Genomic DNA, 136,266 nt, shown 5'->3' with positions numbered 1-136,266 from the left:
TGGGTAGCAGGGTGGTTCTCAGTGTGGGGGACTAAGCCTGACCCACGGAGAAGGCCCCTTGTCGCCCTCAATCCGGTTTTTCTCCGGCTAACTAGCAGTGCCTCATCTCCCCCAAAGGGAAGGGATGATTGGGCAGCCGAGCGCATGACATCTTAGAGCTTCTCAGGGAAGTCGTGGTCACTCAGATCCCAACCAGTTCTCTCATACCAAGTGTGGTCTCATATACAAATGACAGAGGCAGTTTAAGTTTTACAGATTGATTTAATAAAACGACTGTATTTTAGATAACAAGGCGTGAGCCGCAATAACCAGAACCATACAACACAGTAGGATTGAAATAGTGACGAGGAGAGTGAAACATAGAAATAACGCTATCATAGTGTTACTAGATTACGTTCTCTCTTCTAAGTTCTATTTTGAGCACAGCATGTTAAGCTCTAAGCTTGCCTTTCAGGTTCCCCGGGAGGACATCAACCCTCATACCTGAGCAAAGGCCTGTGATCTGGATCAGCATCTGCAACAGGGCAGTCATCGTCTAGTTGTGGTTCCCTGGTCGGAATCTCCCTCTTACGTGTACCAGGACTAGGAAGTGTTTTTATAAATAACACGCCGGTGTTCTAAGAAACGTCCCTACGTAAGAATGTGTACTTTCTACGAATCCTAAAGACTAAACTCCTACCACGTCTATCGGCAATGTACCAGACTGTATCCTTGACTGAAGCACAGAGCGAGCAAGAATGTATTGTTTGAGAACTCCGGTGCTGAAGTAAACTAAACAGTGTGATAAAAGAAAATAAAACAAGACCGTGAAACTGGTTATTGAAAAATAACAGTGCAAGGCTGAATAAAATGCATCTAGGACAAAGTGCACAGAGGCCTACTGCTTTAAGCAAACGCGCAAAGGCTATATTAAAAATGGCTACACTACACCACTTAGTAGGGTCCAGCATTCTAAGAGAGAGAGTCACATACCATGAGTGAGACAGAAAAGCACTTTCTGAAAACAGGAGACCAGAAACCCAATGGAGGAAACTCTCACATTTAGTGTGCAATGGTTAGAGGGAGTTTACAAACAGCACATGGAGAGAGACATACTCTAAGAGAAAGTGTGGGTAGTGTACTGGGGAGTTGGAAGCCTTTCATTACCCTTAGGAGAGAGGAAGGGGTTGGCGTACCTGGAGACATAATAGCACCACCTCAACAGAAGAGCAGTACCTTAGTGAGCAGATATATGGACCACACTGAGGACAAATCCTTTAAATTATATATAGAGTAGGTCATTGGAAAAGGTATATTGGAGGCCTTCGGTCTAATCTTTGTATTCTGAACATTTCTGACAAAATGCAGTCGCCTGACATGTACTGTGAAAATGATATGTTAAAGCCAATAGGCCTCTAAGGATGGGTGGATTAAGGATGGATTGTTATCACACTTTGTTAAAGTGCTTATAGACATGTACTGCGTTACATGGATTCTTACAGATTACTGTCACAGGCAAGGGCTCTGGTGTTGGCTGCCCCCTTTGACAAACACCACAAGTAGATTTATACTTTAATTATCCTTATTAAACCTTGCAGGTCGGAGTTTAATATTGTATTGTGAATATTTATACTTTTCTGACTTTATGCCTTAAGGTTCCATTATGAGAACTTTTATGAGGAATTCAGTAGGCCTAAGTAAGTCATGGTGACAAGCTAATGATAAAGGCTATATGCCTTATTGGTTCATTGGGAACATTTATGTTAGATGCCATATTTCTGATTTGGTGATTTCGAAAGTTATGACAAAAGGAGTAGCCCTGCCAAAGTTATTGTAAAAAGGGGTTGATGACACCAATAGACATTTAAGAGTGGGTTGTCTTTTTGGGTTCATTAAAGTCTATAAACAGATGTTTAGTTAAATGTAATCTAAAAGGTTATTTTAGTAATCAAGGTTTTCAGCATTGGTAATCTCCTCTGACATTAGAAACATTTCAAAAAAGGCCCAGCCAAAAGAATTACCACAGAATGGACAAGGAAAAAAGGAGCAATCCTTCATCAAAAACAGAAAAGTAGTCTCTGGTACTCTCAGATATTATAATTATTACAACAAACTAAAGGGAATTCCCTTTTCTGCTTCCCCAAGCCATTTAAGTGCCCCAAGGACCTCATTGCCATAACAGGCACTCTCAAGGGATGCCTATCCTTAAGGCCCTCGCGTACCTCTCTTCATTCCACGGGAGGCCACCATTTTGAAAAGTTAGCGGTCCAGTGCTGCGTGTCGCAGCACCCCGAGAAACGAAGACTGCAGTTCATTAAACTCGGCTCCGATGTGAGCCATTGAGATTCAGACCCCGGGGAGGTGAGCATTAGGTATTGAGCGAGAGTGTCGCTTTGAGGAAGTAAGTGCCATTTAAATATTTTTACATTGCATTACGGACAGTGAAAAATAAGATGAGCCTAAAACTTTGCGTAATCTTTACAGTGTGACTACAAGCACACATCCCTCCCGGAGGATTTATGATACAAGAGTCCAAATACCATCGAGTAGGTCACACATGCACCACATGTGCGTTGTTTGTGTGCTTTACGTGTTTTAAATGTAGTATGTCTTGTAATGTCTATTATGAGAATGCATTGGTCTCTCATTTCTGATAATCACGAGTGTCTTTTCCCACGAGTGGGGTGGAGTTTGCAGATAGGTGGCACAACACCCACAAGCTATATATATAGCAGCCCAATATGAATGAGGGCTATGATAACTATGTTCCTTTATATTTTCACAGGTATTAATGACAGACATCACAAATGATAACTGTCATCTTAAGACACCACATTAGTTGGGTGAATTGCACCATATCATAGAGCATGTATTATTAATGCTTTCATTAGTGGCAGTCAAAACAAGGAGTGGCACCAGTTAGTCAACCTTGGTCCTGAAGAGGAGCCTAGGGGTAAGGCTCCGAAACATGTAGACCAGGAAGTAAGGTACATGACATACCCCACCTCCGTAGCCCCTTATTAATCATACCGCCTCCCGGAGATCTATTAAACCATTGGAACCACTAGGAGGCAGGTATTTTTAACTTCTCCAAGACCCCACCACTCCTATCCCTCGTGTGATTCACATTGATGAGACTACATCAGTGCCCCCACGTATCCCGTTGGTCGTAGCACGCCCGCTCTATAGCGGAACGGGAAGAAACCCAATGATGAAGCATGCCCCCAAGGGGTAACTGTAAGGAAATGCCTCCTTGGCATGGTTTCACCCTGACTTTTTGCCTTTGCTGATACCAAGTTATGATTTGAAAGTGTGCTGAGGCCTGCTGACCAGGCCCCAGCACCAGTGTTCTTTCCCTAACCTGTACTTTTGTTTCCACAATTGGCACACCCTGGCATTCAGGTAAGTCCCTTGTAACTGGTACCCCTGGTACCAAGGGCCCTGATGCCAGGGAAGGTCTCTAAGGGCTGCAGCATATCTTATGCCACCCTGGGGACTCCTCACTCAGCACAGACACACTGCTTGCCAGCTTGTGTGTGCAGGTGGGGAGAAAATGACTAAGTCGACATGGCACTCCCCTCAGGGTGCCATGCCAACCTCACACTGCCTATAGGTATAAATAAGTCACCCCTCTAGCAGGCCTTACAGCCCTAAGGCAGGGTGCACTATACCATAGGTGACGGCATAAGTGCACGAGCACTATGCCCCTACAGTGTCTAAGCAAAACCTTAGACATTGTAAGTGCAGGGTAGCTATAAGAGTATATGGTCTGGGAGTCTGTCATGAACGAACTCCACAGCACCATAATGGCTACACTGAAAACTGTGAAGTTTGGTATCAAACTTCTCAGCACAATAAATGCACACTGATGCCAGTGAACATTTTATTGTAACATACACCCCAGAGGGCACCTTAGAGGTGCCCCCTGAAACCTTAACCGACTACCAGTAGGCTGACTAGTTTTAGCAGCCTGCCACACACCAGACATGTTGCTGGCCACATGGGGAGAGTGCCTTTGTCACTCTGTGGCTAGTAACAAAGCCTGTACTGAGTGGAGGTGCTTCTCACCTCCCCCTGCAGGAACTGTAACACCTGGCGGTGAGCCTCAAAGGCTCACCCCCTTTGTTACAGCACTCCAGGGCACTCCAGCTAGTGGAGTTGCCTACCCCCTCCGGCCACAGCCCCACTTTTGGCAGCAAGGCCGGAGGAGATAATGAGAAAAACAAGGAGGAGTCACTGGCCAGTCAGGACAGCCCCTAAGGTGTCCTGAGCTGAGGTGACTGACTTTTAGAAATCCTCCATCTTGCAGATGGAGGATTCCCCCAATAGGGATAGGGATGTGCCCCCCTCCCCTCAGGGAGGAGGCACAAAGAGGGTGTAGCCACCCACAGGGCTAGTAGCCATTAGCTACTAACCCCCCAGACCTAAACACACCCCTAAATTGAGTATTTAGGGACTCCCAGAACACAGCAAGATAGATTCCTGCAACCTAAGACAAAGAAGGACTGCTGAGCTGAAAACCTGCAGAGAAGACGGAGACACCAACTGCTTTGGCCCCAGCTCTACCGGGCTGTCTCCCCACTTCTAAAGACACCGCTCCAGCGACGCGTTCCAAAGGGTCCAGCGACCTCTGAAGCCTCAGAGGACTACCCTGCATCTAGAAGGACCAAGAACTCCCGAGGACAGCGGCTCTGCGCCACAAAGACTGCAACTTTGCAACAAAGAAGCAACTTTGAAAGAACACACGTTTCCCGTTGGAAGTGTGAGACTTTGCACTCTGCACCCGACGCCCCCGGCTCGACTTGTGGAGAACAAACACTACAGGGAGGACTCCCCAGCGACTGCGAGATCGTGAGTAGCCAGAGTTGACCCCCCACAGCGACGCCTGCAGAGGGAATCCCGAAGCTCCCCCTGACCGCGACTGCCTGCTTCAAAGACCCGACGCCTGGTAAAGACACTGCACCCGCAGCCCCCAGGACCTGAAGGATCTAACCTCCAGTGCAGGAGCGACCCCCAGGTGGCCCTCTCCCTTGCCCAGGTGGTGGCTACCCCGAGGAGCCCCCCCTTGCCTGCCTGCATTGCTGAAGAGACCCCTTGGTCTCCCATTGAAACCTATTGCGAACTCGACGCCTGTTTGTGCATTGCACCCGGCCGCCCCCGTGCCGCTGAGGGTGTACTATTTGTGCTGATTTGTGTCCCCCCCCGGTTCCCTACAAAACCCCCCTGGTCTGCCCTTGGAAGACGCAGGTACTTACCTGTTGGCAGACTGGAACCGGGGCACCCCATTCTCCATTGAAGCCTATACGTTTTGGGCACCACTTTGACCTCTGCACCTGACCGGCCCTGAGCTGCTGGTGTGGTAACTTTGGAGTTGCCCTAAACCCCCAACGGTGGGCTACCTTGGACCCAACTTTGAACCCTGTAGGTGGCTTACTTACCTTCAAAACTAACAAACACTTACCTCCCCAGGAACTGTTGAAAATTGCACAGTGTCCAGTTTTAAAATAGCTATTTGCCATTTGTGTGAAAACTGTAAATGATATTTTGCTAATACAAATTTCCTAAAATTCCTAAGTGAAATACCTTTCATTTAAAATATTGTTTGTAAATCTTGAACCTGTGGTTCTTAAAATAAACTAAGAAAATATATTTTTCTATATAAAAACATATTGGCCTGGAATTGTCTTTGAGTGTGTGTTCCTCATTTATTGCCTGTGGGTGTACAACAAATGCTTAACACTACCCTCTGATAAGCCTGCTGCTCGACCACACTACCACAAAATAGAGCATTAGAATTATCTCTTTTTGCCACTATCTTACCTCTAAGGGGAACCCTTGGACTCTGTGCATGCTATTTCTTACTTTGAAATAGTACATACAGAGCCAACTTCCTACATTGGTGGATCAGCGGTGGGGTACAAGACTTCGCATTTGCTGGACTACTCAGCCAATACCTGATCACACGACTAAATTCCCAAAATTGTCATTAGAAACTGATTTTTGAAATTTGAGCTATTTTTCTAAATTTTTAAAAGTCCTGCTAGGGCCTTGTGTTAGTCCTTGTTAGCATTTCTTTTAGAGTTTAAAAGTTTTGTAAAAGTTTGAATTAAGTTCTAGAGATAGTTTTAGATTCTTAAAAAGTATTCCAACTTTTAGAAACATAGGGGGTTATTCCAACTTTGGAGGAGGTGTTATTCCGTCCCAAAAGTGACGGAAAAGTGACGGATTTACCACCAGCCGTATTACGAGTCCATTATATCCTATGGAACTCGTAATACGGCTGGTGGTATATCCGTCACTTTACCGTCACTTTTGGGACGGATTAACACCTCCTCCAAAGTTGGAATAACCCCCATAATGTCTAATGCAGAAGAGAGTGTGATGGAACTCAACGTCACCCCTCACCTGCATGTTAGGATGTCAGAGTTAAGGTCTCTATGCAAAACCAAAAAGATTAAAACTGGTTCAAACCCTACCAAAGCACAGCCTTAGGAGCTTTTGGCAGAGTTTGCTAAGAACAACCCCTCTGAGGATAACCTCCCAGAGGGGGAAGCTAGTGATGTGGAGGAATTCCCACCTCCAGTCCTAGTTAGGGAGAACAGGGTCCCTCAAACCCTGTCTCCACAAGTGATAGCCAGAGATGCTGCTTCTCTCACAGGAGAGTCCAGCACCTCTGGAATCATTGAGGATAGCCTCAATGAAGAGGACCTCCTGCTAGCCAGGATGACCAAAAGATTGGCTTTAGAGAGACAGCTCCTAGCCATAGAAAGGGAAAGACAAGAGATGGGTTTTGGTCCCATCAATGGTGGCAGCAACATAAATAGGGTCAGAGATTCTCCTGACATGTTGAAAATCCCAAAAGGGATTGTAACTAAATATGAAGATGGTGATGACATCACCAAATGGTTCACAGCTTTTGAGAGGGCTTGTGCAATCAGAAAAGTAAACAGATATCACTGGGGTGCTCTCCTTTGGGAAATGTTCACTGGAAAGTGTAGGGATAGACTCCTCACACTCTCTGGAAAAGATGCAGAATCCTATGACCTCATGAAGGGTACCCTGATTGAGGGCTTTGGATTCTCCACTGAGGAGTATAGAATTAGGTTCAGGGGGGCTTGAGCCAGACCAGGGTTGATTTTGTTGACTACTCAGTAAAAACACTGGATGGTTGGATTCATGGCAGTGGTGTAAATGATTGATGGACTGTACAATGTATTTGTGAAAGAACACCTGTTAAGTAATTGTTTCAATGATAAACTGCATCAGCATCTGGTAGACCTAGGACCAATTCCTTCCCAAGAATTGGGAAAGAAGGCGGACCATTGGGTCAAGACTAGGGGGACCAAGACTTCCACAGGGGGTGATCAAAAGAAAGGGGTCACAAAGACTCCCCAGGGGAAGAGTGTTGAGACATCCAAAGGGAAAAGTAAAGAGTCTTCTATAGGGCCCCAAAAACCTGCTCAGGAGGGAGGGCCCAGAGCCTCTTCATAATCCAATTGTGGGTACAAGGGTAAAAACTTTGATCCCAAAAAGGCCTGGTGTCGTAGCTGTAATCAGCAAGGACACCAAACTGGAGACAAGGGCAGTCTCCAAGTGGGATCAACAGTGCGCCCAGAGCAAATCAGGGTTCACACTGAAGCTACACTAGTCTCTGAGGGTGGGGTGGATGTAGCCACACTGGCTGCCTGGTCCCCCTAATATGCAAAAATACAGGCAGCAACTCTTAATTAATGGGCAAAGTGTAGAAGGCCTGAGGGATACAGGTGCCAGTGTCACCATGGTTTCCCCTGGTCAATACCTGGCTCAAATATCCCTGTAGACAGTTTGCTTGGAAATGACCTGGAGTCCTCAGCATGGGCTGAGGTAGAACTCAAAACCCATGCAGCCATGCTGGGTATCCCTGAACTGGTGTGTGTCAAGACAAGGGCACAGTGCAAGGCTCAGGGTGAAAAAGTGGTGTTGGAGCCTGGAAAAAGGGCCCAACCCTCCAAGACAAAGGAAAGAAAACTGGGGAACCAGTTTCAACACAACAAGAAAAAGAGAGCCTCTCTTCCCAGGAAGAAGTTCTGCCCTCTGAGGGAACTGAGCCCCTGGAGTTAGAACCTTATCAGGCTGAGTTCCTAGGCCCAGGGGGACCCTCAAGGGAACAGTTGTGTAAGGGGCAAGAAACCTGTCCCTCTCTAGAAGGCCTTAGGCAGCAAGCTGCTGAAGAGTCTAATGGAAAAATGACAGGAACACATAGGGCCAGATGTAGGTAGCCTTTTGCGCCTCGCAAACTGCAAAAAACGCCATTTGCGAGGCGCAAAAGGCCTCACGCGATGCAAAATCACTTTTTGTGAGTCTGTACCAACTCGCAAAATGTGATTCCGACTCGCAAATAGGAAGGGGTGTTCCCTTCCTATTTGCGACTCGCACCGCCATGTAGAGTTGATTTGTGACCGCGAAAGCGGTCGCAAATCAACTCGCAGTTACCATCCACTTGAAGTGGATGGTAACTCATTCGCAAACAGGAAGGGGTCCCCATGGGACCCCTTCCCTTTTGTGAATGCTCACAAAAATATTTTTTCAGAGCAGGCAGTTGTCCTATGGACCACTGCCTACTCTGGAAAAAAACCGAAAGAAAAAGGTTTCGGTATTTTTTCTATTTGCAGCTCGTTTTCCTTTAAGGAAAACGGGCTGCAAAGAGAAAAAAAAACTGCTTTATTTAAAAGCAGTCACGGACATGGTGGTCTGCTGTCTCCAGCAGGCCACCATCCCCGTGAGTGCCTAGACTCGCTATGGGGTCGCAAACTGCGACCTCATAAATATTTATGAGGTGGGTCTTTGAGACCCCATAGCGAGTCGCAGATGGTGTCTGAGACACCTTTCTGCATCTCCTTTTGCGAGTTGCAAATTGCGAGTCACTGGGACTCGCAATTTGCAACTCGCAAAAGGAAACCTACCTACATCTGGCCCATAGAGTCTATTGGGAAGATGGACTCCTTTACACTGAGGCAAGAGATCCCAAACCTGGTGCCACTAGGAGAGTGGTAGTGCCTCAGGAGATTAGGGAGTTCATTCTGACCTTAGCTCATGATGTTCCTCTTACTGGGCATTTGGGACAGACCAAGACGTGGGAGAGACTAGTCAACCACTTCTATTGGCCCAACATGTCCCAGAAGGTCAAGGAGTTTTGTGTCTCCTGTGCCACCTGTCAAGCCAGTGGTAAGACAGGTGGACACCCAAAGGCCCCCCTCATTCCACTTCCAGTGGTGGGGGTTCCCTTTGAAAGAGTGGGTGTGGACATAGTGGGTCCACTTGAACCTCCCACAGCCTCAGGGAACCAATACATACTAGTAGTAGTGGATCATGCTACTAGATACCCTGAAGCAATTCCCCTTAGGTCGACTACTGCCCCTGCAGTAGCCAAAGCACTCATTGGTATTTTTACCAGAGTGGGATTTCCTAAGGAGGTGGTGTCTGACAGAGGTACCAACTTCATGTCAGCATACCTGAAACACATATGGAATGAGTGTGGAGTGACCTACAAATTCACCACACTATACCATCCACAAATCAATGGTCTTGTTGAAGGATTTAACAAGACATTGAAAGGCATGATCATGGGGCTCCCTGAAAAACTCAAAAGGAGATGGGATGTCCTCTTGCCATGTCTGCTTTTCGCCTACAGAGAGGTGCCTCAGAAGGGAGTAGGGTTTTCCCCCTTTGAACTTCTGTTTGGCCATCCTGTAAGGGGACCACTATTTCTTGTAAAAGAAGGCTCGGAGAGACCTCTTCATGAGCCTAAACAAGATATAGTGGACTATGTACTAGGCCTACGTTCAAGGATGGCAGAGTATATGGAAATGGCAAGCAAAAACCTTGAGGCCAGCCAACAACTCCAGAAGTTTTGGTATGACCAAAAGGCTGCTATGGTTGAGTTCCAGCCAGGGCAGAAAGTCTGGGTTCTGGAGCCTGTGGTTCCCAGGGCACTTCAGGACAGATGGAGTGGCCCTTACCCAGTGCTAGAAAGGAAGAGTAAGGTCACCTACCTGGTAGACCTAGGCACTAGCAGGACCCCCAAAAGGGTGATCCATGTGAACCGCCTCAAACTCTTCCATGACAGGGCAGATGTGAATCTGTTGATCGTAACAGATGAGGACCAGGAAGCTGAGAGTGAACCTCTCCCTGATCTCCTCTCCACAGACCCTAAAGATGGTTCAGTAGGTGGAGTGATCTATTCAGACACCCTCTCTGGCCAACAGCAATCTGACTGTAGGAAGGTCCTGCAACAGTTTGCTGAGCTCTTTTCCCTAACCCCTGGTCAGACACACCTGTGTACCCATGATGTGGACACAGGAGACAGCATGCCTGTCAAAAACAAAAATTTTAGACAGTCTGACCAAGTTAAGGAAAGTATCAAGGTGGAAGTCCACAGGATGCTGGAAATGGGAGTCATTGAGCACTCTGACAGCCCATGGGCTAGCCCAGTGGTCTTAGTCCCCAAACCTCACACCAAAGATGGAAAGAGAGAGATGAGGTTTTGTGTGGACTACAGAGGACTCAATTCTGTCACCAAGACAGATGCCCATCCCATTCCAAGGGCAGATGAATTGATAGACAAACTAGGTGCTGCCCAATACTTAAGTACCTTTGACTTGACAGCAGGGTACTGGCAAATCAAAATGGCACCAGGAGCAAAAGAAAAGACAGCATTCTCCACACCTGATGGGCATTATCCGTTTACTGTTATGCCCTTTGGTTTAAAGAATGCCCCTGCCACCTTCCAAAGGTTGGTGAATTAAGTCCTTGCTGGCTTGGAGTCCTTTAGTGCAGCTTATCTTGACGATATTGCTGTCTTTAGCTCCAGCTGGCAGGATCACCTGGTCCACCTGAAGAAGGTTTTGAAGGCTCTGCAAGCAGCAGGCCTCTCTATCAAGGCATCCAAATGCCAGATAGGGCAGGGAACTGTGGTTTACTTGGGACACCTTGTAGGTGGAGGCCAAGTTCAGCCACTCCAGCCTAAGATCCAGACTATTCTGGACTGGGCAGCTCCAAAAACCCAGACTCAAGTCAGGGCATTCCTTGGCTTGACTGGGTACTACAGGAGGTTTGTGAAGGGGTATGGATCTATAGTGACAACCCTCACAGAACTTACCTCCAAGAAAATGCCCAAGAAGGTAAACTAGACTGTAGAATGGCAACAGGCCTTTGACACCCTGAAACAAGCAATGTGCACAGCACCAGTTCTCAAAGCTCCAGATTACTCCAAGCTGTTCATTGTGCCGACTGATGCCTCTGAACATGGGATAGGGGCAGTTTTGTCCCAAACAAATGATGATGGCCTTGACCAGCCTGTTGCTTTCATTAGCAGGAGGTTACTCCTCAGGGAGCAGCGTTGGAGTGCCATTGAGAGGGAGGCCTTTGCTGTGGTTTGGTCCCTGAAGAAGCTGAGACCATACCTCTTTGGTACTCCCTTTGTAGTTCAAACTGACCACAGACCTCTCCGGTGGCTAATGCAAATGAAAGGTGAAAATCCAAAACTGTTAAGGTGGTCCATCTCCCTACAGGGAATGGACTTTATAGTGGAACACAGACCTGGGACTGCCCATGACAATGCAGATGGCCTTTCCAGGTTCTTCCACTTAGAAAATGAAGACTCTCTTGGGAAAGGTTAGTCTCATCCTCTTTCGTTTGGGGGGGGTTGTGTAAGGAAATACCTCCTTGGCATGGCTACCCCCTGACTTTTTGCCTTTGCTGATGCCAAGTTTTGATTTGAAAGTGTGCTGAGGCCTGCTAATCAGGCCCCAGCACCAGTGTTCTTTCCCTAACCTGTACTTTTGTTTCCAAAATTGGCACACCCTGGCATTCAGGTAAGTCCCTTGTAACTGGTACCCCTGGTACCAAGGGCCCTGATGCCAGGGAAGGTCTCTAAGGGCTGCAGCATATCTTATGCCACCCTGGGGACCCCTCACTCAGCACAGACACACTGCTTGCCAGCTTGTGTGTGCTAGTAGGGATAAAATGACTAAGTCGACATGGCACTCCCCTCAGGGTGCCATGCCAACCTCACACTGCCTATAGGTATAGATAAGTCACCCCTCTAGCAGGCCTTACAGCCCTAAGGCAGGGTGCACTATACCATAGGTGAGGGCATAAGTGCATGAGCACTATGCCCCTACAGTGTCTAAGCAAAGCCTTAGACATTGTAAGTGCAGGGTAGCTATAAGAGTATATGGTCTGGGAGTCTGTCATGCACGAACTCCACAGCACCATAATGGCTACACTGAAAACTGTGAAGTTTGGTATCAAACTTCTCAGCACAATAAATGCACACTGATGCCAGTGAACATTTTATTGTAACATACACCCCAGAGGGCACCTTAGAGGTGCCCCCTGAAACCTTAACCGACTACCAGTAGGCTGACTAGTTTTAGCAGCCTGCCACACACCAGACATGTTGCTGGCCACATGGGGAGAGTGCCTTTGTCACTCTGTGGCTAGTAACAAAGCCTGTACTGAGTGGAGGTGCTTCTCACCTCCCCCTGCAGGAACTGTAACACCTGGCGGTGAGCCTCAAAGGCTCACCCCCTTTGTTACAGCACTCCAGGGCACTCCAGCTAGTGGAGTTGCCTACCCCCTCTGGCCACGGCCCCACTTTTGGCAGCAAGGCCAAAGGAGATAATGAGAAAACCAAGGAGGAGTCACTGGCCAGTCAGGACAGCCCCTAAGGTGTCCTGAGCTGAGGTGACTGACTTTTAGAAATCCTCCATCTTGCAGATGGAGGATTCCCCCAATAGGGATAGGGATGTGCCCCCCTCCCCTCAGGGAGGAGGCACAAAGAGGGTGTAGCCACCCACAGGGCTAGTAACCATTAGCTACTAACCCCCCAGACCTAAACACACCCCTAAATTGAGTATTTAGGGGCTCCCAGAACACAGCAAGATAGATTCCTGCAACCTAAGACAAAGAAGGACTGCTGAGCTGAAAACCTGCAGAGAAGACAGACACCAACTGCTTTGGCCCCAGCTCTACCGGCCTGTCTCCCCACTTCTAAAGACACCGCTCCAGCGACGCGTTCCAAAGGGTCCAGCGACCTCTGAAGCCTCAGAGGACTACCCTGCATCTAGAAGGACCAAGAACTCCCGAGGACAGCGGCTCTGCTCCACAAAGACTGCAACTTTGCAACAAAGAAGCAACTTTGAAAGAACACACGTTTCCCGTTGGAAGCGTGAGACTTTGCACTCTGCAACCGACGCCCCCGGCTCGACTTGTGGAGAACAAACACTACAGGGAGGACTCCCCAGCGACTGCGAGATCGTGAGTAGCCAGAGTTGACACCCCACAGCGACGCCTGCAGAGGGAATCCAGAGGCTCCCCTTGACCGCGACTGCCTGCTTCACTGACACCTGGTAAAGACACTGCACCCGCAGCCCCCAGGACCTGACGGATCCCACCTCCAGACCAGAAGCGACCCCCAGGTGGCCCTCACCCTTTCCCAGGTGGTGGCTACCCCGAGGATCCTCCCCCTTGCCTGCCTGCTTCGTTGAAGAGACCCCTGGGTCTCCCATTGAACTCAACTGCAAACCCGATGCCTGTTTGCACTCTGCACCCGGCCGCCCCCGTGCCGCTGAGGGTGTACTTTTTGTGCTGACTTGTGTCCCCCCCGGTCCCCCACAAAACCCCCCTGGTCTGCCCTCCAAAGTCACGGGTACTTACCTGCTGGCAGACTGGAACCAGGGCACCCCCTTCTCCATTGAAGCCTATGCGTTTTGGGCACCACTTTGACCTCTGCACCTGACCGGCCCTGAGCTGCTGGTGTGGTAACTTTGGGGTTGCCCTGAACCCCCAACGGTGGGCTACCTTGGACCCAACTTTGAACCCTGTAGGTGGATTACTTACCTGCAAAACTAACAAATACTTACCTCCCCCAGGAACTGTTGAAATTTGCACTGTGTCTAGTTTTAAAATAGCTTATTGCCATTTTTGCCAAAACTGTACATGCTGTTTTGCTGATTCAAAGTTCCTATGATACCTAAGTGAAGCACCTTTCATTTGAAGTATTGATTGTAAACCTTGAACCTGTGGTTCTTAAAATAAACTAAGAAAATATATTTTTCGATATAAAAACCTATTGGCCTGGAATTATCTTTGAGTGTGTGTTCCTCATTTATTTCCTGTGTGTGTACAACAAATGCTTAACACTACACTCTGATAAACCTACTGCTTGACCACACTACCACAAAATAGAGCATTAGAATTATCTCTTTTTGCCACTTTCTTACCTCTAAGGGGAACCCTTGGACTCTGTGCATGCTATTTTTTACTTTGAAATAGTACATACAGAGCCAACTTCCTACAGTTTACCCCTCTGTCAAATCCTGGCAGTAGAACATTTGAACTGTCACAATCCCTGCCAGGCCCTTTTGGGATAGGTTGAATATTGTAGTAACTTTTCTAAATTTGTATATTTTCTTACTTTTGCAACTTTGTGCCTGATAATTGCTTTCTGGGAAAGCTTTTGCTTAATGCTTTAGACCTGAGTTGGTTATGATGAGAAACTAGTGATAAAGGCTATAGGCTTGACTGTTGCAATGAGTAATGATCTGGTCTGATTTGTTTATTAAGTTACAATAAAGACAGTGGGCCTCATTATCAATCAATCAAACATTTTTATAGAACGCGCTACTCACCCGTGAGGATCTCAAGGGGGCTTGGCTTTGTTGTAGATGCGATGTGGACAGGGGACGGAGGGGGATCAGGAGTGGATGGAGTTCATGGTTTTTTCGGTTTCTTCATGTGTGGTGGGGTCCCAGGTGGTGAGTGTGGTGGGGGGGTCATGAGTGGGGATTGAGTTGGGTGAGTGAGGGGTGTGTGTGGTGGGTGTGTGTGGTGGGTGTGTGTGGTATGAAGCTGTTGTGACCCTTCTGTTGACCATCAGGGCTTACGTGGCGGTCTGACTGCCGCCAAAGTGGTGGTCGGACCACTTTCGTCGCAGTCAGACCACCAGATTATGACCGTGGTGGTTCGGCCGCGGTTGGACCACCAGCACCGCCAGTTCCCTCTACTGGAGGGACTGGCGGTGCTGGCGGTCTCAATCCGCCAGGGCAGCACTGAATGCGGTGCCACACTGGGGATTATGAGCCCCCTCTCCTCCACCTTTTATATGGCAGTTGCACTGCTATGGAAAAGCTGGCGGAGATGTGGTGCAGGGGGCCCCTGCATTGCCCATGCACTTGGCATGGGCAGTGCAGTGGCCCCTATGAACAGCCCTGTCGAGCTTTTCACTGTCTGCTAAGCAGACAGCGAAAAGCGAGATGGGTGCTATCGCACCCTACTCACCGCAACATTGCCGCTGGCTCCATTAGGAGCCGGCGTCAATATTTTGGGCTGTTCCCCACTAGGTGCTGAGCCAGCGGGAACTCCTAATGGTGCCCGCAGGAAGGTGGCCGCAATGGCGGCAACCTGATCACAGGAGTTTGGCAGGCGGGCGTTTGTGCCCGCCAAACTCTAAATGACCCCCAGTATGTCTGACTTAATTATTGTAAAAAGCATAGGTTACATTTATTGCAAAAGAAGAAGATCTGACTTACCTATTGTTAATTTTGTTATTAAATAATTTTTTATCAAAGCAAATACGCCTTTGGGGTGTAGCTGTTATTGTACTGTGTTGAAGACTGCAGAACGGAATTTTGTTACATGAACCCCACAGGTTACCTTAGTATGCAAGGGTTTTGATATTGGTTTCCCTCATGTTTATCTGCTGGGGTAGAAGATTTGCACTGGGATAATCCTTGTTAGTCCTTCCTAAGAGGAGTTTTGTCAACATTCATTTTATAGGGATTGGTGACTTTGCTGACTCTTTCCCTGATGGCTGCCTTTTAAGAAGGCCAATGATAAAGGTGATAGGCTTGATTGGTTCATTAAGAAAAAATAGTGCCCAATGCGATTGGTTCAGTCTGTTTATTATAAAAAAAATTACAAGAGATGCAATAGGCCTCACTTACTGTGAGTATCATATGTTAAAGCCAATAGATGTCTACGGGTAGATTCTTATTACACTGCGTTGAAGCCTCTACACAGGTTATTTTTTACACAGAATCTCCAGATTACTGTAATTGACAGGTACTGTGGTGTCCTACAGGGCTGCTCACCTCAATTATATTTTTTCAATGTATTCTGCCTTTGCTTGCTGAGCTTGTGACTGTTTTATTGCAGAGGGGTAAGTGGGTAAATGCAAGAATGACTCCGCGGTGGATGAATGGATGCATTCTCACTCAGATTGGCAATGTGTGTGCCCCTCCGCTCCCCGATTGCTTGGCATGTTAGCTCCGCCCCATCCCTAGGTGTGTTAGCCCCGCCCTACTGCTAGGTGTGTTAGCCCTCCCCGAAGTTCAGTCTAGTTGCGTCCCACAACAAATGTCCGGGCCCTGCGGGGATTCTTGTTGCAGCCACTCTGTGTAGCCCAGTGTCCAGCCGCAGCCCCCGGGCCCAGGAGGACAAGGCCGATCACCCCCTGTGCCTGCTTGTGCGGTCGGTGCGCAGGGCCTGCTCGGGCTGTGCAGGTCATTTGGGCTGCAGCGCCGGACCACCCCATGTGCAGCGTTAATGGCACCGTGCCAGTCGTGTGGCCCACCCTTATCAGAGCTGTGGGCAGTGTCAATCTTCAGGCCTCCGGGTGGGGGGTGGGGGGGAGCCCCACAACTAATGTCCTGGCACTGATGGGTTCTTGTTGCAGCCACTCCGTGTGGCCCTGCGTCCAGGCACAGCTTTGGGCCCCGGGGCCCAGGAAGGGAAGGCTGGTGACCACCTGCTCGAGCCAGCTGGAGCAGAAATGCACATCGGGGGAGCGGGATTCATGGAGCCCCTTCTTTCACTGAGCATCCGTCCCGTCCGACATCTTGGCCTCGCCCCCTGTATATGTTGTGTCCACTCACTGTTGCTGCTTGCTATTCCTCATTGATGAGACTTAAGTAGGTCGAAAGTGATCTTGGGTTGCTAGTGATAGTGCCTAGAGGAGACCTTGATTGGCAGTCCTGGACTGTTCCAATTGCAGAAGGATCAGGATTGATTTGCATATGGCAGGTCTTGGAGTGGCTTTGTGGGTAAACAATTATGGGTTGGAAAGCGACCCCAAGAGATCACCAGCGCCCGAGATAAATTCAGGCATTCCTTCCAACACCTGCAGTGAGTATGCCCAGACGTGGGTTTCATTCTCACCATGCCACAGGACTCAAGCTATACTTCACTGATGAGACCTAAGTAAGTTGGAAATGTTTTTTTTGTTGTTTTTTTTGTGATCCCATCTGAAGAGGACGTAGTCTAGTATTTTGAGCTACACTGCCTCTATTGGACCAAGCTCATGTGCATATGGTCGGTCTGTGTCTGGAGTTGCATGGTGGGTGAAAAAAGATGTCCGGAATGCGGCCTGAGGAATCACCGAGGCGGATTTTAATTCTGGCAGAATTGGCACGCTGCTCATCTCGCACACTGTGCCAGTCCCCACCATGTATTCCATCTCTTTGAGCTTTACGGCATTTTCATGCCTCCCAGAAACAGAGGGGAGCACAAAAATCCTGTCTCTTGCCATACTTCTAGGACTCAGTGTATTTCCATGCTTCCTCTCGAAAATAGGAGGGGGAGGGCTGGAAATACTGAAGAATTATATATTTATGCATGCAGGTATTTCTTTGTTGAACGCAAAAGCGAAGTTGATGCAAAAATACTGCTACCTGCCATATTTTTTGTAATCCCTGTATTTCCATGTCTCCCCTTGTAAGTGTGAGGTGTAGACATACTGCAGAATGCTATATTTTTGTACATACGTAAAAAGCAATGAGGCAAACCCAGTAACCCCAGGATCCCGGTATATAAATTTATAAGAGAAATAAGTGGCCCCTTAGATGACAGCAAAAGGATTCAAAATAACCACATTATTATTGAACCGGAATTTTAATACAAAAGAATTCCGCTTTAATAATAATGTGGTTATTTTGAATTCTTTTACTAACTGCAATATTCAGGATGTCATCTACGCCATCTGGTGTTCCTGTGATTTGATGTTTATAGAGAAAACAACCCAAAAAGTAAAATGTAGGATTTTGCAACCTAAGAGCAGAATTAAATGCAAAATCGCAGGAGCGCAACTTGTGGAAGATTACACAAATCAGAGTCACAACAGCGAGGAACTAAGAGAGCAAGTTGTTGAGCAAGTCAAGGTGGGACCCGCGGAGGTGACAAGGAGAAGCTACTCTCCGAACGTGAACTTTATGGGATGGAGAGATGCGGGACAGTGTCAAAAGGACTGAACAGCCTGGAGGACTGGCGACGATCAGCATCCTTCCAGGCGAGACTACACGGACTATGGGTAATCAGCCTGAATGTGATCTTTTTGACTATTAAACATGTATGATGTGAGTCTAGCGTGAACAATTTAATGAGAACCACATTTATGGCCATATAATGTGAATGATCATTCACGATGGATCATGATTTGCTAGTGTGCATACATGCAAAAAGTTTATTGTACATGGTGAATTTTCGATGTGGATCTTTCTCACTTGGTGGTCTCATCCAGAGAGTGGTTAGTCAATATATATTTTCAAAGTAATAGATAGCTATCTATTACGACTTACAATAAACAAATGTAAGTAATTATTTGTGGTCATAGTTCTTTATCTTTAGGGCCTCGTGTGTATATTTTCAACTGAAGCATTTAGGTATAATCATCCTCTTGGCTTTTCCCGGTAGGCATCATACGTGGGTCTGTTAGCGATTATCTATCGGAGAACGATATGATTTTCGATACAGGTTTGTGTGAGGCCTTATGCCGAAGGCTGACACGAGAGGGCGCTCCAAACCCACCACTGTTTAGTAGAGTTAATTTCACGGGCGGGACATTGGCTAGTTTGGCCGAGGCCCCCGTGATACAAGCAGCAAGTGTCCCGGTCGCTTGTGTCTGCTACATATACTGCAGTTTGTTATCATGAAACTAGGATTTTTTAGGCAGCACTACCTACCAATTTATAACACAGACTACGATATAGTTTATTTTTGCAACGTATAGAGTTTAGTTATCCTGACGAGGGACATGTAACATATCGGGATTTTTCATGAGAGTACATTTTTCATTGTTGTTCTGGTTTGAAAAGGTTTATGACTAGGAATAAGGTTTTGCAGCTTTGAACGATAATTCTGTAACGCCGATGTATTCGGCTTTTGTTATTATTTAAAGGGAGTAGTTCCCACGCCCTCTGCCTACACGAATGAGGTTGTAATTTGATAACTCGGCTTCAGTTATTTAGCAAGGATTGTTTCATTACGATATACTCGGGCGGAGTGATGTTTTCAAAAGATATATGTAGGATATGTTTTAATTGAATGGTTACACCCTAGTGACTTTTTCCCCCACATTTTAAGGGAATGTATACTTGTCCTTCGATATAAGGGTCGTTCATTTCATGACATTAGTAAATACTCTTGTTCCTTTTAGGCGAATGAAGAGTTGTTTTTGAAAATTGTACAACAATTCAGCCGTTGTGGTGGAATATACCCAAAAACATTCATACCGCAATCATCCTCCGCGAGGGAGAATGACAGTCAATCTATTACCACAGGTGAGTAGATATAAAACAAAATTGGCTCTTTATTTTGTCTTCTTCTGTGTATGATCACTAATAGATTGGATCGATAGGAATTCAAACAGACTATTGTATGTCCTAATTGTAGAGGAATCATTGTTTGTGAGTTGCACACATTACAAAGAACATCCTTGACTATGGTTATAATATTGAGATATTCTTGATTGTTCGCTTTCGTATGGTTCTGTTGAGTGAGAAATCTGATCTAAATTTATTATTCATTTTTACTTTTAGGTGCTACCTCTAAGAATATAATTTTTGTCCTGATAATGACCCTCTAATGATTGATTCTTGTTCTGGGTCAAAACGTCGACATACATTTCTTTGTGGATTATTCCAGAAGTTAATGGGTGACTTCTAGACACCTGGACTAAAGGGGTCTTTTAGAAGTTCATTCCTTTTGTTATTGATTTTTAACCACAAACTGTATATATTGTAAATAACTCTTGACACTTTAACATTTCACTTTATTCACATTTCACTGCGCCGTTATTTGTGGAGAACCTAACTATACCAATTCTAATAAGTGATGTTAATTTTTATACTTTTGTAAGTACTTTTAACTTTAGGTTTAAAAGGTTCCTTGGTGTAGAATAAGGAGTTTAAACTGTGCTGTGGGAGTCAAGGGCTACACTTCCCCCTGGGGGGCCACATATTTTTATACATAGGCGTATGTCTGTGCTGTCTCTCAAAAGCAGAGGGGTGGAGCGTAAATCCTGCCACATGCTTGACTTTAACGACTCACTTTAGAATACTAAGGGGCAGATTTAAGAAAAGTGTTGTTGCACCCAGTGCAGCGCCACTTTCCTTGCGCCCCTTAGCACCCCGTACCGCCACCATGTGTGCACAGTATTTAAAATATGGCGCGGGGGGATTTTGGCGCTAACCCCGAACAGTACATAAAGGCCCATTGTAACCAATGGTGTGCCTCCTTTTAACGCATGCTCTGAGCAGGTGTTAAAAGTAGCCGCTAAAAATGCAGCAAATAAATCTTTTAGATTTCTTTGCACCATTTTTTCACCCCTCCTAATGGGGGAACGCCCCGTTTTGCATACATCATGCATGGTGCGTGTATAATGTGGCGCAAAGGGTTACAAAGTGGCGCAATGCATGCTTTGCGCCACTCTGTAAATATGGCGCAGCGATTTTTGAAGCCTAACGCCACATTAGCATTAAAAAATGACACTAATGTGGCGCTAGAGCTTCTTAAATCTGGGCCTATATGTCTATGTATAGGCATATTTCTGTGCTTTCTCTCAAAGGCAGCGGGTATGGTCAGGAATCCTGTCACATGCCATAAATTTAGGACTCGCTGCATTTCCATGTCTCTCCTTGAAAGCAGAGGGAGGACTAGAAATACTCAGGAATGCTATAGTTTTATGTATAGGCAGATTTATGTGCCTTTCCTCTAAAGCAAAGGAGAGACACAAACCTCCTGCAGCATGCCTTAACTTTAGGATTCACTGTAGAATGGCATATGTTTATACATAGGCATAGTTCTGGGCTTTCCCTTAAAAACAAGGGGAGATGCCGAAATTCTATGTCTGGCAAAGGTGGCTGTATATTCATCTCTTATTTTGAAAGCAAAAGGGAGGCACTGCTTTCACTTGTTTGTGTTTTTTTCCGAGCGCCTTACATTATGAGGACAGGGTGTAGCCACAAGGAGAAAGGAAAAAAGGAAATTAAAAGTTCATCATCACAAAGTACAAGGGCGTGGATACATACCACCTAACCAGTCTCTTCAAAAGGCCTGTTGTAAGCTGAAGCAACTATTCGTTGCTTCCACCAAATATACATGTGCTGCTTCTCATACTGGCAAGGTCACATTTTTTCTCAAAGTTGGCATGGCTATTGCTTTTAATTGAGAGGATACTGTCATGCGACTAACATTTGCTCCGCATAGTTTACACTTCTGTACTTTCCTCCCCTGTCAGTTCTTGCCTGGGCACTTGGGTACATTGAGGTAGGGTCACTTTAGAGGGCATTCTGTTTGGAAAGGATGGGTTTTTGTCAGTTTTATTCCCTCCATGTCTCAGTCAGGGAGCAAGTTTGCAGGATTATTTAGAAGAAGCAGATAGATGGGACGTCTGGTCCCGGGCGGGATGTGGTCCCTCTGTATCTTGGGCACTGACCCTGTAAACGTTTGGAGAAGGGTTTGATACCCGTTGAACGTAGGGATTTCAAGTGGAAGGTTTGGTTTGCTTCTGGAGTCCAGCGGTGCCCCCAGGGTTGTACATTTTTTGTGCCAGGTATTCTGGAGGTTTTTGGGGTAAGTGCCTTTATGGGTAATGGGAGAGTTCTCAGTATGCACTGAGTTTTAGCAGAAGACCAGCCTAAGGATCTGAGGACTGAATAAGGTACTCATATTTCTGGATGTTATATATTTGTTGTGATGCTGAGTTTAAGGATGACCACAGATTGGTTAGTCTGGCTTTAGGATTTTGTGAGCTGGGTTGCATGTTCAATTCTAGACAGATTGTGACTGAAATAGTGGTCATCAGTTTTACTCTGGTATCAATCATTTGATGCTTCTAAGTGTGCATATTTGCCACAGGGCTTTGTTAGCAGAGTTGTGGGTCTTTCATTTCACAGTGAGCTTAAGGTCTAGGATATGGCGTCATTTACTAATTGCAGTGACACCACAAGTGGATGGAGACTTGCAATCCCCTTTTTTGGGCCTGTGCCTTCTTGAGGTGGGAAAGAATTAACTTTTAAAGGAATAGAGCGTTAGGGAGGGGCTGGCCAGTAATTTCTATTTTTTTCGGTCATGTATCCTGTCACTGTGTGGTCAATCCAAGTGGTATGATCAGAATCAAGTTTAGGACATTGCTTTCTAGCTCCATCATCTTCTGCTTGGTGCTGATTGGTTTCAGTGGTCAACTGTACCAAAGATGCTTTAAGATTGACCAGCACAAGGGTATAGGAATCTTCATCACCTAAGGGTCTGATGACATCTGGGCCACAGACAGGGTGCAAGCTTCTCTAAACCCAAACGTGTGTTGCTTCCAAATAGTTTGTCATGTCACTGTGGACTTTCAGTTGAAACTTGACCAAGCTCTAAAGTACGACTATTATTGATAGTATGCCTGCTGAGATCCCAAAGAGTGATGAGTTTTGCGCATGTACCCCCGTATGCACGTGTGAGAAGCAAAATAACTTGGCCATTAAAAGAAGCACAGCTTTGACACACAGAACACCGGCACTCTGACCACTCACAGCCTGCCAAGCGTGCAACCTGCAGGTGACAGCACTGTCTATGATGCACCACCTACTGGCAGACACGGTAAGTGCCGCCTAGGGCCGTGGCGACAGCTGCCAAAAAACCATCTCCGCTGCTAACATCCGTCTGCCAAATTATGACCACAGCCGGATTTCCGCCACAAGAAGGGCGGAAATTCGGCTGTGGCCATACTGGCGGATGGTGTTAAGGTGGCACTGCTACCACCAGCAGTGCCACGCCAGTAGACCGCTGCCAGCCGTATTATGAGAAATAATATGGCCTGGTGGTGTTCTGCTGGCGGTAGCAGCGCTCCGTCCCATCCCCTGCCGGAAGACCTCCTGCATGCAGGTAAGTTGGGTTTCCGACAGGGGAGGGGGGTGTTGTGTGTGTGGGAGAGTGTGCATGAATGTGAGTGTGTGCGTGAATGCGAATGGGTGTGTAGTGTTTGCATGCGTGTATGCATGTGTGAGAATGCATGTATGAATGGAAATGTGAATGCGTGTCTGCGTGTCAGTGTGAATGTGGTACGGATGTGTGCGTGAATGAATGGATGGATGTGTGTATCAATGCGTGTATGCCTGTGTAAGTATGCGTGGTTCGTGTCTGGGAGTGTGCGTGTATGGGGGGTGGGGGACTGGAAGGGGGGAGCGTGGATGGAGGGGGAGTGGGGGGCATCCTATCAGTGACAGGGAAGGAATTCCCTGTCACTGGTAGGGCCTACCGCCTTTGTTTTTGTGGTGATACGAACACCACGAAAACCATGGCGGTAGGCAGGGTCAAAATGCCTGCGGCGGTACATTAGCAACCGCCGGGCTGAAGATTCTTATCTCGGGCTTGGGGGCTGCTGTCGTGATGGTGGTCAGTGTGGCATATTGGCGGTATGTACCGCCAGCCTATTGGCGGTACTACCGCCACATTATCACTGACCGCCGGGGTCATAATGACCCTCTAAGTATGTAGCCAATAATGGGTTTATGTTGCGTATGCACACCTCTCCTGTTCTGTCCATCTCTGGTGGTTGGTCCTCATGAGGATCGACAGTTATTTTATTTGTCCACCAGACTCCTTGTCACATATCAGGGACATGCTCATCTTAAACTAAGGAATTCCAGCTTCAGTGAATGCCTGGAAGTTGATTATGGGCAGTGTCAGTTTATAAGAAAATTAATGTATTATTTAGGGAGGCTATCTAATAACCCAAAGGGTCAATATTTCCAAGATTAAAGGAGGGGGGATGAGAAATTGTTTTGGTAGGTGTGGCTGGAAGTCATTCCTAAAATACCATCTGTGAGAAAAGTGGAGTCTTAGTTAGGGTGGTTGTGAGACCTCTCCAAATAATAATGTCACTATTGCTATCATATCCAGTTGGGCAGCTTCAAGTTAAACTTTAGCTCAGGCTCAAACCAAAGGAAACAAGCGTAAAGCATTTATCAGCACCAAAACAGTCAATAAATAGGGAAAACAAAGCAATAAAAAACCCACTTACATTTTTAAAAATAGTATACATTTTAATCTTCGAATAGACAGAGAAACAACAAAAAATCTGATCAAGGGAACTGAAGTGATGATTTTTTTTAAAGGATTGCAAAATCATTGAAATTCACTCAAAAACAACTTGTGGGGATAGTCTATAAGCCTCGAATAAGGAAGGCCGGGTTAAAGTCAAAGTTTCAGGCTGATTATGATGGAGCACTGGTGGGATGCAGGTGCTATGTTGGTCCCAGTTAATCTTTAACCTTTGCAGTTTGAAACTTTCCTAGTACTTTTTCTCACATCGGGCTAGTTGGTGGGGTCCTCTCAGTGGCGTAGCGTGGGTTGTCAGCACCCGGGGCAAGGCAAGTAATTTGCGCCCCCTAACCCGGGGCAAGGCAAGTAATTTGCGCCCCCTAACCCATGGATTTTAGCACTCGAGTCTCTTCCAAGATGTTGCGCCCGGTGCGGCCACCCCCCCTGCACCCCCCACGCTACGCCACTGGGTTCTCTGCAGTCTGATGTTGGCATTGAGCTCAACGTCAACAGACTGGCAAAGTCCAGCAGTCCAGTGGAAGCCTTAGTTCTCGACAGTTTTCGAGGCTACCTACAAACCAGCGATTAGGGGTAGTGCATGAGCCTCGGAGTCTGTGCTAAAAAGTTATCTTTTAGCTTTAGATTTACAAGTTACAGTTCTAAGGAGAGAAACAGTACCCTCTAGCACAAGCCTAGGGTCCAGGACCCAAGGGGACCTCTGGGGTCTAGGACTCGATCTCACGGGCTAGACCATCAGAGTCCAGGGCAAGTCTAGTGGTACCTGGTCAGCTGGGCACTGTGCAGGTGCAGGGAGTCTTTGGCTTGTGTGTCCCTTAAGCTTTAATAGGAGACTAGTTAATTAGCCCTTGGAGTCCGCACACTGGTCCTTGGCACACGTGGGAGCATGTCCAGTCCTTGGGTCCTCACCAGGGGTTCCACAGCAGGACCAGTCCTCTCTTTCTGAAGTCCTGTCTTGCTTCAGCAGGTACAGTCTTTCTTGGTGTAGCCTTTCTTTCTGAGGTCCACAAGTTAGGCAGGTGCAGCCCATCTTCTGTTCCTTCAGAGTCTAGGAATGTTCTGAGGCTGGTAGCCAGGGGTGCCACGTTTATGCCAATTTTGAGTTTGTGGGTAGGAAGGACTTCCTAACCAATGAGACAAAAAATGCCATGGCGTAACCCTACATCCCTTCCTGGGGAGCTGGTACTTAACAATGCCACAGTGCATCTCTCTGCTCAAATCCAAAATGTCGGGACCCTACTTCCTTGAGTCAGAGCTAGAGACACATCCCTAAGTTGTGTCCATAATAATGAGCAACTCCCCCTAGAAAATGGTTCATCAGCAGGTTTTCCCTCTCTGGGGGGAGATGCTAACCTGTCTACCTCAAGGAAAAAGGGCAGCTACAGTGTGACTTGCGTTTGCCTTCCAGAGGTGGTTGCCTCATTGACGTTGGGCCATCTGTGGCACCTTCAGGCCATCCTGTCAGGAGGAGGTCAACCTAAAGGCCTTTAATTCTCTATTCCTGGGAGTGTAGCAGTCTGTCTCAGGTGACAACTGTTGATCAAAAATTACTACTAGAATTTGGGGCAAGAAAGTGGTGACTTTCTAAAGTTACCTCAATATTAAAAGTTTCTTTGAATACTACTTCCACAATAAGTCGGGTTAGTCGTAACAGTTCATTTGATACCTGGAGGTACTACAGTTGGTGGCCCCAAAGTTAGTTATTAGGTTGGGCTAGTAAAAGCCCATGGGAGCCAGTGGGACTACCAGTACCCGCTACAGTAAAAACAACAATGGGGCGGTTTTACTGTCAGGGCAGTTAAAACACGAAAGAAACGCATCTTTCTTTTTAATATTCTGCACCCTGCCTCATAGGCTTTTAAGGTCCGCGCAAGTGGTGACTTACAAATATTAAAAAGGATGATTTGGCTTGGCGAAAGGGTTTATTTTGCCATTTAACTTACAAGCCCTGGGTACACTTTGTGCCATATACTAGGCACATATACATTTCTTAATTATGCCACTCAGGTATTAGTCAACTGCATTTACACTTTGAGGGGTCAGAGCGCATGCTGTGAGTGGGGCCCAGTGTGCTTCAGAGTTGAAAAGCCAGCAGGACCAGTCCAAAATTTGGCGGGTGATCATACAAAAGAGGCATTTCTATAAACCATCATAAACAGAAAAAACTTTAGATGTTTTTATTTTTATTTAACTACAAAATGACATATATAAAACAGGTTAGAAACAGTGCATACGTATGGAGGGCTGTTTTGACACCTGTCCCGGGGGAGGGGAGTTGGGGAAGTAACAATTAATAGTTATTACGCTGCCCGCCTGCTGTCATGCCCAATTAATTGCTAAGGGAAAGAAAGATACTAAGGTGTACCAGCCTCAGGAGACGCGTACGCATGTAAAAAGATCAGAATGCTTGATTGGACATGGATGACATGAGAAAATATAATGTGCTCTCCTGGAACATAAGGGGAATGGATACTATGGCTAAGCGTTTTAAAGTTTACTCAAATTGACAGAGGAGAGATGTACACATAGCAATGCTACAAGAGACGCACTTGACAGCAGCGGAGGGGAAGGCACTGCAGAGAAGGTGGATGGGCCAGGCATATTACACAGCATATTCAGCCTATGCACGAGGTACCCTAATCTGGATACGAGCAAGAGTACAGTTCTAAATGACGAGCTCATTAATGGACCTAGAGGGTCATTTTGTGGTAGGCCGCTTGTCGGGACGAGACATAGCGCTTATAAATATCTACGCACCAAACGTTGATCAAAGCGCATTCGTAGACCTCCTCTCACGTACACTGGCCCCCCACCTCCTACAGACAGCACTGATAGAGGGGGACTTTAATCGTGTGGCAAGCCCTGAATTAATAGATCCCACCCACCGCTGCGGGACTCGCCAGTCAACACATTAGCCAAAAAATTTCAGGGTTGGCAGGCAGAATGGCATTTGCTTGACTCCTTAACCCAAGCACTAGGGAATACTCCTTCTACTCAGCAGTACATGATTTACACGTCCGACTGGACACCTTTTTCTGCACACCCAATATGCAGGCCCAGATTAGTGAGGTGGAGTACCTGGGACACACAGTATCGGATCACAACCCTATCTTACTAACACTGGCATGGGAAAAGGTGACCTCGAGCATACCTACCTGGCGCCTGAAGACAGACTCCCTAGAGGACCCGGTGTACCGGACTCAAATACAGGAACACATTACATATTATTTCAGTGGCAATGAGGAGCTGGCCCCCTCCTCCCAGACATTGTGGGAAGCATTCAAGGTAGTGATCAGGGGCCGATGCATTGCTGCATCTATGGGGATTAGGAAGACACTGGTAAAAGAGAGAGAGACGGCGGAAACTGACTTGTGAATGCAAGATAAAATGAGTCCGGAACATCCTGAGATGCGGGAAGAAGTGGCTGAGGCCAGGGAGAGGGTTGCAATCCACACAGAGAGGCTCCGATGCTCTGATTATAAAAACTATATGATAAAGGCACATGCAGAAAGGGATAAGGCGGGGGCACTATTGGCATGGCTGGCCAACCCCGCGAAGCGAGGAAACCCCATATTAGAGATCAAGACCCCTCAGAAACCTGTCTGAGGGGTTGGCAGCAGCTGCAGTGAAACCCCAGGAAAGGTAGTTTGGCAGTACCCGGGTCTGTGCTAGAGACTCGGAAGATCATGGAATTGTCTCCCCAATGCCAGAATGGCATTGGGGTGACAATTCCATGATCTTAGACATGTTACATGGCCATGTTCGGAGTTACCATTGTGACGCTATACATAGGTAGTGACCTATGTATAGTGCACGCGTGTAATGGTGTCCCCGCACTCACAAAGTCCTGGGAATTTGCCCTGAACAATGTGGGGGCACCTTGGCTAGTGCCAGGGTGCCCACACACTAAGTAACTTAGCACCCAACCTTTACCAGGTAAAGGTTAGACATATAGGTGACTTATAAGTTACTTAAGTGCAGTGGTAAATGGCTGTGAAATAACGTGGATGTTATTTCACTCAGGCTGCAGTGGCAGGCCTGTGTAAGAATTGTCAGAGCTCCCTATGGGTGGCAAAAGAAATGCTGCAGCCCATAGGGATCTCCTGGAACCCCAATACCCTGGGTACCTCAGTACCATATACTAGGGAATTATAACGGTGTTCCAGTATGCCAATGTCAATTGGTGAAATTGGTCACTAGCCTGTTAGTGACAATTTGGAAAGCAAAGAGAGAGCATAACCACTGAGGTTCTGGTTAGCAGAGCCTCAGTGAGACAGTTAGTCATCACACAGGGAACACATACAGGGCACACTTATGAGCACTGGGGCCCTGGCTGGCAGGGTCCCAGTGACACATACAACTAAAACAACATATATACAGTGAAATATGGGGGTAACATGCCAGGCAAGATGGTACTTTCCTACAGGCGCCCAATGTCATAAAGGCTTGGGTGCAGCCGGACACACTGGCACAGGGCTAGGAGCGGGGGCGGAGAGGGGGCGAGGGAGCAAGGAGGTTGAGATGGGGCTGAATGGAACTAAAAAGCTATGACCTTAGTTTGCTGAACAGAGTTATGTGCGCACTACTGTTAACTTCGAGCATGTTTATGATAAGACTAGGATGTACTGAGAAGGATGTGCAATAGCAGATTGTCCTGTCCCCGGGCCTGTGGATATGGACTAGCAGAAAAGCAGAAACTATTCAAGAAATACTGTATAAATAAGCATTTGTGTACCCCAGCGGGGGAGTTGTAGACTTGTAAAACTAATAAAATATGTTTACAAAAGAAAAGAAACAGTGCATATGTTTTGGTATGGAAAATACATCTGTTCTCAAATTATTAGGGTCCCTAAGTCATGAAATATCACAAATCCTGAATGTGGACAATGGTAGCATCTGGAATAATATGTTAAGTGCACAGTCTCTTCTCTAATATTCAATAATTTCAGAGAAAACCCATTTCTTTCACAGATAGTCAAATGCTCTCAAAAGACAGATTTGTCAACGTTTCAGGACTTGTAAGTATTTTCAGTCTCCTTCATCAGGGCTATCCCATTAATTTATGAGGGAAATCAATTTAAATAATGCACAATTACATCCCATCAACGCTGCCTTCAATCCTTATTGGTTGAACTGCCCAAGAGGAAACTCCTTGAGTGTTTTTTGCAAAATTATCAGAATTATTGCTGTTGACCGTCTGCTGAACAGTAGATGTTCTTAATTCATGAGATGGAGCACACTGCTGTTATATTATATTGTAATATCTGCTTAAGGGTCACCCAGTATCCCTCGGAACGTGGGTGCCATATACAGTACATTCAACGTTCGTTTTACAGATCTACTTATTACAATACTTATTATTATCTTTTCAGGAGCTAAATCAGTCCTGCTAGGATGATAAATCATTACAAACAACCAGCTCTTTGCCCAAAGGGGATCTTAAACAGTAAAAACTTAATTTATGAATAACAGCAAACAACATACAATTAAGGTACTTCATAAAAAGTGAAAAATAAATGATATAGAGCCTTAGAGATTTAGAGATAGACAAAGGTATAGTTCAGGATTTGTCACCAATGTATAATGGAAATTCAGTCTCTATTGTCCAAATTCACTTGTTTCATTGACGTTTCAACCCCTAGGCACATCATTTGTGAGACTGGGCCTTCATCAGGGCTGAATAAAAGGATGCACCTTCCCACAGGTGGAAATGCATGCCATTGTACCTGAGGATTGCTAAAAGAGCAAAGGGTCCATTTCATATGATGAAATGCAGTCTGGGGTCAAACCATCCCCAAGACATCTAGCGTCCGATCTTGTCCAATATGAAGCGGACTGCATTTCATTATCTGCCTTCTCACAACTCATGTGCACCGCATTTTAGCATTTCTTTTTCTCCTTTCTATGGCGCATCTTAATTTTATACTATTTGTTTTTATCCATAAATGATGTTTTGACTGTTTAAGATCCCGTCTGGGCTAAGAGTTAGTTGTTTGTAATGATTTAGCATAATGTGAGGACTGATTCAACCTTCAAAAAGATAAGTGGGTCCGAAAGAACCTTTGTTGTACATACTGTTCTTGGAGGCGGAGCTCTCCTCTAACAGTGGCTCTGATTGTCAAGACGTGTTACCTTTTCACAGGAGTGAAATGGACACGACGTAATTCCCTACTTCCCTGCAAACCAAACGGACTCGTTTGACCCGCCAAGACGAAGGGATGAAGCTTGACTGAGTCCAAACCTGATTTGCATCTGATGACTTCGGGTAGGTATTTCAGCTTCTACAATATAAATAACACAAGTTAGTGCTTAGAATATTTACAGTGAGTTTTCTACCCAAACACTGTTACCCTTCTCCCCTTTTTAAGAGGCATGTTCCTCATAAGCTGGAATTTACTGTGCGCTAAATCTAGAAAGCAAGCTTAAAAACATTAGCGAGAAAATACAACTATATATATATGTATACAAAATAGGTCAGTAATCTCCACCACCACTTACCAATAATGTCTAAAGTCTGGGTTAGAATAGATGAGAAACAACAGTTCTTTCTGACAAATAACTAAAGTTCAAAACTTTAAATCAGCGTTCATCTCACGGAGCATAAATGTTCATCACTGGAATTACCTTCACTAGATATTCCTCACGCAGTCAATGAATGTCAGTTCATTAACTCGTTGAGCAAATCATAATTATAATGATAATACATGACTTAAATATACATAGCTTCTCTTATAATTAATGTTGTCAGTTCAACTAAACCTCGTGCAAAAACATATATCTCCTTCCCTTTATAGCCAACAAACTGTCATGATCATCGGTCACTTCCACAATACTCCATAAAATAAGCATTTCCTTGTATAAACCAATATTCTCCATTGTTTACCGATCTGAAGCGATTGCCGCTTTAACAATGTTTTTTTCTGTAGGTAGTCAGGAGTTTTACAACTGAAGCAACAAGAAACTCGACGAACCAGATGCCGAGGGCGAACTTGAAGCGACCCAGGGATGCGGACACCACGTGCCGATGACGTCAGGGATCGGATGCTGGGACGCAACCTGCCCCTCCAGGCTGTTTAAGAAGAATGACAACAGCATTTTCTCACTAAGGATCTTGGGCCAGATGTAGGAAGCACTTTGCGAGTCGCAAACGGCAAAATTTGCCGTTTGCGACTCGCAAATGCGTGTTTCCTATGCAGAAATGCATTTTGCGAGTCGTTACCGACTCGCAAAATGCATTTCCGAATCGCAAATAGGAAGGGGTGTTCCCTTCCTATTTGCGATTCGCAATGGTATGCAATTCCATTTGTGACCGCGTATGCGGTCGCAAATGGAGTCGCAGTTACCATCCACTTTAAGTGGATGGTAACCCATTCGCAAACGGGAAGGGGTCCCCATGGGACCCCTTCCCCTTTGTGAATGGACCCCAAAACATTTTTTCAGGGCAGGTAGTGGTCCAAGGGACCACTACCTGCCCTGAAAAAAAACCGAAACAAAAGGTTTCGGATTTTTTTTTAAGTGCAGCTCGTTTTCCTTTAAGGAAAACGGGCTACACTTAAAAAAAAAAAAAAACTGCTTTATTTAAAAGCAGTCACGAACATGGAGGTCTGCTGACGACAGCAGGCCTCCATGTTTGCGAGTGCCTAGACTCGGTATGGGGCCGCAATTTGCGACCCACCTCATTAATATTAATGAGGTGGGTCTTTGCGACCCCATACCGACTCGCAGACGGTGTCTGAGACACCTTTCTGCATAACATTTTGCGAGTTGCAAATTGCGAGTCGCTAGTACTCGCAATTAGCAAGTCGCAAAATGTTATAATGCTACATCTGGCCCCCTGTTCGGAGAGCCGGGCTGTAATGCAAATGTAGGCGAGGCGGCTTCACCGCCCCTTCGTTACCTAATATTCCAGAAGTAACCTCTGCTAAATGTAAAGGAAATGCCCGAAAAGAAGAATAGGTCCCAGGACCAGCACAATCCCAATTTGTCTAATAATAATGAAAAGCAAAAAAGTCACAGCAAAGGAAAAAGAAAAGGAAATTAGAAAAATAAGAAGAATAAGTGAAAAAAGATCTAGGAAAATCTAATTTGAAGTAATCAATGGTCCTTCTAGTAGAGCGGCTTTAATGCTCACGAATAAAGCTAATCACGCTTTGTCACAAGCTGCCACAGGCCCATAGACTATTAATTTTGATCAAACATTGTAGAATTCACAGAAAATGAGGGGCTGTTACAGAGACACTAAACCCCTGGCAAGTGTGTTTCACCCTCCAGGTGAAATCACTTAAACCCCTTCTGCGCTGAGGACGGCACAGTGTCGTCCTCACCCTGGGTGGGCGTGTGCTGAGGATGGCACAGCACATCCTCACACCCATCCACGGGGAAAGTGCTGGCGCTTCCCGCCCCCTGGCTGCCCTTTTAAACCCCCTCACCAGGGATGGCAGCGGAAGCACATCCGCTGCCACCCCAGGCCCCCCTCAGCATCTAATGACGTCAGCACGCGCATGGCGCGCCAACACCATCAGAAGCTGCCGGGGGCACACTGCCATTTGGCTTTCAGCATTTTTGGAGAGAGGACATCCTTTAGGTAAGACCTTCTCTTTTTAAAATAGGCATTTCCCCCCATGCCTGTTTGGGGTGGATATCTGCTCCACGATTGCGGTGAGGGCCACGATCATGCGGCAGGAATCCAACCACTGGACCACCAGAGATTTCGTTTGTGTTGGGGGAGTGACCCCTTTGGCAATGGTCATACAAATCCATGTTTGGGCCCCCCTGGGGGGGAACATCAGATTTTTTTTCAGCTGGTCTCCCCGAGGGGGCCGAAACCTACTAGATCACAAGGGATTTTTTTTGGCATATATTACGGGTAACGACTCCTTGGGCAAGAATTGTTAGGGAATCCTCCCCCCTCAGGGGACAGGGCAGTCGTTTTTAGGCTGATCTGCCCTCTGGGGGAGAGGTCTAGAAGCCCACTAGACCATCATAGATTGTTTTGTTATGGGAGCGCGCCCCTTGGGCAAGGCTCCCCATGAGGAAACAATATAAATCCATGTTTGGGCTCCCCTGGGGGGTTAGATTCGACATTTTTTTAAGCCGATCTCCCCCGGGGGGGGGGACCCACTAGACCCCAGGGATTTTGCACAATTAGCATGGCAAGGGTTGCTCCCCTTTATTTTGGGCAAATATTTTGGCCATTTCTGCCCTTCTGATAACAGACCGGTCATATTTTTGGGCCGATGTGCCCCTACGGGAGACAAAAACTGTGAGAAAATGCCTCTTTTTGACATGGTTAGCCCCCCACTTTTTGCTTGATGTATGATGTAGCCTAGAAATTGTAGCGCCCAGGGCCCCTGCTAACCAGGTACCCTGGGCCAGAACTCTTTCCCTAAAACTGTTGTGATGATTTGGCACAATTAGATACACCTTTAGCTGCGACTTTAAGTCCCTAGTAAAAGGTACTTAGGTACCCAGGGCATGGGGTACTAAGGGCAGCAGCACTGATTGTGCCACCCTCTAGGGCCATGCATCCAGATGCACCCAGCACTGCCATTGCAGGCTGAGTGTCCTGGTGCAGACCTAAAACACAAAGTCGATGTGGCACACTGCCTGTGTGCCCTGTGCACCATACACTATGAATAAGACACCCCTCTGGCCGGCCTTCCAGCCCTAAGGCAGGGTGCTCCATATTATATGTGAGGGCATAGCTGCGGGAGCAATATACCCCCACTGTGTCCTTGTCAAACCTGGGACATATTGAGTGAACAGAGCAGCCATTTTAATACATGTGCTGGACACTGGTAAACAAGATTTTCCCAGCTGCATGAAGGCCATTCTGAACCCTGGGTTGTTTGGTATCAAACAACTCAGAATGATAAATCCACACTGGAGCCAGTGTTGGATTTATTATAAAAAGTACCCATGGGTCACCATAGAGGTGCCCCCTGCAAAAGCTAAGTACCCTGGCATAGTTGCTGACTGGTTCTATGTAGCCTGCCACCTCATCTACAAACCTTGGGGGAGAGACCAGACTCTCAGGTTTGTAAAACAATGCCCTTCCTGGGTGGAGGACGTAACACCCCCTCACTCAGGAATGTGCACTGCCCTGGCGGTGAGTTTCAAAGGGTTAACCGCCTTTGAAACTCAACCCCAGGGCTGCTGCTAGCAGCAGATGGTCACCCCCTTTGCAAATACCCACTTTTGGTGGGAAACTACACAAAGGGGAGGAGGAGTGTCCCCACCTGACATGCCAAAATACACAGAGTATGGGGTGTCACGTAGGTACAAAATAAAGTTAGATTGTCCTGGACCGTCTGTGTATCTCGGACTCCAGGACTTATTTATGTGCAGAATGTGGTTGTCAAAAGGAGGTAAGTGGAATTTCTCCTTAGGGACTAGGTGGTCTCACACTATATAGTGTCATGCTTCATCATATGACCACTTACCCCCATCCAGGTAAGATAGCACCACCTGGATGGACTCAACCTTGTCGTTAAAAGAACTTGGAGGGAGTATGGAGATAAATATTATCTGGATAGTATAGGGATCCAGTTGTACTATGGAAAATCTAAAATCACCTAATCAACCACCTGTGTATTATTACACCTTTATTTGCAGTGATTGTTGGTGAGATTAAAAACACAACAGGACGCTTCTAGAGAGTAATGACTCGAAGAGTCACCAATGTTTCACTGGCCAACATGTTTCTGCCCACTAAATTAAGCCAAAGAAGGTCTGGGCCATTCGCCAGGTCCTGGGATCCCTAAGGTTCATGCACTGAAGGGTCATGTACTGAAGTGGATGCCCGACCTCAATAGGAGGTAGCTCAATTTACATAACGAGAAGGGCCTACCTGTGGATTGCTTAACAAGGGAGGCCCTGTCATTGTAGGGTAAACAGCCTCTAGTCTAGGGGGAGGGGGAGTGTCCCCTTGTAGTCACACATGCATCAAAGGGGAGTGCTCGCTGGGGCACCTAATCTGACTCCCTCCCCAGCCATAAGGTGTTGCCTGGGAGGTGGACACTCCATTTCTTTTTCCTCCATCTTTGATGGAAGGAAAATAGCCAATCAGGGATACAGAAGTGAACGTTCCCACAGGAAGTGGCCACTGTAGTGGGTGTAGCCACCCTAAGGTAGGTGCCCCATTGGACACTACCAGGTTCCCCCCTACAACGCTCACTAAATGCAGTATTTAGTGGGCATCCCTAGACCAGGTGAACAGATTTGAGGGACACAAGAAGACCAGCGCCAAGAAGATTCACGGCACAAGAACTGTGGGCCTGCTGCACAAAGAAAAGGCGCCAAACCCTGCCTGCTGCACCCAGGATCTGACAAGCGCCGCTGCAGAGCTGCTGGACAACTGGACTGACCTCAAGAACCCCAGAGGACCTCCAGGCTTTGTCAATCGCCCAAGAATTTCCTTTAGAGTTGGGGGTACCACTCTGCAACAAAGAAGAAACTCAGCAACCCAGTGAGGGTCACTTCACTGACTGGGCGCTAACTCCTGAACCCGAAGTCGCAGCTGGACCATGGTCGAGCCGTTCCAATACCCTGGGTACTGGTCAGCTGATGTCAGACACCAGGAAAACCAGCCCGCCTGGAGCTGAAAAAGGACCAGGAGGAACCCCAGTTGAGGAACTTCATGAACACCCTGGACCTCTTGCCAGAGTGCACCCTTTGCCCTGCAAGTGACCCTTGAAGTAACTTACCTCCAGATCCAAAGTGCATCTTTGCGCCCAACTCCTGGTGCACCGATTTGCTCTGCACCTAGCCGTCCTGTGCCCTGCAACAAAGAACCTTTTGTGCTCTAAGGGTACCTCACCCCTAGCGACCTCGAACCTCCAATGGGACCCCAAAGAACCACCTCTAAACTTACCTGCACAGACCTTTTCCAAGTGGTCCCCCACCAGCTTTAGAGACCTTTCACTACTGATCCCGACAGAACTGGGAGCTTCCGGAACTTCTACAGCTAGCACAGTGTGCCCACTGACGACCTCAACCAACCTGCAAAAGAACTTGGTAAAGCAAATGTGTGATTTTATATGTATTTTTAAAGGTGACTTTCCATTGATTCCTATGGTGCGTAATTACGCACAAAAAGACTATCTTTATTAAACTTCAAAAATACATATCTCAAAAAGTACTTAACCAATTTTGATAATCTTGGTCTTAAAAATTATTTAAAAATCTGAAGTATTTTTATAAATTGGTCTCAAGTGATTCCTTCGAATGTGTGAGTTGCATGATTGATACTGTGAGTACAACAAATGCTTTGCACTTCTCAATGATTGGCCTAACTGCTCGACTAAGCTGCCTTAAAAATTAGAACATTAGGTGACCTAATTTGTACCTCTGTAAACCAATGTGTTATTCCCTGGACCCCCTGCAGAGTGTGCCTAGCTTTGCAGACTACATAGAGGGCCAGCCACCTACAGAAACCCACTAGACACCAGGGATTATGGCGCAATTCGGGGAGTTCCCTTTGTTTGGGCACATATATTGGCCGTTTTTGCCCCACTTGGGGGCAGATCGGCAATGTCTTTAGGCACACTAGACACCAGGGAAAATGTGTGTGTGTGTCTGTGTGTGAACTGGAGTTCGACTGACGGTCTGCGTGTATTGGCATTCGACTGGCGGTGTGTATGGAGTAGCACTTGTCTGGCGGATTGTGTAGACTGGCGCTTGCCTGGCGGTGTGTGTGGACTGGTGCTTGCCTGGTGGGGCTTTTAGACTGGTGCTTGCTTGCGGGTGTGTGTGGACTGGCGCTTGCATGGTAGTGTGTGTGGACTGGCGTTTGTCTGGTGGTATGTGTGGACTGGTGCGTGCGTGGCTGGCAGTGTGTGTGGACTGGCGCTTGGCTGGCGGTGTGTTTGAACTGGGGATTTTGCTGGTAGTGTGCATCAACTGGCTGATGGTGTGTGTTGACTGGCTTCTGGCTGGTGATATGTGTGGCTGGCACTTGCTGGCAAGAGACATGCAGCGGGGGGATGGGTGCCAAGGGAGGACACAAGGTTAAGTGAAGAGGAGGCCATGCACACACAAAGCAGGGATCTAAAAGTTAGAAAGGCGACAAATAAGCAGACTGCACCAGGGTGTGTGTAAAAAATAGAACTTCGCTGCACTTGCATTAACTTATTTGTCAATCTCAGTCTCTAGCGGTCACTTCCTATCTTCTTGTAAATTTAGACGGACCACAGGCTGTGTCTGTATGAGATGCAAATCCTGTGCTTTTGCAGTGGTGTCACCATACATCCCCTGCAGCTCACTCTCCTTTTATTGGCCAAGTATCAGCACAGTGTTAAATACATTTTTAACATTTTCCCTGTAATCTGCATGGTAAAGTATAGGGAAAAACAAAAAAAGTTTACTTAGCTCAAAAATAAAAAATAAATGCTACAGCACTATAAAATTAATTTAGAATTAAAGCTTGAATTAATCAAAGTATGATAAATTAAAATCATTTTTGAAGTATAAGCTACAAAATAAATTCCTAAAAAGATTTTTCTTTAATGTGGATTAATAAACATTAAAAATGATCTATAGAAATAGTTGAAATTAGTTTGTTTTTTAATACAACTGTTACATTATTTTTTACATTCAAAAGGTTATTAAAATATTTCATAATTGAATAACAAACATAACATTTTTATATATTTTTAAAACCATTAATGTATAAGTATTTACATGTTTGACTATGTTAAGTAACTTAAAATAAAACCCCATAGGATTTCATGTTAAATGAAGCCCCTACCTCCATATGGAAGAGGGTCTCAGGGCCAGTAGTTGAGCCTGTGTAGAGCTGGACTTACTACTGGTTCTTTAGTAGCAAATTACACTTGGATGTCAATAGCCAAAAGTTGTAGACTTACTCAAAAGTGTAGACTTGTGCAAAAGTGTAGATAACCTTTGTGAATCAGGGCCACAGTCTGAGGACTTGAAGAATGTGTATTGTCCAACGGATGGAAGAATACCAGGGTCTGTCATTTAATAGCCCGACTCTGGCCCGCCTCGAACTCTTGTGTATTCCTACACATCTCAAGGTAGGCACCTCTGTAGGGAAATGAGCTTCTGGCAGGCCCCAGGGTCCCCATCCTGCCTGCGCTCTCACCCTCAGCCATGCAAATACATATACTGATGAGTAAGAGGAGCCTCAAGGCCTGCATGTGCCGGTAGGTAGAGGTACGGATTAGTGGCAGGGAGCAGCAAGGCACACCTCTCCCTGCAGTACTCAATCAATCAATCAAAAAAATGTATAGAGCGCGCTACTCACCTGTGAGGGTCACAAGGCGCTTGGGGGGGGGGGGGGAAGAGGGCGAGGGGGGATTACTGTTCGAACAACCATGTCTTGAGGTTTTTTCTGAAGAGTAGGAGGTCTTTGGTTTTGCAGAGGTTGGTGGGGAGGGAGTTCCAGGTTGTGGGGGCGAGGTATAAGAAGGCCCTGACTACTGTGGTGGTTCGTTGGATGCAGGGGACTGTAGCTAGTGCGAGGTCGGCTGATCGGAGGTTGAGGGTGGGAGTGTTGAAGTTAACTCTTTCGTTGAGGTAGATCGGGCCGGTGTTGTGGAGGGATTTGTGTGCGTGGATGAGGATCTTGAAAGTGATTCTCTTGTCTATGGGGAGCCAGTGAAGGGATTTGAGGTGTGGTGAGATCCGTTTGTGGCAGGGGAGGCCAAGGACAAGGCGTGCTGCTGTGTTCTGGATTCTCTGGAGTTTGCGTTTGAGTTTGAGTGTGGCGCTGGCGTAGAGGGCGTTACCGTAGTCTAGTCTGCTGCTGAGTGCATGGGTGACTGTCTTCCTGGTCTATGGAGGAAACCATTTGAAGGATTTTATTTAGAGTGCAGAGTGTGTGGAAGCAGTAGGAGGTTAGTACATTGATTTGCTGTGTCATGGAGAGGGAGGGGTCCAGGGTGATGCCGAGGGTGCGTGCGTGGTTTGCGGGGGTGGGTGCGGGCCTAGGGCCACCAGGAGTTGTCCCATATGGTTTTGTTGGGGCCGAAGATGATGATGATCTCGGTTTTGTTGGAGTTAAGCTTGAGGTGGTTAGTTGTCCTCCAGTTGGCGGTGTCGAGGAGAGATGCATGTAGGTTGGTTTTGGAGGTTTTGGGGTTGCAGGTGAGGGAGAGGATGAGTTGAGTGTCGTCTGCGTAGGAGAGGATAGTGATTCCGTGTGGTCGGAGGATGTTGGCTGGGGGATCATGTAAATGTTGAAGAGTGTGGGGCTGAGGGAGGACCCTTGGGGGACTCCGCAGATGATCTTGGTAGTCTAAGTCTAAGCTTTGTGGCGAATTCCTGTGTACTGAGGGTAGAACACACCAGGAGAGGGTACAGTCCATCACCCAGCCAGAGGCAAGAGCAACAGGCCAACTCTCCACTTACCTCTGACAGAGCCATCCACTGCTCAATCCCAAGCTCAGAGCAGACAACATACTCTCTCTCACCTGCCAGAGACAGCAGAACTACCCCTTACTTGCCACAGTCACCAACACATCTCTTGCTTGGCACAGATAGCACAGCTATCTCTCACGTTTGGTAAAGCTCTCACTCAAAGGACTGACCTCTCGCAGGACTAGCCTTTGCTAGTCACATACAGCACAGCAAGAATTCCTCACTGGTTACAAGCAGCACTGCTGATCTAATGCTGAACTGGTGCATGCCTGTCTCATTACCAGCCAGTCTACCTATATCCACCCTACCCTCCCTCCCTCCCCACAGGCGAGACATCCCATGCAACAAAACACTACTGTCACTTAGCATGCTCAGTCCTTCGATAACCCTAAAACCACAACCCACAGACACCGTCTGCAAGGAAAAGCGTTAAGAAGCCGTGTCACTGGTGGATGAGTGCTATATAAAAACCGAGTACAATAATGTGGTCTTGGGAAGGTCTGAGAGCCTCATGCAGTTACATACTGTTAGATATTTGACTGCTTTTTATTTTATTTCACAATTTTAAACTTGTAATACTTAATTTTGCCGTGATTGTGTTATTTCTAATTCAACCGCTTGAAGTGGTATCCACCTCCTTATTTAAGATTGCTGCAGAGCCTAAGGAAATGAGATTTATTTACTATGAGGCCCACATTGCATTGTTTGCAGTTCTTTTTCTGCTGTGTCATGCATCGCTCTGTGCGTCCCCTTTTTAGGTATCGCATGGAGACCTATTGGCTCCAATACATTAAAATGTATTGATGTAGTTGGCTTTGGGTCTGTCCCTTGCTCTTGATTGGATGGCTTTCTTGTCTATCTCATTTCCCTGCTAATCATTCAATCATTCATATTCTTTGTTTGCCAAGCATTTCTCATTTACTGTGTTTTGAATGAGTGATGTGTCCTTCCACTGCTTACATTCAAAGAACTTTTTTTTTTTTGCTGTTAGCACCCCATAAAAGTGCATGTATTTTCTTGCTCTCCTGTTGTGCTGTTTTCCTCTCACATTTTTGCAGAGAACTGGAACAACCTCCCCCTGCATCTCGGACAAAGCCTGTCGCTCACCATCTTCAGTAAGAACCTCAAGACATGGCTCTTCGGATGAGGCCCTTACCCTTCCCCCAGTGCCTTGAGACCCTCACGGGTGAGTAGCTGCGCTTTACAAAAATTGATTGACTGCGTTGTGTTACTCGCCCCCTAAATCTCACCAGTTACTTCCCTGTCCCTCCTGCTCTGCTTTTGCCTTCTGTGTCATTTAATCTCTTCTCCCAGTATCGCCGTTGCTCCTGCCCGACTGCTATCCATCGCTCTCACTGCTCAGCAGTTTTTACTTTTACCACCAACCACTCATCCATGCCACCTGGACACCCCAGATTTTTTATAATTTCATTTTTATTGGGCCAAGCAGCTGCAATTTGATCAGTCATCTTGGAACAGTACATTTTTTTTAAAATAGCTAATGCATCATTGTGTATGCACATGTGTGGCAACACCATGGGAAGGTATACATGATCACGCTTGGCTGTAATAGTGCCACAATGAATACTTAAAAATTAGAAAAAAAGGGCGAGTATTTTTGGTCCTGTCCCACGTGAAAGCCAGTTATCAATTGAGACTTTGTTCTAATGTTGCCCAGTAAGGAAGTACTCTTAATGGTTGACCTTTAGAGCAGTGGTTCTTAACCTTTTGACTCCTGTGGACCTGCACTTAATCATCACTGGAACTCCCACTGACTCATTACTTGAAGCAGGAGACACCAGCCTAAGCATTTTCGATGATTTGAACTACAAAACAATACAAAAACATGCATTTGTCAAACAAATACGCAGAATATTTAATCACGACAAAATTTCATTACGACAAAATGTTAGGTATATTGTGCATAACCTCCAGGTGAGGGGTCCACAGAATGATTACTTGGGGTGGAAGACTTGCATTGAGATCAAACTCCTTTGAAATTTTACCATCACATTAAAATAAGTCTTTGGTAATTCCCAATCATTCTAAATGTTTACCTTTTCATATTCTCTTAATGTAAGTAATTAATGAAATAATACACATTTTGATTTGTGTTTAAATATATAGTACTTTATTTTGTCTCAAGAGAAGTAGCTCAGTGTTCCTTATAAAGTCAGCATACACATGACACATGTTTCCACTAACATCCTTGCACTCAGGCAGATTTCCAGCAATCCCACCACTTGAGAACTGGAAGTGCCAAGAAATGACTCTAACCGTGTTCCATTAGTACTGAATCAACTTGTTCTAAGTATCGTAGAACCTACATTTGCCTTAAAGGTATGTAAAGGTTTTAATGTAGATTCAACATAAAATGTATAGCATTTTTAGGTATCTTTAATAAACAAACAGAAACATTCATGATCCTTAAAGTTCATTGCTTGTAAAGATGGACTCAGACATGTCTAGGTGCCTGAGATCCCACAGTGATCAAGCTATGCTTATTTTAGTTTTTAAGCTATTGACTCTCCAGCAGTTAGATTTATTATAACCTTCCAATATATTTAACAAAAAATGAAGCACTGACTTTGGCACACCTTACTGTACTGGAGAAGAATCCCATCGGCCTCGGGGGAGATAGCAAGTGCTTTAGGGATAGGAATACTACCTGTCCCAGAAGTCAGCCAGCATTTTGCCTTCCAGCTTTTGGCCGCATTAATTTGGCGGTTTCTTCATGGGGGCAGGGCAGCCACCTCCCTCTGGAAGCTGCACTAAATCAATGTAAACAAAAGAATGACAATTAAATTGTTTCACTCCCGTTTTCTTTGTCACAAGGCACGCCACAGACGTAAGCCTGCCCTGGAGCCAGGAGAAATGAGGGGCGTGTCCTCTGCTGCATGGAGGACTAGAGCAGTGGCTGGCCCCAGACACTGCAAAGTGCACATGTCAGTTTCGCTGGCAGACTTGACATGCGCACTTTCAAGCTCTTCACACAGCTGTCTTGGACAGCTGGGTGGAGACCAAGCACAGGCCTACACGGTCTGAAAGAGCATCTAGCCTTCCCGCTCCATCCTATCCTGACGCTGATTTCATGCTGGTTACCAGCATGAGAGCAAGGTTTGGATTGCTTAGGGACATTACCTCTTCCACTCATGCCCATCGGAGCCAAAAACAGCAAAGGACAGAGAGGACCCAGCCCAGTTAAGTACATTTACTTTATTTTTAATGTTACTGTAATGCATACAAGTGTTTTTATTTTGCATGCTTGTTTTATGTATGTGTTTTGGGATGTGGTAGGGCACTTTGCTGGACCCCACCACTTTAATATATTATTATAATCTAGCGTTTGGATTCTAACACTTCGTCCCAATTTGCAAAAACTGTCTCTTACAAAAGCAATTGTTTTCTTGAATGAGGCTTTTACGACTCTAATCTAACCACACAATTTTCCATAATTAGAGATCAAGTATTATATTTTATGATCCTAGCTGGTGAACAATATCACCTAAAATTGCAACAAGGTTAACATACCACTGGATTCTACAATATAGAGGCACGTGCCAAGTCAGCACAATGAGTTAGTAACATATTATTGACTATTTCCTCAACTGGATTAATACTTTGAACAATAAACACGTAACGGTTTCATTACATTACCTATCCTAGATGTTTGGTATCTACTTGCCACTAATCAGAAGAACAGGGGGTAAATAAGAGAGGGAAAGGAAACTGGAGAAAGGATATATTTAAAAGCAGTGTTTAACTTGAGACGGTGGTTTCCGGTCCCCAGCACCGGCACTTAAGTGTCAACATCAGGGCTTGTCTAATTTAGAAATGAACACAATAACAGTTGTTAATTAATGCAATATACATTAAATACAACTATTACCGACTGTCCAAGCCTTCTCATAGCTTAGGGGCCTGCAATAGTCACAGTCGTAGGACTGGGATTGTTAGTAGTTGTGTTAGTATTGTGATTGGCAGCACTTCTGAGGTCGTGTGTGGTGCAAGCCACAGTGGCCTCTGATGAGGGCGCTGGCACTGTTTATTTTTTTTTTTTACAAATTAAGCACTGTATAAAAAGTAGTGAGAGAAAACAGGAAAGGTAGAATAAGGGATGGGGAGAGAGGAGGAAGGGACGTAAAGAGGAAATGGAAGGGACAGAAGGGATGTAGAGGACAAAAGAAAGCATGGAAGAGAAGAACAGGGTAAGAGGGGTGTTGTAGATGAGAAAAACAATGAGGGAGGAAGTAGCGAGGATATAAGTGAAATACGGAGAATGGAGAAAAGCCAGAGAGAGGGATGCAGAGAAAAGTAAAGGAAAGTGAGAACAAGAGGGGCTAGAAGTTAGGTTTATTTGTAGGCACACTAATCACAGCGAGGGTATCCTGGCGCTGAGTAGGGGCGAGTACCTAGTCTACCTAGGTTGCCTGGGGGAGGACAGTTAGTCGAACAGCCAGGGCTTCAGTTTCATTTCGAATTCAATAAGAGAAGCGGAGTCTCTGATGTGAACAGGAAAGCCATTCCATGCTAAAGGAAAGCTGAGTGAGAAGGCCCAGCTTTGAGATCTGTTCCTGTGTATGGAGTCCGGCGGAGCAGAGGTGCCTACTTGGTTGCAGGACCTAGGATGAGTGAAGCCTTGAAGGTGTGTGTGAGGAGTTTGAAATGAGCGCGTTGAAGTACTGGGAGACAGTGGAGCTCTGTGGGGTATGGCTTGATATGCGCTCTGCGTGGTAGGTTGATTCTGAGCCTTGCTGCAGAGTTCTGGATGGCTTGTATTTTTCTGGTTAGCTGCTTGGTGATTCTGACGTACAGGGTCTTCCCTGAGTCTAGTCTGCTGGTGATGAGGGCGTGAGTCATGGTTTCCTGGTGTGGTTGGTGGGGGGTGCAGTGGTCACTTGAAAATCTTCCTCGGCATCTTCAAGGAGTGGAAATAGGAGGCTGTGACGGTGTTGACGTTCATGTCCAGTTTGCTGTTTATGATGATCTTGAGGGCCCGGACATGGGTGCTGGTGTGGGTACGAGTTCAGCTAGCCCCCATCTGGAGTCTCATGGTGAGGTGTTGTTGTCAAAGATCACTTCTGTCTTGTCGGTGTTGAGCTTGAGACAGCTGTATTTCCTCCATTCATCAACTTCTGTCATGCAGGTGGTTGTATTGGGGTTCGTGGCCAAGAGGAAGAGAATCAGTTGACTATTGTCACAACAGGAGAGGATGTTGATGTTGTGTGTTCGGTTGATGTTTTCCAGAGTGAGCCATGTAGGCATTGAAGAGAGTGGGGCTGAGGGACCAAACTTTAGGCATGCCACAATTAGTTTGCGGACTTCCCCAGAGGAGGTGCCAGGCTGGCAGCTTGAGCTCTGACAGTTAAGAAAGAGCAGATTCAGCGGAGGGCAGGTCCTTTGATCTCATGCAGAAATCTGATGAGGATGGGGTGTGAGACAGTATTGAACGCCACTGAGAAGTCCAGGAGGATGAGAGCCGCTGTCTGCTCTCGGCCTGGTATCATGCAGATGTCATCAGTGGCAGCGATTAGTGCCGTTTCTGTACTATGGTTGGGTCTGAAACTGGACTGGGTAGCGTTGAGGAGTTGATAGTTGTTGAGGTGGCCAGTCAGGCACTGGTTGACTAACTTCTCTAGGACACTGGCCAGGTAGAGTAGCAGGGTGATCGGCCTACAGTTGGCGTGTGTGATTCGGTCAGTGGAGAGTTTCTTGAGCAGCAGTGTAAAGATGATGTTTCCAGGTGTCTGGGAATATAGCTGAGTTGACTGACACATTGATACATGGTTAGATTAGGGAGAGTGGTGATGGAAGTAGAGGTTGCTAGGTGGGAAAAGGAGAGCAGAAAGTGGAGGAAAGGAAAGATCAAAAAGAAAAGATGGAGGCTAGGATGTGAGAAATAGCATAGATAGAAGAGGAAAGATGAGGGTTGAGATGGGAGAAATGAGAAAATGGACAAGGGAGACTGAACAGAGTATAGGGAGAAGAAAGGGCAGAGGAGAGAAAAGGAAAATAGGGTGCTAAAAATAGAGGCAGGAGAGTAGAAAAGGTAAGGGAAAAGAGGAGACAGTTAAAAAACAAACAAAAAAGGAAAAGAGCAATGAAGAGAAAGGCAGTAGAATGGAAGCAGAAGGGGTAGAGTTGATACAAAACAGGAAGGTGTTACTGTGGACAGACTAGAGTAAGGAGAGAGATGATACGGAAGAAAAGCCAGAAGCAATAAATGAGTAGAGGTGATGAGAGAGGAGAAAACAGAAGAATTAATGAGGGTGAAAAGGGGATATGGAAAGGAAAACAGGGTATCAGAGTGAAAACCGGAGAAGAAGGTTGAGAGAAGAGAGTGGATGGGGAAGAGGATACTGGAGAAAAGAAGGGTAAGAGAGGGAAAAGAGTGGATTAAGACTAAAAGACAATTAAAGAAGTTAAGCCAAAGAGGACGACAGTTGAAAGAGAAGGAGAGACAGGAACCTGGAGATAGAAAAGATAGGGAGAGGGGCCGGGTTGGAGGAGAGAGAGGATAAGTGGAGCAAAGATGGGGAAAAGAGAAAGGATGAGAAGAAAGTATGGGGAGAAGCGAGAGGAAAGGCCATGGAAGATGGAGAAAAATAAAAGAATGAAGAGAGTAACAAGGGAAGGAAGGAAGGAAGGATAAAGCATGGAAATGGAAGTAGTAAGTGGAAGGTGTGGTAGGGGGGACTGAAGACAAAAGAAGATGTGAGAGGGGGAAGGAAAACAGTAGAATGAAAAGATGCAGGGAGGTGAAACAGGAAGGCAGCGGGGCAGTGTTGGGTGGTAGGTGAAACATGGGGTAACGTACGCAAAAGAGAAGACAAAGAAGATGGAATGGGGAGAGTGAAGAGGACAGAAGTGAGGGAAAAGAGGGAGGATCAGCGATCGCTCTTGTTTTAATAATAACAGCTAGTCCTGGTGTGAACTCAGGCTCCAGTAAAAGAAATTGTTTGCCAATAACTCTTCCCTCTCTCCTGGTCCAGTACTTCCTTGCCTGTTTTTCAGAATGGTTTGTGCTTGTGCAGGTGCCAGTCGACCACGAGGTCTAGAAGGGGAGGTGTGGGGAGCCGGGGGTGATCTGGAGGAGAAAGTCTGTGTGGGAGTAAGAAGGAACTAAAAAGAGGAATCTGTTCTTCCATTCCCCAAAAGGATGCTCATTTTCAACCGTCCCCCAGGCTACCCTGCGGGGAAGCACAAGAAGTGTCTCAGGAACTGCTAAGTGGAGTGTTTTGACAGAAAAAGGGTGATGTCTTCTGTTTTTGGTGTTTCCCAAGCTCTATAACAAAAGTACTTCAGAGAAGGAGAGATTTCTGGGGAGTTGATTTGACATGTCCCTTTGGGGTGTTTGACTGTGACTTTAAGTTACGCTTCTGAAATAAAAGATGATGGGTGTGTGAATGCACACATCAATGGGACGTGAACATAAAGCCACAAAAGATCCAAGGTACGTGAAGTGCAAAGCATGCAACTTGGCGACTGCGCTGAGCCAAATCTTTGGAAGCTTGTTTAGTCAGTCCACTGTCCCTTACGTTGTACACATTTAAGTCGCACCTGAATATGCAGCTTTAGGTCAATTCAAGAACGTTAGTCTGTCAATAAACTATAAGGATGTCTAGGCCAGCTGGCTGTGAGCAAACTGAACTGTGTCACCTGAAATTCACAACTATGGTAGGTCCATCAAAGTACTGAGCCACTGGTGCCCTAAAACAGACGCAGTGTGAAAAGCAAAAAAAAAAAAAAACTAGCTATGACTGGGCAAATTTAGCAGTCATTATGTCTCCAAGATGACTTTTGTTTTGCCTAAGTATCATGGCAGGAACGATCTTGAGTTATGGCACATTTGGATAGTTTCCACCCTTAATCTGTTCAATTTGCACCAAGTCCTCTTTGTAATACTAGTATTGTGCAAAAGATAGCTTATCTGTGAAGTTTGAATGTTGCCATCTCCCTGGGCATCCTAATCTGTCTTGTACATTTTTTCATAAACATGTTGCACCTATCCGTAATAGGAGTATTTAGTTACTTTTGTCCACATTTACTTGATCACAAATTGCACCTCCAGGTATCTTAGCACCTCGTAACTTTCTGTATGTTAAGAGAGTAGCCAGGATGCAGACCTGTAGAACCACAGCCATATTTATGAATTCTCCTTTACCCAGTGTGGATCCTTTGATGGTCTACCAGATCAGATATATCACTGAAGCTTGTCTCACACTCTACACATTGGTACAGATTGTCTGAAGTATGGAGTCTCTGATGATTTACCATATGTGTCCTCTGAGTGAAGTTTTTCCCACACTCTGTACACTGGTAAGGTCGCTTCTGATCATGGACCCTCTGATGCTTATTCAAATTTGAACTTTGGGTAAAGCTTTTCCCACATTCGTTACAATTGTACGGTCTCTCCCCACTATGGATCCTCTGATGGTTTATTAAAATTGTGATGTGACTGAAGCATTTCTGACACTCTGAACACTGATACGGTTTCTGCCCTGTGTGGATCCTTTGATGTGTGACCAGATCTGACCTCCGAGCAAAACTTTTCTGGCACTCGTTGCACTCGTATGGTCTCTCTCCAGTGTGGATTCGCTGATGCTTTACCAGATCTGATCTCTGAGTGAAGCTTTTCCCACATTCATTACACTGATGTGGTCGCTCCTCCATATGACTACTTTGATGATATAACAAAGCCGTCCTCTGAGTAAAGCTTTTGTCACACTGAGTGCACTGGTACGGTTTCTCCCCAGTATGTATTCTCAGATGCATGTTAAGAACTGAGCTTCGACTGAAACTTTTATGACACACTGTACATTGGTATGGCTTCTCCCCAGTATGAATTCGCTCGTGATTTACCAGATCAGACTTCCGACTGAAGGATTTTTGGCACCCTCTGCATAGGTGCAATCTCTCCATTGCATGGATCTTCCGACACTTGTACAGCACTAGTTGCCCCCTCCCCACAATAAACCTTCTGATGTGTGTTAAGAACCAATCTCAAAGTGAAACTTTTCCCACACTCCTTGCCGAATAATTATTCTGAAAAAATTGCAGATGTGGATGCTGTTAAGTTGCAGAGCCGACCAGTGCCGTGGTGACAGAGCTGTGGATGAGAAAAAAAATGTGAGAAAATTGTCAGGTACTTTTGCAAAACTAAACAAGAGACAGAACAGCAGAACAGCAGAAAGAGGAAGCAGATATTCTGAGGGAGAGAGCAGGGAACAGCTGATGCTAAAGTTTTGGGGTAGAACGATTCTACTGCAAGACAGGTATTTTTCAGTGACTTTGCACTAAATCAGTGGTTCCCAACCTGTGGTCTGGGGAACACAAGAGGTCCGCGAAGCCTACTCACGGGGTCGGTGACTGCTGAAAAAATTAAATAATATTAACAGATTAGGTCCCTAGCTTTCAGTAACAACTCAGTGGGGGGGTCCCCGGATTCCAAAAATGATTCAGTGGGGGTCCTCAGGTTCCAGTATTGATAAAGTGGGGTTCCACAGCAGTCAAAAGGTTGGGAACCACTGATCTAAATAGATATTGCATTAGCATAAAAAATTGTTGGGAGGCTGGTGATGTGGTATTTGCCACCCTTTATGGTAAGATAAAAATTGAGGCTGTAGATATTACAAGAATTTAGCTTGCTCCCTCTGATTCATCTGGGGCTATTGCACAGTTAATATGTGACTAAGGGGTTGATTAAGACTTCGGATGACAGAAAAGGCCGTCCGCCGAAGTCCCGACGGTCTGGTTACCACCAGTGCAGCTGCCTTCCCACAGGCCCTATTAAGAGTTCCCGGCTGGGTCAGTGGGCAGAAACGGTGTTTCCTCCCGCTGGCCCAGCAGGGAACGGCCTACAACATTGACGCTGGCTCATAATGGAGCAGCAAGCATTGCGATGTCGCAAAGCAGACAGTGAACATGGCGAGAGGGCTGGCCAAGGGGTCCCCTGCACTGCCCATGCCATGTGCATGGTCAGTGCAGGGCCCCACCGGGACACCCTGTCTCCACCAGCAGTTACATGGCGACTTGCAAATCGGTCGCAAATAGGATAGCGCCCGAAATTGTTGGGTTGCGTTATGCATGAACGCCATTCACTAACATAAATAGCAAAACAACTGACTTGTGAATCACTATTTTATGTGACCAATATTTGCGAGTCACAAATACGGAATTGGTATTTGCGACCTGCAAACCTTATGTTCGAGGCTATCGCAAAAATGTCAGTTTGCACATGCAATTCTGCACTGATTTCTTTCAGGGGGAAACTGTGTACAAATTAGAAAAGCTGGCTCAGAATGCATCAGGGGTGTCCACAATGGTTGCATTGTATATGATTGCCAGAAGGATGCGACTGGCTGCTCAGCTCATGAGGCGACCGGAGAGGATCTGCAGAACCAGGATTACCATTTTCCAACAGAGGAGGAAATCTTACAAAATTACAGGCTAACTAGTGCAGTGCTATTAGATTCGACTCAACTGCTGAAACCACACATTGAAGGCAGTTCGCTAAGCAGCAATTTCATCCCCACTCTTGAGCATGTGTTGTGCTCACTGCACCTTGTGGTCTTGGAAAGCTACCATGGTGTAATTGCTGTTGCTGGTGGGGTGTCACAAAGTGTTCTGTCGCGTTGTTTGCAGAAGTTCCTAGATGGCGTGTTTCTAAACATCAACAAGTACATACCTACCCAGGAGTGCAGAGGAAATTCAAAGCACAAATGTATATTTTTACAGGTGGCCATGTTTTAGTGTGTGTAAGTGGCACACATTCCTTTTTGTCCTCCAGCCAATACCGAAAATCTGTTTCAGAATCGGAAAAATACACATTGCCTCAATATTTAAACTCTATGTGATGCACATAATGTACTCACAGATATAGTGGCTGAATACCCAGGAAGTACCAATGACATATTCATCTTCAGGCACAGTGGAATCCACTTTTGTTTAGAAAAAGGGGATTTTGAGGATGTGTATTTATTAGGTAATATGATGCTGCAAAATAACCACATATGAATGTGACCGTCAAATCTCAGGTTCCCCCACTCTTACACTTATGTTTTTGTTACAGGTGACAGTGTGTATGTGTGAAGGCCTTGGATACTGACCCCATACCTAATCCCAGCTAACCTAAACGAAAGGCATTACAAAATGGTTCATCAACACACCAGAGCGGTGATTGAAAACATCTGGCTTGCATAAATCAAGATTTTGTTTCCTTCACAATACTAGAGGTGCAAATCAGTATACTCCTGAGACTTCCTGCAAAATTGTGGCAACATGTGCCATGTCGCACAACATAGCGACCAGGTACGGACTACTCATCACTTTGGAGGACACTGATTCTGAAGGCAAGGATCCTGAACCACCTCTTCAGCAGCCTGGAGACCAGAGAGCAGCAGAGAAGGTGAGACACTGACGGGATCACATTGAAACAAATTACTTCTCAAGGTAAGTTCTATGTGACATGACACTCACTGCAACGATGAAAGCAGAATCAATGCGACAAACTAAAGCGACCTTTAATGTCAGGCTACTATTTCCAGTCTTTAATTTGTAAACTGTATGAAAACCAAGCGGTCAGTAGAGTACACACAAATGGTGGTTACAATATCAAAATAACTACAACCATGCCAATCCGACCTAAAAATCTGATGTGCCCATCACTGCTATCTGAGGCTGCGCCCAACATAGCCTGCCTGTACTTACTCTCCAGCAGGAGTATGGCTGCTGCTGCATTGCAGGACACGTGACTCACAGGCAGAGATGCTGCTAATGCTTGAATTGTCCTCACTGTCCAGAGGGCCATCTCCAACACCATCTGCTGTGTGTTTTGTAGCACTTCCACTGCAGATGTGATCCGCCCTAGGCCCCTGGCAACATCATAATTAAAGTGTCCCATTTCCACCTACACGGTAACAGTTTTCCTTGATAGGGCTCAAGTGGCATTGGCCAAATGACCAATGAAACGGGTTAGGCCACTCATTCTAGCCCCATCGCTACGATCTCAACGCCTTTGATAGGCAGTGTCAGCCCCCATGTGCCAGCATAATTCCAGGATGGCGGTGGTGAGGCTGACCACACTGGTGTTCACAGTTGCCAGCTGTGTCCCAATGTTCTCAAATCCAAATGAAATGCATTGCTGCATGTTCTGCATCTTCCTGTCCATGAGTTTTATCTGCTCGTGTTGCAGGCACTGAATTTGGATCATGGACACCTTGAGGCCTCCAAACAACAGTGCATTGGCTTCAGCATCTACAGCATGATGTGCCTCATGGCGCCCACACGGTAGAACACGTTGCAGTTGCAGCCTCACACATAGGTGCTGGATGGGACTGATTGGCAGAGTAACTTTGTCGTCCTCCATTGATGCTGCCTGTGGGGCAGAGCCTCATTGGGCTGGTGTTGTACTTGGGTGACTGGCAATGGGGATGGGTTCCTCAGCTGCCTTGTTTGCGTCTTCCACTCCGTCCACATTGGTGTCATCTATATGTACAGCAGGGAGATCTATGGGATATAATGAGATTCTGTTTACTCACCAATATGAGATATCAGTGTGTATGTTTTGATAGCAGTACCACATGAAATGAATACATGTGACGCCTGTGCTGACTTTTTGACTACATGTCCCATAATGCACTACAATAGTCCTTTTTGACATAGGGAACAACCGTCTGATGGATGCAACAGTTCTTTGTGGACTTCAACACAGATGTGAGGTCTGAGATGTGACAAAAATAAAGATTTCACACTTAATTTGTGAGGTTCCAGGTGTCAATGTTCCCAATTCGCACAATAGCCTCAGGCTCCAGGGTGGTCTCAACCATGGTCTCGGGTGCAGTGGGTGGAGATACAGTTGGTGGGCTACCTCCAGTTGCCCGGGATTCTGACAGTCCCGCTGCCACCTTTTTTTTAGTACGCAACCTGAGGTCATACCACCTCTTACGGGTCTCTTCTATGGAGCCGTGGGCGACTCCAATGGAATTCATTTTCTTTGCCTTTCCTGCCAGATCTTTTTTTGAGTCTGGGGCTGTCATGTATGACCTTTCAAACAGTTCCTCATGGTTCTCACAGCACTCTTTAGCTAGTATTGTCAACTCCTTTTCTGAGAATTTCAATTTGCTTTTTCTGTCTCCTGCATCCTTTTCTTGACTTTGCCTGGTCATTGATGCAGATGGACCTTCTTTGGGGTTTGGATGGCTCTGCTGGAAATGGCAGCTGCACTCTGCATCCACTCAGGCTGGTCTCCAGGTAAGTACTCCGAGGCGCTTCCTGATTCAGAGGTGATTATCCATGACCAGGAAGTATTTTTATCCATTGACAGCCAAATTGCAACTTCAGTCAGAATTTTAGAAATCTCTAATGGCAATTTCAAAAATTGTGGTGCAACTTCGTTGCGACTTGCAATTAGTGGGCTCAATTTGAATGTACATAAAATAATGTGATTTCTTATTTGTGATTCGCAATCAGGAAATTGCAGTTCTTTACATTGGTACAGCCACCCATAGAGGTTTAAAACTCGGGGTATAGGGCAGAGGCTGGGCGGAGGCTAAGATGGCTGCATGCTGAGGACACGCTCAGCTCCTAGCGCTAATCTCCACTCGTCCAGTGTCTCTGAAGCCAGATTACTCCCATGATATCCTGTTGAAACCCCTGCTAAAGGCTGCCATGCTCGGAGCAGCACCGCTAGGTATGGCTGGCCACAAGGTTGGCTGGTGTTTCTTGGTCCTTTCCCCTTCCAAATGATCTGATGTCTGCTTCACTGAAGGGTCCTACGCTTACAAATCGTATGGGGGCAACAAACCTGCGTAACATTTCAACATAGAAATAATTTGGTGCTTTCTTTTCTAGGTTTGTTCTTGCACTCCGGTGAGAAGTAACAAATATATGAGGTTTGATTGTGCATACAACAAAAATGTTAATAAATCAAATTGCCATAGTTTAATTATTGTACATTATTAGTTTTGGTGCAAATCTTAGAAAATAATCTTTTAGTTCACAGTTGGATAACCCTTCAGATGAAGTATATGCTCTGAAGGCTCTTAGTTTGTCCAATGAATATAGTTCTTTTGGGCAATTACTAATACTTGTTCTGTCCTAAAGCTTAGCATGCTCAATAATAAAAAGCTTAGCTGACGCTTTAGGTTGGACACAGCGATTGAACGCAGTGACTGCGAACTGACTATGGATCGTGTCTGAATACAATATCACTGTTCCAGTGACCGATACGATAATGTGAATACAATAAGGGTACCTACGGGCATTGAAATGCTGATTTAACAACACATGAAATTAGCATCACTACATGTAAAACTGATTTAGAAGAATTATGAACATTTTCTAAGATTCAGAGACAGTTATGTTGAAGCCCTGAGAAAGGATGCTGGAGTATCATCCCGAGCAAAACAAGGGATGGTTGAGTACATCACAAGTGAACTGATTTCCCTCCAAAACACACAAAGATTGAATATTGTTCAATGAAACTAGATACTTAAGGGACTGCTAACCATTATCAAGCATGCTTTAAAAAATGTATCTTAGGCCTGCCTGCTTCAGCCCCTTAAGGCAGGGGTCTTCAAATTTGGGGGCCTCAAATGATCCCAGGGGGGGGGCGCCAAGGTCTGTCCAAAGGAAACATTACACAGATAACAGTGTTTTGTTTTAAGCAGAAACATGTTACTGCTTTTTAAAAAGGTAGCAGTACTTAACTGCAATGTTTAAATACATCTAGACATATTTAAACATTGCCATCTTTATAAAATATTTGTGAAAAATTCTGAGGGGGGCCCAAAGACTTATTTTTCAACTGGGGGGCGTGGCATTAGAAAGTTTGGAGACCACTGCCTTAAGATGAGATAAGAGGGGCAGGAGCAGCCTGTTCGGCGTGTTGCACCACGGTGGGGGTAATCCTGCCCGAGGGGCCGCCAGGAAGGATCTCTGCACAGCTGGATTCACAGGGAAGGTGATAGCCAACCTACGCTGCGGTGAAAGAGAGTGCGGTACAGCTGGGGGTGTTGCGCAGCTCTTACTGACTTCTGTGACATATCTGCCTCTTTGCGTCTTGAACCCTCAGGCCTGGATGAATATTTGCTGCCTATGCATCTTCACTGAGCATGGGTGGAAGTGGCTGACAGGCCACATGACCCTGAATGGGCCTCATGCAGAGGTGGCAATTTCCTCACAGGCAGCAGTTGCTCCTAGTTAATCCTCTAGGATTTTCACCTCATCCTTTGCCACGGACGCCTCTCAGGGGAGAATCAGACACAGTCCTGAGATGATCGCACTGAAAGCTTACTATAAACAGATCAAGACTGCCAAAAAGGTTTTATTTTTCTACTCGAATTGCGAAAGCTCAATGTGATCAAAAACTTATTTTCAAGATCTCCAATTATTTCTTAAAACCCACAGCATAGGCAAGTGAGATCCCACCTTCCCAAGTATTATGCAATCAGACCTCTTTTATTGAGGAGAAGATAGGGTCTAATCAACGCAACTCTACTACTTCCACCTTTTTAATGATTGAGTCAATGAATGATGGCCCTCAAAAGTAGGAACCTTACTAGTCTTCCAGGAAACTTCAATGCCTAATCTTACCAGGCTATTCTGTCCTGTAAATAGGGATCCCCAAATGACCCCTGCCCTCCCAAGGTTGTAGACATAGTGAACACTCTGATTAATGAAATTATGGACATCTCCTTAGTTACAGCAAAAGTGCCAGCAGATTGGAAGTTGGCAGTGGTTAAGCCTTTGAAAAAGAAGTCACTCGCAGACCCAACTATACTGTTGGACCTGCGCGCACTCTCATTACTGCCTGTAATGAGTAAAATAATTGAAAAATTGATTAATAACCAATTAATCGCATTCCTGGAAAAAGCCAATGTGCTTTATCTACGGCAGTCAGGTTTGCGCCCTAAGCTTTCCACAGAGTCTGCATTACTAGAAGTTGCAGATACTCTTAAATTGACTTTGGAAGCTGGTAAGAATGCAGTGTTGGTTTTTTAGACCAATCTCCTGCACTCAGTACCATCTCTCATGACATCTTGCTCCATCACATCAAAGAGTGTGGGCTTGCTGGATTGGCCCTCTCCTGGATAAAACCATTTCTCACATGTCACAGAAAAAAGGTCATGTTAGGCCCCTTTTCCTCTGCAGACATAACAGTAACGTCAGGCTCATCTTTGAGCCTTGTTTTATTCAAAATCTATATGGTCGCTTTAATTTCTCCAATTTCGTCTTGTGGAATAAACACCATTTCGTATGCAGATGATACCCAGATGATACTATTGCTGGACAAGGCATCACTTGGATCGGAGTTGAACTTTAAAAATTGTTTAACAGCAGTTGTTCAGTGGATGCAAGACCATAATCTGAAAGGCAACAAAGAAAAAACTAAGATTGTGGGGTTGGGTAAGTCTAAACCTTTTGCACCAGCCAAATAGTGACCAGATACATACCCCTCTCCTCCAGCTACTATGGAGGAAGTTAGAAATATGGCAGCAAAAACACTGCAATGCCAAATACTTCAGTCATGGTCAGATGAGGATGGTAGATTTGTTTTAGCAAAGCTTAAAGTTGGTAACAATATATTAGGAGTGGGTTCCATTTATGCCCCTGTTGGGACTAAAGCCCCCTTTTTCCTTCATCTAAATAGAATTCTAACAGAAATGGGAATTCCAGAATAGTTTTGGGAGACAATTGGAATCTTGCGCCAGATGTGATCTTTGACAGAACAGGTCCCCTGGACAAAACTCACTGTAGAGATAGAGCCATACTGGGAGACATCAGAGAAGATCATGGTTTGATCGATATCTGGCGTTTACTACATCCATCAGATAAGGGGTTTACATATCACTCGACAGTACATGATTCCCATTCTAGAATAGATTACTTCCTTATTTCACATTCTATTACACCACAAGTACTAGATTGTGATATTTTAGAAATTGCACTGTCAGATCACGCTCCTATCAGTCTCCAGCTTGATTGGGGTCTGAAACGCCCTTGTAGGAAACCATGGCGATTAAACATATCGCGCTACAAACTACCGGCAGAAAAGTCACAATTACAATCACATTTGACTACTTATATGAAAGATAACAAAGGATCAGTTTCGTCTCCACAAATCTTATGGGCAGCCGCAAAAGCCAATATTAGGGGGCAAATTATGAGGGATTCTGCCATGACAAATAAACGCAGAATAGAACAGGCCATTTTGGAAAATGATATTAAAACACTGACACATACTCATTTTAGTAATCCAACTGAAGCTTCCAGATGCAGATTGGAAAAATCGAAGATGGAACTTAATACACTATATACTTCCAAAGCAGAATATATGCTATATAGACTTAAGGCTCGCAATTATGAACAAGGAGAAAAAGCAGGCCGTTTACTAGCGGCACGATTAAAACAGCGAGAAGCTATGACAGCTATTCCAGCTACATATAGCCCTGAGGGTAAACTAATAACTGAGACTCAAGCAATAGCTAATACGTTTGCAGATTATTATACCAAGTTATATAGTTCAGAAGTTGATGATGACCTCCTCAAAGAACAGGAATTCTTTGATAAAATAACACTCCCCTGTCTCAATGAACAGGACCGGCTCATACTGACTGGCGAAATAACAAAGGATGAAATTGCGCAAGCAATCTCCAGTCTCCCATACAATAAAGCACCGGGAGAAGATGGTTTTCCTGGGGAATTTTACCGTTGGGTAAAACCAGAAGCAATAGATGCCATTTATGAGGTTTATAAAGAAGCAGAGGAAACTGGTAGTCTCCCCTCACTCTCAAATAAAGCTATCATAACTGTCCTTCCCAAACCTGAGAAAGATCCATTATACTGCAGTAACTATCGTCCGATTTCTCTTCTGAATACAGATTCAAAGCTATTAGCCACCATTCTTGCCTCTTGACTCAAACAAGTTATCTCTAAACTCATACATAATTCTCAAGTTGGATTCATGCCAGGCAGAAACTCTCGTAGCCATCTCCGCACTTTGGCTCACATACTTTGGTTTTCCAAGGATGCTGGAGAAGACAGAGTAGCATTATCCTTAGATGCCGAGAAGGCCTTTGACCACATTGAATGGAGCTATATGTTCCGTACATTCCATAGGTTGGGAATTAGGTGATGATTTTATCTCTAAGGTTAAATGGTTATACAAGACACCATCTGCACAAGTGAATTGTGGGTGTTTCCTTTCAAAAACCTTTTTAGTGCAAAGAGGTACCCGCCAGGGTTGCCCTTTATTGCCCCTCTTATTTCTTCTTGCACTTGAACCACTGGCTGCAGCAATAAGACAGTGTTCACAAATAGCAGGCATTCCTACACCAGCAGGCATCTCAAAACTGCTTCTATACGCGGATGACATATTACTCACACTTACAGATCTACCTACTTCACTCTCGGCACTCATGTCTACTATTTCTCACTTCTCAAACATTTCTGGATACAAAGTCAATTGGAATAAGAGTGAAGCTCCCCCATTGTCCCTGGGCACAACAAAAGCAGCTATCTTAGGCTACAATTTTCAATGGAAAGCGGATCGCCTGAAGTATCTGGGTATTTATATCAACACTGGTTTAGAACGTATGATTCAAGATAACTTAGATCCACTCATTGCTAAAACGAAGTCAGAATATGAAAAATGGTCCCATCTTAACCTGTCCTTTTGTGGTAGAGTCCAGGCAGTGAAAATGATTATAGTGCCTCATTTCACAGTTAAAATATCAATCCTGCGAGACATTGACAAAGGTATTGAAACCTTTATTTGGGGATCTCTGAGACCTAGACTCAAAATCTCCAAACTGATTGCTCACAGGCGATCTGGTGGCCTTAGTTTACCATGCATTGAACATTACTATACAGCCCTCCATTTATCTCAATTGGTTTATTTTTGGCCAATACAGGATGACCCCCCACTATGGGTCCTTTTTGAAAAGCAATCTTTACCGGTATCTTCAGGTTTGCAAATGTTTTATACTCATAAATCGCCTGCTTTACAAAGTTCTAACCCTATTATTCAGTCTATGCTTAAGATTTGGATACACTCCCACATACTCTTTAAGAATAATCCGAGGTTACATAATAAGGCTCCCATATGGCATAACGCTGATATTAGAATAGGGAAACAGACAATTTCCTAGGATACATGGGAGAGAGCAGGTATTCTAATGCTGGATCATTTATTCACTTTAGAAGGCGAGCTTAAAACCTTTACGATGCTTCAGACAGAATTTCAACTCCCTAGCTCTCAAAAGGGGAAATACTTACAATTGAAACAAGCTCTACTTAGTAGACTAGGACCATTTCCGTGGATACCTGAGGATTCCCCAGTCGTACAATACTTAAAAACTTGGGGGAAATTGAAAGGAGCAGTCTCTGGATTTTATAATCTCATTGTGCATAAACTACATTCATCACCATTACTAGCACAACTCCACGTCAAATGGCAAGGATTACTTAATGTAGAGTATTCCAATGAGGAGTGGACGGATGTTGTTATGAACATGGATAAAGGAATCAGAGAGGCAAGAATGAAATTTACTCTTTTCAAAATTCTTCATAATTGGTACTGGTCACCACAAAAACTCAAGGCAGCAGGTTTACTACACCATTCTACCTGTTGGAGGTGTCCTCATGAGGACTGTGATATCCTACACATTTTATTTCGATGTCCAGTTTTGACGGAATACTGGTCTTCTATAACTTCCTCTCTACACAGAGCTATACATGTGCCCATCCCTTTAACAGAAAAAATAGTTATATTACATGATGTTACTGATCTCCCAAATCTAACAAACCATACAAGACGATTGATTTCTATTGCACTCACTGTAGCAAAAATGTGTATATTACGACACTGGAGAACACCACAACGTCCTACACATGATGAATGGCTTATTGAAATGTATAACATGGCATCATATGAAAAGCTGATTTACAGATTGCAAGACAATGTTGGGATTTTCATCCAAATTGGTAAACCCTTTCTAGCTAATACATATTCTATTAATATTCACACTTAAATGTTTTCTCCTTCTTTGTCTCCCATCTTTATTAAGACATTTTTATTATTGTTTTGAGTCATGCTGTTATTAAGACAATTGACATCTTACCCATTAACACTGTTATTTTTTAGTAGGATTTACTGGCAGGAATATCTCCATTTGAAATGTTATATATGTGGATTTGTATGATATTACTATCTCGACTGTCTTCTAACAACCTATAATATATGGTTTAATACATATTGCATAATTCTTTCTTTCCAGAATTTCTGTTATAGGTCTACTTCTAAGAGTTAATGCACAGTTGGATGCCTTATAAATAATCTCATATATTGAATTTATTGATATATGTATAAAGTTTTTTTTTTTGGTGTTTAGAAATCTGAGAAGTTAATATTTCATAATATTTTTCATATATGGCCATAATTTGATGTATTGTTTCTCTATTTAACACAGTTTGTATATTGACACGTACTTCTCAATAAACATATAAAAAAAAAAAAAATTGGCAGTAAAATTTGACTCCCAACTGTTTTTCCGCCCACTGGCTCTTGCTGTCAACAGCACATGCTTCAATTTAATAAAATCTCTGAGGAAAATGCTTGACCTTTTGCCTCGGACAGCCAGAAAGACAGTTGCCTGTGCGCTTATAACCTCCAGGCTGGATTACTGTAACAAACTGTATGCTGGATCCTCAAAACAGATGGTGAAGAAACTCCAAGTCATCCAGCATGCAGCTGCCAGACTAGTCCTTACATTACCAAGCAGATCCTTTGCCTCGGCAGCCATAAAAACACTGCATTGCCAGTCCACAAGAGGGCCTTTTTAAAAAATTATTTTAATGACCTTCAGAGCCTTTAAAGCAACTGGCCCGAAATTCTTATCAAGGTTCACCCATTACATCAAGAGCAGAACCCGGAGGGCCTCTCAGGCAAATCTGCTCAAGCCAGTTTCTTTTAGATTAAGAACCAGAGGGGTCAAATCCTTGACTGTTTTAGATACTAAGGCCTGGAACCATTCCCCTACACACTTAAGGTTCACTGAATCAGAAACTATTTTTAGTATGCAGTTAAAAACTTGGATCTTTGGAATCTGTGACACACTTTACTATTCCCTTATTCTCTAAGCTAATGATGCTCTTAGGTGGGATTTCCATGCATTAACTAGGGTGGTATGTCTTCTTCCGCTATAGCGCCATGATGCTCCTTTGAGAGTGGCAGATGCACTCTATAAATGCTCAATTCACTGATGAGGAATATCCTGATACAGGATATGTCGAAATGTTTGGCCCTGTTGAATGTGTTCCTGGAGGCCTTGGTGCTTTTGACACTCTGTTGACTTACCTGTGAGAGTTAACCTAGGAGTCTTGTGCCCCATTTGGTCAATCTCCTTAGAAGATAAACACATAGGGGGTGATTCTGACCTTGGCGGTCTTTTCGCAAGACCGCCGAGTTACCGCCGCGGTAAAGACCGCCGACCGCGGCGGTATGCCGCGGCGCGTATTCCGACCGCTGGGAGCGTTCCGCCGGAAAACCGCCAGCAGCCACACTGGCGGTCGGCGGGAAAGTGGAGACTGGTCAACCTCCACCGCCACGCCAGCAGAACACCGCCCACAGAATTACGACCCACATTTCTGTGTGGCGGTCTTCTGTTGGCGGTCTTCTGTTGGCGGTCACGTCCCTATGGCTCCCGTCGCCTCCCGGAGGACCAACGCAAGGTAAGTTGATCGTCCGTGAGGGGAGGGGGTGGGGGGGGGTGTTGTGTGATGTGTGCGTGCATGGGGGTGTGTAGAGGGGGTGTGTGAGTGCGTGCATGCGGGCGGGGGGTGCTGCTGTGCCTATGGGCAATGTGTGTAGTTCGGCGGGTGCGCATGTTGGCATGTATGTGTGCGGGTATGTGCCCCCGTTGTGTATGTGTGTGTGTAGGGGGTGTGCATATGTGCATGTTGGGGGTGCGTGCATGTCGGGGTGCGTGTATGTGCATGTCGGGGTGGGGGGGGCAGGGGGTTTGTAACATCTCTGGGGGGTGGCAGGGGGTGGAGGGTGTGGGGGGGGGACTCGTGGGGGGTAGTGGGGGAGACCCCTATCAGTGCCAGGGATGGAATTCCCTGGCCCCGATAGTGCCTACCGCCATGGTTCGCATGGCGGTTCCCGACCGCCAAAAACCGCGGCGGTAAGCAGGGTCATGATGCGGTTGGCGGTCTTGGGTTGACCGCCGGGCCGGAGTGCGCAAACTCCAGCCCGTCGGTCATGACCGCCGTGGCGGTCGGAGTGGGAAAGTGGCGGTCGATCGCGGCGGTGACCGCCGCGGTCAGAATGCCATTTTTTGGACCGCCGGTCTGTTCGCGGTCCGACCACCGCCTCTCCGCCGACCGCCGGGGTTAGAATCACCCCAATAATGTTTGATTAGGAACAGTGTCTAGTGAGCTCAACTTTAGCATGTTGTATCACCACCAGTGCAGCAGCAATAGCTGCACAGCACTGATGCAGAAATGGGTACTGATGTTTTTTGTTTCCTGGCAGCTGCAACCATTTTTAGGCACGAAGGTCTCTTTCATCAACCCTAATAGAGATACAACCAAAGACTTTACTTCATCCACCTTCCGTAAAACAAGGGCTAAATTGCCATCCTCATGCAAAGTTTCCTAAAAAAAAAATTCTGGTATTTTCCCCGTCCCCAGGGTAGCACACTTTTTTGTGGGTGGATGAGGATTACTTTTCAAAAGTTCATCAACCTCCTTCAATAATATGTCAATTTGGTCGAAGGGGTTGGGACCTTTGTTGTTAACAGGGCTCGCTTGGTTTTTAATAAGCTTTTTACATTTTTTAGTGCCATTCTGTCGCAGTGGAACATCTACAGCTTTGCGTTTTCCCATTTCAGGTTACCAGCAGTATGCAAATCACAACACCAAAAATGGTGGGAACTGCCCAAAGTACTTCTCTTTAGTTGGAGAGTAGAAAGTTTATTAAACCTCTGGTACTTGAGGAGCCTAGCACCAACTCTGACGCCTTCGATGAATAAAGTAACCAGCACTCAGGTATCGCTTAACGACACACAGCAAAAGGGCTCAATATCATACCTTAGGGCCCAGAGGGGTGGCCCAGCCTCAGTCAGCCTCTGACGGGCACAGATGGGCCCGCCCGTGGCCCGGGCACGTCCCGCTGTATAGGCGCGCGATGAGTTTTAAAGGGGCCTTGTAGTCCCGCCCCAGTAACGATGGAAACTGCTGCAAGCGTCCTGTGCGACCCGCTGTGCGCAAGGGGCCTTGTGGACCCGCCCCGTAACGATGGAAACTGCTGCAAGCATCCTGCGCCCAGTACTGATGTAGTACGTGCTGTCAGCACCAGAACAAATTAGATAAATTTGCCTTCCTGAAATAGATGGAGATGGCATGTAAACAGGGCATGCCTCCTACTGGATAACCAAACAGTTCCTGGCAACGTAAAAAATCATGGCATATATTAGGGATTCTTATAACACCCTTGAACAAAACATTGATACAACAGCAATGGACATTGCTTTGGTACATGCAAACCTCAATACATTGTTAGAAAGGGCTGCAATTATGAATAAAATAACTAAAAAGAATGTAGGGGATGTGAGGGACATGATGGCCAAGCTACAATCTATATCACGTGGGACAGAAGGGTAGAAGACATTGAAGGCTACTGATGTAGCAACAATGTGTGTATCATCGGGGTCCCTCGGATCCGAAGATGCAGTTGTTTGTGGAAGACTTCAGCATGAAACATTTATGACCAAAGAAAATGCTCTGCCTGTTCTTGCTCAACTAAAAGGGCACACTCATCGTCAGGACCTGTGCCGCAAATGGAGGCCCCACCCAGAATAGTATTTGCCAGACTGTTCAACTCCAGAACCAGATGTGATTTGGCAGGCAAAAATATCCTGTGGTCCCACATTGATGTACAATACAGCGATTATGTTTTGTTCTGGACTTTACCACTACAGCGCAGCTGCAGAGGTATACCTGTAAGTCAGTGAAAAAGAAGTCAAGGAAAAGGAAAGCTAAGAATACAATGTTGTTCTAAGCAAAGTGCAAATTATGGCAGACAAGAGGCGTCTGCACTTCCTCTCCCCTGATGCTGAATGGAAGTGACTGGAGGACTAGCGCCTGGGAATTTGGTGCATTCAGCAAGGCATCACTGTGATAAAGAAGGTGCAATTAGCATGGGGGCTGACGGCAGGGACAATGTGCTAGAGGATTCTCCTTACCCTGGGCACGGTGGGATAGTAGAGATGTCCTCTAGTGAGACCGAAATAGCAGACAGAACGCACCCGTCCGATTGGTCTGGTGGCGATCCTGTGGGAGTGTCCTAGGTCCATCTACTCAAGCATGGGATGTGGGACTTCTATGTGGTTCAGTGTGGTGATTGGGATGCATCTGACCCTCAGTCCTCGGTTGTTTATGCTGCTGTGGGTGGGGTGTAGGTGGCAAAGGGGTGGTATTGCAATTGGTGACTACTGGTGATGTATTATGATAATGAGGAATTATGACAGTATTAGTATGTTAGTAGCATGTGGGTGAAAAGGCCAGGAAGGACTTTGCAACGTGCAGGAATTTTACACCAATCCCCCCTTCCCACAAATGTATTTGTTTAGTGATTTTGTTTGTAACTTTTATTAGATTTACTGAACTGTAGTGTGACAGACACATCCTGCTATGGGGTGATGGGTAGTTCTTGACCTACTGCAGGATATGGTGAGGTAGGGGAAAACTGGGGCTGTGTTATGTGGTTGGTTGGAATGTGATCAGTGTTATGCACAAGTGCCTAGATTCCTGCCGCAGGTCCTCCAATGATTTACATCGATGCTGTGCACTGATGATTAACCACAGTGGTGGGCCACAAACCTAAATGTGGGATGCTGGTACAATTCTTTTGTAGACATAGGATGGATTTTTTTTTTTTTTTTTTAAACAGGAGACTCGCTTGTTGGGCAATCTCTGTCATTTCCTTGCAGGTATACATAAATTGCGCTTCCTGGGAGCACTTATTACAAAGGTCAGTCCCCTTCGGAAAAATAATTCTGGATAGATCCGCAATGCTGTTACATGTGGTGATTGGCACCTCGTATAAGGCAGGTTTGGCATTTGTCTCGGTCCATCATCTTCATGGCTCTGGGTCCCACGTTAGCGTGTGTAGTTATCATCTGTTGCAAATATCAGAGCCATATTGGGGAGAGTTGGTGATCTCAATTTGGGAATAAGGGATGCTAATGATTAGTCTGGCCCAGTTTGCGGTTGGAGAGACAGTGGTTCAATGTAGGAGGGCTTTCTCTCTGCATTAGGGTTGGTCGGTATTTGACGCAAAATAATGTTTTTAGTCTGGCGCGCAAAGGTCTTTTTCAAGACTGGACTAAACACAGGGGGCGGGTGGCAAAAATATTCATTGCCGGGGTCCATATCCACAGGGCCTGCTGCATGCCCACCCTAGCTTCCCCAATCGACCCATATTTTCACAAATTTCTTTGCACACCCTAGTCGCCTGTAAACCTCCTTTTCCATCACTCTGCAGTGTTCCATTCCGGATGAGTGTGGGAGGGGGGGGTGCCGGATCCCTGGAGGACATACTTATTGCTCATGAAAACCGCTACTTACGCACTCAGGGTCTGAGGCAGAACCTTATGCGATCTGTAATGAGTAAGGAATACAATTCCAAAAAAATGCAGAGGTAAAATATGTTATGGCTAACACATATATCTCTAGATTTTTTTTTTTTTTTTTTTAAAGATGCTAGAAAAAAGGTGAATTATCACCACTACATTTGTAATTGTACATGGACATTAGCTTTGCCTAATTGAAACGTCCTCCTTAATCCCAATCCCCTTTACAGGATGCTGTCTGTCATTTTACAAGTAGGATACCTGCGGTACCGCCTGTGCTAACCTTTTTAACACTTGCTCTTCTATTCTTTTATCTCTAGTTTATCTTACTCCAGTCCTAGCACCAACCCTTACTCCACTCCTGAACAGGACTCTCCTTTCCAAAATAATCTCTTACTCTAGCCCTAAATGAAGCCCAAAGGTGAAACTACACCAAACTCATTACCTTATCCATCCCTAACTCCTACTTCAAATCCCAACCCTCACCACTGCTGCATACCTTAAAATTACATAATCTCTCCCTCCGACTCTTACAAAAGCCCCTCAACATATCCTAAATATAACACTAAATTTGTCCCTAACCTATGCATTGTTTTACTATTTTATTTCTACTTTTTGAAGTCAAATTTTTACTATTCTGCTTTTTTGGTTGTTCCTCTTATGAAGAGCCATACTGGTCAATAAAACAATAGACTATAAAGTGGTCGAAGCCACTACCAGTGATTTGAGACTAAGATTCATTGTAGCCCGAAACCTTTTTGTTTGAATTATGTACTGATTAATAAGGCAAGCCATTATTATTTTTTTATTAGGTCTTTTGTGCATAACTTGTACTACCACAGCTTGTCATGCTGTTACCGTATCTGGTATTTATTTTTAGCACTTTCACTTAGGTGATATACCTGTTAACAGCTCTAGTGGTCTTGTGATGTTTGATGCGGTAGGACACGGAAAAAGATTAACCCACCTTACCCACTCTGTCTTCCTCCAACCCTGTTTGCTTATAACCAGGTGAGATATTTGTCAAATTGGGTATTAGAAGCAGCACACACTAGCGAATGGCCTTTGAAGGGTTAAGAGACCCAGCTATGGGTGCTGCATAAGTCCAGCCTGTTGTCCGACAGTGATGTCATTGATTTGATGGAGGAGGGTCCTTCATTGTCCCGTTGCAGTAGTCCAACTGCATTCTAGTGATACGGATAATGAGCAACTATAACCTTCACAGAGGCTGATTATTGACCTTGAGATATGGATTTTAAGCAGCTTCCAATATTCTTTTACTTGTTTTGGAATAGCCTGTTTTCCTACTCCTTCAAGATTTTGTTTTTAATACTTGCCCTTGTACTCCTGCTTCCAGCTGCCACCACAGGCTTTCAGGATATCTGATGTGTATTATAGCAGGCCTCCAGCTCACATGACTGGATCCAGTTAAAATGTCCTTGCTATGTCAAGCAAGAAGTAGTGGAAGATAAAGAGCCCTGTGTCTGTTGCTTCTGCACTGCACAAGTGACTCCATATGTTTGCTCATCCCTAATCAAAGCTGGTGTTGTCCATCTCCATGATGGTGGCCCTGGCCTTCATGTAAACATGTAACTCTTCCCCAGTAGCTGGAATATGTCTTCATATTATTGTCCAGGGCAGGCGGAGATGGGCCAGAGTGTAGTTTTCATGTTTGACATTAGTTCACCTGGTATTTTCTTTATGTTCTTTCTTGAGTCTTCTATTGTTTCATTTGTCATGCTTCTATTTACACTGTTAAACTACAGTCTGGAGCACTGACTTGTTTCCCTGTGTCTAGATCATCAGCCAGTGGTTCTCGGGGTTTGCTACTGCATGTAGGCCCAGATGCCGGGTGTTAGAATTCTACCAAGTATCAGGATCCTACCACTGCTGATTTCAAGGTTTGCGCACACAAGATGTGTTTTTGTTCTCTATTCTGCCTGGAGGAGGCCAATATTGCAACTGCCGGTGCTGTGGACAAATACAGCAAAGACACAGTACATCCTTCCATGTACCTCTTTTGCTTCAGAACAGAAACTCCAAATTTGTATCTAGTCCTCAGATTTCACTTCTGTATCTCAGCATTCCTCTGTTCTTGCTTTGGTTTTAATATTTGCATTCAAATGGCTGTTCACCGATTGCATAAAGCATTGGTACTCATCTGCAGTGAGACCTTTCAGCATGCTGCAGTTATTTGGGCATTCAATGAGACGTTTTACATGAATATCAGTTTCACCAATATCTTGCTATATACCTGAACATGTTGTTATAGTTTTTAAGCTTTTTGGGCTCCAGTGCATTATCTTGGATGTTTAATGTTTTGTCCCAAATTGTTATCCTTGCATTGTACTTTATTGTTGCATTTAGTTGATTTTTGGAGAGGATTAGTGTAGTGCAGGTTTTAGGATTTGTGTGTGGTAGGAAGGTGCATGATGTACAGTACCCTACGTCAGTAGAGTGGGGTGTTGTCTGTGGGTCAGGAGATGAGCTCTAGTCATGTTGGAGAACTTTGGAGGCTGCACTTAGGCGAAGCATCTTGGAGTCTTTTATGGGGTCGATTTTATGGTTGTCCAGTAAGTAGTAGAGAGCTACACAAGTACCCTCGATGATGGACAGAATATTCTTAGGGCGTGCAGGAGCGTGTTATTTGTTTATTGTTCGTCACATAACAAGAAGCTGTCTTATTTTGCAAATGCACATGGTAAACAACTCCATAGTTTACTCTTTGGACCAAGAGCAAGACATTGTAAGAAAGATCACATGAGTGACTGATGATGGCCAAACATTGTTGATGCCACAACCAAGTCATGACTTTTGACTTTTTTTTGTGTATATAGGATAGAGGATTTAACCTCACTAAGGAAACTGAGACAATGTCATGCTGTTCACCTAGGGAAACCTAGCCAACCTGCACATTTTTTAAAACTAGACACCTAAGAGTATCCAGGGTAGACTGACCTGGGTGGCTCTCACCACGTTTTTTAACCCAGAATCCCTTCCAAACTTCATGACAAAAAAAAAAATAATAATAATAATAATAATCCTCAAATTTCTTTGACGGAAAGTTCAGGAGACTGTGAAGAGCCACAAACTTCCTTCCACTCGGCGTTTCCCCAAGTCTCCAGATAAAAATGGTATCTCACTTGTGTGGGTAGACCTAGTGCCCGCAATAGGAAATGGCCCAAAACATGCGTATGCAGCACATTTTTCCACTAAAAACTGACCCTCTTATTCTAATGTGGGTATCTCTAGCTTTTAGACCCTATCTCAGCCGGTACCTGGCGAAACCTAGCCAACTTGTACATTTTTAAAAACTAGACACCTAGGGGAATTCAGAATTGTGTGACTTGCCTGGATCCCATTAGGTTTTCTTACCCACAATGCCCTGCAAATCTTCAACTTTTCCTGAACTCCTTAATTTTTCTTATATTTCTGTGATGGAAACTTCCGGAATCCGCAGGAATCCACAAAATTCCTACCACCCAGCATTGCTCCACCTATGCCAATAAAATCGCTGCCCACCTGTGTGGCTGGGCCTAGTGCCATGACATAAACAGATCAAACCAAGGACAATGGCAGCCCTGGCATGGAGACTCCTATTGACCTAGGTTGGATCAGTTCCTGTCGCTGGCATTTTCTTGCTTAACCGTTCTGCGCCTCTACCTGTCTGTGGAATACACGTTTAGGTCAAGATGACAGTTGGGCTGTTTGTGAATTCACTGCAGACAGTCACACAAAGGAAGCTGAGGTGTGCCCTGCATTTCCTAATTGGTCTTCCTGAGCTAGAGTGGTGGGAGGAGCTGACACTTGCATCTGAATAGTGCTGTGCCTGTCCTCACACAAAGCAGTTTCCACCCACTGGAGTGAGTCTGGGGCCACTGAAGGGAAAAGCAGGGTCTTGTGCACTACAAAGGCTTCTCTTTGAAGTGCCCACTTCAAAGACAGAAATGAGTATCGGTACTGGACCTCTGACCCCACAAAGTTAGAACACTTCTGGACTAAGACAATTCTGCTAGGAAGAAGAGTTGGATGCTGTGGAAGGGATTGGCACTCTGCCTGTTGCTTTGTTGTGCTGACCTGCTGCTTCTGTCCTGGGAGGGAAAGGACTGGACTTTGCTTTCTACATCCTGCTTTTCAAGGTCTCCAAAGACTTGAACTGAGCTTGCATCCTGTTAGGGCATCCCAGGGACATCAAAGACTTCATCTGCCAGTGCCTGGCCTCTTCTGCTAAGAGTGCTGACGACCAGTGGTGCCAACTCCAGTCCCCGGGCCCTTCGAAGTGTAAGCTGGTAACCTAAAGGAGAAAATCCCGGCACCCCCACAGCACAAAAATTGGTACGGCGCTTGTACTGTGGCTGGAGAACTGATGCATTACCTACCTCACGGCTGCAGAATCGACGCAGCACCTGCTTCACTTAGCGTCATCAACATAGCGTGTCTGGATTTTCCAAGCATCGTCCCTGAGGTATCAATTTGTCATCAATCCCGCATAGCAGTAAGGAACTGAGCCTGTGTGCCCAGAAATCAACGCATCGCCTTTCATACAAGGAAAGAATCGACGCATCACTGCCCCCGCCAGTAATGAATCAATGCATCATCTCTCCTGAAAAGAAAGAATTGACGTATCACCTCCCCTGCACAGTATGGAACCGACGCAAAGCTTTGCTTTTAAGCGCCTCACCTCCCCTGCGGTCCTCATCGTCTTTGTTTTTGATGCACCCCAGGTAGTTTGTGCTAAAAAGATACAACCATTGATTTCTATGGATTAAGACTCATTTCAACTTCTGAAAAGTGATATGTTTACTCGTGTATGTTGGAGTTTTGTGCTTTTTGCTTTGTTTTATTCAGATAAATATCTATTTTTCTAAACTGGTCTGGAGTCTTTTTTGCGAGTGTGTGTGTGTGTGCGTGTGGTGTGTGTGTAAATACTTTACACATTGCCTCTGAGATAAGCCTGACTGCTTGTGCCAAGCAACCAAGGGGTTATCTTAGCTGGGTAGCTCCCTTACCATGACTAGAGTGACGGTCCATATTTGGACAGGGTGCAAACCACTGCCAACTAGAGTCCCCATTTCTAACACATGCCTCATGGTAAGTTATAAGTATCTACATCGTTTTTACCACAGCTGAAGTGCTAATGTTACAGAATGGAGTATGCCCTTGCCAAGGTGTTATTGTGTCCAGATAAGGAAGCATTTTAAGGACCATACAAAAGCTGTGAAAATGTGCTGTATGTAACATGAGTTGTAGGTAGATAGAAAAGTCCAATAGGTTACAGCTTTTATTAGTGATGCTTTAGGGTATCTGTTACTTTGGGTGCAATGGTTACAAAAGAATAAAAAAGCACTCCTGGCTGATTGTTCAGTAGTAAAATATAGCAATCGATGTTCAGTGGGTTTCCTAGAGATTTTGACTCCTGTGCCATTGCACCTGCTGCACCATTCAAATTGTGCCACCCCGCAACTACAAGGTAACTGTGCATGTGACTGCTTGTTTTATGGTAACATATAGCATGGCCCCCTAGTGCCTGCAAGGTAACTGCGCTTGTGACTGCTTGTTTAGTGGTAACATGTAGCAAAAATCTGTGTTTGGTGGGTTTCGTAGAGCTTTTGGCCCCTCTGCATTTGCACCAGCAGCACTGTTCAAATCATGGCCGTAGTGCGTGCAAAGTAACTGCTCTTGTGACTGCTTGTTCAGTTGCAACACACAGTAATATTCAGTGCTCGGTGGGATTCCTAGTACTTTTGGCCCCTGTGCCACTGCACCTGCTGCACCATCCAGACCACAGCTCTAGTGCCTGCAAGGTAACTGCACTTGTGACTGCTTGTTCAGTGGCAACATTCGGTGCTCAGTGGGTTTCCTGGAGCTTTCGGCCCCTGTGCCACTGCACATGCTGCACTATACAGATCATGGCCCTAGAGCCTGCAAGGTACCTGCACTTCCGACTGCTTGTTTACTAGTAAAATATTGCAACAATCACTGTTCAGTGGTGCCACTGCACCTGCTGCACCATCCAGATCATGGCCCTAAGGCCTGCAAGGCAACTGCACTTGTGAGTGCTTGTTCAGTGGCAAGATGTAGCAATAATCAGTGCTTGTGGGTTTCCTATAGCTTTTGGACCCTGTGTCACTGCACTTGCTGCACCATCCAAATCATGGAAACATCAGGAAATTGTTTATATCCAGTAATGTATGTGTTATGAAAAGGCACAGTTGGTGACAGAATACATAATTATTTTGTAGGTAAACAAACACAAAAGTTTTCATAAAACGTGCCTTTAAACCTTATCCAACGTTCCCAAATGAGTTCCCACATATGCCATAAACAAAGGATATGCTTTACACATCAAACTGAAAAACAAGCCTTGTTAAATTGTGTTACAATGTGCCTGGCTCTTTTCTCTGAAAAGATCTTATCCTGCGCTTGAGAGTGAATGGACCATAAACAGTGTAAAATTGCCCAAGATTACCATATGATGGGCTGACCAGGAGTCTGAAATGCAGTTTTGTAATTTGTTCCTAAAAAGGCAGTTTCTCTAATTAAATGGACTCAAAGAAGAATTCTGCAAAAAATGTGCAAATGTGTTTTGCACATGAAGAACAAGATACCTTTTGAGATGGCTATGTCTGAAATAAAATGAAACAAGCATTTTCAATGCAACGGGTCTCGCATTTGCAAGAGTTAGAGCTATTAGCGTTGTAAAGAAAAATACCGCAGCGCGATTGCACTATGTAAAACGCAGCGCGATCGCGCAGAAAATAAACGGATAAAGTAGTCCGGACCCCAGTCTGAAAACATCGAGCCTCGTATGTTTTTAGTAGTTTACCGGTGCTGTGTAGGTGGGCTAAACACCGGAAAAGGCATGAGCTATGCATGCCTTTCACAAATGAAAGCAAGCAGATTTTAAAAGGCAAGCCCGGGAACCAATGTAAGTGACTGATGTGACATGGGCGTTGTTATAAGCCAAAGAGAGATTACAGAATGGACGGAACGCTTTGCGCTCACCCATAAAAAGGGGTCAAGCAGGCTCCATAGAGAAAGGCTACATTCCTCTTTCCTATAGAAGCTGTCACTTTAAAGTCAGCATAAAGCAAAACAAAATAACCAGGCTCCCAATAAAACACGACTTGACATTTAACCTCGGTCTTTGAATGCCCAGCAAACGTGACAGGTAAAAACAAGATTTAAAGGCCTGTTGACAGAAAAGGAGTTTGTGGAAGTATTCAGCGAACCGGCTTAGTTTGGTGTAGGAAGCTGGCTCTATATATACTATCTCAAAGTGAGAGATAGTGTGCACAGAGTCCAGGATTTTCCCAAGAGGCTTGACAGAGGCTGAAGTAGTTAATTCTAATGCTCTATTTGTGGTAGTGTGGTCGAGCAGTAGGCTTATCAGAGGGTAGTGTTAAGCATTTGTTGTACACACACAGGCAATAGATGAAAAACACACACTCAATGACTTAACAACAGGCAAATAGGTTTTTATATAGAAAAATATTATTTTCTCAATTTATTTTAGAACCACAAGAGTCAAATTGCAGGTAAGTGCATTAAATGTAAGGTACTTTGCTTAGGTATAGAGAGAACTCTGAATCAAAACAGTAATGTACACAGTTTGGCATAAAATGGCAATAAGCTATTTTAAAAGTGGACACAGTGCAAAATTCAACAGTTCCTGGGGAAGCTAGGTACAGGTAAAGTAAAGCACTTACAAGTTCAGTCTCCAGGGCACAGGCACAAAATACACCCTCAGCTGCACAGGGGTGGCCGGGTGCAGTGGGCAAAGAAGGCGACTGCTTTTGTACAGAAATCAATGGAGGGACCCAGGAATCACACAGACGATGCAGGCAGAGCACAGGGAGGCTTCTCGGGCCAGCCACCGACTCAGCAACAGTGAGGGCCGCCTGCTGGTCACTGCTGTACCGGTGGTTGGTTCTTCACGGGCCTGGGGGCTGCGGGTGCAGTGCTTCTTCCAGGCGTCAATTTTCTTTGTTCCCAGGGGGGCCTCTGGATTCCCTTTGCAGGTGTCGTCGTGGGGGTGCAGAGACGTTGGCTCAGGCTGGACACGTTGTTGGAGTTGCCTGGGGGTCCTCTCTGCGGTGTTGGTTACTCTGGACACAGGCCAGGGTCATCGGGTGCAGAGTGGTGGGGACTCACGCTTCTGGAGTGAGGGGGGAGTCCCTTTAAAGATGGTTTCTTCTTGTTGCTTTAGACAGGGCCGCTGCCCATGGGAGTTTCTTGGTCCTTTGGAGTTGCAGGGCAGTCCTCTGAGTTGGCAGAGGTCACTGGGCCCGCAGGATGCGTCACTGTTGCAGGTTCTTTGAATCAGGAGACAGGCCGGTAGGGCTGGGGCCAAAGCAGTTGTTGTCTCCTTCCTCTCTGCGGGGTTTCAGGTCAGAAGTCTTCTTGTTAGGTTGTCAGGAATCTGATTACGTGGGTTCAGGGTTGCCCCTAAATACTAAGTTTAGGGGTGTGTTTAGGGCTGGAGGGCAGTAGCCAATGGCTACTGTCCCTGAGGGTGGCACCACCCTCCTTGTGCCTCCTCCCTTTGGGGAGCGGGGCACATCCCTATTCCTAAATCCTCCAAAGCAAGATGGAGGATTTTCTAAGGAGGGGGTCAAATCAGCTATGGTCACCTTAGGGGTGGACCTGGCTGAGGGGGTGACCCCTCCTCGTTTTTCTCATTATCTCCCCAGACTTACTGCCAAAAGGTGGGGGGGTGTACAGGGGGGTGGGCATCTCCACTAGCTGGAGCTGTAACACCAGGCTTGAGCCTTTGAGGTTCACTGCCAGGTGTTACTGTTCCTGCAGGGGGAGGTGTCAAGCACCTCCACCCAGTACAGGCTTTGTTCCTGGTCACAGAGTGCACAAAGGCACTCACCCCATGTGGCCAGAAACTGGTCTGGAAGTGGCAGGCTGGCAGAGGCCGGTCAGCCTAGCACTAGCAGTTGGGCTGGCATGCAGGGGGCATCTCTAAGATGCCCTCTGGGTGCATTTCTCAATAAATCCCACACTGGCATCAGTGTGGATTTATTTTGTGGAGAAGTTTGATACCAACCTTCCCAGTATTCATTGTAGCCAATATGTAACTGTGGAGTTTGTATTTGACAAACTCCCAGACCATATACTCTTTATGGCTACCTTGCACTTACAATGTCTAAGAATTGGCTTAGACACTGTACGGGCATAGTGCTCATGCAGCTATGCCCTCACCTGTAGTATAGTGCACCCTGCCTTAGGGCTGTAAGGCCTGCTAGAGGGGTGACTTACCTATGCTACAGGCAGTGGGTTGTGGGCATTGCACTCTGAGAGGAGTGCCATGTCGACTTAGTCTTTTTCTCCCCACCAGCACACACAAGCTGTGGGTAGTGTGCATGTGCTGAGTGAGGGGTCCCAAGGGTGCCATAATAAATGCAGCAGCCCTTAGAGATGTTTCCTGGCCACAGGGCCCTTGGTACCAGAGGTACCTTTTACAAGGGACTTATCTGTGTGCCAGGGCTGTGCCAATTGTGGAGACAAAGTTACAGTTTTAGGGAAAGAACAATGGTGCTGGGGCCTGGTTAGCAGGGTCCCAGCACACTTTCAATCAAAGCTGACATCAACAAAAGGCAAAAGGTTAGGGGGTAACCATGCCAACAGTGGCATTTTCCTACAGGTGGGAAGAATTGAACCTGGACAGTCTAAAGCAAATAAAGCCAGCAAATGGGAAGCAAGAAAACAACAAAGCCAATGGCAAGCAAAGGGCAGAATACATCCCCAGGTACACTTCTGAAACTCCCCACGATGTCATTAGCTGTGGTGTGTGGCAGGCTGCGACCTAAAAAGTAGCTCCCACAAGAAAGGCTGTGGAAGGACACATGGACTTGTGTCATGCTCCATGGGAGGGTTTAGCAAGCCAAGCCATCACATGCTGAACATATAGAAGCAAGCATATAAGAGGGACAATGAATCAAACCAATGATGAGTAATGAGCAGGCTGTCAGGCCACTAAATAGTAAACAAAATGACTTGAAGATACAGCGCTTGCGCTGTCTAGACGAGACCTAAAAAGAGGATCAAAACAGCCAGAACACAGTTTTCTGCAGCTCACATCTGAGAGGTAAACAGATGAATTATCTCTTAGGAGATATTCAAGATTGTACTGGGGTTTTCCAATCTCTCCTGTGCTCTTAAATCGACTACTCTCTTATTGGAACTCTGCAAGTATCTTACCAACTTCACTAGGTCTAAAATTCAGGACATCCACCACACTTTCAACACATCTGAGTCTTTTGTTCTGGCTGTCCATTCTCCAGTCAGTACAGTCTCATAGCCATTTCTAGTCAAACTGCTATATGATTTTACATTGATGTTCTTAGACTGCAAGTCTCAAGCGATCAAAGCAGATAAATCTGGCTCCCAGGATGATCCAGCTCCTGCCACAAGCTTTCAAAAAGGTAGTCGCAGCCATGGCACATCAAATCCAGCCACTGGAAAGGTCTTCCTATATTTGAGCTCCAATACTGCCAGAACGGAGGAGAGCTTGCGTGATCCACCTTCTCAGCAAAACAAAACAATAATAATATACCTAGTCAGATGCTTCCATCTTAAGAAACTGTCAATCCATCTCACTGCTATCATTACTGGCTAAGGTAGCAAAGGAAGAGGTAAACACTCAAATACCCTCCTTCATCACCTTCGCTTCTCTCCTGCAGCCTGTTCAAGAAGGTCTCCACCTTTACGTTTCCACTGTCCACAGTGCAGACTGAGCTCCACATGATTCTTGATCAGGAGGACATGGCAGCTCTTATTCATTCAACCTCTGTGGCCTTTGAGCCTGTGCGCCACATGGATCTAATTACGAGTCTACAAAAGGCAATGCTCAGGAGACGAGCACTGAAGTGGATTCCCTCTTTCTTTAGGCTCCTCTTCGGTCAAACTTATATGCGGAGCCCACCAGTGCCCAGCTTCATTCAGCCGCTACATGGCTCATCTAGCCAGGTTCACTCGGGCTGTCCTTCTTGTGCTATGCTTACGATCTTCCCACTTTTTCTGAAACTAAATGGGAATTTTGAGGTGGCTCGTTGCAACTTCCACACCTGACTCACTTCAGCGGGAGCTTGGATGAAGGACAACTGTCTCAAGTTCAACAGGGACAAAACTGAGCTGGCGATACTGGATGCTCCATCTATAATTATGTTATCTGTCTGGTAGTCAGGGGCGATAGATCAGTGCCCTGCACCCTCCTTCACAGTAAAAAAAACAAAAAAACAAAACCTTGATATCTATTTTGATGACAAACTCTTTCAAACTTCAGGTTTTTAAGGTCTAGGCCGGCAGCTTCTTTCATTTAATCCTCTTAAAGTAGGTTCTCTGGATTCTCATTGAACAAACCCACTTAAGCATGACCTGGTCTTAGTTTTCTCCAGCCTGAATTATGCCAGTTACCTTCACTTACTCCTCCTGGCATCCACTATCCATTGCCTTTTGGCTTAGTTCAAAACGTGGCAGCACAGATTTTGCTCAAACTTCCCCACACTCTACCCCAATCTGCAATCACTTAAAAACCTCCCTACTTTTCTAATTCACAAAAATGTCATGCTTCAAGGTTTCTTTGAAATTTAAAATTATCCTCTGCAACACTCCTAATTCAATACACAGCTTTGGGATCTCTGATCTTTGTCTATGCGTCATTACTGTGTGCCCTAGGTCAAAACATATTGCCACAGCACCTACTCTTTTCAGGAGGCGTCTCTCTGGAACTCCTTTCCCGTTGATCTGCCATCTATCACTAGCTACATGCTGTTTAGGGAGCCCTTGAAAACCTGGTTATTCCAGCTTTAATGAGGCAGTTCCTTTACTTTCTGTCTGCAGATTCAGCATCTCAATGGCTCCTGGCACGAGAGCGCTCTACAAAAGTGATAAACTAATAAACAAGTGGTGCAAACACAGACCAGAGCTCCCACAGAGGCTGCCAGAGGCTCAAAGAAGCAATGGAGAGGACTCATAGGAGCACGGAGGCTGCCTGGTACTCCGAGGACTACTTAGGCTGTGTGGGGCACAGGGAAGCACTGAAACTGGAGGGGGCTCAGAGGAGCACAGAGGGGAGGAGAGCGCACAGAGGAGCACTGACGCTGACGGGGACTCAGGAGCACAGAGGGGAGAAGGGAGCACAGAGGGGAGAAGGGAGCACAGAGGAGCACCGACGCTGAAGGGGACTCAGAGGAGCACAGAGGGGAGAAGAGCACACAGAGGAGCACCAACACTGAAGGGGACTCAGGAGCACAGGGGGAGAAGGGAGCACCGACGCTGAAGGGAGCACAGAGGGGAGAAGGGAGCACAGAGGGGAGGAGAGCGCACAGAGGAGCACCGACACTGAAGGGGACTCAGAGGACCACATAGGGGAGGAGAGCGCACAGAGGAGCACTGACGCTGAAGGGAGCACAGAGGAGCACAGAGGGGAGGAGAGCGCACAGAGGAGCACCGGCGCTGAAGGGGACTCAGAGGAGTACAGAGGGGAGAAGGGAGCACAGAGGAGAGGAGAGCGCACACAGGAGCACCGACGCAGAAGGGGACTCAGGAGCACAGAGGGGAGAAGGGAGCACAGAGGAGCACCGACGCTGAAGGGAGCACAGAGGAGCACAGAGGGGAGGAGAGCACACAGAGGAGCACCGACGCAGAAGGGGACTCAGGAGCACAGAGGGGAGAAGGGAGCACAGAGGGGAGGAGAGCGCACGGAGGAGCACCGACGCTGAAGGGGACTCAGAGGAGCACAGAGGGGAGAAGAGCACACAGAGGAGCACCAACACTGAAGGGGACTCAGGAGCACAGGGAGAGAAGGGAGCACCGACGCTGAAGGGAGCACAGAGGGGAGAAGGGAGCACAGAGGGGAGGAGAGCGCACAGAGGAGCACTGACGCTGAAGGGAGCACAGAGGAGCACAGAGGGGAGGAGAGCGCACAGAGGAGCACCGCCGCTGAAGGGGACTCAGAGGAGCACAGAGGGGAGAAGAGAGCACAGAGGGGAGAAGGGAGCACAGATGAGCACCGACACTGAAGGGGACTCAGAGGAGCACAGAGGGGAGAAGGGAGCACAGAGGGGAGGAGAGCGCACAGAGGAGCACCGACGCTGAAGGTGTCTCAGAAGCACGGAGGGGAGGAGAGCGCACAGAGGAGCACCGACGCTGAAGGGGACTCAGAGGAGCACAGAGGGGAGAAGGGAGCACCGACGCTGAAGGGAGCACAGAGGGGAGAAGGGAGCACCGACGCTGAAGGGGACTCAGAGGAGCACAGAGGGGAGGAGAGCGCACAGAGGAGCACCGCCGCTGAAGGGGACTCAGGAGCACAGAGGGGAGAAGGGAGCACAGAGGGGAGGAGAGCGCACAGAGGAGCACCGCCGCTGAAGGGGACTCAGAGGAGCACAGAGGGGAGAAGAGAGCACAGAGGAGCACCGACGCTGACGGGGACTCAGGAGCACAGAGGGGAGAAGAGAGCACAGAGGGGAGAAGAGAGCACAGAGGAGCACCGACGCTGAAGGGGACTCAGAGGAGCACAGAGGGGAGAAGAGAGCACAGAGGGGAGAAGAGAGCACAGAGGGGAGGAGAGCGCACAGAGAAGCACCGACGCTGAAGGGGACTCAGAGTAGCACAGAGGGGAGAAGAGAGCACAGAGGGGAGAAGGGAGCACAGATGAGCACCGACACTGAAGGGGATTCAGAGGAGCACAGAGGGGAGAAGGGAGCACAGAGGAGCACCGACGCTGACGGGGACTCAGGAGCACAGAGGGGAGAAGAGAGCACAGAGGGGAGAAGGGAGCACAGAGGGGAGGAGAGCGCACAGAGGAGCACCGACGCTGAAGGGGACTCAGAGGAGCACAGAGGGGAGGAGAGCGCACAGAGGAGCACCAACACTGAAGGGGACTCAGGAGCACAGGGGGAGAAGGGAGCACAGACGCTGAAGGGAGCACAGAGGGGAGAAGGGAGCACAGAGGGGAGGAGAGCGCACAGAGGAGCACCGACACTGAAGGGGACTCAGAGGAGCACATAGGGGAGGAGAGCGCACAGAGGAGCACTGACGCTGAAGGGAGCACAGAGGAGCACAGAGGGGAGGAGAGCGCACAGAGGAGCACCGGCGCTGAAGGGGACTCAGAGGAGCACAGAGGGGAGAAGGGAGCACAGAGGAGAGGAGAGCGCACACAGGAGCACCGACGCAGAAGGGGACTCAGGAGCACAGAGGGGAGAAGGGAGCACAGAGGGGAGAAGAGAGCACAGAGGGGAGAAGAGAGCACAGAGGGGAGAAGAGAGCACAGAGGGGAGAAGAGCGCACAGAGGGGAGAAGAGCGCACAGAGGGGAGGAGAGCGCACAGAGGGGAGGAGAGCGCACAGAGGGGAGGAGAGCGCACAGAGGAGCACCGACGCTGAAGGGGACTCAGAGGAGCACAGAGGGGAGAAGAGAGCACAGAGGGGAGGAGAGAGCACAGAGGAGCACCGACACTGAAGGGGACTCAGAGGAGCACAGAGGGGAGAAGAGAGCACAGAGGGGAGAAGGGAGCACAGAGGAGCACCGACGCTGAAGGGGACTCCGAGGAGCACAGAGGGGAGAAGGGAGCACAGAGGGGAGGAGTGCGTACAGAGGAGCACTGACGCTGAAGGGGACTCAGAGGAGCACAGAGGGGAGAAGGGAGCACAGAGGGGAGGAGAGCGCACAGAGGAGCACCGACGCAGAAGGGGACTCAGGAGCACAGAGGGGAGAAGGGAGCACAGAGGGGAGGAGAGCGCACAGAGGAGCACCGACACTGAAGGGGACTCAGAAGCACAGAGGGGAGGAGAGCGCACAGAGGGGCACCGACGCTGAAGGGGACTCAGAGGAGCACAGAGGGGAGGAGAGCGCACAGAGGAGCACCGATGCTGAAGGGGACTCCGAGGAGCACAGAGGGGAGAAGGGAGCACAGAGGGGAGGAGAGCTCACAGAGGAACACCGCCGCTGAAGGGGACTCAGAGGAGCACAGAGGGGAGAAGAGAGCACAGAGGGGAGAAGGGAGCACAGAGGAGCACCGGCGCTGAAGGGGACTTAGAGGAGCACAGAGGGGAGAAGGGAGCACAAAGGGAGGAGAGCGCACAGAGGAGCACCGACGCTGAAGGGGACTCAGAGGAGCACAGAGGGGAGGAGAGCACACAGAGGAGCACCAACACTGAAAGGGACTCAGGAGCACAGGGGGAGAAGAGAGCACAGAGGGGAGGAGAGAGCACAGAGGAGCACCGACGCTGAAGGGAGCACAGAGGAGCACAGAGGGGAGGAGAGCGCACAGAGGAGCACCGACGCTGAAGGGGACTCAGGAGCACAGAGGGGAGAAGGGAGCACAGAGGGGAGAAGGGAGCACAGAGGGGAGAAGGGAGCACAGAGGAGCACCGACGCTGAAGGGGACTCAGAGGAGCACAGAGGGGAGGAGAGCGCACAGAGGAGCACCGACGCTGAAGGGAGCACAGAGGGGAGAAGGGAGCACAGAGGGGAGAAGGGAGCACAGAGGGGAGAAGGGAGCACAGAGGGGAGAAGGGAGCACAGAGGGGAGAAGGGAGCACAGAGGGGAGAAGGGAGCACAGAGGAGCACCGACGCTGAAGGGGACTCAGAGGAGCACAAAGGGGAGAAGGGAGCACAGAGGGGAGGAGAGCGCACAGAGGAGCACCGACACTGAAGGGAGCACAGAGGAGCACCGACGCTGAAGGGAGCACAGAGGGGAGAAGGGAGCACAGAGGGGAGGAGAGCGCACAGAGGAGCACTGACGCTGAAGGGGACTCAGGAGCACAGAGGGGAGAAGAGAGCACAGAGGAGCACAGAGGGGAGAAGGGAGCACAGAGGAGCACCGATGCTGAAGGGGACTCAGATGAGCACAGAGGGGGGAAGGGAGCACAGAGGAGCACCGACGCTGAAGGGGACTCAGATGAGCACAGAGGGGAGGAGAGCGCACAGAGGAGCACCGACGCTGAAGGGAGCACAGAGGGGAGGAGAGCGCACAGAGGACCACTGACGCTGAAGGGGACTCAGGAGCACAGAGGGGAGGAGAGCGCACAGAGGAGCACCAACGCTGAAGGGAGCACAGAGGGGAGGAGAGCGCACAGAGGACCACTGACGCTGAAGGGGACTCAGGAGCACAGAGGGGAGAAGGGAGCACAGAGGGGAGGAGAGCGCACAGAGGAGCACCGACGCTGAAGGGGACTCAGAGGAGCACAGAGGGGAGGAGAGCGCCCAGAGGGGAGAAGAGAGCACAGAGGAGCACCGACGCTGAAGGGGACTCAGAGGAGCACAGAGGGGAGGAGAGCGCACAGAGGAGCACTGACGCTGAAGGGGACTCAGAGGAGCACAGAGGGGAGGAGAGCGCACAGAGGAGCACTGACGCTGAAGGGAGCACAGAGGAGCACTGACGCTAAAGGGGACTCAGAGGAGCACAGAGGGGAGAAGGGAGTACAGAGGGGAGGAGAGCGCACAGAGGGGCACCGACGCTGAAGGGGACTCAGAGGAGCACAGAGGGGAGGAGAGCGCACAGAGGAGCACCAACGCTGAAGGGAGCACAGAGAAGCACAGAGGGGAGGAGAGCACACAGAGGAGCACCGACGCTGAAGGGAGCACAGAGAAGCACAGAGGGGAGGAGAGCACACAGAGGAGCACCGACGCTGAAGGGAGCACAGAGGAGCACAGAGGGGAGAAGGGAGCACAGAGGGGAGGAGAGCGCACAGAGGGGAGGAGAGCGCACAGAGGAGCACCGACGCTGAAGGGGACTCAGAGGAGCACAGAGGGGAGAAGAGCGCACAGAGAAGCACCGCCGCTGAAGGGGACTCAGAGGAGCACAGAGGGGAGAAGAGCGCACAGAGGAGCACCGACGCTGAAGGGAGCACAGAGGGGAGAAGAGCGCACAGAGGGGAGGAGAGCGCACAGAGGAGCACCGCCGCTGAAGGGGACTCAGAGGAGCACAGAGGGGAGAAGAGCGCACAGAGGAGCACCGACGCTGAAGGGAGCACAGAGGAGCACCGACGCTGAAGGGAGCACAGAGGAGCACCGACGCTGAAGGGAGCACAGAGGGGAGGAGAGCGCACAGAGGAGCACTGGCGCTGAAGGGGACTCAGGAGCACAGAGGGGAGAAGGGAGCACAGAGGAGCACCGACGCTGAAGGGGACTCAGAGGAGCACAGAGGAGAGAAGGGAGCACAGAGGAGCACCGACGCTGAAGGGGACTCAGAGGAGCACAGAGGGGAGAAGAGCGCACAGAGGAGCACCGACGCTGAAGGGAGCACAGAGGAGCACAGAGGGGAGAAGGGAGCACAGAGGGGAGGAGAGCGCACAGAGGAGCACCGCCGCTGAAGGGGACTCAGAGGAGCACAGAGGGGAGAAGAGCGCACAGAGGAGCACCGACGCTGAAGGGAGCACAGAGGAGCACCGACGCTGAAGGGAGCACAGAGGGGAGAAGGGAGCACAGAGGGGAGGAGAGCGCACAGAGGAGCACTGGCGCTGAAGGGGACTCAGGAGCACAGAGGGGAGAAGGGAGCACAGAGGAGCACCGACGCTGAAGGGGACTCAGAGGAGCACAGAGGAGAGAAGGGAGCACAGAGGAGCACCGACGCTGAAGGGAACTCAGAGGAGCACAGAGGGGAGAAGGGAGCACAGAGGAGCACCGACGCTGAAGGGGACTCAGAGGAGCACAGAGGGGAGAAGGGAGCACAGAGGAGCACAGAGGGGAGAAGGGAGCACAGAGGAGCACCGACGCTGAAGGGGACTCAGAGGAGCACAGAGGGGAGAAGGGAGCACAGAGGGGAGAAGGGAGCACAGAGGAGCACCGACGCTGAAGGGGACTCAGAGGAGCACAGAGGGGAGAAGGGAGCACAGAGGAGCACCGACGCTGAAGGGGACTCAGATGAGCACAGAGGGGAGAAGGGAGCACAGAGGAGCACCGACGCTGAAGGGGACTCAGATGAGCACAGAGGGGAGAAGAGCGCACAGAGGAGCACCGACGCTGAAGGGGACTCAGATGAGCACAGAGGGGAGAAGAGCGCACAGAGGAGCACCGACGCTGAAGGGGACTCAGATGAGCACAGAGGGGAGAAGAGCGCACAGAGGAGCACCGACGCTGAAGGGGACTCAGATGAGCACAGAGGGGAGAAGAGCGCACAGAGGAGCACCGACGATGAAGGGGACTCAGAGGAGCACAGAGAGGAGAAGAGCGCACAGAGGAGCACCGACGCTGAAGGGGACTCAGGAGCACAGAGGGGAGAAGGGAGCACAGAGGGGAGGAGAGCGCACAGAGGAGCACCGACGCTGAAGGGGACTCAGGGGAGCACAGAGGGGAGGAGAGCGCACAGAGGGGAGAAGAGAGTACTGGAGGAGCACCGACGCTGAAGGGGACTCAGAGGAGCACAGAGGGGAGGAGAGCGCACAGAGGAGCACTGACGGTGAAGGGAGCACAGAGGAGCACCGACACTGAAGGGACTCAGAGGAGCACATAGGGGAGGAGAGCGCACAGAGGAGCACTGACGCTGAAGGGAGCACAGAGGGGAGGAGAGCGCACAGAGGAGCACCGGCGCTGAAGGGGACTTAGAGGAGCACAGAGGGGAGAAGGGAGCACAGAGGGGAGGAGAGCGCACAGAGGAGCACCGACGCTGAAGGGGACTCAGGGGAGCACAGAGGGGAGGAGAGCGCACAGAGGGGAGAAGAGAGTACGGAGGAGCACCGACGCTGAAGGGGACTCAGAGGAGCACAGAGGGGAGGAGAGCGCACAGAGGAGCACTGACGGTGAAGGGAGCACAGAGGAGCACTGACACTGAAGGGACTCAGAGGAGCACATAGGGGAGGAGAGCGCACAGAGGAGCACTGACGCTGAAGGGAGCACAGAGGGGAGGAGAGCGCACAGAGGAGCACCGGCGCTGAAGGGGACTTAGAGGAGCACAGAGGGGAGAAGGGAGCACAGAGGGGAGGAGAGCGCACAGAGGAGCACCGACGCAGAAGGGGACTCAGGAGCACAGAGGGGAGAAGGGAGCACAGAGGGGAGGAGTGCGTACAGAGGAGCACTGACGCTGAAGGGGACTCAGAGGAGCAGAGAGGGGAGAAGAGAGCACAGAGGGGAGAAGGGAGCACAGAGGAGCACCGACGCTGAAGGGGACTCAGAGGAGCACAGAGGGGAGAAGGGAGCACAAAGGGAGGAGAGCGCACACAGGAGCACCGACGCTGAAGGGGACTCAGAGGAGCACAGAGGGGAGGAGAGCACACAGAGGAGCACCAACACTGAAAGGGACTCAGGAGCACAGGGGGAGAAGAGAGCACAGAGGGGATGAGAGTGCACAGGTGAGCACCGACGCTGAAGGGAGCACAGAGGGGAGGAGAGCGCACAGAGGAGCACCGACGCTGAAGGGGACTCCGAGGAGCACAGAGGGGAGGAGAGCGCACAGAGGAGCACCGACGCTGAAGGGAGCACAGAGGGGAGGAGAGCGCACAGAGGAGCACCGACGCTGAAGGGGACTCAGAGGAGCACAAAGGGGAGAAGGGAGCACAGAGGGGAGGAGAGCGCACAGAGGAGCACCGACGCTGAAGGGGACTCAGAGGAGCACAGAGGGGAGAAGATCGCACAGAGGAACACCGACGCTGAAGGGAGCACAGAGGAGCACCGACGCTGAAGGGAGCACAGAGGAGCACCGACGCTGAAGGGAGCACAGAGGAGCACAGAGGGGAGGAGAGCGCACAGAGGAGCACTGACGCTGAAGGGGACTCAGGAGCACAGAGGGGAGAAGAGAGCACAGAGGAGCACTGACGCTGAAGGGGACTCAGAGGAGCACAGAGGGGAGAAGGGAGCACAGAGGAGCACCGAAGCTGAAGGGGACTCAGAGGAGCACAGAGGAGAGAAGGGAGCACAGAGGAGCACCGACGCTGAAGGGGACTCAGATGAGCACAGAGGGGAGAAGAGCGCACAGAGGAGCACCGACGCTGAAGGGGACTCAGAGGAGCACAGAGGGGAGGAGAGCGCACAGAGGAGCACCGACGCTGAAGGGAGCACAGAGGGGAGGAGAGCGCACAGAGGACCACTGACGCTGAAGGGGACTCAGGAGCACAGAGGGGAGAAGGGAGCACAGAGGGGAGGAGAGCGCACAGAGGAGCACCGACGCTGAAGGGGAGTCAGAGGAGCACAGAGGGGAGGAGAGCGCACAGAGGGGAGAAGAGAGCACAGAGGAGCACCGACGCTGAAGGGGACTCAGAGGAGCACAGAGGGGAGGAGAGCGCACAGAGGAGCACTGACGCTGAAGGGAGCACAGAGGAGCACTGACGCTGAAGGGAGCACAGAGGAGCACAGAGGGGAGAAGGGAGTACAGAGGGGAGGAGAGCGCACAGAGGAGCACCGACGCTGAAGGGGACTCAGAGGAGCACAGAGGGGAGGAGAGCGCACAGAGGAGCACTGACGCTGAAGGGAGCACAGAGGAGCACAGAGGGGAGGAGAGCACACAGAGGAGCACCGACGCTGAAGGGAGCACAGAGGAGCACAGAGGGGAGGAGAGCACACAGAGGAGCACCGACGCTGAAGGGAGCACAGAGGAGCACAGAGGGGAGGAGAGCACACACAGGAGCACCGACGCTGAAGGGAGCACAGAGGAGCACAGAGGGGAGGAGAGCGCACAGGAGCACCGACGCTGAAGGGGACTCAGAGGAGCACAGAGGGGAGAAGGGAGCACAGAGGGGAGGAGAGCGCACAGAGGAGCACCGCCGCTGAAGGGGACTCAGAGGAGCACAGAGGGGAGAAGAGCGCACAGAGGAGCACCGACGCTGAAGGGAGCACAGAGGAGCACAGAGGGGAGAAGGGAGCACAGAGGAGCACAGAGGGGAGGAGAGCGCACAGAGGAGCACTGACACTGAAGGGGACTCAGAGGAGCACAGAGGGGAGAAGGGAGCACAGAGGAGCACCGACGCTGAAGGGGACTCAGATGAGCACAGAGGGGAGAAGGGAGCACAGAGGAGCACCAACGCTGAAGGGGACTCAGATGAGCACAGAGGGGAGAAGGGAGCACAGAGGAGCACCGACGCTGAAGGGGACTCAGATGAGCACAGAGGGGAGAAGAGCGCACAGAGGAGCACCGACGCTGAAGGGGACTCAGATGAGCACAGAGGGGAGAAGGGAGCACAGAGGAGCACCGACGCTGAAGGGGACTCAGATGAGCACAGAGGGGAGAAGAGCGCACAGAGGAGCACCGACGCTGAAGGGGACTCAGAGGAGCACAGAGGGGAGAAGAGCGCACAGAGGAGCACCGACGCTGAAGGGAGCACAGAGGGGAGGAGAGCGCACAGAGGAGCACCGACGCTGAAGGGGACTCAGGAGCACAGAGGGGAGAAGGGAGCACAGAGGGGAGGAGAGCGCACAGAGGAGCACCGACGCTGAAGGGGACTCAGAGGAGCACAGAGGGGAGGAGAGCGCACAGAGGGGAGAAGAGAGTACAGAGGAGCACCGACGCTGAAGGGAGCACAGAGGAGCACAGAGGGGAGAAGGGAGCACAGAGGAGCACAGAGGGGAGGAGAGCGCACAGAGGAGCACTGACGCTGAAGGGGACTCAGAGGAGCACAGAGGGGAGAAGGGAGCACAGAGGAGCACCGACGCTGAAGGGGACTCAGATGAGCACAGAGGGGAGAAGGGAGCACAGAGGAGCACCAACGCTGAAGGGGACTCAGATGAGCACAGAGGGGAGGAGAGCGCACAGAGGAGCACCGACGCTGAAGGGAGCACAGAGGGGAGGAGAGCGCACAGAGGACCACTGACGCTGAAGGGGACTCAGGAGCACAGAGGGGAGAAGGGAGCACAGAGGGGAGGAGAGCGCACAGAGGAGCACCGACGCTGAAGGGGAGTCAGAGGAGCACAGAGGGGAGGAGAGCGCACAGAGGGGAGAAGAGAGCACAGAGGAGCACCGACGCTGAAGGGGACTCAGAGGAGCACAGAGGGGAGGAGAGCGCACAGAGGAGCACTGACGCTGAAGGGAGCACAGAGGAGCACTGACGCTGAAGGGAGCACAGAGGAGCACAGAGGGGAGAAGGGAGTACAGAGGGGAGGAGAGCGCACAGAGGAGCACCGACGCTGAAGGGGACTCAGAGGAGCACAGAGGGGAGGAGAGCGCACAGAGGAGCACTGACGCTGAAGGGAGCACAGAGGAGCACAGAGGGGAGGAGAGCACACAGAGGAGCACCGACGCTGAAGGGAGCACAGAGGAGCACAGAGGGGAGGAGAGCACACAGAGGAGCACCGACGCTGAAGGGAGCACAGAGGAGCACAGAGGGGAGGAGAGCACACACAGGAGCACCGACGCTGAAGGGAGCACAGAGGAGCACAGAGGGGAGGAGAGCGCACAGGAGCACCGACGCTGAAGGGGACTCAGAGGAGCACAGAGGGGAGAAGGGAGCACAGAGGGGAGGAGAGCGCACAGAGGAGCACCGCCGCTGAAGGGGACTCAGAGGAGCACAGAGGGGAGAAGAGCGCACAGAGGAGCACCGACGCTGAAGGGAGCACAGAGGAGCACAGAGGGGAGAAGGGAGCACAGAGGAGCACAGAGGGGAGGAGAGCGCACAGAGGAGCACTGACACTGAAGGGGACTCAGAGGAGCACAGAGGGGAGAAGGGAGCACAGAGGAGCACCGACGCTGAAGGGGACTCAGATGAGCACAGAGGGGAGAAGGGAGCACAGAGGAGCACCAACGCTGAAGGGGATTCAGATGAGCACAGAGGGGAGAAGGGAGCACAGAGGAGCACCGACGCTGAAGGGGACTCAGATGAGCACAGAGGGGAGAAGAGCGCACAGAGGAGCACCGACGCTGAAGGGGACTCAGATGAGCACAGAGGGGAGAAGGGAGCACAGAGGAGCACCGACGCTGAAGGGGACTCAGATGAGCACAGAGGGGAGAAGAGCGCACAGAGGAGCACCGACGCTGAAGGGGACTCAGAGGAGCACAGAGGGGAGAAGAGCGCACAGAGGAGCACCGACGCTGAAGGGAGCACAGAGGGGAGGAGAGCGCACAGAGGAGCACCGACGCTGAAGGGGACTCAGGAGCACAGAGGGGAGAAGGGAGCACAGAGGGGAGGAGAGCGCACAGAGGAGCACCGACGCTGAAGGGGACTCAGAGGAGCACAGAGGGGAGGAGAGCGCACAGAGGGGAGAAGAGAGTACAGAGGAGCACCGACGCTGAAGGGAGCACAGAGGAGCACAGAGGGGAGAAGGGAGCACAGAGGAGCACAGAGGGGAGGAGAGCGCACAGAGGAGCACTGACGCTGAAGGGGACTCAGAGGAGCACAGAGGGGAGAAGGGAGCACAGAGGAGCACCGACGCTGAAGGGGACTCAGATGAGCACAGAGGGGAGAAGGGAGCACAGAGGAGCACCAACGCTGAAGGGGACTCAGATGAGCACAGAGGGGAGAAGGGAGCACAGAGGAGCACCGACGCTGAAGGGGACTCAGATGAGCACAGAGGGGAGAAGAGCGCACAGAGGAGCACCGACGCTGAAGGGGACTCAGATGAGCACAGAGGGGAGAAGGGAGCACAGAGGAGCACCGACGCTGAAGGGGACTCAGATGAGCACAGAGGGGAGAAGAGCGCACAGAGGAGCACCGACGCTGAAGGGGACTCAGAGGAGCACAGAGGGGAGAAGAGCGCACAGAGGAGCACCGACGCTGAAGGGAGCACAGAGGGGAGGAGAGCGCACAGAGGAGCACCGACGCTGAAGGGGACTCAGGAGCACAGAGGGGAGAAGGGAGCACAGAGGGGAGGAGAGCGCACAGAGGAGCACCGACGCTGAAGGGGACTCAGAGGAGCACAGAGGGGAGGAGAGCGCACAGAGGGGAGAAGAGAGTACAGAGGAGCACCGACGCTGAAGGGGACTCAGAGGAGCACAGAGGGGAGGAGAGCGCACAGAGGAGTACCAACGCTGAAGGGGACTCAGAGGAGCACAGAGGGGAGGAGAGCGCACAGAGGAGCACTGACGCTGAAGGGAGCACAGAGGAGCACAGAGGGGAGGAGAGCGTACAGAGGAGCACCGGCGCTGAAGGGGACTTAGAGGAGCACAGAGGGGAGAAGGGAGCACAGAGGGGAGGAGAGCGCACAGAGGAGCACCGCCGCTGAAGGGGACTCAGAGGAGCACATAGAGGAGAAGAGAGCACAGAGGAGCACCGACGCTGAAGGGAGCACAGAGGAGCACAGAGGGGAGAAGAGAGCACAGAGGAGCACTGACGCTGAAGGGGACTCAGGAGCACAGAGGGGAGAAGAGAGCACAGAGGAGCACTGATGCTGAAGGGGACTCAGAGGAGCACAGAGGGGAGAAGGGAGCACAGAGGGGAGGAGAGCGCACAGAGGAGCACCGACGCAGAAGGGGACTCAGGAGCACAGAGGGGAGAAGGGAGCACAGAGGGGAGGAGAGCGCACAGAGGAGCACTGACGCTGAAGGGGACTCAGAAGCACAGAGGGGAGAAGGGAGCACAGAGGGGAGGAGAGCGCACAGAGGGGCACCGACGCTGAAGGGGACTCAGAGGAGCACAGAGGGGAGAAGGGAGCACAGAGGGGAGGAGAGCGCACAGAGGAGCACCGACGCTGAAGGGGACTCAGAGGAGCACAGAGGGGAGGAGAGCGCACAGAGGAGCACCAACGCTGAAGGGGACTCAGAGGAGCACAGAGGGGAGGAGAGCGCACAGAGGAGCACCGACGCTGAAGGGGACTCAGAGGAGCACAGAGGGGAGGAGAGCGCACAGAGGAGCACCGACGCTGAAGGGGACTCAGAGGAGCACAGAGGGGAGGAGGGAGCACAGAGGGGAGGAGAGCGCACAGAGGGGCACCGACGCTGAAGGGGACTCAGAGGAGCACAGAGGGGAGGAGGGAGCACAGAGGGGAGGAGAGCGCACAGAGGGGAGGAGAGCGCACAGAGGGGCACCGACGCTGAAGGGGACTCAGAGGAGCACAGAGGGGAGGAGGGAGCACAGAGGGGAGGAGAGCGCACAGAGGGGCACCGACGCTGAAGGGGACTCAGAGGAGCACAGAGGGGAGAAGGGAGCACAGAGGGGAGGAGAGCGCACAGAGGAGCACCGCCGCTGAAGGGGACTCAGAGGAGCACAGAGAGGGGAAGAGAGCACAGAGGAGCACCGACGCTGAAGGGAGCACAGAGGAGCACAGAGGGGAGAAGAGAGCACAGAGGAGCACTGACGCTGAAGGGGACTCAGGAGCACAGAGGGGAGAATAGAGCACAGAGGGGAGAATAGAGCACAGAGGGGAGAATAGAGCACAGAGGGGAGAATAGAGCACAGAGGGGAGAAGAGCGCACAGAGGGGAGAAGAGCGCACAGAGTGGAGAAGAGCGCACAGAGTGGAGAAGAGCGCACAGAGTGGAGAAGAGCGCACAGAGGAGCAGCGACGCTGAAGGGGACTCAGAGATGCACAGAGGGAGGAGGCAGGGCACTAAGGGGTGCACTGAGGCTCCATGGGACCCAGAAAATCAGAAGAGGTCACAGACAAGAAGCCCCACCAAAAGTCACAGATCACTTCTGAGTCTAACACAATGGTCCATAAACGTTTTCATGCAGTGCCCCTCTCACTCCCATTTAAAACAAAAATCACTGGGGCACCAAGAATGATGACCTATTCTTGCATACTTATTCTACAAAATTGGCAGCTCTAACATATCTAGCATTTCAAATATTGCAGTTTTGCTCCAAATACCAAATACATGACTGTCATCATGCTAGTGACAGCCCGAACCACTAAAGTCATAAAGGCATCCAATACGAGAGATTCACCGATGAGCCGTAAAACTGCTGGAGTGGCTAAAATCAACTATTTACTTTAGGTAGGAACAAGTTACAAGGGGAAGAATGGGTAAATTATTCATGATAATAACACACAGGTCAGACGGGATACTGCTAAAGGGCATAAACAAATAAAATAAAATAAAAACATGTAGTACTTCAAATGGGCAGGTGCTATCAGGCTTGGAGTACCAACATTTACATTAATAACTAGGAAGAGTGATGGCACTTCTCAGCATGGGAGCAGTACTGCCAATGGTAGAGTACTGGTACTTCCCAGCACCCACTAGGTATGAATGGCAATGGAGCTTAAAAGAGCACTGGGGCAGAAGGGAGGTCATAAGAGCATTAAGGCTGCGGATGAATCAGAGAAGTACTAAGGCTGCAGGAGGGGGGTTCAGGGTAGTAAGGAGGCTGCAGGGGGCTCAGGGTAGTACTGAGGCTGCGGGGGGGCTCAGGGTAGTACTGAGGCTGCGGGGGGCTCAGGGTAGTACTGAGGCTGCGGGGGGCTCAGGGTAGTACTGAGGCTGCTGGGGGGGCTCAGGGTAGTACTGAGGCTGCGGGGGGGGCTCAGGGTAGTACTGAGGCTGCGGGGGGGCTCAGGGTAGTACTGAGGCTGCGGGGGGGCTCAGGGTAGTACTGAGGCTGCGGGGGGGGCTCAGGGTAGTACTGAGGCTGCGGGGGGGGCTCAGGGTAGTACTGAGGCTGCGGGGGGGGCTCAGGGTAGTACTGAGGCTGCGGGGGGGGCTCAGGGTAGTACTGAGGCTGCAGGGGGGCTCAGGGTAGTACTGAGGCTGCAGGGGGGCTCAGGGTAGTACTGAGGCTGCAGGGGGGCTCAGGGTAGTACTGAGGCTGCAGGGGGGCTCAGGGTAGTACTGAGGCTGCAGGGGGGGTTCAGGGTAGTACTGAGGCTGCAGGGGGGGCTCAAGGGAGTACTGAGGCTGCAGGGGGGGCTCAAGGGAGTACTGAGGCTGCAGGGGGGGCTCAAGGGAGTACTGAGGCTGCAGGGGGGGCTCAAGGGAGTACTGAGGCTGCAGGGGGGGCTCAAGGGAGTACTGAGGCTGCAGGGGGGGCTCAAGGGAGTACTGAGGCTGCAGGGGGGGCTCAAGGGAGTACTGAGGGTGGAGGAGGGCTCAGGGTAGTACTGAGGCTGCAGGGGGGTTCAGGGAAGTACTGAGGCTGCAGGGGGGTTCAGGGTAGTACTGAGGCTGTAGGGGGGGCTCAGGGTAGTACTGAGGCTGCAGGAGGGGGCTCAGGGTAGTACTGAGGCTGCAGGAGGGGGCTCAGGGTAGTACTGAGGCTGCAGGAGGGGGCTCAGGGTAGTACTGAGGCTGCAGGAGGGGGCTCAGGGTAGTACTGAGGCTGCAGGAGGGGGCTCAGGGTAGTACTGAGGCTGCAGGAGGGGGCTCAGGGTAGTACTGAGGCTGCAGGAGGGGGCTCAGGGTAGTACTGAGGCTGCAGGAGGGGGTTCAGGGTAGTACTGAGGCTGCAGGGGGGGCTCAAGGGAGTACTGAGGCTGCAGAGGGGGTTCAAGGGAGCACTGAGGGTGGAGGAGGGCTCAGGGTAGTACTGAGGCTGCCAGGGGGGTTCAGGGAAGTACTGAGGCTGCAGGGGGGTTCAGGGTAGTACTGAGGCTGCAGGGGGGGCTCAGGGTAGTACTGAGGCTGCAGGGGGGGCTCAGGGTAGTACTGAGGCTGCAGGGGGGGCTCAGGGTAGTACTGAGGCTGTAGGGGGGGTTCAGGGTAGTACTGAGGCTGCAGGGGGGTTCAGGGTAGTACTGAGGCTGCGGGAGGGCTCAGGGTAGTACTGAGGCTGCGGGGGGGGCTCAGGGTAGTACTGAGGCTGCGGGGGGGCTCAGGGTAGTACTGAGGCTGCGGGGGGGCTCAGGGTAGTACTGAGGCTGCGGGGGGGCTCAGGGTAGTACTGAGGCTGCGGGGGGGCTCAGGGTAGTACTGAGGCTGCGGGGGGGCTCAGGGTAGTACTGAGGCTGCGGGGGGGCTCAGGGTAGTACTGAGGCTGCGGGGGGGCTCAGGGTAGTACTGAGGCTGCGGGGGGGCTCAGGGTAGTACTGAGGCTGCGGGGGGCTCAGGGTAGTACTGAGGCTGCAGGGGGGGTTCAAGGGAGCACTGAGGGTGGAGGAGGGCTCAGGGTAGTACTGAGGCTGCAGGGGGGTTCAGGGAAGTACTGAGGCTGCAGGGGGGCTCAGGGTAGTACTGAGGCTGCAGGGGGGGCTCAGGGTAGTACTGAGGCTGCAGGGGGGGCTCAGGGTAGTACTGAGGCTGCAGGGGGGGCTCAGGGTAGTACTGAGGCTGCAGGGGGGGCTCAGGGTAGTACTGAGGCTGCAGGGGGGCTCAGGGTAGTACTGAGGCTGCAGGGGGGGCTCAGGGTAGTACTGAGGCTGCAGGGGGGGGCTCAGGGTAGTACTGAGGCTGCAGGGGGGGGCTCAGGGTAGTACTGAGGCTGCAGGGGGGGGCTCAGGGTAGTACTGAGGCTGCAGGGGGGGGGGCTCAGGGTAGTACTGAGGCTGCAGGGGGGGGGCTCAGGGTAGTACTGAGGCTGCAGGGGGGGGGCTCAGGGTAGTACTGAGGCTGCAGGGGGGGGCTCAGGGTAGTACTGAGGCTGCAGGAGGGGGTTCAGGGTAGTACTGAGGCTGCAGGAGGGGGTTCAGGGTAGTACTGAGGCTGCAGGAGGGGGTTCAGGGTAGTACTGAGGCTGCAGGAGGGGGTTCAGGGTAGTACTGAGGCTGCAGGAGGGGGTTCAGGGTAGTACTGAGGCTGCAGGAGGGGGTTCAGGGGAGCACTGAGGGTGGAGGAGGGCTCAGGGTAGTACTGAGGCTGCCAGGGGGGTTCAGGGAAGTACTGAGGCTGCAGGGGGGTTCAGGGTAGTACTGAGGCTGCAGGGGGGGGCTCAGGGTAGTACTGAGGCTGCAGGGGGGGCTCAGGGTAGTACTGAGGCTGCAGGGGGGGCTCAGGGTAGTACTGAGGCTGCAGGGGGGGCTCAGGGTAGTACTGAGGCTGCAGGGGGGGCTCAGGGTAGTACTGAGGCTGCAGGGGGGGGCTCAGGGTAGTACTGAGGCTGCAGGGGGGGGCTCAGGGTAGTACTGAGGCTGCAGGGGGGGGCTCAGGGTAGTACTGAGGCTGCAGGGGGGGGCTCAGGGTAGTACTGAGGCTGCAGGGGGGGGCTCAGGGTAGTACTGAGGCTGCAGGGGGGGGCTCAGGGTAGTACTGAGGCTGCAGGGGGGGGCTCAGGGTAGTACTGAGGCTGCAGGGGGGGGCTCAGGGTAGTACTGAGGCTGCAGGGGGGGGCTCAGGGTAGTACTGAGGCTGCAGGGGGGGGCTCAGGGTAGTACTGAGGCTGCAGGGGGGGGCTCAGGGTAGTACTGAGGCTGCAGGGGGGGCTCAGGGTAGTACTGAGGCTGCAGGGGGGGCTCAAGGGAGTACTGAGGCTGCAGAGGGGGTTCAAGGGAGCACTGAGGGTGGAGGAGGGCTCAGGGTAGTACTGAGGCTGCAGGGGGGTTCAGGGAAGTACTGAGGCTGCAGGGGGGTTCAGGGTAGTACTGAGGCTGCAGGAGGGGGTTCAGGGTAGTACTGAGGCTGCAGGAGGGGGTTCAAGGGAGCACTGAGGGTGGAGGAGGGCTCAGGGTAGTACTGAGGCTGCCAGGGGGGTTCAGGGAAGTACTGAGGCTGCAGGGGGGTTCAGGGTAGTACTGAGGCTGCAGGGGGGGCTCAGGGTAGTACTGAGGCTGCAGGGGGGGCTCAGGGTAGTACTGAGGCTGCAGGGGGGGTTCAGGGAAGTACTGAGGCTGTAGGGGGGGTTCAGGGTAGTACTGAGGCTGTAGGGGGGGTTCAGGGTAGTACTGAGGCTGTAGGGGGGGTTCAGGGTAGTACTGAGGCTGTAGGGGGGGTTCAGGGTAGTACTGAGGCTGCGGGGGGGCTCAGGGTAGTACTGAGGCTGCGGGGGGGCTCAGGGTAGTACTGAGGCTGCGGGGGGGCTCAGGGTAGTACTGAGGCTGCGGGGGGGCTCAGGGTAGTACTGAGGCTGCGGGGGGGCTCAGGGTAGTACTGAGGCTGCGGGGGGGCTCAGGGTAGTACTGAGGCTGCGGGGGGGCTCAGGGTAGTACTGAGGCTGCGGGGGGGCTCAGGGTAGTACTGAGGCTGCGGGGGGGCTCAGGGTAGTACTGAGGCTGCGGGGGGGCTCAGGGTAGTACTGAGGCTGCGGGGGGGCTCAGGGTAGTACTGAGGCTGCGGGGGGGCTCAGGGTAGTACTGAGGCTGCAGGGGGGGCTCAGGGTAGTACTGAGGCTGCAGGGGGGGCTCAGGGTAGTACTGAGGCTGCAGGGGGGGTTCAAGGGAGCACTGAGGCTGCAGGGGGGGCTCAGGGTAGTACTGAGGCTGCAGGGGGGGGCTCAGGGTAGTACTGAGGCTGCAGGGGGGACTCAGGGTAGTACTGAGGCTGCAGGGGGGGGCTCAGGGTAGTACTGAGGCTGCAGGAGGGGGTTCAGGGTAGTACTGAGGCTGCAGGAGGGGGTTCAGGGTAGTACTGAGGCTGCAGGAGGGGGTTCAGGGTAGTACTGAGGCTGCAGGAGGGGGTTCAGGGTAGTACTGAGGCTGCAGGAGGGGGTTCAGGGTAGTACTGAGGCTGCAGGAGGGGGTTCAGGGTAGTACTGAGGCTGCAGAGGGGGTTCAAGGGAGCACTGAGGGTGGAGGAGGGCTCAGGGTAGTACTGAGGCTGCCAGGGGGGTTCAGGGAAGTACTGAGGCTGCCAGGGGGGTTCAGGGAAGTACTGAGGCTGCAGGGGGGGGGCTCAGGGTAGTACTGAGGCTGCAGGGGGGGGATCAGGGTAGTACTGAGGCTGCAGGGGGGGGATCAGGGTAGTACTGAGGCTGCAGGGGGGGGATCAGGGTAGTACTGAGGCTGCAGGGGGGGCTCAGGGTAGTACTGAGGCTGCAGGGGGGGCTCAGGGTAGTACTGAGGCTGCAGGGTGGGGCTCAGGGTAGTACTGAGGCTGCAGGGGGGGGCTCAGGGTAGTACTGAGGCTGCAGGGGGGGCTCAGGGTAGTACTGAGGCTGCAGGGGGGGCTCAGGGTAGTACTGAGGCTGCAGGGGGGGCTCAAGGGAGTACTGAGGCTGCAGGGGGGGCTCAAGGGAGTACTGAGGCTGCAGAGGGGGTTCAAGGGAGCACTGAGGGTGGAGGAGGGCTCAGGGTAGTACTGAGGCTGCAGGGGGGTTCAGGGAAGTACTGAGGCTGCAGGGGGGTTCAGGGTAGTACTGAGGCTGCAGAGGGGGTTCAGGGTAGTACTGAGGCTGCAGAGGGGGTTCAAGGGAGCACTGAGGGTGGAGGAGGGCTCAGGGTAGTACTGAGGCTTCCAGGGGGGTTCAGGGTAGTACTGAGGCTGCAGGGGGGTTCAGGGTAGTACTGAGGCTGCAGGGGGGGGCTCAGGGTAGTACTGAGGCTGCAGGGGGGGGGCTCAGGGTAGTACTGAGGCTGCAGGGGGGGGGCTCAGGGTAGTACTGAGGCTGCAGGGGGGGGCTCAGGGTAGTACTGAGGCTGCAGGGGGGGGGCTCAGGGTAGTACTGAGGGTGGAGGAGTGCTCAGGGGAGCACTGAGGCTGCAGAGGGGGCTCAGGGGAGCACTGAGGCTGCAGAGGGGGGCTCAGGGGAGCATTGAGGGTGGAGGAGTGCTCAGGGGAGCACTGAGGCTGCAGAGGGGGGCTCAGGGGAGCACTGAGGCTGCAGAGGGGGGCTCAGGGGAGCACTGAGGCTGCAGAGGGGGGCTCAGGGGAGCACTGAGGCTGCAGAGGGGGGCTCAGGGGAGCACTGAGGCTGCAGAGGGGGGCTCAGGGGAGCACTGAGGCTGCAGAGGGGGGCTCAGGGGAGCACTGAGGCTGCAGAGGGGGCTCAGGGGAGCACTGAGGCTGCAGGGGGGGCTCAGGGGAGCACTGAGGCTGCAGGGGGGGCTCAGGGGAGCACTGAGGCTGCAGGGGGGGCTCAGGGGAGCACTGAGGGTGGAGGAGTGCTCAGGGGAGCACTGAGGCTGCAGAGGGGGCTCAGGGGAGCACTGAGGCTGCAGAGGGGGCTCAGGGGAGCACTGAGGCTGCAGAGGGGGCTCAGGGGAGCACTGAGGCTGCAGAGGGGGCTCAGGGGAGCACTGAGGCTGCAGAGGGGGCTCAGGGGAGCACTGAGGCTGCGGGGGGGCTCAGGGGAGCACTGAGGCTGCGGGGGGGCTCAGGGGAGCACTGAGGCTGCGGGGGGGCTCAGGGGAGCACTGAGGCTGCGGGGGGGCTCAGGGGAGCACTGAGGCTGCGGGGGGGCTCAGGGGAGCACTGAGGCTGCGGGGGGGCTCAGGGGAGCACTGAGGCTGCGGGGGGGCTCAGGGGAGCACTGAGGCTGCGGGGGGGCTCAGGGGAGCACTGAGGCTGCGGGGGGGCTCAGGGGAGCACTGAGGCTGCGGGGGGGCTCAGGGGAGCACTGAGGCTGCGGGGGGGCTCAGGGGAGCACTGAGGCTGCAGGGGGGGCTCAGGGGAGCACTGAGGCTGCAGGGGGGGCTCAGGGGAGCACTGAGGCTGCAGGGGGGGCTCAGGGGAGCACTGAGGCTGCAGGGGGGGCTCAGGGGAGCACTGAGGCTGCAGGGGGGGCTCAGGGGAGCACTGAGGCTGCAGGGGGGGCTCAGGGGAGCACTGAGGCTGCAGGGGGGGCTCAGGGGAGCACTGAGGCTGCAGAGGAGGCTCAGGGGCGCACTGAGGGTGGAGGAGGGCTCAGGGGAGCACTGAGGCTGGAGGAGGGCTCAGGGGAGCACTGAGGCTGCAGGAGGGCTCAGGGGAGCACTGAGGGTGGAGGAGGGCTCAGGGGAGCACTGAGGGTGGAGGAGGGCTCAGGGGAGCACTGAGGGTGGAGGAGGGCTCAGGGGAGCACTGAGGCTGCAGAGGAGGCTCAGGGGCGCACTGAGGGTGGAGGAGGGCTCAGGGGAGCACTGAGGCTGCAGGAGGGCTCAGGGGAGCACTGAGGGTGGAGGAGGGCTCAGGGGAGCACTGAGGGTGGAGGAGGGCTCAGGGGAGCACTGAGGCTGCAGAGGAGGCTCAGGGGCGCACTGAGGGTGGAGGAGGGCTCAGGGGAGCACTGAGGCTGGAGGAGGGCTCAGGGGAGCACTGAGGCTGCAGGAGGGCTCAGGGGAGCACTGAGGGTGGAGGAGGGCTCAGGGGAGCACTGAGGGTGGAGGAGGGCTCAGGGGAGCACTGAGGGTGGAGGAGGGCTCAGGGGAGCACTGAGGGTGGAGGAGGGCTCAGGGGAGCACTGAGGCTGCAGAGGAGGCTCAGGGGCGCACTGAGGGTGGAGGAGGGCTCAGGGGAGCACTGAGGCTGGAGGAGGGCTCAGGGGAGCACTGAGGCTGCAGGAGGGCTCAGGGGAGCACTGAGGCTGCAGGAGGGCTCAGGGGAGCACTGAGGCTGCAGGAGGGCTCAGGGGAGCACTGAGGGTGGAGGAGGGCTCAGGGGAGCACTGAGGGTGGAGGAGGGCTCAGGGGAGCACTGAGGGTGGAGGAGGGCTCAGGGGAGCACTGAGGGTGGAGGAGGGCTCAGGGGAGCACTGAGGGTGGAGGAGGGCTCAGGGGAGCACTGAGGCTGCAGAGGAGGCTCAGGGGCGCACTGAGGGTGGAGGAGGGCTCAGGGGAGCACTGAGGCTGGAGGAGGGCTCAGGGGAGCACTGAGGCTGCAGGAGGGCTCAGGGGAGCACTGAGGGTGGAGGAGGGCTCAGGGGAGCACTGAGGCTGCAGAGGAGGCTCAGGGGCGCACTGAGGGTGGAGGAGGGCTCAGGGGAGCACTGAGGCTGCAGGAGGGCTCAGGGGAGCACTGAGGGTGGAGGAGGGCTCAGGGGAGCACTGAGGGTGGAGGAGGGCTCAGGGGAGCACTGAGGCTGCAGAGGAGGCTCAGGGGCGCACTGAGGGTGGAGGAGGGCTCAGGGGAGCACTGAGGCTGGAGGAGGGCTCAGGGGAGCACTGAGGCTGCAGGAGGGCTCAGGGGAGCACTGAGGCTGCAGGAGGGCTCAGGGGAGCACTGAGGGTGGAGGAGGGCTCAGGGGAGCACTGAGGGTGGAGGAGGGCTCAGGGGAGCACTGAGGCTGCAGAGGAGGCTCAGGGGCGCACTGAGGGTGGAGGAGGGCTCAGGGGAGCACTGAGGCTGGAGGAGGGCTCAGGGGAGCACTGAGGCTGCAGAGGGGGCTCAGGGGAGCACTGAGGCTGCAGAGGGGGCTCAGGGGAGCACTGAGGGTGGAGGAGGGCTCAGGGGAGCACTGAGGGTGCAGGAGGGCTCAGGGAGCACTGAGGGTGGAGGAGGGCTCAGGGAGCACTGAGGCTGCAGGGGGGGCTCAGGGGAGCACTGAGGCTGCAGGGGGGGCTCAGGGGAGCACTGAGGCTGCAGGGGGGGCTCAGGGGAGCACTGAGGCTGCAGGGGGGGCTCAGGGGAGCACTGAGGCTGCAGGGGGGGCTCAGGGGAGCACTGAGGCTGCAGGGGGGGCTCAGGGGAGCACTGAGGCTGCAGGGGGGGCTCAGGGGAGCACTGAGGCTGCAGGGGGGGCTCAGGAGGAGCACTGAGGCTGCAGGGGGGGCTCAGGAGGAGCACTGAGGCTGCAGGGGGGGCTCAGGGGCGCACTGAGGCTGCAGGAGGGCTCAGGGGAGCACTGAGGCTGCAGGAGGGCTCAGGGGAGCACTGAGGCTGCAGGAGGGCTCAGGGGAGCACTGAGGCTGCAGGAGGGCTCAGGGGAGCACTGAGGCTGCAGGGGGGGCTCAGGGGAGCACTGAGGCTGCAGGGGGGGGCTCAGAGAGCACTGAGGCTGCAGGGGGGGGCTCAGGGGAGCACTGAGGCTGCAGGGGGGGGCTCAGGGGAGCACTGTGGGTGGAGGAGGGCTCAGGGGAGCACTGAGGGTGCAGGAGGGCTCAGGGGAGCACTGAGGCTGCAGGAGGGCTCAGGGGAGCACTGAGGCTGCAGGAGGGCTCAGGGGAGCACTGAGGGTGGAGGAGGGCTCAGGGGAGCACTGAGGCTGCAGATGAGGCTCAGGGGCGCACTGAGGGTGGAGGAGGGCTCAGGGGAGCACTGAGGCTGCAGAGGAGGCTCAGGGGCGCACTGAGGGTGGAGGAGGGCTCAGGGGAGCACTGAGGGTGGAGGAGGGCTCAGGGGAGCACTGAGGCTGCAGGAGGGCTCAGGGGAGCACTGAGGCTGCACGGAGGGTTCAGGGGAGCACTGAGGCTGCAGGGAGGGCTCAGGGGCGCACTGAGGCTGCAGGGGGGGCTCAGGGGAGCACTGAGGCTGCAGGGGGGGCTCAGGGGCGCACTGAGGCTGCAGGGGGGGCTCAGGGGAGCACTGAGGCTGCAGGGGGGGCTCAGGGGAGCACTGAGGCTGCAGGGGGGCTCAGGGGAGCACTGAGGCTGCAGGGAGGGCTCAGGGGCGCACTGAGGCTGCAGGGGGGGCTCAGGGGAGCACTGAGGCTGCAGGGGGGGCTCAGGGGAGCACTGAGGCTGCAGGGGGGCTCAGGGGAGCACTGAGGCTGCAGGGGGGGCTCAGGGGAGCACTGAGGGTGCAGGGGGGGCTCAGGGGAGCACTGAGGGTGCAGGGGGGGCTCAGGGGAGCACTGAGGCTGCAGGGGGGCTCAGGGGAGCACTGAGGCTGCAGGGAGGGCTCAGGGGCGCACTGAGGCTGCAGGGGGGGCTCAGGGGAGCACTGAGGCTGCAGGGGGGGCTCAGGGGAGCACTGAGGCTGCAGGGAGGGCTCAGGGGAGCACTGAGGCTGCAGGGGGGGCTCAGGGGCGCACTGAGGCTGCAGGGGGGGCTCAGGGGAGCACTGAGGCTGCAGGGGGGGCTCAGGGGAGCACTGAGGCTGCAGGGGGGCTCAGGGGAGCACTGAGGCTGCAGGGGGGGCTCAGGGGAGCACTGAGGCTGCAGGGGGGGCTCAGGGGAGCACTGAGGCTGCAGGGGGGGCTCAGGGGAGCACTGAGGCTGCAGGGGGGCTCAGGGGAGCACTGAGGCTGCAGGGGGGGCTCAGGGGAGCACTGAGGGTGCAGGGGGGGCTCAGGGGAGCACTGAGGCTGCAGGGGGGCTCAGGGGAGCACTGAGGCTGCAGGGAGGGCTCAGGGGCGCACTGAGGCTGCAGGGGGGGCTCAGGGGAGCACTGAGGCTGCAGGGGGGGCTCAGGGGAGCACTGAGGCTGCAGGGAGGGCTCAGGGGAGCACTGAGGCTGCAGGGGGGGCTCAGGGGCGCACTGAGGCTGCAGGGGGGGCTCAGGGGAGCACTGAGGCTGCAGGGGGGGCTCAGGGGAGCACTGAGGCTGCAGGGGGGCTCAGGGGAGCACTGAGGCTGCAGGGCCTGGGAGGAGCGCTGACACTGCAGAGGGGTCGGAGAAGCAGCGAAGCCAGAGGGAAGGGGTGCAGGGGAGCACTGGAGGGACATGGAGGTTACACACTAAAGGACGATACAACGAGCACACAGATAAATAAAGAGAACTAACCGGCCGGATTTACGATGTCCCTGCTCTGCTCTCCCTTTGACGCCTGGTGCAGCAGCCGCAGGGGGCAGGCTCAAGGAGCTAGGCAGAGGAGCCGCGGGCACCGGTTCGTCCATCCAAAGAACAAACCATCGCATCTCGGGTGAGCGCTGGAGCAGGGCAGCATGAAGGGTCCTCTGAAGGGACCTCCGAGCTGCGTTGACTCTGAAGCAGCCAGCCTGCAAGGAGAGTCATGGACATAGAGAGGGGACTCAAAGCAAACCCGTCGGATCGGTGCCCGTCACAAGATGGCCGCCACGTACGAGCCGACGTCCACCGCAGCGGAGCCTGAGCGCTCTTCCGCGGCGGCCATCTTTGAAGAGTGCAGATCGCCGGCAGGAAAGCGGCTGATAGGACAAATGGGATCAATAGCACAGTTACAAGGCGTCTGTCACTCCGTAGTCTGCTGTACTCTGACATGTGGGCGGCACTCGCACCTGCCTCTACGTTTTTAGAATCCTGCACGTCATCAGATAGGTGCACCTGTGGGACGTTACGCAGGTGGCTCCATGCATCTGCTGGCTTCTTAATAAAGATGATATTTGAATTTTCTTGCACTGTGTGAAAGTAGTCACATAATTTTGGTGACGACTCGTGGGATGAGCCAGGGTGACACAGGGCTAGGATCAGGCCTGCGAAGTTCCACGCATCGCGTGTTAAAGTAACGCATATTAAAGTCATTTGACCGCACAGTCTTACACTCCTCACGCATTTAGGTGACCAGGGCTGATAGTGTATTTTTTTCTTTGTTTACGCTCAGACGTTCGCCCCAACCTTGCTGGCACAAACAATTAACCGGGAGGGTTACTACTCTCATTGCTATGATGGCCAAGCGGAGCCCCGTCCTGCTCTGGGTGCCTCCTATCCGGGGTGGGCAGTATAATAGTGCAGCTCCTTCTCCATGTCAATGGGACAGGGTCAGATGCTGCTTCATTACACCTAGCCTTTAGCAGTCACATATGCGCCTCCTGTTATACAGTGCTTCAAATGGAAAAATAGAAGTGCAGGTACTCTGTACCAGACTACCTGCTTGTTCCTGAAAAGTGCCAGTACTCTCCAATTCAAAGTATTCGTTTTTTCTTCAGACGTGCAGGTACTCTCCCTCTCAAAATAAAAAAAGGGCCGGTACTCAGTACCAGAGTACCAGCCCATTTAAAAAAAACTGCTCTTACAACATCAAAGAGGTTGGAGGATTCCTAAATTTAGCAATCTCACCAGTGGCACACTGCAGCCAAATTACCTGTTCAGCCTGTCCACAGTGCACATACATGCCAACCCTCCAGATTCAGGTGAGAGACTACCGATTACAAAGATACTCTTCCACCTCCCAATTTCTGCACGTAAAAACACAATTCCTCTGCAGTCTTTAGTTGGCAGGGCTTGGTCTTGTGTAATTCAGATTATGCAGTGGCAGTAACCTACTCCTGCAGGACAGTTCACAGCACTTGCATCACACTCTCTCTCCCTGCCACAGCACTTTCTCCGTCCTCCTAACAGGTGAGGAAAAAAACGTTCAATTGCGTATCTAATATTCGATCCTACAGCAGCAGACTTGCAAAGCCCATACATAACATTAACACGATTTAGGACCCAATAGAGGTCAAGGGAGGAAATACATTCTCCAGAATTGTTTTCTAGAAATCTCCCACTTTTCTCTTCTAAAATGTTACCATGTATGCAGTGCACTTTAATGACCTTGCTCGCCCTTGCGACCCCGGCCCTGCCATGGTCTTCAGCAGTCTAGCCACAATGTGGGTTAGACAAACACATTTCAGTGCCTCACCCCGCATCACCACACTGAAATATATTAGTGTAGGAGGCTGGCCCGGCTTGTAGTGGGTACCAGAGGTACTTACACCTTGTGCCAGGTCCAGTTATCCATTATTAGTGTACATGAGGTGTTTCTAGCAGCTTAGGCTGATAGAAGGTAGTTATGGCAAAGCAGCTTAGGCTGAACTAGGAGACATGTAAAGCTCCTACTATACCACTGATGTCATATGCACAATATCATAAGAAAACACAATACACAGAGTTACTAAAAATAAAGGTACTTTATTTTTATGACAATATGCCAAAAGTATCTCAGTGAGTACCCTCAGTATGAGGATACGTTATACACACAAGATATATGTACACAAACCAAAATTAGGTAAGTAATAGCAAGAAAAGTAATACAGTGTAGAAACACAATAGGTTGCAATGGGAACACATAGGTATAGGGGCAACACAAACCATATACTCCAAAAGTGGAATGCGAACCACAAATGGACCCCAAACCTATGTGAGCTTGTAGAGGGTCGCTAGGACTGTAAGAAAACAGTGAGGGTTAGAAAAATGGCCCGCCCCAAGACCCTGAAAGGTAGGTGTAAAGTGCACCTACTACCCCCAGACAGCACAGAAGTCGTGATAGGGGGATTCTGCAGGAACAACAAACACCAGCAATGCAACAACAGTGGATTTCTGGACCTGAGTACTGTAAGACAAGGGTACCAAGTCCAATAGTTGCGACAGTGTCGAGAGTCGGCAGGAGCCCAAGAAATGCCAGCTGAGGGTGCAAGGATGCTGCCACTGGATGGAAGAAGCTTGGAGTTCTGCAAGAAAGAAGAGAGCTAGGGACTTCTCCTTTGGAAGACGGATGTCCCACGTTGCGATGAAGCTTGCAGAGGTGTTCCCACGCAGAAAGACCACAAACAAGCCTTGCTAGCTGCAAGGGTTGCTGTACAGGTTTTTGGGTGCTGCTGTGGCCCAGGAGGGACCAGGGTGTCGCCACCTAGAGGAGGAGACAGAGGGGGAGCCCAACAACTCAGGGAGCCCTCACAGAAGCAGGCAGCACCCGCAGAAGTACCTGAACAGGCACTTGGAAGGAAAGTGAACCGGAGTCCACGCGAAGTCACAAAAGGGAGTCCCACGACGCCGGAGGACAACTCAGAAGGTTGTGCACTGCAGGATCGAGTGTCAGGGACCCAGGCTTGGCCATGCATGAAGGAAATCCTGGAAGAGTTCACAGGAGCCGGAGCAGCTGCAAATCACGCGGTACCCAGCAATGCAATCTAGCGTGGGGAGGCAAGGACTTACCTTCACCAAACTTGGACTGAAGACTCATTGGACTGTGGGAGTCACTTGGACAGAGTTGCTGAGTTCCAGGGACCATGCTCCTCAGGCAGAGAGGGGACCCAGAGGACCAGTGATGCAGTCTTTTGGTGCCTGCGTTAGCAGGGGGAAGATTCCGTCGACCCACGGGAGATTTCTTCAGAGCTCCTGGTGCAGGGAGAAGGCAGGCTACCCCCAGAGCTTGCACCACCTGGAAACAGTCGGGAAAGCTGGCAGGATGAGGCGATACAAGGTTTCTAGCAGTCATCTTGCTACTTTGTTGCGGTTTTGCAGGCGTCCTGAGCAGTCAGCGGTCGATCCTTTGGTAGAAGGTGAAGAGGGAGATGCAGAGGAACTCTGGTGAGCTCTTGCATTCGTTATCTAAAGAATTCCCCAAAGCAGAGACCCTAAATAGCCAGAATAGGAGGTTTGGCTACCAAGGAAGGAGGATTGGCTACCAAGAGAGGTAAGAGACTATCAGAAGGAGCCTCTGACATCACCTGCTGGCACTGGCCACTCAGAGCAGTCCAGTGTGCCCCCACCACCTCTAAATCCAAGATGGCAGATGTCTGGGACACACTGGAGGAGCTCTGGGCACCTCCCGTTGGAGGTGCAGGTCAGGGGAGTGGTCACTCCCCTTTCCTTTGTCCAGTTTTGCACCAGAGCAGGGCTGGAGGATCCCTGAACCGGTGTAGACTGGCTTATGCAGAGATGGACACCATCTGTGTCCATCAAAGCATTTCCAGAGGCTGGGGGAGACTACTCCTCCCCAGCCTTCACACCTATTTCCAAAGGGAGAGGGTGTAACACCCTCTCTCAGAGGAAATCCTTTGTTCTGCCTTCCTGGGACAGGGCTGCCTGGACCCCAGGGGGGCAGTAACCTGTCTGAGGGGTTGGCAGCAGCAGCAGCTGCAGTGGAGACCCCGGAAAGGCAGTTTGGCAGTACCCGGGTACTATGCTAGAGACCCGGGGGATCATGGAATTGTCCCCCCAATGCCAGAATGGCATTGGGGTTCCATGATCTTAGACATGTTACATGGCCATGTTCGGAGTTACCATTGTGACGCTATACATAGGTAGTGACCTATGTATAGTGCACGCGTGTAATGGTGTCCCCGCACTCACAAAGTCCGGGGAATTTGCCCTGAACGATGTGGGGGCACCTTGGCTAGTGCCAGGGTGCCCACACACTAAGTAACTTTGCACCCAACCTTCACCAGGTGAAGGTTAGACATATAGGTGACTTATAAGTTACTTAAGTGCAGTGGTTAATGGCTGTGAAATAACATGGATGTTATTTCACTCAGGCTGTAGTGGCAGGCCTGTGTAAGAATTGCCTGAGCTCCCTATGGGTGGCAAAAGAAATGCTGTAGCCCATAGGGATCTCCTGGAACCCCAATATCCTGGGTACCTCAGTACCATATACTAGGGAATTATATGGGTGTACCAGTATGCCAATGTGAATTGGTAAATTTAGTCACTAGCCTGTTAGTGACAAAATTGGAAAGCAGAGAGAGCATAACCACTGAGGCTCTGGTTAGCAGAGCCTCAGTGAGACAGTTAGGCATCACACATGGAACACATACAGGGCACATACTTATGAGTACTGGGGCCCTGCCTGGCACATAGGCCCTCATTACAACATTGGTGGTAAAAGCTGCTTACCGCCGTTCAGAAGACCGCCAACACATGGCCGCGGAATTCCGCCACAGCTATTATGACCCACATTTCGGAATCCGCCAAAATTCAGACACCCACACAAGTCCACCACACCAAAGGTCAGTGATAAACTGGCGAAAACAAAACCTCCAACGTCATGCCAACAGAAATACGCCCACACTATCACGACACATGCTGCGCTCAAAATACACACACTTTTACAAAACACAGCCACATTGGACAATTCGAAATACACACACCTGATACACATACACACACCACTCCCACACACCCATTACAATATAAAGCACACACCCACAAACCCCTACTACCAAAAATTCCAAAAGAAGGCCAGAGAGAGACAGCACCAGCAAGAACAACAGCATCCACAGGCACACAACACCATCACCCATAGAACTTCCACAAACCTCACACCACTACATATCAGCACACTTATCACCACACGCTCCACCCCACACATCACCTACACCACCCCCACACATCACCTACACCACCCCATGGCACGGCAAAGACACACCAGGTTCTCGGAGGAGGAGCTCAGGGTCATGGTGGAGGAAATCATCCGGGTAGAGCCACAGCTATTCGGATCACAGGTGCAGCACACCTCAATTGCAAGGAAGATGGAGCTATGGCAAAGAATAGTGGACAGGGTCAACGCAGTGGGACAGCACCCAAGAAATCGGGAGGACATCAGGAAGAGGTGGAACGACCTACGGGGGAAGGTGCGTTCCGTGGTCTCAAGACACCACCTGGCGGTTCAGCGGACTGGCGGCGGATCCCCACCTCCTGACCCACAATTAACAACATGGGAGGAGCAGGTCTTGGCAATTCTGCTTCCTGAGGGCCTCGCAGGAGTAGGTGGAGGAATGGACTCTGGTAAGACAAATCTTAACTATTACATCCCCCACCCTACCTGCATGCCTGCACATACCCCCAACCTCACCCTCAGCACTCCAACTCCCCACATATGTCCCAACATCACAAACCACCCACCCCAACACCAAGCCCTGCATGCAACAACTAAGCATGGACACCCATCACTAAAGCATGCCCACTGCACATACCCATACAACCCCCTAAACCATCATCACACAAGGTCCCACACAGGAATGCAAGCACTGGGGTACACAGTCACTCACCCATTGCACACCATGGCACACACAGATGTAATAACCATCCTTTTATACCCCTGCAGGACCCCTACCCAACATCACCGGACAGGAGGGTCCACACATGTCCACAACACCAACACAAGAGGCCCACAGAGATGACAGCAGCTCTGTCCAACTGGATCTAGATGACGAGCCCGGACCATCGGGGACCTCTGGACAGTCGGTTCCCCTCACCCAGTCACAGGCCACCACAGACCTTCCCCCCTCTGGAAACACCAGCACAGCACCCACCCAGCGGGCCCATACCTCCGTCCCCAGGACACGTCAATCAGCTGTGTGTCCACCACTACAGGGAACCCAGGCTAACCCACCACCCCAACAACAACATGGACCTGGGGGCAGTGGTAGTGGGCACACGGTCCAGGGGACGGAAGCCCAGGAACACAGGGGAATTGGGAGGGCTGCTGTGCAACAGGGGGCGGACAGGCCACGGGAACCCACTCTCCACAAGGCCCTCTCCTCCATCATGGGAGCCTACCACCACTTCCAGGAGACGATGGCAACGGTACTGGGCAAGTTTCAGGAGACCCAGCGCCTGCAGGAGGAACAGTATATGGGCTTCAGGGAGGAACTCAGAACCATGAGCTCCACCCTGGGCACCATCGTAGGGGTGCTGAAGGAACTCGTCAACACCAGGAGGGACACTGTGGCACTACAAGGGGCCCCTGAAACTAGCATGGACGATGAACTGCTCACCACCTCCGCCGGCGCTAGTGGACAGGACGCCCCGCCACAGGACCAGCACCCCACCCCCTGCAGATGGTGAACCACCCCGCAAATGGTCCCTGAGATCCAGGAACAAGACAGAGCTCGATGCCAAGACCCCTGCCAAGAAATGAGACCACCCTGATTGTCATCCTACTGTCCCACTTTGTAACCCTGTCCATACTTAAACGGCCCCAGCTCCACTTCCTATGCCCATATGGGCAATGCACCTGTGAGACTAATAGACTGGACTCTGCCATGGACATTCCTCCGCCATCACCCCTCACCATTTTACCCGGGAGGGTGGGCATCACCTTCGCCCCAGGCACCTCAGGCCCTCCCCCAGTCACCCCTGCTGCCCTCAGTGAGGAGGCCATTGACCTCCTCAGGTCCCTCACTGTTGGGCAGTCTACCATTTTGAATGCCATTCAGGGTGTAGAAAGGCAGTTGCAACAAACAAATGCATTCCTGGAGGGCATTCATTCTGGTCAGATGGCCCTTCAGCAAGCTTTTCAGACTCTGGCCTCAGCACTGATGGCAGCCATTGTCCCTGTGTCTAGCCTCCTCCCTCCAACTTCCTCCACCCCGACCCAATCCTCTGTACCTCAGCCTATCCCAAGCACACCCACAGACCAGCATGCACACACGTCAACACACAAGGGAAGCTCAGGCAAACATAAGCACCACACATCCCACAGACACTCACGCAAGCATCACACACATGCAGACACACCAACATCCACTGCCTCCACTGTGTCCCCCTCCTCCTCGTCTCCCTCCTCCCTCCCAGTCACGTCTACACTCACACCTGCATGCACTACCTCTACAGCCACTACGTCCCTCTCCAGCACACCCACCACCACACCCCGCTCACGTGCAGTCACCAGCCCCACTACCATTCACACGTCCCCGTGTCCTCTCCCGGTGTGTCTGTGACACCCCCTCCCAAGATACACAAACGCAGGCACACACCCATCCAACAGCCATCCACCTCACGACAGCCTCCAGCGCATGCACCTTCACCCAAAGTCAGCAAACGTACACCTCCTACAACCACCACCTCTTCCTCCACTCCCAAATCCCCTCCAGCTACCCGTCCCAGTGTGTCCCAAAAACTTTTCCTGTCCAACCTTGACTTCTTTACCACACCTCCCCCACCCTGTCCGTCCCATAGGTTCCGAACTAGCACCTCAGCCACAACATCTCCAGGACCAGTGGTGCCTGTAGTCACCGGAATCCGGAGTGCACCGGCCACCAAGGCAGCCAGTGTGGCACGGAACCACAGCACAGACAGTCCCCCACCTGTGAAGCATCAGAAGTTGGCCAGTGCCCGGAGGGAGAGGGGGAAGACTCCAGCCACCAAAGCCGCTCCCAGGGGTCCCGGTGGGAGTGTGGAGTCAGCTGTGACACCTTCCAAGTTGGGGAAGGGCCACAAGAAACCCGGCAAGTCTGGGAAGAGCAGCACGGCGGAGAAGACCGCCGTCATCCCCGCTGCCCAGGAGGCCACCTCCAGCACAAGCCCAGCTGCCCAGGACAGGCCCGCCAGCACAAGCCCAGCTGCCCAGGACAGGCCCACCAGCACAAGCCCAGCTGCCGAGGACAGGACCGCCAGCACAAGCCCAGCTGCCCAGGAGGCCACCGCCAGCACAAGCCCCGCTGGGCCATGAAGGACCGCCAGCACAAGCCCCACTGGGCCATGAAGGACCGCCAGCAAATGCCCCGCTGGGCCATGAAGGACCGCCAGCAAAAGCCCCGCTGGGCCATGAAGGACCGCCAGCACAAACCCCGCTGGGCCATGAAGGACCGCCAGCAAATCCCCGTTGGGCCATGAAGGACCGCCAGCAAAAGCCCCACTGGGCCATGAAGGACCGCCAGCAAAAGCCCCGCTGGGCCATGAAGGACCGCCAGCAGCTGAGTCCCTGCAATGGAGACCGAAGCCTCAAGCACCGCTGAACAGGGCATCGCCATCTCAAGCACCGCCATCTCAAGCACCGCTGCACAGGGCACTGCCATCTCAAGCACCGCAGCACAGGGCACCGCCATCTCAAGCACCGCTGCACAGGGCACCACCATCTCAAACACCGCTGAACAGGGCACCGCTGTCTCAAGCAACGCTGGCCCATGAGCGCCAAGGGCACTGACGCTACTGAGTCCGTCACGGGCAGAATGAAGCACTCTGGGCACCATGCCCCCTCCAGAACCAGTGGAGACTGTCATCCACTACCTCTGTCCTTAGCAGGATGAAGCACTCTGGGCACCATGCCCCCTCCAGAACCAGTGGAGACTGTCATCCACTACCTCTGTCCTTAGCAGGATGAAGCACTCTGGGCACAAGGCCCCCTCCAGGACCAGTGGAGACTGTCATCCACTACCTCTGTCCTTAGCAGGATGAAGCACTCTGGGCACAAGGCCCCCTCCAGAACCAGTGGAGACTGTCATCCACTACCTCTGTCCTTAGCAGGATAAGGCACTCTGGGCACCATGCCCCCTCCAGAACCAGTGGAGACTGTTATCCACTTGAGAGACTGTGGCTTTGCACTCCCCAGGATATGGCAGTGGGCAACCCACCCACTGTAGAGACTTGAGAGACTGTGGCTTTGCACTCCCCAGGATGGAACAGTGGGCTAACCACCCACTGTAGAGACTTGAGAGACTGTGGCTTTGCACTCCCCAGGATTGAACAGTGGGCAAACCACCCACTGTAGAGACTTGAGAGACTGTGGCTTTGCACTCCCCAGGATTGAACAGTGGGCAAACCACCCACTGCAGAGACTTGAGAGACTGTGGCTTTGCACTCCCCAGGAAGGAACAGTGGGCATGTGGCCCCCTCGTGGATTTGGCATTGTGCACTAAAGCGGCTGAGGTGCCCCCCCCTTTCCCTCCCCCTGAGGTGCCTGTTTAGTTGCTCTCTGATGCCCCTGCAGTGTTCTCTCCATCATGGTCGGGGATCGTGTGTGGGCCTCGCCCATACCGTGTGGTCCCAGTGTTCCACGGACTTTCTTAGAGCACTACCTGGACTACTATGCTTGGTATATATTTTGTACATGGTGTATATATATATATTTCTGCCTACTTGCTTTTAATATATTACAATGGTAACACTCATTTTCTATTGTCTTTGCATTCTTCCAGGGGGTTTGGGGGGGTGTAACTGTGATGTATTGTTTTGCATTAGTGTGTGTGTTATAGTGGGTGGGGGTGGGGGTGATGCGTGTGTATGTCCCTGTTTTTTCCCTACCCCCTCCCCTGTGTCGTAGGTGCAGTATTCACTGTGGTCTTCGCCGCCAGCGTTCGTGCTCCTGGTAGAGGAGCAGGAAGACTATTGCAGGGAGAATTTGGAGTTCCGGCTCCATGGCGTCCTCGTTCCTTGTGGGGTGTGTAGAGGTGAGCGTTTTCCCTTCGGTATTCCTGTTTCCGCCGTGTTTTTATCCGCGGTGAATCCGCCCCGGAAAAGGTGGCGGATTGGCCTGTCATAATAGTGTGGGCGGTACATTGTCTCCCGCCTGTCTGTTGGCGGTGACCGCTGCGCTGTTTGTTTGTACCGCCGTGGCGGTCGGAGTGTTAAAGTGGCTGTCTTTGTTGCCGGTTTCCGCCACGGTCGTAATTGTAATTTTTTACCGCCAGCCTGTTGGCGGTCTTACTGCCGCTTTAACACCGACCGCCAGGGTTGTAATGACCACCATAGACTAAAACAACATATATACAGTGAAATATGGGGGTAACATGCCAGGCAAGATGGTACTTTCCTACAATTAGTCACGCAAATTACCTGTCCCCACTACACTCTGCCAGCATCCTTACTTAATGCTTGAAGCTCTCTTGGCACGAGGTATTGTCTGCTGCCTTGTAGCCTGGGCAGTCGGAGAGCAGTGACAGACAAGTGAGTTTGCCATGGGAACTGAACAGCAGGTTGTATCTTGTTGGTACCTTGTCTGGGCAATCCCCTCATCACCTTCTCTGCTGTACCTGGGGCTCACAGGATTACAGGAACCGGGCCCTGGGTCACAGTGCAGTGAGCGTCACACATACAACGTTAAAATGTCACATATAAACACACTAAAAACGTGGACATGTCACACATGCACTGTAGGAAAGTACCATCTTGCCTAGCATGTTACCCCCATTTTTCACTGTATATATGTTGTTTTAGTTGTATGTGTCACTGGGACCCTGGTAACCCAGGGCCCCAGTGCTCATAAGTGTGCCTGAATGTGTTACCTGTGTAGTGACCAACTGTCTCACTGAGGCTCTGCTAATCAGAACCTCAGTGGTTATGCTCTCTCATTTCTTTCCAAATTGTCACTGACAGGCTAGTGACCATTTTTTACCAATTTACATTGGCTTACTGGAACACCCTTATAATTCCCTAGTATATGGTACTGAGGTACCCAGGGTATTGGGGTTCCAGGAGATCCCTATGGGCTGCAGCATTTCTTTTGCCACCCATAGGGAGCTCTGACAATTCTTACACAGGCCTGCCACTGCAGCCTGAGTGAAATAACGTCCACGTTATTTCACAGCCATTTTACACTGCACTAAAGTAACTTATAAGTCACCTATATGTCTAACCTTTACCTGGTAAAGGTTAGGTGCAAAGTTACTTAGTGTGAGCGCACCCTGGCACTAGCCAAGGTGCCCCCACATTGTTCAGAGCCAATTCCCTGAACTTTGTGAGTGCGGGGACACCATTACACGCGTGCACTACATATAGGTCACTACCTATATGTAGCTTCACAATGGTAACTCCGAATATGGCCATGTAACATGTCTATGATCATGGAATTGCCCCCTCTATGCCATCCTGGCATAGTTGGCACAATCCCATGATCCCAGTGGTCTGTAGCACAGACCCTGGTACTGCCAAACTGCCCTTCCTGGGGTTTCACTGCAGCTGCTGCTGCTGCCAACCCCTCAGACAGGCATCTGCCCTCCTGGGGTCCAGCCAGGCCTGGCCCAGGATGGCAGAACAAAGAACTTCCTCTGAGAGAGGGTGTGACACCCTCTCCCTTTGGAAAATGGTGTGAAGGCAGGGGAGGAGTAGCCTCCCCCAGCCTCTGGAAATGCTTTGTTGGGCACAGATGTGCCCAATTCTGCATAAGCCAGTCTACACCGGTTCAGGGACCCCTTAGCCCCTGCTCTGGCGCGAAACTGGACAAAGGAAAGGGGAGTGACCACTCCCCTGACCTGCACCTCCCCTGGGAGGTGTCCAGAGCTCCTCCAGTGTGCTCCAGACCTCTGCCATCTTGGAAACAGAGGTGCTGCTGGCACACTGGACTGCTCTGAGTGGCCAGTGCCACCAGGTGACGTCAGAGACTCCTGCTGATAGGCTCCTTCAGGTGTTAGTAGCCTTTCCTCTCTCCTAGGTAGCCAAACCCTCTTTTCTGGCTATTTAGGGTCTCTGTCTCTGGGGAAACTTTAGATAACGAATGCAAGAGCTCATCCGAGTTCCTCTGCATCTCCCTCTTCACCTTCTGATAAGGAATCGACTGCTGACCGCGCTGGAAGCCTGCAAACCTGCAACATAGTAGCAAAGACGACTACTGCAACTCTGTAACGCTGATCCTGCCGCCTTCTCGACTGTTTTCCTGCTTGTGCATGCTGTGGGGGTAGCCTGCCTCCTCTCTGCACCAGAAGCTCCGAAGAAATCTCCCGTGGGTCGACGGAATCTTCCCCCTGCAACCGCAGGCACCAAAAAGCTGCATCACCGGTCCCTTCGGTCTCCTCTCAGCACGACGAGCGAGGTCCCTCGAATCCAGCGACTCTGTCCAAGTGACCCCCACAGTCCAGTGACTCTTCAGCCCAAGTTTGGTGGAGGTAAGTCCTTGCCTCACCTCGCTGGGCTGCATTGCTGGGAACCGCGACTTTGCAGCTACTCCGGCCCCTGTGCACTTCCGGCGGAAATCCTTCGTGCACAGCCAAGCCTGGGTCCACGGCACTCTAACCTGCATTGCACGACTTTCTAAGTTGGTCTCCGGCGACGTGGGACTCCTTTGTGCAACTTCGGCGAGCACCGTTTCACGCATCCTCGTAGTGCCTGTTTCTGGCACTTCTCCGGGTGCTACCTGCTTCAGTGAGGGCTCTTTGTCTTGCTCGACGTCCCCTCTCTCTTCAGGTCCAATTTGCGACCTCCTGGTCCCCCCCTGGGCCCCAGCAGCGTCCAAAAACGCCAAACGCACGATTTGCGTGTAGCAAGGCTTGTTGGCGTCCTTCCGGCGGGAAAACACTTCTGCACGACTCTCCACGGCGAGAGGGATCCGTCCACCAAAGGGGAAGTCTCTAGCCCTTTTCGTTCCTGCAGAAACCTCAGCTTCTTCTGTCCAGTCGAAGCTTCTTTGCACCCGCAGCTGGCATTTCCTGGGCATCTGCCCATCTCCGACTTGCTTGTGACTTTTGGACTTGGTCCCCTTGTTCCACAGGTACCCTAGATTGGAAATCCACAGTTGTTGCATTGCTGGTTTGTGTCTTTCCTGCATTATTCCTCTAACACGACTCTTTTGTCCTTAGGGGAACTTTAGTGCACTTTGCACTCACTTTTCAGGGTCTTGGGGAGGGTTATTTTGCTAACTCTCACTATTTTCTAATAGTCCCAGCGACCCTCTACAAGGTCACATAGGTTTGGGGTCCATTCGTGGTTCGCATTCCACTTCTGGAGTATATGGTTTGTGTTGCCCCTATCCCTATGTTTCCCCATTGCATCCTATTGTAACTATACATTGTTTGCACTGTTTTCTAAGACTATACTGCATATTTTTGCTATTGTGTATATATATCTTGTGTATATTTCCTATCCTCTCACTGAGGGTACACTCTAAGATACTTTGGCATATTGTCATAAAAATAAAGTACCTTTATTTTTAGTATAACTGTGTATTGTGTTTTCTTATGATATTGTGCATATGACACTAGGTGGTACTGTAGTAGCTTCACACGTCTCCTAGTTCAGCCTAAGCTGCTCTGCTAAGCTACCATTATCTATCAGCCTAAGCTGCTAGACACCCTATACACTAATAAGGGATAACTGGGCCTGGTGCAAGGTGCAAGTACCCCTTGGTACTCACTACAAGCCAGTCCAGCCTCCTACATGCACAATCTGAAAACTTGGCAGCTACACTTCAAGGCAAGGCCACGCCTTCACCTGCCTGTGAGCTGCAGCCTCTGGTGTCCTGACCCTGTATGCTACCATCTACTCCATCCCTGCTTTAGAATCTACTCCAGCCCTGCATAGGCCTCCGTCGACTCCTGCCAGCTGGAGACCACCGTGAGACCCTTGCACCAACAGTGCAGGGCTGCCTCGTTTTCAGTGTGTGTATGCAACCAGCAGTGAGCATCACAGAAGTCAATGCACAAACAGCCATCAACAACCCACTGTAGAGAAACAGGTCAGATGCTGTTTTTTTGATTTGCCTTCATTTGTATATGTCTTTCTCAAATATTAGTTTTTTTCCTGAATTCAGTATGTAGTCATGTTTACATTTATATATGATGTTTGTGTTAGGCGTAGTGATACAATCTCACCTCCAATAATTTACACACAATGCTCATAAGCCCCGCAGCTCAATATGGGCATGTTACATATCATGTCAGGAGGCAGTGATGACGATGCGTCCTTTCTTAGATAGTGATATATGCTACTCTTTTAGCTGTCAAGTGGCAAATGTGAACCTTCTTCCAATTCTGGCTTTCTAGACTATTACATTCTGGGACGTGTAGTGTTACTTTTAACATTGCAAATAAATATGCCTGGAAATGCCAAGTATGGAAAATGCTGCAAGGTAAAAAGCCAGGACAAACTGAAGATGTCAAACATAATATGGGGCCATTTACTAGCTAAGCATGCGCTCCCAGAATACAATTTAATCTTCCTTAATCCCTTCGCTGCCAGGCCTTTTCCCCTGAGCCTTTTTTTGGCTATTTGGGACAGTTTACGCTTAGGCCCTCATAACTTTTTGTCCACATAAGCTACCCACGCCAAATTTGCGTCCTTTTTTTCCAACATCCTAGGGATTCCAGAGGTACCCAGACTTTGTGGGTTCCCTTGAGTGAGGCCAAGAAATTAGCCAAAATACAGTGAAAATTTCGTTTTGTTAAAAGAAATGGGAAAAAGTGGCTGCAGAAGAAGGCTTGTGTTTTTTTCCCTGAAAATGGCATCAACAAAGGGTTTGCGGTGCTAAAATCACCAGCTTCCCAGCTTTCAGGAACAGGCAGACTTGAATCAGAAAACCCAATTTTTCAACACAAATTTGGCATTTTACTGGGACATACCCCATTTAAAAAAAAAATTGTGCTTTCAGCCTCCTTCCAGTCAGTGACAGAAATGGGTGTGAAACCAATGCTGGATCCCAGAAACCTAAACATTTCTGAAAAGAAGACAAAATTCTGAATTCAGCAAGGGGTCATTTGTGTAGATCCTACAAGGGTTTCCTACAGAAAATAACAACTGAAAAAGAAAAATATTGAAATTGAGGTGAAAAAAACAGCAATTTTTCTCTACGTTTTACTCTGTAACTTTTTACTGCAATGTCAGATTTTCGAAAGCAATATACCGTTACGTCTGCTGGACTCCTCTGGTTGCGGGGATATATAGGGCTTGTAGGTTCATCAAGAACCCTAGGTACCCTAGGTACCCAGAGCCTAAAATCGGCCAATCTGCCCCCAAGGGGGGCAGAAATGGTCTAAATACAATTTGCCCCCCAGGGGAGCGACCCTTGCCTAATGGGTCGCTCCCCATCTCTAAAAAGACAAACAAACAAAAAAAAAAACACAAAAAAAAATTGCCCTGGCACCTAGAGGTTTCTGCCCCCCCCGGGGGCAGATCGGCCTAATAGCAATAGGCCGATCTTCCCCCGGGGGAGCAGAAATGGCCTAAAATAAATTTGCCCCCCGCAAACCCCCCCCCCCCCGGGAGCAACCCTTGCCTACGGGGTAGCTCCCCCTGCGTGACATTGGCGCCCCAAAAAATATCCCCGGTGTCTAGTGTTTTCTGCCCCCTTGGGGGCAGATTGACCTAAAATCGGCCAATCTGCCCCAAAGGGGGCAGAAATGGTCTAAATACAATTTGCCCCACAGGGGAGCGACCCTTGCCTAATGGGTCGCTCCCCATCTCTAAAAAAAACAACAAAAAAAAACACACAAAATAAATTTGCCCTGGCGCCTAGAGGTTTCTGCCCCCCCGGGGGCAGATTGGCCTAATAACAATATGCCGATCTGCCCCCAGTGGGGCAAAAATGGCCTAAAATAAACTTGCCCCCCCGGGAGCGACCCTTGCCTACGGGGTCGCTCCCCCTGCGTGACAATGGCACCAAAAAAAGAATCTCCGGTGCCTAGTGGTTTCTGCCCCCCTTGGGGGCAGATTGGCGTAGCAAAAAACGGCCAAACTGCCCCCAAAGACGGCAGAAATGGCCTAAATACAATTTTCCCCTCCAGGGGAGCAACCCTTGTCCAAGGGGTCGCTCCCCATCTGTAAAACAAAACAAAAATAAAAAATCCCCGGTGCCTAGTGGTTTCTGCCCACCTTGGGGGCAGATCGGCCTAATCAAAATAGGCTGATCTACCCCCCAGGGGGGCATAAATTGCCTAAAATAATTCCCCTCCCCAGGGGAGCGACCCTTGCCTAAGGGGTCGCTCCCCTTGCCTATGGGGTCGCTCCCCTTGCGTGAAATTCACGAAAACAAAAAAAACTCCCTGCTGTCTAGTGGGTCAGATTGGCCTCATCAAAGCAGAAATGGCCTAAATATAATTTGACCCCTAGGGGAGCGACCCTTGCCAAAGGGGTCGCTCTCCACCTAAAAAAAAAAAAAAAAAAAAAAGATCCCTGGTGCCCTAGAGGTTTCTGCCCCCCCTGGGGGCAGATCGGCCTAATAATAGGCCAGTCTTCCCCCAGGGGGGGCAGAAAAGGCCTTCCTAAAAAATGCCCCCCATTGGGGTCGCTCCCTTATGTCTATTTAAAAAAAAAAAAAACATCCCTGGTGTCTAGTGGGCAAGCAATCCGGCTTTGGAAACGCTTGGAGAGACTTCAAAGGGAAGGAAATACATTTCCTTCCCTTTGAAGCCTCTCCGTGCCTCCCCCACGTGATCGAAAGAGAAATGCAAAGCATTTCTCTTTCGATCGCGCTGGAAGCGCACGCTGACGTCACGGGGGGGTGGGAGAGGTCAGAGGTGGAAGGGGAAGGGCTTCCCCTTCCATCCCTGCCTTGGGGGGGTTGGTGGGGAGCACAGGGGGGAGCGCCTAGTACTAGGAATAGTACTCATGCAGCCTGCATATTCAGGCGGTTGGTTCTCTGTCGCTCCTTTGTGGACTCCATGTAGTACTCCCAATCCACTTTTTGATGACTCCATGCAACTTGTTGGTTCACAGTACCTGCTGTAAGTAGGGTTGGTTCTCTGTCACTCCTAGGTGGACTCCATTTTGAATGCTTTGCATTTTTCTTGCTTCTGAGTCCCAAAGCTATTCAATAATTCATCTAATCATGTACGCATTTTCCTTAATGTATGTTTTAGAACACATGCTTCCTTATAGAGTGATACTGCATCAGCAACTCATATGTTGTGTGTTCACAGAGTATCATATGGAGAAAGAAATTAAGTGGTCTTAGACAAATGTGTAAAGAATTCACATGTTCCTTTTCACACCTTGCGTCACAAATCATGAGCCTTATTTCCTCATAATGTTTAGAAATGGTGTGTAAGGCCTGTGCAGAGGAAGTTTACTGAGATAGAAGATTCATCGTTCTAAGAGGAAGCGTCAAGTTTATAAACAGCACAGAATTCATAAACAGCACTGGATCCATAAACAGCATTGGATTCATAAGCAGAAGTGAATTCATAAACATCACTGAATTCATAAACAGCACTGAATTCATAAATATTGAAATCATAGACATCATTCAATTAAGAAACAGCACTGAATTCATAAACCGCATTGAATTCCTAAATATTGAATTCATAAACATCATTCAATTCATAAACAGCACTGAATTCATAAACAGCATTGAATTCATAAATATTGAATTCATAAAAATAATTCAATTCATAAATAGCACAGAATTCATAAACATTGAATTCATAAATATTTAAATTCATAATCATTCAATTCATAAACAGCACTGAATTCATAAACAGCACTGAATTCATAAATATTGAATTCATAATCATTCAATTCTCAAACATCACTGAATTCATAAACAACACTGAATTCATAAACATCATTGAATTCGTAAGCATCACTGAATTCATAAATAACACTGAATTCATAAGCAGCACTGAATGCATAAACAGTCTGCTTGAGGCTCACACACTTGTGCTGGTTGGTGCCTTTCGACAAAACTCCAATAGAATCTGACCTCGCCTCTGAAAGCGAGGCTGAGGACCCAGGAACATTGACAATCAGTGCCACAGAGGAGCTTGTCCTCTGCCACTCCAGGGCAGACTCCTTATAGAACTTTTGTGGTGGTTTATCGGTGCCTCCAATGCAGTGGATGTTTAATGCTATTGAACGGACTCCACGCACGACACAAGGCCCAACTGATGCAACCGGCAGCTTCTACATTGCATATAGTCTAACTTCAAGCAGATCTGTCAACTCACACACATTTGGCAGCTGTCACCCTCATTTTATTCCTATTCACCCATCTGCCATCAAAATGGAGTGGAGAGGTATATCACGAGATAGTAAAACATTCAGAGGATATTTGACCATTCATATTGTACTAACTCCACATTTCGTCATGTAAGGGAGGTGGACCTCCACCCGCACCCTGCTGAAGGTCCCATGGCCATGGGCCCAGACTTTGTTGTATTTCTAAGTGAACACTGAGATTTCATAAACACATTTTCAGCATGCACCGGTCCATGCCAGTGTGTGGTTTTGCTTGCGTCAAGACCTCAGAGCTTCACTAGAGTCTAACTATGTTCCAGTGGGTCACCATGAAGCTCCACTACTTTGCGACAGGGATTGTCTTGCCATGTCCCCAGCAGCATTAACTTATTTTCAGGATGTTGTGTTCTACCCAGTAACAAGTTGAGATAATCACCTATTCTAGCCAGAAGCCTACTCAGTAGAGGCAGAGTATTTTTGGGGTTGACTCACACAGGCATGTGTGAGTGCATGAAATAATACCACTGGAGTACTCCTCCATGTTTCTATACATGCCTTTATCAATTGCCCCAAAATGTCCAACTCTCGATTAGAAAAAGTACAAGAATGGTCCTTTAAACTTGTACTGACTGCATATGAATATACCCTGAGTATTCCCATTTTATATGTTGTAGGGCTGATTGATAAAGGCATTTAAGGGTACATGAAGCAGTGCTACTGAATGCCTTTGAGAATTGGCCACATTGTGTAGAAGTCTTCCCCCTTCTAACATCGCCTTGGACAGATGCCTTAATTATATTTACACATTGGTTGTAGCCTAACACAGGCCTAGCAGATCTAGTACCCTCTGTGCAAGACCTAGAGCTGTACCAGTCTAAACCCAGCCCTGATACTCATCACCTGTGGTTATCCCGCGGTTATAGCAACCGTCGTTCCCATTCTGAATCCTCCATTCCCCATGGATCTGCTGTCTGTCTGGCAACTCAGTCTACTCATTTATCTCGGAGCATTATTAAACAAAGTTTTATAGGTCAGAGAGACCACCATTTTCAACAGGGTTTCTGATAACACGTTATGTTCCAGAAGGACACCATCGGGGATCTGGGAGTAATCATTAGTGTGGACATGCAAAACATGTCTGAAACGTAGGTACCATACTAGACTTAGCTCAAAATTGGTCAAAGGATTTTACCCCCTTTGGGGCACCAAACATACCAGAGTGGTGTTCCCAATCATATATTAACTGCAAAAATCTTGTAGATGTCCCCATTCTCTCAGTACGCTCCTCACCCATAAAGAGGCGATGCCATCGGGCAGCAGAAATGCCCTCTAGGCACCAGGGATTTGTTTTAGGTTATTGTCATGAGGGGAGCAACCCCTTGGGCAAGGGTTGGTCCCTAGGGGGGCAAATTAATTTAAGGCCATTTCTGCCCCCCTTCGGGGCAGATTGGTCTATTTTCATTAGGTCAATCTGCCCCAAAGAGGGGGCAGAAACCACTAGGCACCAGGGATTTTTTTTGCGCCAATTTCACTCAAGGGGAGTGACACCTTAGGCAAGGGTCACTCCCCTGGGAGGCAAATTTATTTTAGGCCATTTCTGCTCCCCTTTGGGGAAGATTGGCCTATTTCTATTAGGCCAAACTGCCCCCGGTAGGGCAGAAACCAATTAGGCACCCGGGATTGGTGTATGTGTGTGTGTTTTGTTTGGGGGAGCAGCCCCTTTGGCAAGGGTCGCTCCCCATGGGGGGCACATTACTGTTGGCTGTTGGTGATACTGTTGGGGTCAGATCGGCATATTTTTGGAAGGTCATTCTGCCCTTAAGGGGGGGGGGGGCAGAAAGCCCACCAGAGAAGATTTTTTTTCAATAAAAGAGGGTAGGGGTATGGCCAAAACCCCACCCTAATAAATAGGCCAAAGTTGTTCTGCCCACCGGTGGGCAGATTGGGCGATTACCCCCGATCCACTCCCAAGGGGGTGGTAGAAAGCCTACTAGATGCCAGGGAATGAAAAAAAATGTGGGGTGGTGGCTACCAACCAGTATGGGCATGGTTATGCCCCCACCTCAACTGAAGGGGGTAACAGTCTTCCGGCTCTCCCCCACACACTAAACATCTTATCCCAGGGCAAGCAAGAGGACATTTGATTATTTTGGAATGGTGTGGACTGCACTTTTTGGACATTGGGACGCTGCCATGTAGAAAAATCCACAAGGTGTAGACACATCTGAAAACTAAACGTCTGGGTGAGTCCAGGGTGGTGTGCTTCACATGCACCCGCACCATTTTCTTACCCACAATGCCCTGCAAACCTCCAACTTTCCTGCAAATCACATATTTTCCCCCACATTTCTGTGATGGGATCTTCCGGAATCTGCAGGAATTCACAAAATTCTTACCACCCTGCATTGTTGCATCTATTAAGATAACAATTCTGCCCCACTTGTCAGGCTATAAAATGTTTTTTTTCAAACTGCCCTTTTGGACCCGCTTTGGTTCCCCCTTAATTTCGACATGTTTTTGGCTTTTCCCTGTCACAGGCACTTGGCCCACCTACGCAAGTGAGGTATCATTTTTACAGGGAAACTGAGGGGAACGTTGGGTGGTAGGAAATTTGTCCCGGTGCGGTGATCTCACACAAAAATGTAGGGGAAAATGTGATTGTTTAGCTAAATTTGAGGTTTGCTGAGGATTCTGGGTAAGAAAACACTGGGGGATCCACGCAAGTCACGCCTCCCTGGACTCCCTCAGGTGTCTAGTTTTCAGAAATGTTTGGGTTTGGTAGGTTCCCCATATGGCTGTTGAGCCCAGGACCAAAAACGCAGATGCACCCCCCCACAAAAACAGGTAGTTATGTATTTGATTGTTTTGATTTATCCACATAGTGTTTGTGGGGCATTTCCTTTTGCGGGCACTAGGCCTACCCACACAAGTGAGGTACCATTTTTATCGGGAGACTTGGGGGAACGCTGGGTGGAGAGAAATTCGTGGCTCCTCTCAGATTCCAGAACTTTCTGTCACAGAAATGTGAGGAAAAGGTGTTTTCTTGGCCAAATTTTGAGGTTTGCCAAGGATTCTGGGTAACATAACCTGGTGACAGCCTCACAAGCCACCCCATTCTGAAGTCCTCTAGATGTCTAGTTTTCAAAAATGCACAGGTTTGCTAGGTTTCTCTAGGTGCCGGCTGAGCTAGAGGCCAAAATCCACAGCTAGGCACTTTCCCAATAACACGTCAGATTCAATGTAAAAATGTGATGTGTCCATGTTGCGTTTCCTGTCGCGGGCACTAGGCCTACCCACACAAGTGAGGTACCATTTTTATCAGGAGACTTGGGGGGAACACAGAATAGTAGAACAAGTGTTATTGCCCCTTGTCCTCTACATTGTTTCCTTCCAAATGTAAGACAGTGTAATACAGTGTGTAAAAAAGACGACTATTTGAGAAATGCCCTGTAATTCACATGCTAGTATGGGCACCCCGGAATTCAGAGATGTGCAAATAACCACTGCTTCTCAACACCTTATCTTGTGCCCATTTTGGAAATACTACGGTTTCCTTGATACCTATTTGACACTGTTTAAATTTCACCAAATGAATTGCTGTATACCAGGTATACAAGGAAAACCCATTGCAAGGTGCAGCTCCTTTATTGGCTCTGGGTACCTAGAGTTCTTGATGAACCTATAAGCCCTATATATCCCAGCAACCAGATGAGTCCAGCAGGAAAAAGTTATAGAGTAAAACTTGGAGAAAATTGGCTGGTTTTTTTTCACCTCAATTTCAATATTTTTTTATTTCAGCTGTTATTTTCTGTAGGAAAACCTTATAGGATCTACACAAATGACCCCTCCGTGTATTCAGAATTTTGTCTACTTTCCAGCAATGTTTAACTTTCCAGGAACCAGCATTGGCTTCAGACCCATTTCTGTCACTAACTGGAAGGAGTGTAAAGCACAAAAAAATAGTAAAAATGGGGTACGTCCCAGTAAAATACCAGAATTGTGTTGAAAAATGTGGTTTTCTGATTCAAGTCTGCCTGTTCCTGAAAGCTGGGAAGATGGTGATTTTAGCACTGCAAACCCTTTGTTGAAACCATTTTCAAGCCTTCTTCTGCAGCCCTTTTTTCCCATTTAAAAAAAAAAAAAAACGAAATTTTCACTGGACTTTGGCTAATTTCTTGCTCTCCTTCAGGGGAACCCACAAACTCTGGGTACCTCTAGAATTTCTAGGATGTTGGGAAAAAAAAGGTCGCAAATTTGGCGTGGGTAGCTTATGTGTAGAAAAAGTTATGAGGGCCTAAGCGCGAACTGCCCCATATAGCCAAAAAAGGCCTGGCACCTGAGGGGGGGAAAGGCTTGACAGCGAAGGGGTTAAAGGGCACAAGCTGCAGGCCTAGGCTGAAATAACGTGCCTGTGTAATAGCTAAAGTAACCTCAAGACAGGAGCATCTCTTGGAACTCATCCCGGTAGTGGTTCCACTACCTGGGAGGGGCGACAGGAGCCAACCGGCCTTGTACCTGTCTCAGACAGATATGGCTCTGATAGGATCTTGTTCACCCACACACCAGCCATTGGGGTGGAGTAAAGAAGCCTCGCCCAGGATTAAATTAATGGCTGGAACCCATCCTCACCTGCACTGCTAACATATGTGCTCATTCATGGATGTATGATGGAACAACGCATGCCTATATCACGCATCCCTATACAACGCGGTCTCTACTACAAACGAGTCTTCACCACGCATGCATTTACAACAAAATTTGTTGTAAAAGCATGTTTGGTAAAGGAACATATGTGGTAAATTCTACACCCACCCCCACCCGCACCCTAAACCTGACACCATATCCACGTGCCCAAGCCCTTAAAACTGCCCCTTCCACCCCCTGAGCCCTACCCTGCCCTGTCCTAAAAATCACCCCACCTTGTTCTAAAAACTACCCAGACACCCCTTCCCTAAACCATAAAACCTACCCTGACCTAACACCTACCCCGCCCTGTCCTAAAAACTACCCTGACACCCCTGCCCTAAAGCCTAAAACCTACCCTGCCCTCTCCTAAAACCTAACTCGCCCTGTCCTAAAAACTACCCTGACCACACCCCAAACCCTAAAACCTACCCTGTTCTAAAAACTACCTCTCTGTCCTAAAAACTACCCCAAACCCTGTCCTAAACCCTAAAACCTACCCTACCCTGTACTAAAAACTACCTGACCCCCCCCACTCTAAACCATAAAATCTACCCTAACCTAAAAATGACCCCTCCCTGTCCTGAAAACTACTCTGACCCTCCGCCCCGAAACCTAAAACCTCCCCACCCGTCTCAAAACTATCCCGACTCCACCCTAAACACTAAAAGCGACCCTGCCCTAAAAGCGACCCTGCCCTAAAACCTACCCTACCCTGTCCTAAAAACTACTCCAACCCCTGCCCTGAACCCTAAAAGCTACCCTGCCCTGAACCCTAAAACCTAACCACCCCCTATCCTAAAAGCTACCCAGACCCCCACCCTCATCCCTAAAACCTACCCTGACCTAAAAACGACCCCACGCTGTCATAAAAACTACCCTGACCCCCTGCCCTAAACCCTAAAAACTACCTTGACCCTCTGCCCTAAAGCTACCCTATCTTAAAACCTACCAGCCCTGTCCTAAAACCTAACTCGCCCTGTCCTAAAAACTACCCTGACCACACCCCAAACCCTAAAACCTACCCTGTTCTAAAAACTACCTCACTCTGTCCTAAAACCTACCCCAAACCCTGTCCTAAACCCTAAAACCTACCCTACCCTGTACTAAAAACTACCTGACCCCCCACTCTAAACCATAAAATCTACCCTAACCTAAAAATTACCCCTCCCTGTCCTGAAAGCTACTCTGACCCTCCGCCCCGAAACCTAAAACCTCCCCGCCCGTCTCAAAACTATCCCAACTCCACCCTAAACACTAAAAGCGACCCTGCCCTGTCCTAAAACCTACCCCACCCTGTCTTAAAAACTACCCCCACCCCTGACCTGAACCCTAAAAGATACCCTGCCCTGTCCTAAAACCCTACCACCCCATCCTAAAAGCTACCCAGACCCCCACCCTCATCCCTAAAACCTACCCTGACCTAAAAAAAAACGACCCCACGCTGTCATAAAAACTACCCTGACCCCCCACCCTAAAATCTACCATGTCCTAAAACCTGCCCTGTCCTAAAAACGACCTCGACCCTCTGCCCTAAAGCTACCCTATCTTAAAACCTACCCGCCCTGTCCTAAAAACTACCTAGACTCAGAAACATTAAACATTAGAAAGAAATATTAAATATGGTCCAAGTCTATGGAACATACTGGATACCAGCCCCTTTAAATCCTGTTTCACATCCTGCTTCCATTTCAAGAAATGAATTTAACTGAGACTTTCCTGACACCTCTCGTATTGTCATTAGTAAGTATAATCCAGGAAGTCAAACACTGGTCTGTCTGAATATCTCAGACCACATTTTGCAGCATTACTATTCGGCCATGTGCACAAATAGTACACATTCCTCCAACTCCCTCGCACCCCCTCTCTGCACATCCGCATTGCAGGTTCATAACGACCCGCATACCCAATTTTACAACAATCCTGTTGCACTAACAAGTATATTTAATCTAACAAAACGCGTTCACTCAGATAGGAAGACCCCTTTAGGGTGCGTCAAAAACCACCATCAGATGCCAGGCCTTAGATTCCTTTATAATGATAACTATAATTTTCAGGAGCAGTCCCTCAGGAAAGGGATCTACCACAGCTTCCAATTTATTGTCTCAGCTACCAAGGGAAGGTAAGAACATAAACTACAAGTGTATCAGTGTCATACATCACACCTCTGCTTGGATCCAACTGCGTCCGTCCTGCTAAGGCTGCCTCCAGTGGACCGCCCAAAGTCTCCAAAAATGATTATCCATCCCCCGTCTTTCTCCAGGTATGTCATCTGCATCAACTCCTCTCATCTTCATAGTCATGTACCTCAGTTTTTCACCAAGATCATTCGGGCATCTCTTTGTCTCAGATGAGGTGTGACCCATTGTGTCCTTGTCCAGTTTCTGTCAGTTCCTGACGCTGTCTGCTGTTGTGAAGTACCAGGACTTCCCCCCAAGCCATACCCGATCCATAAAGGGAACAGCATAATATATTCCAAATCCTTTTCCATAGTTCACATTAAAGGTTCTGCACTGCTTGAGTGAAATCTGGGAAGCGGTTGAGTCTCACAATATTCCACTACAATTAGTCATGATATTCGGAAGAATTATGTTTCTATTTTTTTTAATTGATTATGCCAGCAATTACTGCCTTGGATTTACCACCAGGCTGAGGTGGAGGGATCCGGAGCCTTAAAGACCCTCGCAACTGAGTTTGGTTAGCCCCTTCGGTTGTAGTACATCAGGGATAGACGATTCACTCCATAGGGATGAACCCTCAGCCCACTCAGGAAGCCCCATTATGCAAATATTTTTCCTTCTGACACTTCACATCCTCAGCACAAGCTGCTGGATTTCCTCTCTGAAAAGGTTGATATCTTGCTTCTTATTCCTAATCTCTATAGTGTGATCTTAGGCAATTTTTATTCAACATTTTGGAGATCTCGGACTGAACAGAGTGTAGAAGACCAATGTCCAGACCCACAGTATCTATTTTATGGTCTAAGCTTTTCTTTGCATTCTTTCATCGCCGTTAACAACTCTTTCAAGAATGGCTCATATCCACTTGTCTGAAGGTCAACCCCATTATCTGTAGCAGCGACAGTCACAGGTGCTCAGGAGGTGGTTTCTTCAAGAAGGCTCACATTTACAGCCTATTGTTTTGGGTCCAGTGGACCAACAGGTTTTGGCTAATACTGTTCCAGAGGCTCTCAGTCTTTTCTTCTGCTGGAGGTGGCCAGGACCCATGCTGGTAACCAGCAGAGCAGCCCAGCCTCACAGCCATCACTGAAGAGCCCACCCAAAGAGACCACACTAAGGGGCATTTCAAGGCTGGTCCAAGTCGCTTCTAGTCCAGGGCTAAAGGACTCACAGTTGTACCTTAGACTAGTCCAGAACCTCTGGAAACCTTGGCAGCCGGCATGTTATTGCTCTTCAAGGGAGATATGGACTATTTTCAGATCCCCAAGGGCTCTTTCCTCCACCGGTTGGCCTAAAAATATTTTCTCATCTCGGCAGTCACATTGCTTGCTTCCTCCTGCCAAGGTGCCTTTACACCTTGCAGCCCATCAGCTGTCGCTCCTTAGCCTAAGGGGCACTTCCTGGTGCTTTGGTGGATGGATTCAAATTATGCCCTTCCTACCAACTGGCTAATTTGTGTCAGTACCCCGCTGCTCGCCTCTCATCCATCCAGCCTTGGGACATGGGGACCGGTCAAAGTCCTCCAACATAATGCCAATTCACTCAGTGCATCAGCTGAGTAGATTGTCTTCTCGGAGGCGGCCACACAGCACAAAGATGAAGCTCTTCACAAGGTAATTAGTTCAGAATACGCTGCCTGGTTCAGGACCTGTGTTCTAGGCTACCATCTTGAGGTTCACGTTAAGTAGAACTGAGCCACAGTGCTAAAGATGAACTTGCAATGGCTTGGGTGTTTTTACTTCAAGGAGTCAGTGTTTGATTTGGAAGCAAATACTGATGTGCAGGCAGAACCTGTGCATCCCCAAGCTGTTGGGAACAATTATCTTTTGCAGTATGGAAGCATTAGGTACCTTTAAAGAGCTGCAGTACTATCTGATAACCTTATGTATCAGATACCTTTAGCTTATTGCAGCAGGGCACCATTGGCATAACTTTAACTTACTGCAGCAGCGCACCATCAGCTACCTTAGAATTACTGCAGCAGAGTACCTTCAGCTACCTTTGAATTAGTGCAGCAGGGCACCATTGGTTACCTATACGTTATTGTAGGAGGGCACCATCAGCTACTTTTTATCTACTGCAGCATGGCACCATCAGTTATCTTTAACTTATTGCAGCAGGGCACCATTGGCTTACCTTTAATTTATTGCAGCAGCACACAAATGGCTTACCTTTAACTGGCTGCAGTAGGACAACATTGGCTTACCTTTAATTTATTGCAGCAGGGCACCATCAGTTACTTTTAAATTATTGCAATAGGACGCCATTAATAACCTTTAATTTATTGCAGCAGGGCACCACCAGTCACCTTTAATTCATTGCAGTATGGAACTATTGGCTTACCTTTAATTTATTGCATGACATCATTGCCTTACCTTTAATTTATTGTAGCAGGACAGAAATGCCTTACATTTAACTTACTGGAGTAGGTCACCACTGGCTTACCTTTAATGTATTGCTGCCGGGCACCATCAGCGATCTTTTGCAATAGGGCACCATTGGCTTACCTTTAATTTATTGCTAATTTATTGTTCAGGCTATATTGGCTTACCTTTAATTTATTGCTGCAGGGCACCATCAGCTACCTTTGTTTTATTGCAGCAGGGCACCATCAGTTAACTTTAACTTACTGCAGTAGAATACCATCACTTATTTATTGCAGCAGGTCACCACCTGTCACCTTTAGTTTATTGCAGGAGGGCACCATTGGCTTACCTTTAAAATACTGCAGCAGGGCACAAGTGGCTTACCTTTAATTTACTGCAGCAGGGCACCAGCAGTTACCTTTATCTTACTGCAGCAGGGCACCACTGGCTTACCTATAATTTATTGTAGCAGGGCACCTTTAGCTTACTGCAGAAGGGCACTGTCGGCTACCTTTGAATTAATGTAACAGGGCACCATAGGTTACCTATAATTTATTGCAGCTGGGCACCATCAGCTACCTTTGATCTATTGCAGCAGGGCACCATTGCTTACCTTTAGTTTATTGTAGCAGGACTCGCTTGGCTTACCTTTAATTTACTGCAGCAGGCCACAGTTAGCTTACCTTTAATTTATTGCAGCAGGGCACCATCAGTTACCTTTAACGTATTGTAGTAGAATACCATTAGGTACCTTTAATTTATTGCACTAAGGCACCATCAGCTACCTTTAATTTTTTGCAGTAGAATACCATTAGTTGCCTTTAATTTATTGCAGCAGGGCACCAGAATTTACCTGCAGTTTATTGCAGTAGGATACCACCAATTACCTTGAACATGAACAATAATATGCAGCATTGCTATAATTTATTCTAATGACAATCATTCTTTGCTGATTTAATTGTTAGAATGATTTTTTATTGATTACTGTTGATTATCTCTTTAGAAGCGTTTATAGCTGCGCCCGCGCTGCATAGTTGTCCTTCATGTAGTCCGGCCACGGCACCCATTTTAAACCAAATTGTGGCGCCATGTACTCTGCTTTTCATCAACATTTCACTCCATTGAGACAGTGTAAGCGTCAGGGAAATCCAATATCACGTCACAAGAGCTCCTCAGTGAGGTGGTCCCCTGCGAGCCACATGAAGTGTGCGCACTGAGGTCCCCATTCAAACCATTGGAGAGGTAATTAGCTGTTGTTATTGTACATATTACACATGTTTAGCTATTCGCCTTACAAATACCATATTATTGTGAAGCTTTGCCGCTGGACTTGTCCCCCTTGCTTATCAAACTTCTGTGAAAGGTGGGATGATTAGGCTAAAACCTCTGCCTTCGCTGGTGTCATAAATACAAAATATATTTGGTACAGGGGCTATCAGAAATGCCTCCTGTCACTAAAGCCAAAATAAAAACAGGTCTTCTGCTAAAGACTCTTGAAAACCAAAGCAAGACTTATTGGCCAAGAATAATCAAATCTGTGAAAAGGCACAAGTAATGCTGTCCGAGCAAAAGGCGAAAAGCTGTTAAACTTGCATCAGGGTCAAGAGTAGAGGCAAGACCTCTCTTCGGAGGATATTGATGTGTAAGACACAAGAAAATCAGAACATGCACACAGAGATGATCAGAGGGACTGGCTGCATTGTGGTACTAAACAAACAATGCTTAACTAGAGCGGCTACTCACCCGTGAGGGTCTCAAAGCGCTGGGGGGGGGGGTGCTCATCTGAAAAGCCATGTCTTGAGGTTCTTCCTGAAGATGGTGAGCAATGAGCTTTGTCTGAGGTGCAAGGGGAGGTTTTTCCAGCTCTTTGCTGCAATGTAGGTCAAGAATCGTCCTCCGGCGGTAGTCTTTCGAATGCAAGGGCCAGCTGAGTGGAGCGGAGGCATCTGGTGGGGGATGTGGAAGGAGACGCAGTGGTTCAGGTAGGCTGGTCCCACGTTGTGTATGGCCTTGTACATGTGGGTGCGTAGCTTGAAGGTGATTGGTTTCTCGCCCGGTATCCAGTGGAGGGTCCTCAGGTGTTGAGAGATGTTTTTGACGTGGGAGGTTCAGGGTGAGTTTGGCAGCAGCGTTCTGGATGAGTTATAGTTTTTTATGTTTCTAGTCGAGGTGCCGGCGTAGAGGGCGTTGCCGTAGTCGAGCCTGCTCGTGACTAAGGAGTGGGTGACTGTCCTGCAGCAGTCTGATGGGATCCATCTGAATATCTTCTGAAGTTTGCAGTGTGTGTGCCAGAAGGAGGAGGCGACTGAGTTTACCTGGCAGTTCATGGACAGGGAGAAGTCTAGGATGATGCCTAGGTTGCGGGCGTGCTCAGTCGGTGCAGAGGGAGCGCTTATGGATGTGGGCCACCAGGAGTCGTCCCAAGCTGAGGTGGCGTTTCCGAAGATGATGAGCTCAATCTTGTTGGAGTTGAGCTTGAGGCAGCTTTCTATCATCCAGGTGGCGATGGCTTCCATTCCTGAGTGGAAGTTCCTTTTGGCCGTGTCCAGGTCTTCGGTGAGGGAAATGATGAGTTGTGTGTCATCGGCATATGACACAATGTTCATATCGTGGCTTCTGACAATGGCTGCGAGAGGGGCCATGTATACGTTGAACAGTGTGAGACTCAGTGAGGATCCCCGGGGGACTCTGAAGTTGACTCTTGTGGGTCTGGATGTGTAGAGCAGGAGTTTGAACCTCTGAGTCCTCCTGGAGAGGAAAGAGTGGATCCGTTCCAGGGCTCTTCCGCAAATTCATATGTTGTGGAGTCTGGTGCGGAGTACTGTGGAAGGCCATGTCGAATGCTGCTGAGAGGTCGAGGACTATGAGCACTGCAGTGTGGCTGCGGTCTAGGAATAATCGGATGTCGTTGGCTGCGAGAAGAGCTGTCTCCGTGCCGTGGTTGCTGCGGAAACCAGACTGGGAGCTGTCCAAGGAGTTGCTTGCCTCAATGAAATTCCGTAGTTGTGTGTGGATTGCTTTCTCCAGTACTTTGGCGGGGTAGGGTAGCAGCGAGATGGGCTGGAAATTCTTTAGTTCTGATTGGTCGGACGGAGGTGCGTGCAGATGGGGCGTGTGTTCCAGAGCTCGTGGGCAATGGATGTGCTTGCTCTGATGTATATGTGGTGTGGGCATGGGTCCATGGGGGCTCTGGAGTGGGTGATGTTCATGATGTGGAATGTTTCCTCCGTAGTAGATTGTCTTCTCGGAGGCTGCTCACAGCACAAAGATGAAGCTCTTCACAAGGTAATAAGTTCAGAATATGCAGCCTGGTTCAGGACCTGTGCTCTAGGCTACCATCTTGAGGTTCACGTTAAGTAGAACTGAGCCACAGTGCTAAAGATTAACTTGCAATGGCTTGGCTGTTTTTACTTCAAGGAGTCAGTGTTTGATTTGGAAGCAAATACTGATGTGCAGGCAGAACCTGTGCATCCCCAAGCTGTTGAGGTACGTGTTTGGCCAATGTCAGCCAGAGGGGGGCTAGAATGTAAGCGCATTCTGTGATCCATGTGTTCATCGGAGGGAGAGATTTGGCAAGAGATGAGGTGAGCTGCTGGTTGATGATTTCATTCCAATTGTGAAGTGTATGCAGCAATGGTCGGTCCAGTCTAGGGTGGAGATGGTCTGAATGGTGATCGGATTGCTTAAGGTGAAGGTGGGATCCAGTGTGTCCTGCAATGTGTGTGGGTGCGGAGATCAGCTGTCTGAGGCCGAGGGTGGCAAGGTTGCCGAGTAGAGTGGTGGTGTTTAGGTCAGCATGGTCCTGGAGGTGGAAATTCAGGTTACCGAGGAGGTAGTCGTCTGACACCACAGCCTGGGGGGTAGCGATGTCTACAACGTTGGCTATGAATGCTGGGAGAGGGCCGGGTGGCCTGTACACCAGGGTTCCAGGGATAGAGGAGTTGTGGTTGGAATGGACCAGGAAGTGAAGGTGTTCCATGGTAGTGTATTGTTCTTTTGGGACGGCCTTGACATTTAGTGAGGACTTGTGCCTCACTACATGCCCAGTCTTCCGCCCGGGTGGGGGGGCTGGTCTGTCCTTAGGATGCTGTATCTGTCAGGAATGCCAATGGCAATGGAAATGTCTGGTCCTGAGGTGGGTTGGTTCATGTCTCAGTAAGGAAGGCGATGTCCGGTCGGTGGTGGCGATCAAATCCCAGAGTTCGGTGGCATGTTTGTGGAGGGAGCGGATGTTCAGGAGCAGGCAGTTGATGGGGTTGTGGAGGATGTTGGTATCTCTGTGTGTGGAGAGCATCTTCAGCCTGTTGAGGCTGGCACTGAAGGTGCAGTTCCTGCAGGTGAAAGGTCCGTGGGTATCCTTGGGGGAGATGGCACAGCAGTTGCTGAGACGTTGGGTGTTGAGGTGGATCTCCACGTCAACTGAGGCTGGCCAGGGGGTGGTTTAATGGAGATCCAGGCTTCCTGGTGCTGGGCGCGATCCAGGCGCGGATGGACACATACGGGCTTGCTGCCATTAAGAAGGGGAGGGGGAGCAATCAGCTGGGAGGCAGGAAAGGTGCTTCGTGGGGGGGGGAAGGGGCCGGAGCAGAGTAGGAGGGGGACATAGGAAAGGAACAGATATGGAAAGAAAAAATAAGTTAAAAAAAGGCAGAAAAAGCAAGAGTGAAAGAGAGACAAAGAGAAAATACTTACTTGTGATGGCCACTAGACCACCAGGGATGAGGCGCAGGGACGAGCCTGCAGGTGGAGGAGGGCCTCGAACTGAGTCGGAGGCTCTCAGTTTGTCCCAGGCAACAGGCAGAGGCAGCAGCCAGAAGCGCTGGGGAGGGCAGCGGAAGCTGACCAGGTCAGTGCCGTTGCCCCTGGAGGATATCCAGGTGCTGAAGTGGCTCTGGGGCTCTAGTTGAACAACCAGGTTTTGAGGCCTTTTCTGAAGTCAATTAAGGAAGGAGGTGCTCTCAGGTGCTTTGGGAGGCTGTGCCAGGCTTTGGCTCCAGTGAAGTAGAAGGCGCGTCCTCTGTAGGTGCTGTGACGGATGCTGGGTGTGTATGCGAGGGAGAGTGTTGTGGAGTAGAGGAGTCAAGAGGGTAGGTGGAAGTTCAGAAACTGGTTAAGGCAGGTTGGGCCTAGGTTATGCAGGGCCTTTTATGCATAGGTCAAGTTCTTGAATTGGCAACGCTTATGTACAGGCAGCCAGTGGAGGTTCCTTAGATGGGGGGAGGTATGGGTCTAGCTGCTGAGTTCTGAATGACTTGGAGTCTTTCATGAGGTGTGAGGAAATTTCTGCATACAGAGTGTTGCTGTAGTCTGGGAGGCTGGTGATGAGGGCCTGTGTGACGGTTTGTCTGGTGGTGACTGGAAACCATTTGAAGATTCTCCAAAGCATTTGAAGGGTGAGGAAGCAGGTGGAGGAGACTGCGTTGATCTGTTTCTCCATGTTGAGTTTGCTGTTGATGATGATTCCCAAGTTCCTGACGTGGCTCATGGGTGTGCGGGGGAGGGGGGATCCTCAGTCCACAGGCCACCAGAAGTCATCCCAGGGTGAGGTGGTGCTTCAGAATAGCATGACTTCAGTTTTGTTGGTGTTAAGTTTGAGACAGTTGTTCCTCATCCACTTGACGGTGTTCATGCAGAGGTGGAAGTTGGTCTTTGCAGTGGATGGGTCTTTGGATAGCGAGAGGATGAGTTGAGTGTCATCTGCATAGGAGATTACTTTTAGTCCATGGTTCTTGACAAAGCGGGTCATATAGGCAGTGAAAAGATTAGGGCTGAGGGAGGAACCCTGGGGTACGCTGCATATAACTGGGGGGAAGAAGGACTCTATGGGTTCTGCTGGACAGGAACAAAACTATCCACTTCAGTGCATTGTCTCTGATGCCAATCTTCTGGAGTCTCTTGATAAAGGTATGATGGGAGACTGTGTTGAAAGCAGCTGAGAGGTCATGGAGTATGAGAGGCAGACGCTTCTCCCCCGTCTAGCAGGTTTCTGATGTCATTTGTGGCTGTGATCAGTGCAGATTCCGTGCTATGGTTGGAACGAAAACAGGATTGGGATGTGTCCAGGAGTGTGTGGTCTTCTAGGTAAGCGATAAGCTGTTAATTTATTGCTTTTTTGAGAACTTTAGCTGAGAAGGGTAGCAGGGCGATTGGATGGTAGTTTTTGAGTTTGCTGGGGTCAGCAGAAGGTTTTTTGGAGAGGGTTTCACTTCGGCGTGTTTCAATTTTTCTGGGTATGTGGCTGTTGTGATGGTGAGGATGTCCGTGAGTTTGATGTCAATGGCTCGGTTGCCTAGGTTGAACAAGTGGGGAGGGCAAGGGTCCATGGGAGATCCTGAGTGGATAGATTTCATTACATTGACGGTGGATTGCATGGTGAGTTGTCCAATAGTGGAGAGTGGCAGGGGTCCAGGAGTTGGTAGAGCTGAGAAGGTAGACGGTGTCAGTGGCTGTTGTGCAAAGTTTTTGTATGTGGTGGAGAATTTGTCATGGAAGTATTCGGCGGGGGAGTTGCAGAAATTCTGGGAAGGGCAACTGCTGTTTTCCTTTGTTGATGACAATCTTGAAGATTTCCTTACTTTGGTTGTAGCAGACTTTGATTCAGGTAAGTCTGGCTTCCAGGCTGGAGTGTACCATTGCTTGATTTGGGAGTCTGTTGGGTTTGACCGTTTTGCAAGGTGCTACTTTGTCTGCGCAGTCTGTGATCAAAGGTGCTGAGGTTTGTGTCAGCGGTATTAATGTCCAATGAAGTATCTGGGGGACATCGGTTGAGTGCATCTGCCTACTGGCTCTCGGTAACCTTGCACCAACTCTGTTGGGAGGTCTGAGGGTGTTTGGTAGCGGTGGAGTAGATTAAATGAAGGAATGGTCAGACCAGGTGATTTTGGTGGTGTGACTGACTGATATTGTTGCTGGACATAAATATGGCGCTGAGCATGCAACCTGCGGTGTGCGGGCCATTCGTGACTATTTGATGAAGACCAATGACGTGCATGCAATCTAGAAGGTTCTTGGTGTTTGCAGCGTTTTAGTCTTCTAGGTAGAATTTGAGGTCCCCTAAGAAGATATAGTGTTCGATGTCGATGGCAAGGGAGGAAATGAGCCCTCGGATGGCGTTACATAAGCCAGGTCAGTGCCCTAGGGTCTGTAAGTGA

General features: G+C 49.9%; 1 protein-coding gene across 1 annotated transcript; it reads right to left on the bottom strand.

The window, feature by feature from the left end:
- Positions 1 to 41,255: 41,255 nt before the first annotated feature.
- Positions 41,256 to 101,831, bottom strand: LOC138282954 (zinc finger protein 271-like). The gene is made up of 2 exons (XM_069221022.1): positions 101,611 to 101,831; positions 41,256 to 48,832 (listed from the first exon to the last, which is right to left on the bottom strand). Exon 2 carries the CDS (start codon positions 48,643 to 48,645, stop codon positions 47,884 to 47,886), a length of 762 nt encoding a protein of 253 aa, XP_069077123.1. The 5' UTR covers positions 48,646 to 48,832; positions 101,611 to 101,831; the 3' UTR covers positions 41,256 to 47,883.
- Positions 101,832 to 136,266: the final 34,435 nt, after the last annotated feature.

Source organism: Pleurodeles waltl, chromosome 2_2, assembly GCF_031143425.1.
Source record: "Pleurodeles waltl isolate 20211129_DDA chromosome 2_2, aPleWal1.hap1.20221129, whole genome shotgun sequence".
Lineage (NCBI taxonomy): Eukaryota > Metazoa > Chordata > Amphibia > Caudata > Salamandridae > Pleurodeles > Pleurodeles waltl.
This window is presented reverse-complemented; position numbering and strand designations above follow the sequence as displayed.

Coding starts and splice junctions, on each gene's coding strand:
- LOC138282954 (XM_069221022.1), bottom strand. CDS start 48,645: ATGGAGAGATTGCACCTATGCAGAGGGTGCCAAAAATCCTTCAGTCGG.